The following is a 144179-nucleotide window of genomic DNA, read 5'->3' as shown; positions in this document are numbered from 1 at the left end:
CATCCTTTAGCTTTAAAGTTGCTTTCACCAATAACATGGCCATCCAACATATTTGTTACAAGTAAGATTATTAGATGCCATCTAGATCTAGGCTTGGAAGAAACAAGGTTCCTAGCTTGTTGGTTGAATAGAATACAGACTGTCTAATACAGTGGTTCCCACCTTTTTTTGGCCATGCCCCACCTAAGCATCTCTAAAATCCCGATGCCCCTCCCTGTGACATATAATTCTTAATATTCAAAAAGTGAACTCCTATTCATGTGGAGGAAGCCTAAAAGGTCATTAACTTGGTTTAAACAAAGTTCCAAATTGCCATTAAAAATCAAATTGCCTCGTGTGGCTCGGGCCGCATGTTGGGAAACACTGGTCTAATAATAATGTTTTGTTTACCTGTTGCAACATTAACTTTTATCTCTTATGGGAAAGCAACACTGCTTGCTAACCGTACTGCCATCTGTTGAGTTTGAGTACACGCGCAACAATGACACTGTTAAGCCTCGGCTTCCACACGCACACCTTTTCCAACAGTGTCTTCCTACACCAACTATTCTTGCACTGTTCTTTTTCTCTGAGGTACACTAGAACCTTTTCTTCGCCTGTTTCTTTAATCTTTAAAAAAAAATCGTACAGCTGATACTCCATCTGCTGCATCTTTTTGGGCTGAAGGACATGGTGCCTTTTCCTCTTCTCTAAAATCTTGGCAGAAAGATTAAGATGGCGATTTTCAAGCTCTACTTTCAGGGAGCGTGTTTCACATCCATTTGCTGACCACAGAACCAGGACAAATGAGAAGGAGCAGGAGCAGGAGCAGGCGAGGAATGTTCTTAAAAAATTCATACTGAGATTCGGAGGGGTGGGGTTCCTTATGATTTCATATAGCAGGAATTGAATAGCAAGGGACGAACGTTGAAAGGTCAGCTTTTAAAGATTTCTTCAGTGAGAAATTGCAAGCGGAGCAAAGAAAAATGGCTGAACTGGGAGAATTCATAGTTTTAAACCTGCAGTTCTCAGAACATCCCCATATGTTAGAGAACACCGCAGGGAAAACTTAGGGGCATACAGATTGAAGGTAGGCAGAGATGTGCCAGTAAGCGTTGCTGCTAGGATACACATAATATTATTGCCCCCTTAGATTGGTTAGCAAGCTATGAAGAGCTCTTGGAAGATTTACACTGATTTTCTGCTGTCCCAAGCACATTCATTCTTTCCATGTCATGCTGAGTAGACATGCTGATTCAAAATTAGGCTGGAATTTTGTTTAAGGTGGAAGCTAGGGCTGGTTTTGTTTTGTCTTTCAAGCCATGTTCTTAGGAAGCTTACTTCAAGCATTGGGTCAGATAAACTCTCAAGAGATAACCCTGGAGATTAGCAGGGAACATCCATTCCTCCCCATCTTTCCAGTCCTCATTGCAAATGTGAGACAGGGAGACGGAATAGGCTTAGGCTTAGAATAACTTTATTGTCACTTTGAATGTACACTAATCGGCATACATTAAAATGAAATTTCATTGCATACAGGTCTCGAAGGGTCTCCACCTCTAATATACACTACATAAACATGACAAAATAAATAAATACAAAATTATGCATATACCCACATAATATGGGTACACACACACACACACACACACATACCGTTTCATTTTCAGCCCTCTGGACATAGGCACAGGAGCATTCAGAAAACGAACTATGTCCTCTTTGCAGCCTGCAGCTACTCCAAAAATGGATTAAACAAGATTTCCGGAAATACATGAACCCCAATGGCCTTCCCAATTCTGGGTTGAATCACTATCGCCATCCGTAAAAATACCAATTTTCCAATTCTACTTTAGATTGCTCATGCTATTTTGGGGGAAGTCATTTGTCTCATTCGATTTAGGAAATCTGCTAGTTCCCTTTATGCCTCCAAATTGAAACCAAGACACTGTACAACAGAGAGGGATGGGAGAAAATGGCAGCCCCAACAGGAAAGGTAAAAACTCCCTTTATTAGTTTTCCCAGAAACAATATTGAAGCAGTTCGCCACTGTCATCTTCAAGTAGGTTTTATTACCTTCCCAGAATAACTTATGGCCTTGGTGTTCCCTAGAGATCCCCCACAAAAATAGAAAAATCTTTTATCAGTGTGGCTTTGTTTCTATGGTGAGTTGGGGCTCTGCTGATGTTTTGTGCTTCAGCCCAATGAGCAGGAGTGATATCAAGAGAATGTGAGCAGCAAAAGTGCAAAGTTTATGAACAGGTTTGTTTTCTGGGCTTTGTAACATAATAAGGAGCAAGATGGCATTCATCTCAACCAACCTTATTTTCAGACGTGATGAAAAAAACACAAAACGAAGCCACCTCTCTCCACAAAGAGAAGACAAATTGTTCTCCCCATCTCTTGAATTTCAGTTGTAGAAAGCTGCCTACAACTGAATACCAAGGTATCTACAATATCCTAATCAAGGAACGACTAGAGACAAACAATCAAATAGAAAATACCCTAATCAAGGAGCTACTAAGGGAAAAAACCACTGTTGTGGCCCGCCGCGGCCAGCAGAGCTGGCAGCATATTCGGACAGTGAGGTGGTTGGGGAGGAACATGGGCCAGTCCTGGAGTCTGGGGAAGGCTTGGATGAGGGCTCTGAGTCAGAGGCAGAGAGGGGGCCAAGGTCATCTGGTAGTTCTTTGCTGCCTCCGGAGTCTGACATCAGCGAGGCAGAAGAACAGTGGGAAGCTGTTCCCAGTGTGCGCATGCGCAGAGCTGCCAGAAGGCAAGAACAATTAAGAAAACAGGGTTGACTTGGGAGTAAGGCTTGGAGATGATTGGCCCCTCCCATAGGACATAAAAGAAAAGCGAACGGGACGTGAGTTTTTGCAGGAAGCTCATCTGGTCGGTAAAAGCTTTGGAAAAGTTCTGTTTGACTCTGTGCTAAATTTGGCCTTGCCCTGTGTGTGGCAATTAGTACTCTGGCAGCATTCCAAGGGAGATAAGGTGGGTGTTTGTAAACACTCCCCTGAAAGACTGTTTGAGAAGCCTCTCGGACTGGGAATGACAATAATTTACAGCCATATAAATTAAAGAGGTTTGCCGGAACTAAGATTGTGCTGTATACTTTCTAAGGAAGCCTAGGTCAGAACAACCACCACCCCACCACCAACACAGGGAGGGCAAGCTACTGTGCATAAACAAGGAGCAAATGCCACATTCACCACAACTGATGATGTTACCTAGTTAGGTAATTCAATGTCTGCAAACAAACAGCCAAGCTCAAAGAGCACCAAGGACGCCAAAGCTGCTCTCCCTTTTGCTTACAGATTTTTTTAAAAAATATCCACGTGGACTGACAAGGTGGAACCCAGAGAATTTGAAGAAATACCAGGCAGATTGGGCGGTGGGAAGGAGCAATGGGATTAGATCCAGGCGAGTTTGTTGCTTTAAGAATGATTCAGACTATCATTCCACATTCCTCAAGCCCCAAAGAAAAACATCTATTAATACCTTAGCAAGAATATGGGTAGATAAAATGGAGATAAAGCAAGCAAACAATAAGGCCAAATGTATATTGAGAAAGGAGCTTTAACCAGCCTGATTTTCTGTCGTCAACCAAATTTAAATTATATCCAAAGTACCATGTACCTAGGCCTTCTGTGGGATACAGCCCATCATGGGTTTTGATGCCACAAGCTTGGCAACTGAAAAAAAATCAAGCATGTTCTGCAAGTGAAGCATAATATACACACACATCTTTAAATGACTAATCCAGATAATTTGAACCAGAATCAGTGCAGAAATAGGCCCAGGGGAGAAAAGAGCGAGAGAAAGAATAAAGAATGAACACTGCATGGCTGGAAGTGCTGCGTCTGAGTTGAAGCCCGAACAAAGGGCCAGGCAGCATCCTTTTCAATTAATCCTTTCATTTAAGCATAAGTCATCAAGAATTTGCTCTCTTCCGTAAGATTTTGGGTTGTTTTACAAACAGACACCCTACTATTTGAAAATGAGCTCCCAATACACATGCACACCTTCCCCACAGACATTCAAACAAAGCATAAAGAGGGTCAGAGGCTAAATCCTACCAAGGGGCCACATAGAATTAAATATCCTGCTCTCCCAAGTCCTGACATGGAATTATATGTGTCTGCACACAGAACCCAGCCTTAGGCATACAGATTGGAACAGATATATGGCCCTGCTACTTTCACTGATAACAAATGCACACAAGGAAGATGCGTCTCTGGGAATTAGGCAGATGCGTCTATGGCAGCAATCCCCAATCTTTTTGGCTCTGCAGACCAGCAGTGGCGGCAGCAGCGGTGTGCGTGGGAGGAGGGGATAGTTTTGCAAACCCACCCACTGCTTACATAAATGGAGCACTCATGCGCTCTCAAGTGCCACTTGCACGGCCCGGTTCCAAATGGGCCACGGACCGATATCGGGTCACAGACTGGGGGTTGGGGACCCCTGCTCTGTGGTCTTGTACCATCGAAGGCATATGATCGGATTCTTTGAATAAAATGTCCAGTAAGCCACTTTTGAGGCTTTAGAGAATGGGATTGGGTTCATGCCATCCTTTGCTCAACTATAAACTTGGTGAGTGGCTTGGTTCACACATGCTATTTGCAAGGCACTTTATAACATTGGAAATGGAGCAGCCTAAAAGCCAAAAAATCAACAAATAGGACCCTAAACCCAGTGGTGGGATTCAGCCAGTTCGCACCACTTCGGGAGAACCGGTCGTTAACATTCTGAGCAGTTTGGCAAACTGGTTGTTGGAAGAAATCATTAGGGCAGAGAACCGGTTGTTAAATTACTCGAATCCCACCACTGCCTAAACCATACCTTGGTTCAGCCATTTTTCCATATCATTAACTATTTCTCCATTGCAGGACTTTAAAAAAATCTTTCAACACAAGTAAAATCGGCGGCACCGTGTGACTTTTGGCTCTTATGTAGAGGCCCGCGTTACCATTGCAACTTCAGTGTGCAAATTCATATGCTGCTGTCAAGCACATGATATACGTAAGATAAATGAACCGTTAGTCTGGTTTCTCAGATGCTGAGAAACTCAGTCCTTCTGCTTTGGAGGGTGGATGCACCAGCCTTGGATAACACTCAGCAAAATCCCCTGAGGACCCAAAGAATCCTCTCATGTCATTTCACATCCTGACATGTTCTGGTGTGAATCATAAATATGTTTTTCGTAAATCCTCAATTCCACTTCCATCATGTATTTGTACATCTTTTTGCTCAAGGCTTGCTTGTGCTGCAGTTTGCTGTGAAAAGCCATTACTCAGAATCATTCCATCAAGGTAAGAAATGCCGTGCTGATTCAGACCGTCAGCTGTCTCACTCAGCAGCTTTTTCTCTCTCCTGCAGACAGTTTTTTTTTTCCCTCCGTTTACCCCAGCAGTGGTTGTTAGTCAGTTGCTTTCATTTTGCTCAGCCTTCTCCAGGCAGCTAGATTTTCTGCTGCCTGGCTGCCGCTGCTGCCCATCAGAATGTCCCAAGGTGATGAATTTCGCAGGTTTCCGCAGTACTCTTTCTTTCTTTCGTCCTACATGGTACTACATTCCAAGAAGTGGGATGTCGCAGTGCATGTCATTCAAGAGCCAAAGGCAACTTTTTCCAAACAGTAAAGAATGATTTTATTTAATATTTAAGCAGTAAAAGGCAGGGGCAGGAAGATCACATACTCTACTGTTTCCTACTAAACAGGAAGGCCAAGCTAGCCGCTTAAAAAGCTCATGTCCCAAATTTGGCCAAATAGATAATGGAACCATTCACAAATTTAGAGAGAGAGGGGGGGGGGGGAGAGAGAGAGGGGGGAGAGAAGGAAGGGGAAGGGGAAGGGGAGGGAGAGAAAGTTAAGATGGATCCCATTCCTCTCAATGCGCTTGGAATAGGACAATCAGCCCCAAGTTTAAATAATAAAATTGTGTCAAGATGTGAAGTAAAACAAAAGCATATGTTTCTGTCCTCCGAAGACCCAGCCACAACAACTACTACAGCGGAGCAAAAATAGCAGCAGAGCCTCAGGCTGGCATACATCTGTTTATTTATAGCTTCAACTGGTCACAATGCCGTGTCTCCACACCGAGCAGAAAGGGGAAAATTGCAGACAAGGAATGAGTGTGTGTCTCCCACACACAAGGCCCTTAATCATTTTATTCTCTCATGATTATCCACCTACCACTCTGGGTAAAAGCAGGGGATAAGAAACTCGATGTCTAGCATTTTTTTATAGCGTTTTCACACAATCAAAGGCTCTTATGTGCAATATCCCACCAGATCCCTGTTATCTCTATATTAAAGAGGAATTTGGGAAACAGCCAAGAACAGGGGCTTGACAAAGGCTATATAGCAAGTGCATTGCAGGAGCCAAACAAATCTTCTCTCTGCCGGTCCTTAACCCTCCTCCATTTCATCCCTAATGTTAAAGGATAAGCAATCTGTACCACATTTGATGATCAGCTTTACGATTTATTTAATCGCCAGTTTTATCCTGCCTTTCCTCCAAAGAGCTCAAGTTAACCCACATCTGCCTTGCTTTTCCTCCCCCCCCCCATCCCTTCCTCTAGATAGAAGACAAGATTAATCATTTATCTGAACCACATTGGAGAATCAGTTGAATCCTGGGCATTCTGGATCAACCAGGAATTGAACTCGGACATCCCTTTTTGTAAGGCTTTGAAGACCCAGGCCTTCCCAGGCACTGAGCCAGGATGTAACTTAGGTAGTGAGCCTGTTGCAGTGGTTTATGTGATTGCCTACAGAGGTGATTAGTTACAGTTACAGCACCTGCCTCTGGTATACAGGTAGTCAAGGACTTACAGTTCATTTAGTGACGTTCAATCAAACCGCACTGAAAAAAGTGACTTTTGACCGTTTTTCACATGACCGTTACAGCTTCCCCATGGTCACATGATCAAAATTTGGATGCTTGGCAACTGATTCATATTCATATTCAGCTGCAGTGCCCCAGGGTCATGCAAACAGCTTTTGTGACCTTCTTACAAGCAAATCAATGAGAAAGCCAGATTCACTGAACAGCCCTGTTACTAACTTAACAGCCGCAGTGATTCACTTAACAAACTATGGCAAGAAAGGTCATAAAATGGGGCAAAACTCACTTAACAAATGTCTGACTTAGCAATATAAATTCTGGGCTCAATTGTGGTCGGAAGTCAAGGACTACCTGTATTTTTCTTCTTATTGTTTGTGTTATATTCTTGATGTTTTAGTTGGTTGCTAAAGGTAAAGGTTCCCCCCGCACATGCATGCTAGCCGTTTCTGGCTCTAGGGGACGGTGCTCATCTCCGTTTCTAAGCCGAAGAGCCAGCGCTGTCTGAAGACGTCTCCGTGGTCATGTGGCCAGCATGACTAAATGCCGAAGGCGCACGGAACGCTGTTACCTTCCCACCAAAGTGGTCCCTATTTTTCTACTTGCATTTTTTAACATGCTTTTGAACTGCTAGGTTGTCAGAAGCTGAGACAAATAACGGGAGCTCACTCCGTTATGCACACTAGGGATTCGAACCGCTGAACTGCCAACCTTCTGATTGACAAGCTCAGCGTCTTAGCCAGAGCCACCACGTCCCTATAGTTGGTTGCCAGCCACCAATAATTGCATGGTAAGTGGATAGATGTGTAAGTTGAATGAAATGATAGATAGATAGATAGATAGATAGATAGATAGATAGATAGATAGATAGATGATAGATGGATGGATGGATGGATGGATGGATGGATGGATGGATGGGATGGACAGATAATCATTGCAGAGTCTGGTTCACAAGGAGCATGACATTTCTTAGTTACAGCCTCAGGAAGAAAAGCTGAATGTTGAGAAACCATTGGTAAAACTCATGGTAGCAGAATTTTAGGCACAGGAGGCAATTCTCAGTTAAAGTTCCACATTCACCAAACAAGTTTAGCCATGATTCATGGGGTGATGGGAGAGCCAGTATGATGTAATGGTTAAGGCATCAGGCTAGAAACCTGCATACCGTGAATTCTAGTCCTGTCTTAACACAAAGCCAGCTGGGTGACTAGGAAGGAGGCAATGTCCAACCATTTCTGAAAAACTTTGCCAAGAAACTTGCAGAGGTTTGTCCAGGCAGTCTCTGAGTCTCTGATTGAATGGAAGAAAGAAAAATAGAGACAATGGAGAAGAATTAGGGGGGATGGGAGAAACATGAGAGAACCTAAAGCAACTATGAATTCCTAATAATGATACCTAATGGCATATTCAAGAGGTACCAGATGGAGATACCGTGTTTCCCCAAAAATAAGACTCTGTTTTATATTTTTTTGAACCCTGAAATAAGCCCTTGGCCTTATTGCCATGCACTCAAAAGCCCGATTGGGATTATCAGGGGATGTCTTATTTTGGGGAAAACAGGGTAGAATAAAAACACAGAACCGGACAAGGGACAATTCCTGTGCATAAGGGATCATATACTTTTTCATGAAGGAGGGCAACATTGACTTTCATCAAGGCATAGTTCCAATGCCTAATTTTTTGTCCATCATTTTTTTTTAAAATTTTATTAACATAAACAAACGTAAAACACAAATACATGTAAACACTTATACATTAACAAAAAGTCCATCGACTAACTTCTAGAAAACCTTCGCATCGGTGATTAATGTCCATTTAACCAATTTTCCTTAATCATGCTATTTACAAATTCACTTGCTTATACCTTAATACATTCATAGAAGTTCAGCAGTATCTTTCTACAATCATATTAACCATTTATTTATACAATCCTACGGCTCATCTCATGTATCTATTTCTGCGATTCTTGAGTTATGTTCTCCTAATGTCCTATGTTGTTGGCGCTATCCTTTTTGTCCATCATTTAAACTTGGGGGAAAGTATTCACTCGTGCCTAGAGAAAATGAGTGAAAAGCAAGAGGCTGCTTAGGAACTCACCTGTATTGAATTAGAGCAGCATTGCCTAGGGAGGCAGGGCAGGAGATGGGCAATCCTTACCACCCTTGCCAGTAAGCAGGATAGTTGGGCTGATGGGGGCCAAAGTTCAAAATCTGATATTGCCTATAGCAACATTCTCCAGACATCATTATTTCCCTGAAGATACCAGGAGTTGAACTTGCTGGGATTTTATTTTTATTTATTTTTTTGCATATAAAACAACTATTCTATTCATAGCATAAGACCCCTAAACCAGGGGTCTTCAACCTTGGGAAGAACTCTGGGACTTGAAGCCCACAAGTCTTAAAGTTGTCAAGGTTGGAGACCCCTGATCTAAACCACTTGCCCCTTTCGACATACAATCACAAGGGATTTGTATGTACTTGAAGAACAGAACCTCCTGTTGAGCCCTGGCCTGGGGCTTGCTATACCTGGGGGGGATGCAGCGGGAGCAACGAGCGAGGCGGTGGCTCACCGCTGCTGGTCCCATATCTGATGACGCCAAACGGCAACAGCATTCCCCGCTGAACCTGCACCGCCCAGCTGATCAGTCCCGGCGGCCTACTGCAGTGGCCACACGCCACCCGTTGGGCCACTCCAGATGGCGAGGAGAACTTTGCTGGCAGATGGGTATTGGCCCTGTTGGCTATCACGGCAGCTGGACACACACTGGCCCAATGCCAACAGGTGCCGGATGGTGGTTACCGGAGGGCATGGGCAGCCGGATGGACAGGTGGTGAGGCCCAAAGATTTGAAAAGGCGCTGGGAGGCGGACGCTCCCAGCGCTGACTTTATAAGGAACCTGTTACCTACTCGTCGCATTCTGAGGCTCCAGCCTGTTTGTGGGTATTAAAGCAGAGTTTTGCCATGTTTGAGTGCATGTCCTGGCTCCCTTTGTTCCTACCAGATCCGGCCTAGATCATCTGAGACCTTCTCTTGTTTGGAGGGAGCCAGTTTGTGTTCTCCTTCGTACTGCGACAGCCTTCCCCAGGCAAGCATGGCCTAGAATCTAGATGATGCTGGACTACAACCCAACATCCTTAAGAGACCAACACATCTAAAAGGCCCAGGTGGCAGAAAACTGCTCTACAGCACCAGATTGCTGGGAAGGTTTCTTCACCATTATTCCATCTTAATACCATAATAGCACAATTGGAGTGAGGATACGATTATCAGCTCCACACATTCCAATCCATCCATTCAGCTGGAACACCAGCCTGGATAATAGCAGTATCATCATCAGTCCACTGCATTTGCACACTGTACATTTTAAGTATCTTGTGTGAATACTGAGTTTAGATTCCCATCCAGTTAGATAGCATATATCTTAAAGATGTCTCCCCGAACTGCTTCCTTGAGTTCCAGAGTTTTCATTCTGTTTGGCTGGGAAAGGATCCAAGATCATTAACACTCAACACAAGGGAAGGTTGTTTTCACACCCTGATGAAGCCAAGGAAATGAGAGGTACTTTCATTTCCTTTTTTCCTTTTCCAAACTGGGTCGCTACAGATAGTCCTCGACTTACAACAGTTCATTTAGTGACCGTTCTAAGTTACAACGGCACTGAAAAAAATGACGTATGACTGTTTTTCACACTTATGACCAGTGCAGCATCCCCATGATCATATGATCAAAATTCAGACACCTGGCAACTGACTCATATTTATGACGGTTACAGTGTCCCGGGATCATGTGATCACCTTTTGCAACCTTCTGATAAGCGAAATCAATGGGAAAGCCAGATTCACTTAACAACTGTGTTACTAACTTAACAACTGCAGTGATTCACTTAACAACTGTGGTAAGAAAGGTCATAAAACGGGGCAAAACTCACTTAACAAACGTCTCACTTAGCAACAGAAATTTTGGACTCAGGTAAATCGAGGACTACCTGTATTTCTTTTTTTATTAACGCATAAAGAAGATTGCTCCAACAAGTAACTCAAGTTCAATGCTGTCCCATCTTCCCCCTTTCTCAAATTCCATCACCTATAGAGAAAGGAACATCTAACCTCTTACCCTGAACCAAATTAACTTGGTTATCAATCAATCAATCAATCAATCAATCAATCAATCAATCAATCAATCAGAATAGAGCTGGAAGGGGCCTTGGAGGTCTTCTAGTCCAACCCCCTGCTCAAGCAGGAGACCCTATACAATTTGGGACAAATGGCTGTCCAGTCTCTTCTTAAAAACCTCCAGTGATGGAGCACCCACGACTTCTGCTGGCAAGCTGTTCCACTGGTTAATTGTCCTCACTTAATTCGTGACCACTTAGGAAGTTTTTCCTTAATTCCACGTTGCTTCGCTCCTTGATTAGTTTCCATCCATTGTTTCAGTTGCAGTTTCTGCTAGACCTATGGCACTGTCAGCCTCTGCCATCTCCCAACAGCCTGGGTCACCCAACTGGTTTCATGCCAAAGGTGGGACTAGAACTCAGAGTCTCCTCTGTTTCTACCCTAAGAAACCGAGGTGCCTTAACCAATACAGCAAACTGGCTTTCTTATGTAGAGTAAACCTCCTAACAATAAATGTTTACCCCATCTGACCTCTAATGATGGTTAGGGAGGTAGTCATGCTGCCGAATTAGGAAGAAGGGCTGGCTGGAATCACAGCATGACCAGCATTAGGAATTAAGTGCAGAGCTTGTATCGAAAGGTCGGCAGTTCAGTGGTTTGAATCCCTAGTGCCTTGTAACAGGGTGAGCTCCCATTACTTGTCCCAGGTTCTGCCAACCTAGCAGTTTGAAAGCACATAAAAAAAAAATGCAAGTAGAAAAAACAGAGACCACCTTTGGTGGGAAGGTAGCACCTTTTGCATTTAGTCATGCCGGCCATATGACCACGGAGACGTCTTTTGACAGCACTGGCTCTTCGGCTTTGAAACGGAGATGAGCACCGCCCCCTAGAGTTGGGAACGACTAGCACATATGTGCGAGGGGAACCTTTACCTTCTTACTTCTATCTTCTCCCACTACCTACACTGAAGTGGATTGGAGCCTTTTGCTCAAACAGCATCCTAGCTTACTTCCCCCACTAGTTTCAGTTGAATTAACCCTAAATTTTGATCTTTTGTTTCCTAGTTATTCAAAGATCCACCTCCCCCCATCCCATTTTCCCTCTCCCCACCCTACAGTAATGGCAGGAAATGGCACCACATCAACCAAAGAATGGGGGAAGTGAGATGCTGTCTGTAAGGAAAAGGAAAGCCAGCAATTGTGAAGAGAACAATGGCATGAAAGTGCCAGTGTCTCCCCCCAACGAATAATTTCAGTGGGGACCAGGATAAGGGAACTGGGAAGGAAGGAGGGGGGCACAAGGTCCAATGATTTAATCATAGGGGAAAGAGAATTTCTTTCTCCACTTTTTCAATGGCTGTGATCCACAAGACAACCAATTTGTAAGCTGAGTCCAAAGAGAGGCTGTTTGTGGAACAGCTTAAACAACTAAGTAAACAGCACACGACTCCACTGGTGGGCCTGCAAAATTGATCTGACCAGACAGGATGGAGCCTAAACTGTAGCTGACAAGGAACAACCAGGCGCCCAGCTTCATCTCCATTAAAAGCCACGCATGGAATCCACGTGCTACAAGGAGTGAACTAATTCAGCAAGACCTTTAGTAAACTCACAATAACAGTTGCATTGTTTGCAATGGTGGCAGGGAAGATGCGAAAACACATCCTGACCAATAGTGCTGTTAACATAAGAGGAGATGTATCGAACTGGTGTGGATTGATGTAATTTTATTGGAATTTTGCTGAAACCCATGGTTGCAAATAAATGTTTAAATACAACTCACAATAAGTATGTGCAGAGGAAGTTGCCCAGAGCTTTTGTGTACATCTGGACCTCCTTCTAATTAGCTCATCCTTGGATCTGATGGTTCTGCTAAATGAGATGGAGTTGGGTGACCTCTCCGTGAAGAAAAATAGCAGAATATTGCATGTCAAAATCAGATGCTTGTTGTATCCCTGCACAAATCCCCACCTTCAATTCATTTGCTTCCAATCTTACTGAATTCGGAAAAAACTGAAAATTAGGAGAAAACTGAAAATTAGGAGGCTACCTTTCCTGCAAAGCAGTTTGGACATGGAAAATGACAAAAGGCAGGGGTGAAATTCACTTACCTTCCCTACTGATTTGCAAATGTGCGCAGAGGCTTAAAATTGTGCAAAAAAGCGACATTATGATATCTGCATGGGTGGGCGGAGCCTCCTGCAGCCGCATTAGCGATTCACCTGAGCCGGATAGAACCGACTGAATTTCACCCAACAAAAAGGCAGGTTATATTTGTTAAAGAGTTTCCAAATATACGTGTGTGGGAAGTCATAGAGAAATTGATTAAATAAAATAAGTAAAGTCTAAGTATGGCTCTGATACAGGTAGTCCTCAATTTATAACCGGTCACTTAGCGACCGTTTAAAGTTACAACAGACCAGAATAGGAGGAGGGGAAAAAAAAAAGTATTTGATTAAGAAAAAGGGGAAGAAATATAAAGTATTAGATGGAAAACCACTATGAAACAATACTTAAAAAGGATAAGCTATTTATTTATATGTTGTATGTTGTGTAAATGTCTAATTTGTGTTTTAATAAAATTTATAAATTTTTAATAAAAAATAAATAAATAAAGTTACAACAGACCTAAAAAAGGGATTTACGACCAGGATTTCAAGTTCCGAGATCCAACGTACTCCAGTCACGTGACCAGATTTTGGTGCTTGGCAGCTGGCCTGCATTGACAGTCATTTGCAGTCATGTGGCCACAATTTACATTTTGTCCAGAAATTGGCATTCTGGAATTCACTCTGTTCTAGCAAAAAAACTCATGGCGGCAATGGGTTCATTTAACAACCGCAGCATTCCTTTAACCACTGCAGCATTTGTTTCATGACTGCCACAAAAGTCATAAAAATCGGGTACAGTCTCATGACCTGCTTTACAATGGTCTTGATGGTCATAAGTCAAGGACTATCTGTAATAACAAAAGGAGCAGCTCTTTTTTTAAGAGTCCAGATTGCTGGGTGGAATGACAGGAAAGTCTCTTCTGAAAGCCTCTCTTTGTCCCTGGATTAGATCTACTATCTCAGTTGCAACAAAAAGGAGTCAACACTATCACAGCATACCAAGGTTTTTTTCTTTCCGAAGAAACTCATCCTTCAAGCCTTCTGGGGAAGAGACAGCTTACTCTGGTGCTTGTCACTGAGCGGCTGTGTGAGAAGCTTGGTTAGAAAGAAAATTAATTCCCAAGATCCCTCTGCAATTGCTCTTGTGGAGAAACAAAGGACTACGCCTGGGATTATCGCTGCCCTCACTTACTTAATATGGGCTGTTAGGGGAATTGCAGTTCAACCCATCAGGAGAATGTAAGGTTGGAGGATGGCTCCTGAGGTCAGAAGACCCAGGACACCCAACTTCTGAAGGAAAGCCTGGTCTTCTGGGCCCATTGCATGCCAGGCACGGATGGAGGGGAAAAAAAACCCTCCATCCCTGGCAGATGCCACTGAGAAAACGAGGTCACAGACTAAGGCACTGAATTGGCAGCTGGCCAGACAGCAGCCTTGTGAGAGAGAAAAACAAAGACCTCCCTGGAATACCCTCTTTTTCTACGGACACCGTAACCATGAACTGCACTTCCCCTGAAATACAGAACCTGGTTTTAAAAGAGACTTCCTCAAAATAAGCCTCAGATAGCGGGGATGTACTGCAAGAGTCACCTCACAGGGGAGATGGGCAGCGTAAAAATTTAATAAATAAATAAATGTGCTCGGTCCCACCTTACAGATGCTCATGGTTTTTTGCTCCTACCGTATATATTTCCATAACAAATGCAAGAAAGGAATAGTTTTGACAGGTGCAGGTTTTCTCAGACTGAGGCCACCAAACAGCTTCTTGATAATAACTGTAAGAACACATTCCTTTATGAATCTTAAAATTATTATTCTGTAAGAGTTCTCATCCCCTCGCTACAACTAATTCAAATCACTTGGTTGCCCCCTTCACATCGCCTCTGTCCACCTGTTCCTATTAAAAATCTTTCATTCACCCCCACTCACTTCAACTCCCTCTAGGAAAATTACTGTTTCTGAATCCTCAGGAATAACCGGAGGCAGAAACCTAAAACAGAAACCCGGAATCAAATATGGTCAAGTGGGATCCAGCAGTTCCAAGCAGAGAAATGGATTAAAACCATTTCTCTTATCAAGATGAGCTTCCAGAACTAAACTTTCAAGGGAGAAAAGAGCACATTAGCTACCACAGCTTTTACTTTTACAGGCCATTATATACTGATTGTCTGTATGTACCCACTAGATAATGCACAGATTATTTTAGAGTAAGAGCCAGCCTCCAAAACCTGCGAGCAGCCCTAGCAGATATGGCCAAGACTTCATTCAAATTTATAGGTAGTCCTTGACTTACAACAACTGAGTCCAAAATTTCTGTTGCTAAGTGGGACAGTTAAGTGAGTTTTGCCCCATTTTATGACCTTTCTTGCCACAATTGTTAAGTGAATCACTGCCAGGTAAACAACAGGGTGAATCTAGCATCCTCATTGAGTTTGCTTGTCAGAAAAGGTCACAAAAGATGATCACATGACTCCGGGACACTGCAGCCATCATAAATATAAACCAGTCGCCAAGCATCTGAATTTTGATCATGTGACCACAGGGAATGCTTCAATGGTCATGTGAAAAACGCTCACAAGTGCTGCTGTATGTTCGAATGGTCAGTAAGCATGTAGTTGTAAGTCAAGGACTACCTGCACTTACCCAGAGCTTATTTCAAACAAGGATTTTAGAAAAGACAATATGATTGGCAACTCTCCCCCTTAGTCTCCAGCAAATCTGATTCCCACCCACAAAATGGCCGCTGCCTTACTACAGGGCAGCCTTCTTCTGTTCCAGCAACCCAGCTAAAAACTGAGCTCAGCTATTGACTCTTGAAGAAGCAGGTGAGGCAAGACAAGGCTGAAAGGGTGCATGCCCCAAAAGGTCACTCCCATGGATGCTAGATGTTCAATTTGAAAAGAATCATGACTGATACCTTTGCATTGATGGGGAAGATACAACAACCATTCACATTCTCAGCTTGGAAGCCTACTATTTACTCTTCTTCTTCTATGAAAACTTATGCAACAAATAAAGAAGTGAGTGAAATGGGATATATAGACTTGCAACCAGATTACAAAAACAAGTTCTGTCATATTTCAGCCCTTCAAAATTAAAAAGGTATGTGAGAATGACCTTGGCAGATGGGGAAGAGAAAGCTAGGGGAACAATAGGAGAAACATCAGAATGTGGACTGGACAAACAGCTCAGGTGGGACCCTCCCTAGTTTCTTCGGTTATAAAGTGGGGGAAGAGATATACTTTCAGACTTGCAAGATTCTGTTAATGTATCCTTACGATAAAGTAGAATTAGTCCATCTGGTCAGACTTCCCACCTGGACTACCTCGCTAGGCTGACATCAATCTTGCAAACCCAAACATGCATTTCTCTCCCATCACCTTTACAGCTGAAGACACTAGGGAGGATGCTTTTTGAGACCATTTTGCCATGCCCATGTTTCTTTGGAGGGCTAAGCTTCCTTTTGTGCCCTAGCTGTGGCTCTTCCCCATTTCCCCAGGTCATTACACATCTTCCCATGTCATTACACATATCATTACAATTCACAATTTATTCACAACTCATGGTCTGAGTAGCAAAACCAAAGTCCAACTGAAATGACTAATTAGTGAGCTGGAATAAAATCCCCAATGGATAACCCTGGCTGCAAAAGCAAACTGGGGAGCACTTTTCAAATTGGCAGATCACAGCATAAATTTTCCAGTAGCATTGTGAGATCTCTGATCTATCAGATTCATAAAATAAATACAAGATACACAGAGAAATGCAAACAATCTGTAATAGTTTTATGTGAAGCACAGAGGGACATAAACTGTTTTACAAAAATAAAACCTCATATCATAGCCCTTTCCAAAAACTTATCATAGAGGATTGGAGGAAGACATGGATATGCTTTACATACAATATTTCCTCCCTACCCCACAGTTTCCTTTATCCTTATCAACTGCTCAAAGAAAAAAACTTCTGGACCACAAATAGTCAAGTTACGACCATAACTAAGCCCAAAAATTATGTTGCTAAATTAAACATTTTTTAAGTGAGTTTTCCCGATTTTACGACTTTTCTTTCCACAGTTGTTAAGTGAATCATTGCATTTGTTAAGTTGGTAACATGGTTGTTAAGTAAATCTGACTTCCACATTGACTTTGCTTGTCAGAAGGTCGCAAAAGATAACCACGTGATCCTAGGACACTGCAACTGTCATAAATATGAACCACTTGCCAAGCATCTGAATTTTGATCATATGGCCATGGGGAGGCTGCAGCAGTCGTAAGTGGGAAAACGGTCGTAAGTCACTTTTTTCAGTGCTGTTGTAACTTTGAATAGTCACTAAATGAACTGTTGTAACTCAAGGACTACCTGTACATCTTACAGCTATCAAAAGAGAGAATCTGTGCATACAAACCTTTCAAACTTCATCTCTATAAAACAAGAAGCTAGGCATGTACAATCTCTCTCTCTCACACACACACACACACACACACACATTATAGGCATTTTGCATATGGAAAAACCGAGGCAAGTGGACAGATCTTGACAAGTTTGATAGAATTCACTGGCTGGGTTCACAACAGGGTAAGCAAAGGATGAAGTCAGTGGTGAAATCCAATTTTTTTTACTACTGGTTCTGTGGGTGTGGCTTGGTGGGCGTGGCTGGGGAAGGATTCTGCAAAATCTCCATTCCCACTCCACTCCAGGGGAAGGATACTGCAAAATCCCCATTCCCTCATCACTCCTGGGGGAAGGATATTGCAAAATCTCCATTCCCACCCCACTCTGGGGCCAGCCAGAGGTGGTATTTGCCAGTTCTCTGAACTACTCAAAATTTCCGCTACCGGTTCTCCGAACTGCTCAAAAATTCCACTACCAGTTCTCCAGAACCTGCTGGATTTCACCCCTGGATGAGGTAACAAAACATGCTATAACTTACTGGTTTTGTTCAAAATGCTACCTGTAGTTAACTGAATACAGGTAGTCCTCGACTTACAACAGTTCGTTTAGTGACCATTCGAAGTTATAACGGCACTGAAAAAAGCGACTTATGACTGTTTTTCACACTTATGACCATTGCAGCACCGCCATGGTCACGTGAGTTACATTTGGATGCTGGACAACTGACTCATATTTATAACAATAACAATAACAGAGTTGGAAGGGACCTTGGAGGTCATCTAGTCCAACCCCCTGCTCATGCAGGAGACCTATACTAGGGATTCGAACCGCAGAACTGCCGACCTTGTAGTGTCCCAGAGTCATGCGATCTCCTTTTGCCAACTTCGGACAAGTGAAGTCAATGGAGAAACCAGATTCACTTAACAACTTGGGTTATTAATATAACAACTGCAGTGATTCACTTAACAAATGTGGCAAGAAAAGTCTTAACATGGGGCAAAACTCACTTTACCGATTTTTTCACTTAGCAACATAAATTTTGGGCTCAATTGTGGCCATAAGTGGAGGATAATGGTTTCATTAAGTCAGTTCCCTGGTGCATTTTTTTTATAACATTCTGAGCCTAACACTCTGGCTGAGTTCATTCACTGCATACAGCCACCCATCAACTGGCAGTTTGGCCTAGTGTGCTGTGCGGGTGCATCCAGTGTGGTTCGTTTTGTTTTAGCTTAACTTGTGCAGATCCAGCTATTGTGATTTAGGGCTGAGCATGCTATGTAAAGGCACCCATTGCCCTGATTTTCTTCAAAGAGCAGAGACCCTGCTACCTATCAGAGGGCCTTTCAGCACAAGAAAATGATGTCGATCATAGCCCGGAGAGCCAATTTCAGGAGATCGGGAAATGGAAAGCATTCTGATCCTTATGTTTAGGATCATTTCAGCATTAGAGGCGGCAGCGGGGCGGATACCAGACCCCAGAAAAGGCAAACAAGCGGCTGCGCTGGAATGCAAACGACTATTAGTAGATTTAATTTACTCAAAAGTTTCAGTAAGTCCAAACCGATTTTGTTTCTTCACTCCCACACCCGCAGTGCGTGCTTGCTTATCGCTGCACCCTCGGCGCGTTTACCAAAACGGAAACCCACCGACCTTCCGAAGATCACCGGGAGCAGCGCGGCACCCGCGGAAAGGATTAGGCTTAACTTTAGGAGGATTTCGAACCCTTTCCTCAGCGCGGGGCAGATGAGAGAGGAAGGGGGGGGGGCGTCCGCGGGGCTTCAAAGGGAAGCAGTTGCATTGCCACGGGGGTGGGGGGGGGAATCCACCCACTGGCTCCGGAGATTAAGGAAGCCCGGCATAAAAATGGCGGGAAGGAAGAAGTCGAAATAGAAGAATTGCTCGTAAAAAATACTCATGGAATAAATAACCTTCACATTTTGTTTATCGCAGTCAAATAGCCTCCCTTAATCCAAGACTCGGTCGGCTCAGAGATAATGTTTAAAAAGCCTATAATGTTCATTAAAAACGGTAATCCATTAAAACGTCATCTAACATAAAACTCAAACGGCGTCTAAAATGAACAGCAGCCCTAATACAGCTCGTCGGAAGAGGATCTTTCTAAAAGCAAGGCAGTCCCATCCAGCTGCTCGTCTGTTTTATACGCCGCCTCGACGGAATCGAGTCTCTCTGAACTCCACCGCTGGGATCATCACTAAAGCCAAAGCCCTCCACTTAAAAATCTCAGCGCCGTGGGTGAACGCAGCCAACTGTTGCTCATCCACCAGCCACGGTTTAACATCGTGGCTTGAATGCCACGCGATGAAAACAAACCCATCCAGAAGGGACTGCTTTCTAAGGTGATGCGCAAACGACTTTCTAGAGAGAGCTCCATTTCTTAAACGTACAGAAAGTGCATTCGCGGGGCTTTTAGCTATACAATTTGGGATGAACACCCGTGGAATGGAGTTGTTGGGAGTAGGAATGGATTTCCAGAGGAAAAATTGCAGATTTACAGGAACCGGGAGCGCTACTCAGGTGATCCTGAGGACACAGATAAACCTCCCAAGTGTTTCAACCACCCGCTAAAAGGATGCATGTGACCAGCTGTCTGCAAGGAATGTAAATCCTTCCATTCTCCACCGTCCTGTCAGAGCTGAAGAAGCTTCTTGGATGAGAAGCGAAAGGTCTTCAAAGAAAAAAAAAACACACCAAGAAAGTCCAATTGCTTCCTGAAAAAGCGCTTTTGGGACAACCATGACCTGGAGGACTGAGAATCTCCACAGACCATTCGCACGATCCACTGAACTGCAGCTACCACGTGTTAGTTTTGCGTAGCGTGCGCACCCAGCCTGTGAGTTTACTGCTCAGTACATCTCGCGAATCCAAATGGACGGAGTCAACCACGGACACGCGTATGAATGCACAGGTTCTGCTGCATCAGTGTTCGTCCTCCAACTATACACCCGTGGTTTGCTAAAATAACTCCGCTGACTGGCTTCCTACAGCCCATCTACCCTGACCCTACTAAAGCGTAATTCGTAAGGAGAACTCGGCCTGGGGGGGGGGGCAGACTGCATTTCCTTCACTTCAAATTCATCAGGCTCCCCCCCAAAAAACCCCACTCCGGCTTCGGCCGCTCTAAGCCCCTGCGGTGCAACTCAATCGGAGCCCCAAGGACAAGTGCGGCTTCGGTGCTCGGGGGCGGCCCCTCAAACACGAGACAGTGATGACCTGGCGCAGCGGGCGAACATCGCGTCCCGCCCCGTCCCCCGGCGACGCAATCGGCCTGCAGGAGTGACACCCCCACCCACCTCCGGTTGGAGGGGATGCTCCGGAAAAGAGCCGCAGAGCAGCGAAGGGAGCGGGCGCCTCTCCCTTCGCAACTCACCCCGCGATGTTACTCGTGGCAAACGGGGCTTAGTGCCACCGAAACAGCGGAGGTCGCTCCGCAGGCGCCTCGCCGCATTTCCTGCAGCCACCGCGGCGATCTCCCCGCTTCCTCGCTTCCAAAGGCCGCTTCTGAAGAAAGTGATGTCATGGCTTTAAAACGGCGGGACTCCTCCCTGCATGCTGACCCGCGACAGCCAATGGGTGCCTGGTCCAAGCTTACTTGGCGCCAGATGTTTCTCTCCCGTTTAGCGGCAGCGCCAGTATCACAGCTTCCCCCGGCTGCTCCGGGCCTAGTAAAGTGCCAGTAGCTCCACGATGGCGGTAGTAGCAGCCACAGCTGCGTTGGGATTGCTGTGAGAGTCTTGACACGTTGGAAGGGAAGAGCAAGGAGCTGAGGTGCTTTGTTAGTTTGTCATGTTGCTGCTGTTGTTAAAGCTCATCCTGGAGCTCCTGTTTTTCCCTCCCATGGAGGTGGCTTCTCTGGAGATTTCTTAATTTCTTAAGCCACCAATCTTTTCATTATTGACCTGCCACACTGTTAATATGGTAATAAGCCAGGTAAGTACCAAGCTTTAGGATGAACACGTGCAAGATTTAAAACAAAAGTGCCGAGATTCTAGAGCCCACATGGGTCTTTTCCATGTAGGCTTGCAACTTTTTCTGGGAGTTATGGCTGGTGTTCACACAACATGCTAAGGCTAACTTGGGTTTAACATGACTTTGCAAATGTATCTATCCTAGTTCAATATATTGTATCATAAACCATGACCAGCTCTGACTTGTTCTCATAAAAGACCTTTTGCAGCAAGATCTCATGATTACTTTTCAGGCTGTGATTATATCTATCTTTTTTTAAGGAGGTGGGACTACAGCTTGTTCCCACTGAGGGTTAAAAGTGCAGGTAAGTAACAGGTTGAATCTTTATGAGAATGTCCTACCTGGGATGCAAAAATCCGGATGACCACTAGATGGCAGTCAACACATTGAAGCTTTCATTAAATGCCAATACTGTCAAGCTATTCCTACAAATTGAACTCTTGTTAGGCCTACCTATAAAAGTGGGTGCAATCTTGCACTCCTGATTATTCACTTTAAAGGCAAAGCTAGCAAAAGCAGAATGACTGACTATATGAGGAGAGAAAAGCTGAATGCTGCCTAGCCCAGGATAGTAAGAATGGACCTGTTCTGTACTTCCCCAAAATTCTTAAGGTGCTTCTAGCCTTGACTTCCAACTGATGGGAGACTTTGTCATACAGATAGTTCTTAATTGATGACTACAATTGAGCTCAACATATTTCTGTTACTAAGCAATACAATTACGTGAATTTTGCCCCATTTTACAACCTTTCTTGCCACCGTTTTTAAGTGAATCAATGCAGTTAATAACATGCTTGTTAAGTGAATCTGGCTTTCCCCATTGACTTTGCTTGTCGAGGGTTGCAAAAAATGATCACATGACCTTGGCGCACTGTAACTGTCACAAATACATGCCAGTTGCCAAGCATCTGAATTTTGATTACGTGACTATGGGGAACGATGCAACGGTTGTAAGTTTGAAAAATGGTCATAAATCACTTTTTTTGGCATCGTAACTTCGGTCACTGAACAAATTTTCATTCAGTTGCTTTTGCTATTCAAAGCTTCCATAAGGTCAGCAACAATCCGGTACCAACATCATGATCTCAGAACTAGATCTCTCTGCATACCTTCCACAGCTCCAATAATATACTTTTTAATAACCCTGCTACTTCTATGTTTGCTATTGCATAATGTGTTATCTACCTAAGGCAGCTATTGGATAAGATGCAGTGAACTTTACAGGCTCTATTGCGGTGTTTCTCAACCTTGACAATTTTAAGATGTGTGGGCTTCAGCTCCCGGAATTCCCAAGAGCGAGAAACACTGTTCTACTGCAGGGCTGTCAAACTCGTGGCCTGCGGGCCGGATGCGTCACACGCTGGCCATGCCCATGCCCGGTTTAGCGAAGGGGAAACAGTCGCAATACGTCATGTGATGCCGCAATTTTGACACCCCTGTTCTACTGTCTCTCTCTCTCCTGCTGGTGAACTGTCATACCTCTTTTGAATTACGGCCTCTATGAAATCTTGTGTGCCTAGCTTAGCAGATCCTTAATTTTGCCTTTCTGAATCCCTTGGTATTTATACATCTCTTTAAAGCTTTGTGAAAACACATGAGAGAATGGAGACCTTCTTATGAGATTAATGACCTATCTCATATCCTAGGCTGTTATAGTTCATTTAACCATAGCTTGCAGAGGAAATCGTATTCCTATTCTATTCTATTCTATTCTATTCTATTCTATTCTATTCTATTCTATGTTCTCTCTAGATGGCTTCATGTGACCAGCAGCTATCTTGTGAGCAGCCAGGCCGAACACTGACTACAGCTTTGCACTGTGCTTTTGGGCCAGGCTGGGGCTGAGTTTCATGCTATGAAGGGCTTCATGCTGCAAGTACGATTTGGAGGGCTTTTTGCAGCCTCAGAGCTTTGGCACAACTTTTGAGCAGAACTGCTGGGCCAGTGGAGGTTTCCAAGGATGGCTGCTGTGGCTTCGTGCTGCAACTCAGGGGCTTCCTGCAGCCCCAGAGTGGTGGCATGCCAAGAAGCCCCGGAATCTGTGATTCTGGGGTTGTTTATCATCCTGCATGGTAGTGTACATGGCAGCCAAATGGGCAGATGGGAAGGAATAGGCAGTTGGGAGTTACTGAGGCTCATGACTAGGAGAGGAGGGACCAAGCCTACAATGGCTTGGAGTGAGTGGTCATCAGCTAACAACTGGCTGAATTTGGTTAATGACAGTATTGTGTACTACCGGGATTGCCATTGCTAAGTGATGCAGGCGTGTGACATTCTGTTTTGCAACTGCATCGCTTAGCAATGGATTCCCATCTCAGTTATGGTTATAAGTTGAGAACTACCTATAGACGCAACCATTTTGAATTGGAATCAAAACATTGAGCCATTTTGCACAGTATTCATTCAGGAAAAAAAACCCGAGATTTTTTTAGTTTTTTGTCACATTGGCTTCTATTTGAAGGCAGAGGAACAAATGTAAGCTTTGGGATATGAAGGCACAGAACCAACACTTTGAGGGAACTCTGTTGATTCTCCATCAGTGCCCTTCATCACAAGCTAAATGTTGCCCTATATTGGATATAACAAAATGGAGATGTAAGTAACATTGGTAAAATTTGACATGTTTTCAAAGTTTGCATCGAAAGTGAACAAGGAAATTATATTCATCTGCCTTTGAGTCCTTGGGTTCCAATGCAAGATACACAGTATTCTGTTTGCTTTCTTGTTCCTGTTTCTACTCAGGGGGCCAAATAATCATTTTTTAATTGGCTCTGCAATTTCTTCTCTCTAGAGAGTTTGGCAAAGGAACTAATTACATTCACACGATTAGAAGAGCAAGCTATAAAATGTATCCAGTATTTTTATTTTTATACTACAAGGGATTTATACACATTATAATGTAGAAGTGGAAAATTGCTTATATGGGCTTCAGTGCTAAAGGAAAAGAAAAAAAATCCAGCTATGTGCACATTATACATCAACAGGCTAGTGTACAGTACAGATAATAAAAAGCTCTGCTTTTAGCATGGCTCAGCCTGTGACTTCAAATACACTCCCAATAATTCAACTATGGAAAATACTCTAAGCCATTTCCTCTTATCAGGGCCTATGACTATGAATAAAGCAGAGGCTTTTGCTTTTTGTATTAATTGAACATTAAGATTTCCTGTTTTTCTCTCCACTTATACCGGAAACCAAAAGGCATTCCCTGAAATGAGATCTGAAAGAAGTCAGTCAAACATACTAAAGCTGCCTCTCACATGGTTTTCCAGATAGACATTAAATCTGGGCAAGATTTAATAGAGAGCTGGCAAAACAATGGAAGCCAAAAAGAGTCCAAGAGCAGCAGCAGATGCTTTATCGGACAGGAGACAGGTTTTTTTCCATCTCAGTTGATAGCGGCTGGTTCTGAATTCCCATTGGTTGCAGGTTCGTCTTTCTTATTGTCCTCCAACCTTGATCCACTTGTCACAAGATGCTGCGTATTCTAATAGAGATAGATAATTGATCCTGTAATTTTTATAACTAATACAAATTGCAATCATATTAATACATTAGCTAATTAAAAAAATAATTCAACCAGATATCAATAAGCTGTTTTTTCTTTCTGGATGTTATGAAAATAAGGAGGATTCAGATACACAGTCTGTATGCAAAATTTGTCTATATTCTAAGCAAGTCAACAAATAAAGCAGCTGAGAAGACATTTCAAGAGAAATTGCTTGAATGTTTACCAACTGAAACTCTAGCAATTCAAAGGCTTCCACCACCTGCCAGTTCTTAACCCTCCCAATACTACTACCGACCAGCTGTGCTGGGGGGGGGGTTTGGGGGGGGGAAGAGAAGGGGGAGATAATGATCCTTTCCTCAAACTTTCCCCCAATCCATGCAGTGAGCAGATGGCTAATCCCTTTGACAAATAAAACTGGCTCCTCATTTTCTTTATGGTCCGCCTGTGTATATGAAAAGTCTGGCTGACTCTTTTCAAGGAGGCCTTTATAGAATAGGCTGTTCTAACAGTAACACTTGGCAACTAGCTACCCCTAAAACAAAAGAAGCCCCACTAGAGGAAATCCTCCAAACCTAGCACAGTACCTGCGCTGATGGCTCTTGTGGAGGTTCCGATGCAAGAAGTGTGATTTCTCTGGGAAAACTTCCCCTTCCTGCCTGTGTTGGAAGTCCTTGTCGAACAGATTCTTCATCTGAGCACACAATTATGGGAGCTTCAGCCACATTTTTGCTCAGTTGGTTGTCAAGGGCAGCAGAAGCATCAGCAAGCAGAGGAGAAGGGGGACACTGCATACCATCTCCAACAACATCCAAATCCTATCAGAGAACAACAAAGAAGCCCATTTGGGGTTGGGGGAACACAGAGCCGGCCCTCCCAACCAACTTTTGTGTGTAAATACACCATAGGAAAGCATAAAAATCAGCCCCCCCCTTTTTAATTAAAAAGAATGAAAAAAATAACTTTTGGCAGTCTGACTAAGCTTCATTTCATTTAGAATAGTCCTCAACTTACAACCATTTGTTTAGCAACAATTCAAAGTTACAACAGCACTGAAAAGTGACTTATGACTGGCTTTAACACTTATGACTGTTGCACCATCCCCATGGTCATATGATCAAAATTCAGATGCTAGGCAACTGGCATGTACTTATGACAGTTGCACTGTCCCAGGGTCATGTGATCACTTTACTACTTTCTGGCAAAGTCAATGGGAAACCAGATTTACGTAACAATTATGTACTAACTTAATAACTACAATGATTCACTTAACATAAAAGGTCATAAAATGAGGCAAAATTCACCCAACTCTCTCACTTAGCAACATAAATTTTGGGCTCAATTCTTGTCATAAGTCGAGGACTATCTATAATAAAAATGTACTCTTTGTGGACAGAGTAGAAAAAGGTTTTAAGAATTCCAAAATACAAATTTTAACAATCTTATTTTTCAAAGACATTCCAAAATATCGAGTGCAAACTCTCCAACCCTCACCAATTGAATACCATTATAAATCAAATAATTTCATTTTAAAGAATTATAAAGGGGATAGGAAATATGATAGTAAGTGGCCTACCCACTGTTGTACGTGTAGCATTAGAAACACTTAACTTTCACTGCCTATGGGAAATTATTAAGAACTGAACCATATATTCAGAAAAGCCATGTTACACACCCTGAGAGCATAAGTCGTCTTCTGTTGCTGTTTTACACATTGGATGAATAGAAAAATGACTATTTCATTCTGTAACTGATTATCTTACTGTTCTTAATTGTTTGCCTCTCTTTTGCTTTCAGTCTCTCTTACATCATAAAGTTTGATATAAGTACTGTGTCAACTTGCAAAGCTTTCAAGTTGCCATGAGCAGGAGGGAGGGAGAACTGAAGTGAATTCAGCTCATGAATTAATTAGGGCATCTTTTGGAAACTTGACATACTGTATTTGCATTTTCCCTATATCTTTTGATCCAGCTCAAAGATCATGGAGTCTTCTGCAATGCCTCATAAGATACTTACATCACTGAACTCCAGTGGCAAACTCTCCGTGGGGCAGAGTTCAGCTGCACTCAAGTAGAGATCCGTGGAAGTGGTTTCCAGTTCCTCAGGAACACACAGTACCTGTTCAGGAATATACATCTGAGGTGGTAGCTGTAGATGGAGTGGGCAGCAGGGATTTTCAGAAAGGTTTACAGGCACTGGTTTGCTACAGGGTGCTTCTTCTGACCCTTGGCACAATTTAAATAGGAGTTGATTGGTGTCCTGGCAAATATCTGACGATGGAGTCAAGGAAATTTGGCAAAATTTGCAATGCAGTATAAAAAGTAGACCTTTAAGCAAGTCATCTGACCTTGGAAACGTACAGTATGTAAACTAGAGAAATAAAGGGTAATTTTATTACTTTTTTCCTTGGATAATCTTGTATGTGTTAGAAGATATTGGAGTTAAATATGAGCTCTGTATACATTAGCATAATCTGTTAACCAATAATAAAAATCAGCTTTTGATTGAGAACTGGGGTATTGATCTATACTAGTGGACTGATTGTTCTCTAACTTCAAAATAAAAATAAGTATCTAAACTACACAAACGTTGAATTTTTAGTAGCAACATTTATACGTAACTGAAAATGTAATTTCCTGCAAAAAAATTAAATTTACAACAGAATTTAGCTCAGACCACAAGCTTCCAACTAATAAATACCATAGCATAGTGAATTCTAAATATTAATTTTTGCTGGCCTAAAAGTTAACATTAAGCCTTTTAGAAGAGCCTTTTTTCATATACATTCACACATGGGGCTGAAGTAATCCAAACAATTTGGTTGTATTTCAGGCTGTGGCTTTACTGCAATTTTGTGAAGTTTTATTGTTGCTTCCAACTGAATTGACTGTTCCAGTTTAATTCTGAAGCTATGGAACAGCCAACAGACCATAGGAAGTCACTTCTTTGGGCTCCTGCTTGAAACCAGAGGCTACAGCAAGCCACCAGCCTTGATTCAGGGCCAAGAAAAGCAGGTGGGAAATCTTTGGGCCATATTGAGACAGAAATTGAGTTTTGATAATACTCATGAATATCTTACACTTTAGGGGGAAAAAAACCTTTGATGGAAAATCATTTTAATGAAGAGTTTGGTGGAAGCTGGGATGATAGCTTTAAATCAATCACAGTAATACACAGTAAGACGTTGTAAGTCACTTCTTGTGAGATGGTCGGCTACATAAATTTTATTAATTAATAAATAACTGTCCACACAGCCACATTCTGCACCAGGTGAAGTTCCTGGATGCTTTCCAAGACCAGACCCATGTACAGCACGTTGCAATGATCCATTCTGGAGGTAACCAGGGCATGAATGATAATGCAGCCTCATGGTCCAGGAAGGGGCACAGATGGTGCACAACACAAAACTTTTTATTCCATCAGGCTGGCCTGGCCTAATCTTTTCCCTTTTTCCCCTTTTTAAAATGTAAATTTTAATCTGTTTTAAATTATTGGGGTGTTTTAAATCTGTCTTGGGCCAAATTGTTTAATTCGGTTTTACTTTGCTTTTAAATTTTGTATTTATGTGTTTTATCTTGTGGCTGTTCACCGCCCTGAGTCCTTCGGGAGTAGGGCGGTATATAAATCAAATAAAAATGAAAATGAAAAAAATGTACAAAGTGTCTCCTAGCCATGACTGTCCCCTGCTCCTTGAGCAGGAACCGAGAGTCTAGCAGGATCCCCAGGTTATGCAGTGGGTCTCTCTGGGGCAATAAGCCCATCCAGTACCAAAGATGTTGAATCACATATCAAAGCTTTGGAGTTCGACTGTTTATCAGGAATTGAGTTTATATCAAACCTGGATGGTGGCAAAAAGAATATTAAGAAATATTCCAGATATCAAAGGAATGGTTGTCAGAAATGTGTAATCTGTTTTGGAAAATATGATATTTTCTACTAATCAAAGGATGCAGCAATATGTGCTACTATGGCAGAGATTCTGTGATCAGAATTGATACTATTTTAAGATATTTGTACTTTTAATTTGTACTTAATTTTCTTAATGTTTTATTTTTAAGATTAAAGATTTTGTTAAAAAAATAGATATTAATTTCAAAAAATTCAAATGTGTTAAATTGGTCTATTTGTGAGAAGTATTAATACTAACACCAGTGAAAAAGAGGATACGAATAAGGCAATGTCTTGTCATTGGGAGAGACTGGTTGGAACATCGAACATCATCTACAAAGGCCAAACACCTCTGGCTAGAACGGGTAGTATGTGCCTGGAAGGTACAAACCAAACACACGATAATATTTTAGAGAAGCCACGGTTTTAAAATGAATTCTTTCAGTCACACATCAGCCTCTGAAATATACACATCAACTCCTCCTGTGTTTTAGTGCCTCATCGTGAAGGAGTTTTACTTTCCCCAAATTGATATTCCCTTGAAAACATTTGGTTTTGAATTCTGCACGTGGCAGAGCTTGCACATATCTGGAAATTAAGAGTTACTTCCATTTTTATGCTTTGCTTTCATAAAATAATCAGGCACACAATTTCCATCACCCCTGGACCAAACAGAGAAGCAAATAAGTCTCAACTACCTGCTGGCCAGCACCCTCTGTAGCCAGCATTCTGCGTTCCTTCAGCTGCCGATGTAAGAGAGCCTCCACACCATAGCGTTGTCGGTAACGCCTCAAGTATTTCAACTGCTTCAAGTTTTCACGTTCTTTAGACAGAAGACCCTCTGGACCTGTCAGGAGACTGCTACCTGGAAGACATTAATAACGCATCCTCAATGTAGAATTAAAGTATTATACCCTTCTACTACAGATCAAAAGAGTTCTTCTGGGAGTTTACTCATTCTGCTTTGGGAAAGAAACTGCTTTAGCCCAATTCTTACAGATTTGATAGTTGCTTCAGAGGAGAAATACAAAATGATCACCATAATTCTACCGCAGGGATGAGCAACCTGAAGCTTCCTTTCACTCCGCATTGTATTGTTATTTCAATAGTGTGATTTCCAATGTTAGGTTTCCTATTTCCATTACACTCTCTCCCCACCCCCACCCCCCGCAATCTTAAGGCCTAAAATAGTTCCTTTGGGATCTAATGCTAGCCCGTTTTGGAAGAATTTTAAGGTTGAGAATTGGTCGGATTGGAAGGCTGTCTTGCATCCCTCAACCCTTGAAATACTGCCCATCCCTGTTCTGTAAAACTATGATGTCTGTAAGGTTCTACTACTCTGAGAATAAATGTAGCACTTCACAAGATTTTTAAAAGGTAAGTAAAAAAGAATCAAGGTGCAATCTAGAGAAAGCACCATCTTCCAGCAGTGTTGTCATGGAAGACTTTTGGGGTGATGTTTTCAGAACACATATTTCAAAAACTACTCTGTTAATATATATAAAAGCACTTTGTTAGAACTAATTAAAATAAATTTTGAAACAATTAAGAAATGTTTACTTAGCTAGTCTCATAGGATAACTGACTGGTGATATTTACGCAAACACTTTCTCTTCATGAAATTCATGAAATAATGAAGATTTTATTAGTTATAGGAGCCAAATATTTTCTTAATGATTACAACAGATCTCTGAATTCAGACAAATGGTATATGAAGCTCTCTTTCACTCATGGCTACAATGCAGTTCTATTTTTAGGAACAGATGGTGCTCAAATGCTGAATATTTCTAATTAATCTGAACATTACCTTAATAAGTACCACTTCAAGTAAATATTAACAGGCAAAAAAAAAATCAAGATATATCTACAAAAAAAGTAGTCCCCAAGCTCTCTTGATAAACTGCTTCTGATAGCTGCTCTAATGAATTTCACACCAAATTTTGTGATGTCTTCAGCTTATGGTCAGAGTTGTAGCCATTTACCTATGGCTTCATGTTCCACCTTCCGGCTGTGCAAATACCGGCGCTTCTTCTCTTTCAGAAGGTGCTGAAGCCGTTTGAACTGATCAATATACAGAGACTGTAGCCGGATCAGTTTTTCTCGCATGATCAGTGCCACCTCCTCAGCCGTATACACACCAGCATGTCTGCACAAACAGGATCCAATCACAACTCATCCTCTCTAATCATTAACATGGAGAATCACCTAAAGCAGTGTCAGGTAACAAAAGTAAGCTATTTAAAAGCAAAGAAATCAATCAGCAAGACCTGTGACCTTCAGTAGGGAATATTTAATGCAAAACATTTTGAAACCAAAATGCTAACTTGAGGAAGTTCAACACAATATCTCCTGGAGTAACCCTCAAGAGCTTAGGAGCTACACATCTACAGCTTACAGTACTGTCCTAAATACAAGTAATGATCTGAAATATTTTTGTACACTTTAAAGGATGAGAAAATATGAGATGACAACTTTCAAAAATGCATTCTACAAGGCCTTCTCTCAACAATTGTTTATAATTTTCAGTTAGTATAAAATGTGGTTGATACATTACCCAGTTTCTGCTTAATCGCACACCAGAACATATGGCAAATTACACATGTGGAATAACTACACAAGTTACATAGAAATATTTGAAACTTTATAGGGCTACAAATAAAGTTATAAATGAAGACGTTATGGACTAATATACTTTTCGTGCCTCAGAAAAAAAGGGCAGGCCAAACAAAACATCAGCTGTAGATTAATGATCAACATTAATTTGCTTTCATTCATAACGGTCAAAATATTCAAAACATGTATTTATGAATACAGATTGGACTTGGGTTTTGTGGACAGAGTAGGACTGATGAAACTTAAGTCCTCTGCATGCCACTAACCACAACTTTCAACCATCAGTCAGTAGGTCCAATGAGAGGGGATACTGCACTTTGTAGTTTAGGAACATTTGAAGCTTCCCACTTATATACCCCATCATCAACTATTCTGGTGCTCTTAAAGAGAACTAGTCAAAATTGATGCTGGGAAGAATGACCCAAATTGTTCTGGAGGAGGAAGGATTATGTTAAAGCAAGAACTTTGTCTTTGAAAGCTCATATCAGTAATGTTCAATTTTTTTTTTTAAATGAACTAGCTCTACTGCACAACTCTGCAGCAGTAATTCACACAACCTTACTCAAGAGACTTACTTTAAAGGATCCTCTTGGTCACTATCAATGCTATCTGCTTCACTATCAGGATCACCTCTCCATGTCTGATCCACAGTAAGAGGCTCCTGGTCTCCCTCACTCCAGCTGTCTTCATCTGGAAAAACAAAAGAGAAGAAAAATATGTTGACAGTCTACATTCTTTAGTAAAATTAGTGTAATGTCATCAATATAAAACTAAAACAGAGCTACCAAAATAAAAATCTCATATGAACATGTACTTTTATAAGCTGATATAAGCATGTCCATCAATCAGAACAGTAGGATATCCATAAAATACTCACTTAATCATAAACACAGCATTAAAACTAATCACTAGAGCATAATCGGAAAATCTCACCTTTTTATTTACCTAAATGTCAGACCAATACATCCATAATATAACCTTGATTTGGGTAAGGAAACAAACCTAGCACCATAATCAACATATTTATTTGGTCATCTTATTTGGCAGAAGGAAGAGATTCTCATATTGTTGAGGTTTTTTAAAGTATAAACCATACAGTTCACAAATTCAAATCATCTCCACATCTAATTTTAACTATCTACCAATTAATATATGCTGCATCCATTATCAACTTAATATTTTAAATTTCTTACATTCTTCATCCAACTACCTACAGGGAAGTGAAAGCAAATTCTTTTTAGAAAACTGAGTTGTCTACTTGCAGAGCTTTCAAATTAAGGCTGAGATCTCTGTAAAAACAAACCAAAGGCACAGGATGCCATCCTGATACAGGATATTCTTATATTTTACAGCTTACTCAGAAAAATATATTTTCTAAGTGTTTGGATTATTCTGCAAATGGTCCATATGATTTATAGGATTCATCAGTAAACATATTATGTTAAATGTAACTCCCCTCTAGAACTATTCCTAAATTAAATAATGTAACCAAAACAACAAAATATTTATGCTTTACGACTTCTGAATGCAGAGTCAATGCCCTTTGCTAAAATATAAATTTGTGACTTCTCAAGATATTTAAGCTGAACCTATTATTAAAAAACAGTAAAGGGAAACATAAATGCATGTAATTAAAAAAATTTAATCTGGTACTGGGTGAGACTGAACACTATCTGCTTCCATCTTTTCTGGGTTGCTTTGTTTTAAACTACATATTGAAAGATGTTTGTTAGAATATGATCAAGCCATATGATCAAGCTAATATGCATCTAATTTTAAAAGAATAAAAAATGTCCAAGATAACTATCATCTCTTCTACTTACCCAATATCCTGCTGCCCTCACTACGGTTATTTTCTGCAGTTTGAGAGCCCTGCTCCGTCTTTGCATAGGAACTCAGCTGACAGACAAGAGACTCTCTCACAGGGCTAGGTTTAGACTTCTTCATTTGAGCCTGTAAGGCCAACACGTTTCTGCGAGCATGTTCAGCACAGAATGACACACTAGGTAGAAAGGCAAAACAGCAAGTTATGCATTGTAATTTCCAAAATAGCTAACAAAGAAACACTTCCATATTGTTTAAAGAAAGGCCCACTAGAAGACTTCCGAGGTTCCTTCCAACTCTGTTATTCTGTTATGTAGGAATTAATAAAGTGAATATACCTGGAAGTTGCTCAGTTTGGGAGATTTTGCACTAATCACTCCTGTTGACATGCTCATCTCAGTCCCACTTCCTTTGCTTCCTTTTCCTACTAGGCTAGACTGCCTTTACCTCAGTCTCATCTGTTTTCTTCCCCTTAATGAAATCAATCGAAGTTCTTCCCAAATCATTTATAGCTCTCTACCAGATTTCCTGCTACCACCCATTTTGTTTTAACAGAAAAAGATTTTTTCATTGAAGTACACTGTCTCTTACACTACAGTGTAGTACTATTGTGATAGTAATACTATTGTACTCTCATAGTATAGGTAGTTTTCAACTTACAACAGTTCATTTAGTGACCTTTCAAAGTTACAATGGCACTGAAAAGTGACATGACTGTTTTTCACAATTGCAACCTTTGTAGCATCCCCATAATTATGTGAACAAAATTCAGATGCTTGGGCAACTGGTTCATATTTATGACAGTTGCAGTGTTCAGGGTCATGTGATATTTGTTTTTTTGCAAATTTCTGAGAAGCATAGTCAATGGGGAAACCAGATTCACTTGACAACCATATTGTTAACAACTGCAGTGATTCACTTAATAAATGTGGCAGGAAATGTCGTAAAATGAAGCAAAACTCCCTTAACAAATTTTCACTTAACATAATACATTTTAGGCTCAACTGTGATCATAAGCCAAGGACTACTTGTAGTGATATAGGGCTATTTATTACTAGTCCTTGACTTGTGACCATCTGAAATTACAAGGATCACCCTGGGGGTACTTATGACCTAGTTCTGAAGTTCTGACAGCCGAAGGCCCCCACAGTCACATGAACACATTTACATAACTTTTGCCAAAACCATTTATTTCAGGTTTTTGGCAAAACTGGCCACAGCAAACCACTGGTTCACTTAATGACCATAGCGTTTACTTAACAACTGCCACAAAAAGGTTATAAAATTGGATCAGTCATGTGGATTACCCAATTTACAGCTGTCATAATTTAGGACCATGATGGGCAGGTTCCATTATGGTCATAAATCAAGGACTACCTGTAGTTTACATTACAAATTAATAACGTTTAAAATGTTTTAAAGGCCCATAAAGTTATATTTTAAAGACGGTAACAAGAACTTTTTCTTTCCTCTGGGGGCAGAGAGGTGTCTGCTACAGCTATCTGCTAATCTTACTTCCTAACTCTGAATCTGCATGTGTTCTCAAGGCTTTCAGGAGAACTGATGGAATTTCAGTGGAAGCCATCACTTCACTCTAAAGCAGGGGTCACCAAAGCTGAGCCACAAGTAGATGCACGCAAAGCTCCACTTGCAAAAGTGGCAGGCAAGTGCATGTGCGCAAAGCTCCATTCGTGAGTAGTGGGCCTTTGCGCTCGCATGAAAAACTCCACTCGTGTGAGCGGAGGGCACTTGAATGGAGGGTGTGAAGCTCCATTCACGTGAGTGGGAGCTTCAAATGCAAGCACCCTCCATTCAAGCGAGTGGAGCTTCGTGCATGAGCGCAAGCACTCTCCGCTCAAGCGTCTTCTCCTTGCATGAGTGGAGCTTCACGCATGAGCACAAGTACATGCCGCTTGTGAGTAGTGTTTTGCGCATAAGCGAAAGCGCCCATCACTCATATGCAATGCTCCATTGATGCGAGTGGAGGACATGTGCACCCGTCATTTGCACCAGTGCACACACATCCACTTCCCATTCACTCCCCTACTGCGCTGGGCCGCCAAGCTGGTAAGGTTGGGGACTACTGCTCTAAAGCATTTCTTTAATATCCTTTAAAGAGCCTTGGTAGTACAGTGGTTTAAGGCACCGTTATTAAGCTAGTTATTAAGACCAGCTGCCTGCAATTACTGCAGGGTTCGAATCTCGCCAAGGCTCAAGGTTGACTCAGCCTTCCATCCTTTCTAAGGTAGGTGAAATGAGGACCCAGTTTGTGGGGGCAATAAGCTGACTTTGTATAAATATACAAAAGGATGAAGGCTATTGCTGAGCACATTGTAAGCCGCCCTGAGTCTTCGGAGAAGGGCGGCATATAAATCAAATTTAAAAAAAAAAAAAAAATTGTCAGCAAGCAAACCTTAAGGAGTCTTTTCCCCTGTAGGCCAAAGGCAAGGATTTCATAATGAGACTAGCACAGTTGGTAGTTCACATTTAAACAAAACACTCATAAGAGTGTGAGGAATGTAGAATCATGATTGAACACTGAAGCAGGCAATTTGGATGTTGCCCTCAAGCATTTGGAAAATAAGGAACCAAAATGAAGAGAACCATTATATGGTACACATTAGAAAAGGAACAATAAAACAATGCTTTCAAAGTTGCTAAACATACTTCCTTCAAAACAAAAATGATATGCGCTCTTCTTATAGTAGTCTTCCCCGACTGGGTGCCTTTGAGTCTATACTTCCATAATCCCAATACATCTAAAGGTCTCCAGTTTGGATTATTAACATGCTCCAGTTCTCAAAAAATACACATTATACTTAAAGGTCTATGTATTGAAGTCTCCAGTCCTCTTCTAAGAAAGCTGCAAACTCAGAAAACTATACAGTACTTTCATATTCAACTTGTGCTACTTGAAATTGAGATGTTTGTGGCTTTCCAGACACTACAGATTAGGATTCCCATTTTCCTTGACCAATGGCCAAAACAGGTGTGCACTGACGGGAACCAGATTTCAACAAGGTCTGAGAATCACATACACGTCATAAACATTTATCAAGCAGCATTGCAAAAATAGGACCTTATTCTTGTTCTTGCATCTCAAGAGCCCATTCCATTATTACTAACATTGGATTAGACTAGTAAAAGCTTCCAAATGAGCAAGTTTCAAACAAATTGTGATTTAATGAAATGTTTTAATTGTTAGTTAAAATGGAAATATATGCTTCTGATTTATTCCTCATGATTGTGGAGGATAAAGGGTAAAGGAGAATGTATAAACAAAGGCTTGTGACTTGAAATTTAATGCTAAAGAAGTTTCAGAAACACAGCCATTTTTTCCCAAAGAATCCCAATTTGCTGTGAAAAAAGGTGAAACTGGCACAAGTAAATGGCATCCATCATTCTTTGTTCCATAATCCAGAGTTCATGCTTTGCTTTTGTCCTCAACCATGAAACAAACCATCACATTCTAGAGGGGCTTTTTTGGCCCAACCTACCAAACATGGTTGTTGTCAGCAAAACTAGGGGAAAACTCTATATGCTGCTTTAAATTTCTGTAGAAAATATAAATGTAACCTAATAATTTAAATAAATGCTCCTGTATCTTTCCTAATTATTATTTCATCTAAGAGCACAGTGGCTCTCATGGTTAGGATGATGGGTTGGAAGTTAGCAAGCCCGGGTTCAAGACCCAAGTGCTGCGTGCTGCCATAGGTGGGTGAGCTCTCTCGTCCTTTGCTCCAGCTCCTGCCAGGGATGTGAAAGAAGCACCAACTGGGTGTCCACCCAGGCAATTGTGATGTCACTGGTTAATCCTTTCAACCCAGAAGCGCCTCGGTGCTTGTTCCCACACAAGTGCAAAAATTTTATCTAAGTCTAAATAGTTGTGTTGTAAACAATGCTTCATTTATATTTTTCTAAGAGCTTTTTAAAGAATGTCAATTCAACTGTCAACCTTTCAAGGTGGACCATGTCAGGAAACAGACATGGCTATAAGAGAATTTTAAATCCTGATAATATTTTTCCTTTCTTCCTTCTTGTAGCCAGCGAGTGAAAGCTGAGTCAGTTTAAATTACTTTCTAATGTTTTCTTTTATTTCTAATCTCTTCATTTACCAGGCTTCAAAGTTTTGTAACTTTCACTGCATTTCTCAAAGATCTCTGTACAGTTCTACACAGCAATCCAATCAAAGGCTTTGAAAAAGACTGAAGTTTTAAATGTTTAATGATTCAGAAATTGGGTAGAAACATTTATTTAGTAATCACTCTAGCTTATTTAAATGTGCTATTTTGTATACTATTCATTTTAATCAGTTAACTATTAACTTTGTACCAATCTTTAAGCCTGTGTGATTAGCACTGAGGTAGGTCTGTAAGACAAACCTGACTTTGGATGTTTTGGGAGGAAATATGTGCAACTGTCCAGCTACCTCAAAATTGTATATGGGTATGTGACAACTCCTTATTTTTAATCAACAGATGCTCTGGAATTATTTGAGAAGTCTAAAATATGAAAATGTTTCTTAAGAACAGAGTCCCCAATTTCTGGACTGTGACCCATTTTGAACTGGGCTGCACAAGCATGCAAAACTCCATTTGTGCAAGCATGCTCGCCTGCTGCTTGCATGGAACCATCCACTCTTCCCCTCCCCGCCGCAGCAAAGGTTGGGACCGTTGCTTTAGAACAAAGAAAGCTGCCTCATGTGAAGTATAGATATTGCTCATCATCAAGTACCATATTTCCTAACTGGCATTGATTTTAAAGAGCATTCCCTACCTTCATCCTTTCTCAAATTTCCTCAGAGATGCCAGATTGAACCTGAAATCTTTTTGTACTGTATATGTTAACCTGCAACTCTTTTCAGTTAATGTTCTGTAAAAAAAATCTGTGAACACAATACAAATGGTTTGCATCCAGTCTTGACAGAGGATGATAGAACTGCATGAATGTAACTTTAAGGCATTCCATAATTATTCTATGCATATAGTATATTACTTTCATTAGACCTATGATACAAGAAGTGTTTATGATCTGCTCCAAAGGCTGAGGAAGAGAGAAGACAAAATTTCAGCTCATCTCTAGCAATAATGTGAACGTATAGAACGCATACCCATCTTTCTTCTCCGGCTTGGGAGCTGCGTTTGGGCACCTCCTGCCATTCTTAGTGGAAATATAGCTGCACTGCTTGAAGGGTGCATTCCTGTCTTCAAGGATGTGTTTAATGCAGAACTCGAGCCCTTCCAAACGAGGCTGAGAGCATGGACGGTGAGCAAAGGCACAGGACAAGGTTTCTTGTGGCCTTGGCACAGGAGTGAGCTGCCCCCGACTTGAAGGCAAAACATGAATGCGAATTCTGTTCATGCCAGTGCCTGTAAGGAACATGTTAGTACAGATTTGAGATAAGTAAAGAGAGAGAGAGAGAGAGAGAGAGAGAGAGAGAGAGAGAGAGAGAGAGAGAGAGAGAGAGAGAGACAGTCACTTCTGCTAGTATAAAAATCCCTTTGTTCCCCCCAACAAGGTTATTTCGGTTTTCCTCCAGACTAGCAAAGCTTTCCTCGTGATCAATCTTGAATCACCACAGATTCTATATTTCAGACTACCGGCAATCCGTGGATTCACTGGACCTTAAAACAATTCACACCACCCCGACCAGAACCCCGAAAAGGCAAGAAATGTAAATAGACTCTTGCGACGACTTTTCCTCTTTTCCCGTCCCGGTTCCTCAACTGGCTGGGCATTACCTTGTTCCCCTTCTCCCCCCCCCCGCCTTCTCCCCATTAACCCTTATTTTTTATTTTTATTTTTTTTAACCGCTTAAGCAGCTGCGGCTCCTGTAACTAAATACCAGATAAGATCTTTATATAATGGCGAGGATCCTCACGGAACGCCGGAGATTCCTCCCAACAGTAACGTCTTTAAAGTTCATACAAAACATGTTCCCTCTTTTACCCTAAAAGGGATTAAAAGTCCCTCCCCCGCCGCCGCCTTTCTGTTCTCTGCGCTTCGCTTAATTCAGACACGCGGGGGCGAAGCCTTCCCCAACCCAGTCGAGAAGGCGCTTTTCTTTCCCCCTCAAGGAGAACTATGGTCCCTCGGCCATATACGATTCCCCTACGCCTACTGTTTCTTTTTCCCGGGAGCCGTTTTGCAAGAGCGAGAGGAAGAGCCATCTTGGGGGTGGGGGGGTGGGGGAGCCCTAAATCCGCCCTCACTTTTTTTTTTTTTTTTGGTCAGCGCAGCAACAGCCGCCATCTTACCTTCCTCCTCGCGCTCTGGCTCTCAGCAGGGCCTCGAGCTCGCTATCGCCAGCCAATCCGGAGATGACGTAGACCAAGACGGGATTGGGTAAAGGAAATGTCATTCGAGCCGGCGTAAGGGGGGGAGGGGGCGGAAAAAGGCGGTCAGAACCGCCCTTGGATTCCTCACTAGGAAAGCATTGGAGAGAAACCGAGGGCGTCAGGCTTTTTAACGGTTTATTTTATTTTATTTTACGATGTCTTATGGCCTGCTTTTAATTTCATTGCAGTAAGCTGCTTTGAGAGCTAATATAAACAAAGTATTTTATATTAAATAGGCTTCGTTAGATGTGAAACAAACCAAGTTTTTTTCCGCCATGCCATCATTGTGCTATAAACAAATAATTCCCATAACACTCTCAAACTAGTAAGGCTGTATTACTATTATTTTTTTCATCTTTCCTATTTCCTATCTCCTTTTCTACTTATGACTTTGTTGCTTGTATATTGCTTTATTTAGTTTCCTAGCATGATTTGTGTTGATTGCTTAGTTTCCTATGACCATCACTAAGTGTTGTATCTTATGATTCATGATGTTTTTTTTATGATGACTATGAACGTGATTTATCACTTATATCTTTTATGTACACTGAGAGCTTGTGCACCGAAGACAAATTCCATGTGTGTCCAATCAGGCTTGGCCAATAAAGAATTTAAGCAACTGAGTTTGGTATTCTACTCAAGCAGGAGGGAATTTAACATACAGGAAGGTAGGATTCCATTTCATGAAGCTGGAACTGTTGACGTGTTAAGATCAATTAATAGAATGTCCATTAATGGACACCATCTTTGGTAGGAGTAACTCAAACTTTGTTTTGGAAAAAAAACATTTTGCTTGTCATACCATTTTTAATATTGACAACTTTGTGGTATTTAATTGAAATCCGCTTCCTATAATTTAAGCCCATTCCATACCCTGTATGACATGGTAATAGAGAACAGATTTTCCAAGTGTTCTTGTAAAGCTCTGTCTTTATTTTCTTGATTTTCCTCCCCAAATCAGGTGGCATTCAGTCCCTTACATTTTCATTGCCTTTCAGTTGTTTGTTACCATACTATAATCCCTTAATCTTCAACCAGCATGGGCCACAGTTGGAGCATATCAATATGAGATTAATGTGCCTGCATGCAGATAATATAAATGTATGATCCCTTCATTCCCCTTTACTAGTTACCCAAAACTATAAATCCGTTTCCTTTTTTCATTTCATTTTATTTATTTTATTTATTTGTCGCATTTCTATGCCGCCCAACTCCCAAGGGACTCTGGGAGGGATTTTATTCAAGGTGGTTGTGATTACTTATTCTGCTCATTTATCTAAATTGCTTTTTCATAAGTAAAAAAAAACTGAAAAAAGTTCTTCAGCCAACTACTGTTGATGTTTGGAGTGCTATATGCCTAGTTTTATGCCTTTTTGCTGATCACCAGTGTTTATCCCTGTTAGTTCCAAATATGGAGTAATCAAAGATACTGTAGAAAGTTAGCAAACACCCCTCTCCTAGAAGAATGAAATATTTTAGGAAATATTAAAAAGACAGAATATTATATTTCCCTGAAGGAGAACTGGAGAAACGTGCTATTGGAGACAGAAAGCACCCCCCTCCCAGTCTTTCTTAATAGCCCCAGCAGACATTTAGGTGCCCATTAAGAAAGACTGGGCCAGACTATTCAAAAACCAAACTGAGGCGGCCACCTTTTAGAAATGCAGATTTGGTAATCCATTCAAGCCAGGATATTTTGAAACAAAGGCAGAATGATAGGATTAGCCCTCAAGATCCAACACAGGACAAAGCCATTAAGCCACAATAGGAATTACTGCATTACCCTCAGAGCAGTCCAAACTTCAACCAAATGTAGCTCAGACAAACACCTAGGATTTGTACCTTACCTATAGTCAGCTATGACCCCTACGTAACCCCTACATGGCCCCATGGGAGCCCCAACAGCCAATAGAATACATGTTCTTGCACAGGAACAGGAAGCTCAAGTGCAAAGCTCAAAGGAGGTATAAAAACCCTCCACTCTCAACTCCATTTTGTCAGCTGCACCAGAACCTGTGTGGTTCTGCTTCATCATTAAACCATCTTTCCAATCAGCCTCCATGCTTCCAAGGTCTTTCTCCCAGTTTGGAACTGAACCAGATGGATATTTCTTCCCACAATACATAATAATGTGCAAGTAATGCTTAATTTAGGAGTTTGGTTAATGATGGTTCAAAGTTAGGAGAACCTCAGAAAAAGTACCTTTGACAAAGTTACAACTGTCACACCATCCCCAGTGAATTGCAATTTGGGCATATGGTAACCAGCCATATTTAGGAGGGTTATAACATCTTGCAGTCATGTGATTGCAATTTGCAATCTTCCCAGCTGGCTTCTAACAAGTAATTAATTGGGGAAGCTGGATTTGCTTAATGACCTTGATAAAAATGGTTGTAAAAGTGGGTCATCACATGACTCATTTAATGACTACATTGCTTACTGACTGAAATTCCAGGTCCCAATTGTAGTCATATGGTGGGAACTAGCTGTAATGCACATTACCATCCCAATGTGGCATTACTCTACTGTACAGAATTTATACATTGAAGATTGCAGACCATGTCTAGATATTATCCTATCCTTTACATTCCCGACCTGTACAATCTTGGTGGTTCTATAACTATTAAATCATAGTCTGAATTACCACACAGTTCAGAAAGGTTTATGACAACAATGAATTATGGCTGTGTGTTTTGCAACTCAGGTAGGAGAGAGCAAAAAACAGCAGAAAATGATAAGCAGAATAAACTCAATTACCTTGAAATCCAAGCTATACCATTAACGTTTGAAGTTAATGTATGGTATACTGGCTACAGGCTTTCATGGCTGGTATCTGTTGGGCTTCAGGTTTTAGTGACCATAATATAGGTGAAAAGATTTCCTAACATTTCACCAGCAACTGTAGCTAACATCTTCAGAGGCAAAGTGTTCTGCTATGCAAGCAATGACAAGTCAGAATACTTGGTTATAAAGACAGGAGCCCTTGTTCAGTTGTCTGCAGTCTGTGCAGCATTTTGCCTTGAAGATGTCAACAAAGCATCAGGAAGTCACTAAACCCTCAAGTTTAACAGAATTGGATGTACAGTATGTTTTAAAGGCATTGCCTGCTGACAATTCAAGCTAGGTAGAGAGGAACTTAAGTGCTTTGTAAAAGTCATTGTCCAGTCAAGCCCCTTTAAAAAAACAATGCAATTTTGGAAACGGCCAGCCAGCATAACCAACACGGTAATGCTAAGAATGCAGATCAAAACAGACAGTGCCAGGCTAGGGACTTTCCTTGCAGTCCAGTATGAATTACATGGACTCTGCATTTTATTTCAGGATTAAACAGACTCAATCTTAACAGTTGCTCAACTTCAAATGCAGAAAGAAGTTCTCCTCAAAATCTGCTTTTTCCTCTTATTATTAGTGTGACTGAGAAAGCTTCCCTGACTGTTTCTTACTGCATACACATAACTATGGTTTTACAAGTCCATTATAAATTTGCATACTGTATTAATAATTATAAATATTGTAAATTGATACATGCAGGTGCGTATCCGTACAATATACAAAACATGGATTACTGAACATATTTCAAGCAAGCCTAGAAAATGTCAGCTGATCAAAACAATAACTTTTTTAAACATAAGGACCAAGAGGTGATTTAGACAATTCAGCATACATTATTCTTATGTAACAGTCACATTCATTTCCATGGGTAACCCAGGAACTTCTAGTAAGCATAGTAAATTAAGGATTACTATTGCTAACAGCTTTCAACTGACAAATTATGATCCAAAATATGAATATCTGAGTGTCTACTAAATGTGGTCTGTTTTTTTTTATCATGCCACAAAGTTATTTTTCCTTTCCTACTTGCTTCTTTGCTATCTTTTGTGATTTGTTTTTAAATTGTAATTGCTATTGCTTGCTTTTACATCTCAGTGTAAATAAAGAACTAAGAAATAAATAAGGAAGATTTATAGATTCAGAATGCTGCTGTTACTGTCCCAAATACTTTTGTATAGACTTTTCCTGATAAATTCAAATATTAGCAAGAAATTTCACAAGGAACAAATTAAATGCGGAGACAGTACATTTATTGAAACGTGGAATAGTAATAAAATGAGCCAGGAATTAGAAACAGTTTATGAAACATTACACAAAACTAGGCCAAAGTTTGCATCAATAGCTGAGACACCATTGGTTCAGAAATCCAAAGGTGGTGGGAAATAATTATTCCAAATTCAGAGAAAATACTTCGGCAAAAACAAGCAGATGAGTGTCTTATTTTAAACATGATGCATCATCTGAAATCAGCAGCAATTAACTTCACTCACATGACATTACAGAGGCCACAGCTCATAGTCACTACTGGACATACTGGATTGGGCCTCTATTGATATATAGTAAGGTAATCCATTTTGGATAATAAACCCTTTTTAGGTCACAGTCCCTCATATTTCAATTTGGAATTCACTTCACAACAGTAGGAATACCCTGAAATGACTTGTGGAACAAGGGGACTATATTAAAAGACAAAAAATAAAGTTGAGATTGAAGACCATTCACTCCAAATACTTTGTCCAAATGCTGGATTACAAACAAAGGCCGATTTCGTAGAATTAAAATATTCTTATGTGATCTACAGAAACATAATATATGTCCATGTTTAAATGCTAGCCCCATTTTTAGCATACCAGCAGTAGTATGCTACAAGTTCAGAATGTTACATCAACATTCAAACCAATTCAGGGCACCTTCAAACTGGCTATTTTTGTATTGTTGTATCAACATCTTTATATTCACAGGTCTTCATCCTACTTTTATTCAATTTTCTTCCCTCTTAGAGACAGAAAATTGGCAAGCTGTACTTTCCAGGAGCCCTTACTATCATGAAAAATTGCAAGGGATACTGAGAAGTACAACTTAACATTTGGAAGGCCACAGGCTCGCAATCTTTGCTGTGTTCACCAAATTTGCCTGATTTGTTTGTGGTCATCCTTATATCTTTTTTTCCTTTTGGACAAAATGTGAAAATCTCATATTCCATAATGTATTTAAGGTATAATATAAAGCATCCCAGAATCACGATTACTGCTCTAATGTCCCTAGGCTGTCGGCCACTTCTAGTTCTTCCTCCTCTGCTGAAACACACATTTTCCCAAACTATATTAATGCATTTTTTTGAAGGCACTCTCAAGAGTTCATGCACTAGCATGCAGTGCTGCCCACCACTGAAATACAGTCCCATGAGATTTTTTAATGATTAAGTCATGTTAGCCATTTGTCTGCCAGTGAGACAAAGACTGAGACAGACTGAAATGGTAAACATAGTAACGGCACCCCTAAAGAAGCAGTGTAGTCAAGAAGGAAATGAACTTATAAAACCTCGCTCCTAAATTATCCTTGATCAGCAGGGGAGGACTAAAAATGTTAGCAACTTAACTAACATTTCTGATTCCACCATTCTTTGGAACTTTAGGTTTGTATCTGTCTCCATTTACTTACTGATGAAGAATCATAGATCTAAGTAAGGAGAAACTGGAAAAACTCTGCTTCACCACTTCCATTTTCTACTTTACTTATATTCAGTACATGTGTCTCTCACACCTTTCTCCCTTTTCTTCCTTTCCAACCTTTGCTGCCTTTGTTCAGGCAGAGGCAACTTCCACTGGGACAAGACACATTAACAACTGCAAGTAGACAGAACTCGTGCGCCCTTCTCCATTTCCATTTCTGCTATAACTCCTTCCTTTATCCACATTAGAAAAATAAAATCAACACTAAACACATAACTTATTTTAAATTATTTTTAAAAGTCCTCTTTTTTTAAGAAAAGGAGAAAAGACTGTCAATTTAAATAGTCCTGCGCCATTTCCTATCGGGTTGATAACGTTCAAGCCCACCCTCACCTCTGAAGTTGACAGCTGGTCTTATAGGAAAAATTTCATTATCCAGAACTGAAAGGGGGTGGGTGGGTAGGGATGCACACAGAGAAAGAAGAGCGTATCTTTTCACAGTTTCAAGAACTCTATGTTCTCCTACTAATAATAAAAAAAATGTTTTCTTTTAAAAAGGGGACAGGGCATTCACACAAGGCAGTGGAGATTACTATGAGCAATTATTATTTTTTTTGTAGAACCTCAGTAGTTAAAACTATCACTTTGGGAGTGGTGGTAAAGGAGGGGGAGGTTCTGATGGAAGTGGGGGTGGTCGTGGCTTATCAACACTTGCAGCAGCCCTGGGGTTCAAGTATTCGCCATAATGATGCACAAAGTCAAAATTGGATGATTGGGTGGGTTGCATGCCTTGTGCACTGAGCAGGGAGTGCAGCATGTTCACTGTATCCTGATAGTCAATGGACTGGTTCATGTTATGTCCATTGGCCCCAGCAGTGCTCTTGTCCAATTTTCCATGAGCCCCCCTGGCTTTGTTAGCCTGCGGAAAAGATAGACCAGCTGCTTCCAAGCTGTGGCCAGAATGCTGAGGGAACGCAAATGGCACAGTGGGACCCTTGGAACTCTTACTGATTTTGGGCTGATGTTCATGGACTGTAACTGAGGTCTCCTCAGAAAGTGGTCTCTTACGGGAGGAACAATTTGGGACATAACCCTTGTGTGACACAATGCCAGTTGGGTTAACATGCTTGGGATCCCCTGGACGTTTGGTGCTGACAACAGGTTGCCCGTGTGAATGTTTGTGAGAATGATGGTTATGATGGTGATGGTGGTTAGAAGAATGGATTTTATGCTTTTCCTTGTGCTCTCCTCTGCTCTTGCCACTGTTTTCATCAGGCAAGCTGTGTCGTTCCGTGGGAGGTGGCACCTTAATGCGCACTTTTATATCATCTTGTTTGGAAGAAGCAATAGGCTTATCTCCTGGGGCAGGCAACCGTACTTTAACTGCAGATGAGGGTTTATCAGTTTTTTCAGTAGGAGGCCGTTCAGAACCATCAGAATTGTTGCCTAGAGGGATTTTCAGGACAATTGGAGAGTTCTCCTCCTGCTGCACATCCCGTTCACGTTGCTGTTGTACAAGCAAGTTCTGGGCAGCATAAGCATACTGAGAACGCACATTTGCCTCCATGTTCTCTAGCTGGCGTTTCTGTGCAGCCAACTCCTCAGCATGTTTTGCACGGTATTCCTTTAATGATACTTTTGCTAGCGGTGCACTCTTGATGTTTTGCTTAACAAAAGAGCCGCCACTACTGCTGTCATGATGTAGATGATCAGGATTGGCAGAAATTTCGTTAGCTCTATGGCTGGCCTTTTGTTTATGCGGAGGATGTTGAGCCATCCAGCTGTCTGATGAAATATCTGTACTACCTCGTTCCCCTGGAGACTCTCCTTCTGTAGCTGGAAGTGAAGCAGTGGCTCCGGTGGTTGAAGACGTTGACATGCTCATCAGGCCTGCAATAGTTGTGTCTGATGCGCTTCTAGAGATCATACTGAGGATTGTCTGTTCTGAGAGGCCATCATCCTCACTTTGGTCATCCGTCTTCGATTTGCTGGCTGCTTGACAGGCCTAAAATGAAAGCATTCAAAACTAGTATACTAATCTCTTCTAGCCGTACAATACCCCTAGAGAGAAAAGAATACCATACAGGCATGCACTGCTGTATTTTGCTGAAGTACCATATAGAGTTCATTTTTTAATGCACGTTTTTCATAAGACACACCATGATGAAATGACAACTGTCATTTTAGAAAATTACTTAATAGCATTTCCTGTCTGCTTCCCCCCCTCCCCCCCAACTGTCCAAAATTTTATTGCTCCCCTGCTCCAAGATGAAGATCCTTTCTTTTTTGGGTGGAGGATATCCACTGCACAGCCTTGGGTGGCAACTAGCCATCAAAGCTATTTTTTTCCTTACACTGACTGAGCTCATGTTGAATGCAGATAACTTGTAGTGAAATATGATAGCTGATTTCTGAAAGCCAGAGCTCTACTTGAAATGATCCCCGACACTGTGATGAATTTTTAAATTTGTATTGGAAATTGACGGGTGCCTCAAGATGTTTATGAATGTATATCAGGCTTAAGCCCAGTTATAAAGCTATAAACATGAAAGAGGCAGAGGTCTCTTGGATGTATCTTAGTATTTCAAGCAACTGTCTTCCTTCAACATTCTTATCAAAGAGAAATACAAAGTGGGCAAAGCATCTTACCCGCCAATTCCTGATTCGTTTCAGTCGATTAGGAGTTTTCTCAAGAATTTGAAGGAATTCATGAGTTAATTCTGAAACACAAACACAAGAATAAAGCTAGTAGGCATAGTACTACAGCACAAATTCTACAGGAGCATATTTTAATGTCCATCCTTGTCAGCAAAAAACAGAGCAGTCCAAAGCCTAATGGTACAGATTAGGTTTACAAAATGCATCCCACTTCTTTACTGTCATGCTGGAAACCTTGATACAGAAGTCAGAAATAAAATATTAAGTTAATGGAATACCTCTTATTGGGCATAGAATGTATTTGACCTTGCTCCAAACTTACCATCCAAGAGTTCCAGAGTTACAGTGGCATCAACGTACTCCCACCAGTGCTTCCCGTCCGTGGAGACTGGGATCTCCCAGTTGGACCACTTACAGGCCAAGTGGATGCAGACGCAGGCCACAACGGGAGGGGTGTACTGCAGGCTGAAGGTTGTTAGGTGAAGGCTGACATCACCAGCAGGGGGAGAGAAACAGAAAGCTGTAAGCTCCCAAGCTTGAACAGCAGCCGCACATACAACCGCCCGCTGGACAGACACTGCAGGAATTAGGCATCCCTCAGCTTTAAAAAATGTTATTATCCTGCAAGGTCAAGCTTGCCTTGCACAATAATTCTACTTCAGCCTTTTCCCACAAGGTTTTCCAAGAGCTTCTGTCAGCCTGGAGCTCCAGGACACCCACATGATCTTCATGAAAGGCAAAGGAATTAATTCCAAACAAAGTTACAAATTGGATTGTACTTGGACATAATCCTAGGAAAAAATCTGAACAATTTTCTCCTTGCAACAAATCCATCTTTTAGTAGTTAAACACCGACAGCAGTAAATTTTGAATCAGACCACAAAGTACAGCTGATGTTAAATCCAACTCAAGCCTTAAATCAACTAAAAGAGGTGTTTATGTATTTCTATTCGTTCCTATTCTAACAAGATTCAAACAATTAAAGAAGGTTGCCCAACAGCCTACAAGGAACTGGACCCAGAAATATCATGAGGCAAAATATGCTGGCAGGAAATGGCAATGTTTACGCGGCATTTATAATCCATAAAATCCTTCAGGAGATTAATAACAGTGCATGGCAAAAATGTGCAAATGGTGAGTACTGGACAAAAAGAAGCCCCTTGAAAAATATGTAAATTACAGACCAGTATCTACTCATACCACTTGATATGATGAAAAAAATTGATATAGAAAGAGCAACAGCTGCCATGCAATGCAATTTGCAAGCAGCCTGGGATGGAGTATACGAGCTCTAAAGTCTATCCATATCAATAGGCCAAAGTCGCCTTCCTTAAAAAACCAACTTTCTAGCACTGCTAGCTAGTAATCAGATTGAACATCTTGCATACTATGCATCCACCAGCTCTACACTTTTTTACATTGTTGGGCATTATTACTCTGTTCTATGCAATAATATATTAACTGTTGGGCAGCAAGCAAGAGAACTTAAGTCCTTTCAATTTACTGCAGGAAGGACAATGGACTTCTTTGGCCTCTGCATTTCATGAGGCACCACACGTTAACAGTTTTCTCTTAACTATTTTTTAAATTAAATGAGATCCTTAGTTTCTTTTAATCCTCTGTGTAGTATAATTAAAAATACTTCAAGTTGGTTCACTTCTTAGCCAGAACCAGTGTTTAGGCATTTCTTTATAAATATCCATAAAATATAGCTAGTATTGATAAATTCAGCAGCAGCTGATCTAACATTTTTAGATGTTAGGATATAAATATCCCAAACAGTGATTAAATACAAATACTCAAAAGGTTTAGAAAACAAAAGGTCAGAAAAAAGTATCTTAAGGTAACAACTTACTATTTAAAAATTCTGGATGGTTCTTTCAAAAATAGCTTTACTTTACTTTTCAATTTTAAGCCTCATCATCCTCTAATTCAGTGGTCCCCAACCTTTTGGGCACCAGGGACCGGTTCCGTGGAGAGATTTTTCCACAGACTGCAGAGGCTATGGTTTCACATGCTGCCTGCATCCTGCAGATGGGGCTTTGCTTGCTTGCAGGGCCCAGTTTCTGGCATGCCACAGACCAGTGCCAGCCCACGGACAGGGGGTTGGAGACCCCTGCTTTAACTTTTAAGTAGAAATATTTAATCCAAGTATGCCCATGCAAATACACCAGCCACAAATATGTACTTACAGCTAGACCTTGAGCAAAGACAAGAGCAACCCATCCAAGTTACAAATGGTGATTATAACCTGACTTCAGAAGTTTGACATCTTAATACTGTCATGGTCACATGATCAGAATCTGGATGCTTGACAACTTCTTCACACTTATGACCAATTGTCAAGCACCCCATTACAATTTGCAACCTTTTCTGCTGGCTTCCCTAGAAAGTCACTGGGGAAACCAGCAGGGAAGGTCGAAGTCCCTCCGCACTCACGCCTTCCCTGACCCCTGCCTCTCATGCAGCCCGTCACACCCTGGCCCATATGGCACTATTCACTCACTCCCTTCCTCCCTCCACCTGACAGCAGCTACTTGGCTACCTGATGCCCTAGGATTACAATTTCCAGCTGGCTTCCCCACTGGCTTTGGTTGTAGGAGGCCAGCAGGAATTTGCCTCACCTAACGACCATGCAGTTAACAATGGTTACCAGGAGTGCAATTTATGACTGCATCACTTAGCGATAAAAATTTCAATCCTAATTGCCATCATAAACCAAAAACTAAACTTTATTGATATGTGCCATAGGAAATAGGCTATCATTTCTGAATCTGGAAAAAACCATGAGAATGTGCTTCTCTTTTTAAAAAAATCAGACTCTACAATAGCCTTATCAAGATCAAACCCATTTTATATTTGATTTTTTTAGCTTCACTGTCTTTATTTTCTAATTCTGAATACTAGAAAGCGAAATGAACATGAGATTTAATATTCTTCTACAGGATTGAATGATACAGAAAACCATGGCTGGTGTAAATAAATAAACACCAATTTATGTGCTTGTACTTGATAAATTAATTCATGAATCTATAGTCTGTGTTTCCATAGCAAAGCAGGCTTAAATTAAACCATGATAATATATTGTGCAAACCAGGTAATTAATTCATTAATAATAACTTGCAGTTCAAAATCTCATTTACAAGAAATAAGGATTTCCTTTAAGCAGCCGGGACAGTTTTTTTGTTTTGAAGTCTTTATTTCTCACCATTATAGACACAATAAAGAGAATTGGTCATAGATGGACTAGCAATGTGTGCTCATTTATAAGGGTATTTTGTATATTCCTGTTCTGAAATTCAAGCTAAAAGAAACAAATTTTAAATAAATCTACTGTTTTGATGTCAAGGAATGCACTCTAAATGTGGCATATTTTTTCAATTATTTTTTTGCAATAATTTACCAAAAAACATTTTCAAATAAAACAAATAAATCTGAATTTTCAACATCTACCTGTTGGTAGCCATGAAGTAGGAAGTTTGTGCTAGATCCTTGCTGGCTGAAAGAGAAAAGTCACAAGTTAAATTTGCCAATACTTAAGGTGTAGCACGTTGTGGATTTCCTCTAATTCTACCAAGACTGGGGAACTTTTTGTGGGAACTCTGGGCTTATTGGCTAGGGGAATGATTACAGTGGGCAAAATCCTGTCATGTGAGGACAGGAAAACGATTCCCAGCTTTTTTTCTGGTCTTGGGGTAAGGAGTCATATTGGACTTCTCAAAATATCATTTGGACATAGAAATGATAGTTTTTCAAAAGGACAGAAAATATATTCTTTGCAATTCTAGTCAAAGGAAGCTGTAAGCACCATATACTGTATAGTCTTTAAGATGCATATTATTATTACAGCTATCAAAAGCATTCAAAAGGATGTTTCTAAAGAAGAGCAAAGCCCGCTGCAAAGCATTAAAATTGCTATATTGTCTCCTTATAAATATGCAAGCATAGGCAACCCTCCCATTGAATTATCAGTAAAAGAAAACACCTGTGCATGCCCATACATGGAAAGACAACTGCAAAGCATTCCATATAGAATGCTGTGTACAGCTTGAGTATATACATTTCTGCTATTAAGGCTGACATTGGTATTTTCATTTTGAAGCCCTTTGATCCTCTAGACATGCAAAAGGCATATATTTAGTACAGTAACAACCTCTTCTTTTTCCTTTTTAACGTGACATTCTTTACCAAGGAAATTTATTCTTTGAAATAATTTCTGAGCTAGTAAACAACCATTTTTGCACATATGTTGTCTGAGCAACAATCACAGTCATGTTTGGAACATACCTCGAACTAGCTGTGTGCACTTCACCACATGAGTATGAGGATGATCTATGGTAATTTCAAATCCTAGAAGAAAAAAGGAAATGTTTAGAATGTGGATATAACTTGCTTGTAATTCTACATACCATGCACGTCTCTGATCCTGGGAGGCAAAGTAGATTGTTCCTCCAGTCAATTAATACCGCTCTGTGCTCAGATGCAAACAGGACATCTCCTGGGCTCAAATACATCAATTATCTAGCACAAGAATGCAACAGATATTGCAAGTTTTTGAAATACTAAATTTCTTGGTAAAAATACTGATACACATTCAAATATTCTAAACTGATTCTGAATTATGAATTAGAGAATAAAATTCTAGCAACTACTTGTTTTTCTGCTCACTTTTATAACCCAAGCAAGTGCTTTATTCTTAGAATAATTTTTAATCAATTTTAAGTTTGTTCTGAGAAGGTTTTTTCTTGTTAAAGGCAAATATATGAACTAATATTCTTTATTCCTGCAAATTAACAGGATACAAGTTTATAGATTATGTACATACATCACAATTGTTAAGTATCTATGACAAATTATCTTTAACCTGTTTCATGCATTACAATGTTTCACAGCTAGGATTAACATGCTTACACACTGTACAGTCAAAGTCAAAAAGTCTTGCTCAACAGTAATAGAAAAGCATTTTGCATATAACATTAAACAGTAGGAACACATATACCATTTTATAATGATAAGCCTATCAACTATCAAAGTGCAAAAAATAGCATTTTAATTGCTATAAACCTTTTAAATGAAGAATTATATTTAAGATGCAGCAAAAGCTTAACATTAATAATGTATAGTAATTTATCAGGATATTCATTTCCTATCCTGGATTATCAAACTGATATAGTAATACAATTGAAACATTAGACTGTCAAGCTGCTAAGACTTCAATCCAGAGTACAATGCCTGGAACCTAAAGGATATAAATCCTGTTAAAAAGAAAATCCTGTTTGCACATTTATAGTTGTATGAACATATTCACTCAAAACATAAACAAGTCATAAATTGGCCATTATGACAAGGACTGTCGCCTGGACTGATGGCTTCCCATATTGGTCAGCTGTGAAGAAGACGGGGGTTGGGTTAGACTCTCCATTCTGCGGAACATTCCTGGGTCTGAGATTCATGAAGCAGCCCGTCCGCTTGGAAAACTTACCCAGGGTCTGCAGTATTATGCTCTCTAGAATGACCAGGTCTTGGGCTTGTTGCAGGTAACCCTGGGGTTGAGAGGACAGGCAGGTTACTTGTGATGAGGCACTCTGTATTAAGCCTGCATATTTCTAACACTCTCTTGAGGAGGCAAAAAATCAAGGGGGAATCTTTATTATATCTGTGCTGGAGAAAATGGGCATAAATGTCCCATTTCCAGGGGAAAGAGCACCGAATGCACACACAAGAAAAATTGCTGATTGTACACTGCTACTGTTGAAATTGTCCTGTAGCACAAGCTCAAAATTGCCTTTTTGTTCCAATTTAGTTTTAAAATAAAGCTTCCCCCTTGTTGGCAAGGTTAGATGTGCTGGTCCTGTCAGGAAGGGCTGTGGTAAGAAACTGAAGCAATGTGCTTAATAATCTTTTTATTTGAACAGTAAAAACGACTGGATTTCACAAATCAACTTCTATATCACCGTAAGAGTATGATCCTGGCAGGCAACATCCATTCCTGAATGCAAGCTGTGCTACACACCAAGCTTTTATCAACACACTGGCCAGAACACATAGGACAGACAAGCAATTTGACTTACAAAACCAAGAGCTTTCTGTACTATGCACCAAGAGCAGTAACTCTTTATCTGTATTCAATTGTTAAATACTCTTATTCTGGAAATTACTCAGTTGTATTTCAAGGTTACTGTAGCACTCTCAGTAAAATGAAGCATGGTGGATTTGCACTGCCAGGATGTGTGTTCTTTCTCTCTGATTTATTGTGTACAGTACATCTTTCACAGAAGGTTAACTACTTACCTCACTCCGTGTATCAGGAGCAGCTTCCAGAGGGTGCAGGCAGGCATGAGTAACCTTGATGACATGCTCCAATTTTCGAGGTTGCTCCTCCACCTTGGCTGCCAGGAAAAGGGCAGCTGGTGCCACAGCCTTTATAGAGAAGAAATGTATTAAATATACCATCTCTCAAATAGCAAAATCACACTACTCTCAAATGTGCAAAGGAAAAGAAATATACGTTAGAACCAAGGGGAAAAACTTTGCAAACAGTTGAAGCAAGAATGTTTCATCACTCTGAATTTTCGGTCTGCAAACTTTTTTTTCTCCTTAGACAAGTTACAAAAATGCACTGTGAGCATTTTTTTTGTAAGCATATGTTGATTATTGAATGAGGATCAGAAAATAAAATCTTAGTAAAGGAAATAAATAAGATCTTACAACATAAATCATAGTAACTTAACATCTGTACAAATCCAGCTAAAAGTCTGAAGTCAGAATATATAGGTTTATTATAAACTGTTTATGGGAAACCATAAACCATTCTCAGTTGCAATGTTGAGAGTTTAAGATGTTTCCCTCAGAAAGTAAACTTCCTTGTATGTCAGGCATCCAATTAACGTCAGTGTTCTAGCAAGCATTTTATCAGTAATGCCTGAAAATTTGCCACATAGTTTGCCAATTGTTATTGTTATATTCTAAAGTAGCATTGTTTATCATTGTTTCTTTGAAAGCCTCTTAATTTTTTTAAAAAATGAAGAACCTCATTATTACTTGTAAACATGTAGATCGAAGCATAAATTTGATGGAACCTGTTTCTGAAGACTTAACTCCACAGTATATTTTTTAACTATTGAAGTTCTACTGCTTCCATATTATGCACATATTCTATTAGCCAAAAATAAAATATATAATAAATCCATTCAGAACTCCAGCTGAGAAACACAAACTGATAACATACTTACATTTCGATGAAAGTGGGTAAAGGATTGAACCATGTAGAATCGATGCATATAAACAATTGCTGTATTAATAGTCAGTTGAGAACTAGTGGTTCATCGTTAAGGAAGATGTTAAATTTAATAGTGCTTTATTCTTCCTAAGAAAAGATTATGTGAAAAGCTAAGTATTAAAAAAGTTGACTTCTAAAACTAAGCCAAGAATAGAACTGATTTCTGAATAAAACTATACACGGTATTACACAATTAGAGACTCTGACTTAAGACCTTACATAAATATTTTAGCCAGTCTTACATTATATATATATATATATGTAAGGTCTTAAGTCAGAGTCTCTAATTGTGTAATACACATATATATATGGGTTTTCTATCGAAGCAACCTGGTCTACCGAAATATGGGAAGGAGAATACAGCTTCCTTTTTGTCTTTCAGCCCCAATCCAGGAGCCCTCAGGCAGTCACTTTCACGACAAATTATTTTGTGTTAAATTTATATTTACTGACAAAGAAATAAAGGAAGACTAGTATAGATCTATTTCAAGCTATTTAGCTCTCATCAGCTAGCCATACCCTTCTGGGATTCGAACCTGTATATCTAAACTTTGTATTAGGGACTTCAATATTTATTCAGCCAAAATGTTAAATACCAATACAGCTGGAAAAAAAAAATGAGGCTCAGAATTAATGTTCAAATCAAACACAGGGGGGAAAGGATGGTTCACTTTTTCTCCCATCCATAAACATTATCAAATTTCAAAATTACCTTATCATCCAAATAATGCAACACGCCAGACAAATGCCTCTGCTAGTAACGTGTTACCGACTGGCCTCTTGTGCTTTTGCAAAATCAGTGAAGACCCACTTCAGAGCCTACCCTTCAGCCTAAACCGTAACAGCGTCCCAACACAATGCACAACATGTGCGTTTAACATTCCCCAACCACCCAGCAAACCTAATGTCGGTGCAGTTCCAAATCAAAGCTCCTTCGGGGACACGGCCTAAGGCGCCCCAGCCATAGAAACACTTCCCCGCGTACAAGAGCGACACCCGCAATACCCGTCCCTCTTAACGCTACGACCCCCCCCACACACACACACAGCCCCCCCCCTCCGCGTAAACCTAACAGGCACCCAAAGTCATTTACGCGAATCTCCGGCGGGCCTAGTCCTCTTTCCGTAACCCTGCCCAGCCCAATCCCAGTTTGAGGCGCGGCCTAGTTGCCGAAGGGATACACGTTGAGGCGCTGCCCCATATCCTGAAGCAGGTTAGCTGCTTGCTGCCGGTACGATAACTCCTTGTCCGGGTCGAGTCCTAAGCGCCAGGAAGGGCTCCGAGCGAGCTGCTCTCGGGTGAAATACCAGCGTCTTCCACCTCCCGCAGCCGCCGCGCTAGACACCGCCATGATGGCCGTCGTCGCCGTCGACCACAGCGCATGCGCCGGAGGCGGCACGCACGCGCCGGCCAGCACTCACGTGATCGCGTCCAAATCCGCCGCCCCGCGCGCACTTCCTGCCCAGCACGCAGCGAGGGGCGGAAACTGCATAGCGAGCTTCCGGTTTTCGTTTGCCCGCTTCATTTGTAGGCGATCAGGCTTTTCTCGTCTGTTGTTTTGGATCCTGGAAGCACTAGAGAGGGGTGGGGGTGGGGGGGAAAAAATAAACAAGACTCATGGTTATAATATTCAGCTAGAATTTTTTTTTCCCCTGCCTTCAATTTCCCTATTCTCTATGCTTTGCTTAACAGCCAGCCCCATAACATTTTCTGGATGAGAGCTCACGGATTATTTTGCAACCTTTTGTCTCTTAAAAAAGGTTTTAAAAATTCAATGGACAATAAAGACCCTCATTTCCGATTAAATTTGGCAGCCGTTACTGCTGTGATAGAAGATGGCTGCATGCAGCCGAGTCCTAGATTTGAGCTGCTTTTTGGCAAAATTTGATTGGATTTTGGTAATTGGTAGCATTCCTCCAGAAACTCCCGAACAAGCTGATTGGATTCGGCTTTCAGGTTATTGGATATTTAATACAGTCAAATAAAGATTCCCTCAAGACAGACCATGAAACTGTAAGAAGTTAGCACCTATCCCTCTCCTAGAAGAATGAAATATTTTAGGAAATATTAAAAAAGGCAGAATATTATGTTTCCCTTGATGAGAAATGGAGAAACATGTTTTAAAGACAAAGCAGGTTCCTGCCTCCCCCCCACCTTTGTCAATGGGCCATTAAGGCCTCAGCCAAGCTCACTCATCCCCCCACCCACCTTTGTCAATGGACCATCATCTGCAACACAATAGGACCCATCTAGCAACAGAAACTCGCCACATGGCACCTGGGAAGATTACATCAGCCAGCAAGGCTAGCTAAGACCTCCACCCCCTGGGAGCCTGATAACCAATCAGGATACTCTTCCTGTGCCTCAGGAAGTTCAAAGCTCAGAGAGGGCATAAAACCAAGGCATGCTCAGCATCTCAGCCCTATTCTGTTCAGGTACTCAAACCATGTGATCCTGTCCATCATTAAACCATCTTTCCAAGCAGTCTCCATGTTTCAGTGTCTTTTTCCCCACTTGGAGCTGAATCCAGATGGATATTTTTTCCAACAAAATATTATGAAACTAGTTGCTACTGTCTTTTTCCAGGATGCTTAATCTTGCCTGCATGGTTAGAATTTCCTGCTAATCTTTCTTCCGGTACCTGACCAGGTCCAACCTTGCTTAACTTTCTGGGGTCAGCCAAGAGGTTGGCTAGGTGCAAAACAAATGTGATCAACCTTAAGTCAGCTGGGAGCATTTTTGTTCATCCTTTGATGTTGTATGCAAATAAGTGCAAGTTGATGACACAACAATGGGGAATGGGGTTCCAAAATAAAGAATTTCTTCAGTTATACCAAATTATATTGCCTTAAGACATCACAAACTGCTTTCTTAGGTAATGTACTAAGTTCCTCAGTATATCACCATGGTAACAAAGCAAACAGGCTTCAGAAACCAGGAAACGGAATATTGCAGTTGGATACGGTTTAACCTAAGTACTAAAAGATAAAGCTCAGGTAATGGCTTTCTTTGGAATAACTTTTCTAGGTCTTCAGGAACCCTTTCGTGATAAAAAACTATCAATACCAAAATATGAAGTGCCAGGTAAGGATATTATCTAAATAAAGTTAGTTTGCTTTTTTCTTTCTTGGGGTTTATTAAGAGCTATTTCCTGCATGTATATCTAGGCACATTTCAAAAATCTAAAGCAATGTAACCATCATTTACAAAATCATTACATTCCAATCAGACAATGTATCATCAATTCCCAGAACCATAACAAATCACAATTGCTATGAAATACTCACCAACATAAACAATTTGGAGCATAAGTACTGACTATTTGATAATTTGCATGTCTATTACATGTTTTAAAAGGCAGAATTTCAACAGAAAATATCAATCCAATTATATTGGTAAAATTGTTCCTAGGAATAACAATTTTGAAATTCTAGTATTTAATAAATGTACATATACATGCACATTTATACATACACTGGTGGCACTGAACTATTTTTAGTGAATGAAAAAGTGAATGAGTTTCATTCTTCAACAGATTTCAGTTTTTCATTGTGAATATGTTGCTATCCCTACTAACTATAGCTACCTTCCACATTTGGATTTGTGCAAAAATCAAGAAGATATATAAATGATCTCAGAAAAAGTTGTGAAATTTTAGATTACAAGCCTGCCAGACAAGAAATGGAATTATATACTGCAACTTCAACACTGTTGAAGTAGTAAAAAAAATATTTATGCAACTTGCTCTGAATTTTGTCTGGGAATTGCTTTCTTCTAGAGTGACATTTTTTTCTGTTCATCTCCAGTGGGAACAATCCCTCCCAAATTGGAACTTTTCTACCCAAAGCTCCCACCCATAGGACAATTTGGATATGGTGACGACACTGAATACCAGGGCAGCCATGAGAAATATCAAGAGGCTATCAGACAGAAGCGGCTCAAGAAATGTAGGTGAAGAAGCACCAAGAGTCAGGTTTAAATCAAAGTTTCAGTAAATGCAGAAATACTCACAGAAGGAACAGAACCTATGATTCACTAGAAGTTTAATTTGTGATCATGCAGCATATTGGTCATGGGTAAAAGAACCACATAATACCTGGAAGGCCGCTGGGTCCCTGTTCCCCCAAGGGAATACATTGCACAATTTACAATATAGTACTTCCAAGTCTTTTGAGTTAAGAGCAACAGCATGGATAGAGAGCACAGTTCAAGAGCATGCTAGGAGACAATGTGGACTGAGCCAGAAGAAAACCTGGTGGTCCCTGGGTTTCCTGCAGTAGATGAGAACAAGTCCCAACAGTCCCATCTTGTAGCTTCTGTATTCATTGCCAGCTATTTGGGTAGTATGGAAAAGAAGCAAAAACCTTCACATTGACGTTAGTTTCCAATTAATTGATGATCAAATAATTAATTTAGCAATCAGCTGCAATGGCCTTTAAATAAGTCTCCTTTGACTTGAGCTCAATTCCTGGTGACTTCATGACATATTCATGAAGTTCTGACAGAGGAATGAAAATTGTTTACCATTGTCTTCCTCCATACCTCTCCTATTTTCTGGTAGTTTCCTATCCAAATACTAATCAGGCCTAACTATTCTTAGATTCCAGACCAGAAAAGGTCAGCCAGGTGGTTCCATCTTTTAAAGCTACCTATAGATACTAGGTTGAATATTAAGCCTTAGCCAACAGTTTGAAATAAATGAAACCATTACATTAAGTACTAGGAAAGTATTAACAACTCCAGGCTAAGTTTAGCAAGTCTGGCAACATACAGGAAAGAATAGCCATTGGGCTTCCAGGGAATAAAGTAGTTAAATAAGAAACAGTAAGAGGGAGAGGCTTGGTTAAAGGCAGTTTTGTTTAGAGATCCTACCTTGCCCTGTTTAGGCCTTTTCCAAACAATCAGAAGGCTTAATCTCTTTTCTAGACCCCAATCAAGAATACAGGGTACCACTAACTTGTGCACAAGATATTGGTTGGTGGCAGCCTAAGAATCTATCAATCAAGCCAGAAGATACATTACCTTGGATAAAGGTGCCAAGGCATCCACTGCTGCGGAGCTCCATGACCAAGTAAGCATCCAGTGAGCAGCAAAGAATTAGTTCTTCCATCTATCCAGGGGTGTCAAACTTACAGCCCACAGGCCGGATGCGTTACACACTGGCCATGCCCACCCCCGGTTTAGCGAAGGGGGAAAAAGTCATGATACATCATGTGACGCCACGAGTTTGACACCTCTGAGCTAGTCTAAAATGGATGATCTAACTTCCTTTATCTGAAACTATCAGTATGTGACTTAAAATTGCTCTCAGGTGTAGAAACTTCACATTTTTAAGAGAAATCTAGTTACGAGTCAGGGCCACGGTGCTGGTAAGCTTAAATTCATAAGTTTACTAATTTCATCAGTGAGCAGACCTGGCAGAGTGGAATGGGGGAGGGGGGAGGAAGATAAGCAAGGGCGATGCTGCAGCATCCTTATAGTCAGTTGTAAGGATGAATGACTACCGGGGTGCTGTAGCATCTGTAACTTCAAAAAGGAGTCATAAATAGGTTCTTGGGGCAGGGTGTGGTGGTGGTGGTCTAACATAACTTCAAATGGTCACTAAGCAAGGACTACCTGCACAGTTACAGAACAAACTTAAATTATAGACTAAAATAATTACACCAAAACATGGATTCTGGATGTGCAATTACCCTAATCTTTCATAAGAAACTGAGAAGACCCAAAGTATTGGATGGGAACTTTATCCCCAAATTAAGGGCTTCCTGTGTTTTGCAGGAAAGGTGAGAGAATAACGCTGCATTCATTCTTTTAAAAGGAAACTAGATTTCTAGCAGAGCTAGGACTCTCACAAAACCAACATTGTTTATGTATGTATTTAAAACTAGTTTAAAATTTACGTGCGTATTTGTACTTTGATAAACAAAGAGCAATACTGATTAAAATGTATTATATTTTGCTATTGCCTAAGGCTAATTTGGATAACACCTCAGCTCCTGCTATCTTAAACCTACATTCTCACAACCTGCTTAATCTGATTACTTAACTAGCCCATTTTCCAGGTTTAGATAAGACACTTTAACAATAAAGTGGTTTTGGCAAGTTGCCAAAAAAAACCCCATCAACCCCAGTAAAGGCCAAAATTGACCACATTTAGCTTAATATACTGTATCGTACAATCAATTCATTAGATCTAGCATTCTAACTCGCGTTGTAGGAACACAGCCTATGAGGAAAAATGCATACAGGACAGCATTTTTCCTGGATTGTAGCCAGGGGTTGTATATGTCTGAATTCGAGGGACGGAGATGGGAGGGAAGAAACATGTCACATCAGCTATTCCGAACCCCTATAAATAAGCCCGATTCTTCTCACAACCAAGAAATATCAAACTTAATCCTTCTCGTCAGCAGCCCAAACCAGCAACAATTCTTGTTTTGTTTAAACCGGACCGTCCAAAAAAAAAGCGGTCACTGGATGCACCTGCGCGGAAGGACCGCCAGGGGGCATAATAAAGCGTACCCGTATAGTTTGCCAATCTGATTTCCCATCAGGATATTCTCGTGCGCGTGTGTACGTAGACATACACGTGCACTTTTGATCATGCTACGGTGAGATGGAGGCTCTTTGCCAAAATGGGGGTTTGGGGGGGGAGAGACATTGTTTCTGAGACCCCATGACTCCCATCTCATCAGCTGTCCATGCAAGGTATCTTAAAAGGGTAAAATATCTTATTCCGGAGAGGAAGCGAAATGCGGTCCACTATGTCTTACCGTAGCAAATGAACGAGCAGCTGCTGGCACCGAGCTTTAAAAAGCCTCGATCCGACCCCATCGGCTCAGCGAGTCGGAGTGAGCCGAGTCAGGGCAGCGGCGGGGATACTGTAGGGTTAAGGGATCACATGACACCCGGGAGCCCTTAAAGAGGCATCGCGCCTGCGGGGAAGCTCTTCGTCCTTCGCTGGACTGAGCACGGCGAGGTCGGCGTTTCGGGGTTTTAAGACGTGGGTCACTCAGTCAAGAGCAAACTGTGTGAAATCAACTTGTCCTCCTTTGGATGGGATTGACTGGCGGGGTACACAGTCTTTCTTCTGATTAGCCCAAATATGATTTTCATTGCTCGGTTCTTAGATTAAAAAAAAAAAAAAAGTACAAAAGGTATCCTGCAGAGCAAATTCTCTTTGCGCTGTTACATTTCGTTCTGTTAAACAGAGGTGTAGTGCACTTTAATGGTTCTAGAGACTAAGAAGAGGAAAGGGGAATTAACAATTCCATTTTATTTTATTTTTTTGCTTGTAGGTTTATAGACCACATGGCAGTCACTGATCCTCTCTTCAGCCTGTTCTGAGTGCAGCCTAAGAAGCAAGAGAGCCCCTTGACCGGGATTAATATGTGGAATTAACGAGTTTGTTCTCTCTCTCTCTCTCCTGTGAGAGGCGGAGACCTTTTTTTGGTGTTTCAATAAATCCAGAGCAGAACACAATTCAGCCTCCATCCAGAAGGAGGGTTGTTTTTCTTGCATTAGAAAAACATTTTTATTTACACAGTAGCATGTCACTCATTACACCAACGGTCCTTATTTACTTATTATTTATAATTACGCCCCCATTGTGGTCTGATGATTCTCAGTGGTTTGCAGTCCATACAGTGAAATAATCCTTAAATATCCATGGCAGGGTTAAAACATTTTTTTAATGTATTTATTTAATTTATTTATATTTTATATCAAATTTATATACTGCCCTTCTCCCTGAGGACTCAGGGCGGTATACAACCAAATAAAAACATAAACTACAAACATTAAAATGCTATTAAAAAGATATATATAAATTTGGCCCCGTAATTAAAAAACAATGACAAACCAGTTAAAAACATTTAAAAGTTAAGCCAGCCAGGCTTGCTGAAAAAAGAAAGTTTTAAGGGCACGGCGGAAGGCACCAAGAATTTTAATAGAAAAACAAAATGGTATAGGAGAAGATGGCACAATGCCATCTTCACCCCCCCCCCATTGAGCCCCAGTGGTGCAGTGGTTAGAGTGCAGGTACTGGTACTGCAGGCTACTTCTGACTGCTGTCTGCCTCCAATTTGGCAGTTCAAATCTCACCAGGCTCAAGGTTGACTCAGCCCTCCATCCTTCTGAGCTGGGTAAAATGAGGACCCAAATTGTTGGGGGAAATATGCTGACTTTGTAAACAGTTTAGAGAGGGCTGTAAAGCACTGTAAAGCAGTATATAAGTCTAAGTGCTATTGCTATCTTAAGGTAGGAATGTGGATGTGAAGTTTAAAGTTTCAAAAAAGATCACACCATTCTCTCTGCTTTGCATATTTCTGGTTTACTCTGTTGAGCCAACCTGCTGATAGCCAGATACTCGCTTCCCCATGACTACTAAGTCCATGTGGTATTAACAAGAAAAGTAAACCTGGATGTAAAATCAGTTTACAAGGAAACCATCTTTAGATAGTCAAATTGCAGGCTTGCATTGTGCCCTTGCCCTCAAATGGCTGTGTTTGCACATTGTTCTGCTTGTCAATGGTTAAAAGTCCTTAACTTCAGCTCAGAAGCCCTAACCTGCACCATTGCCTTAAAAAAAGGTAAAAACTCTTACCTGGCAAAATAGAGGTACTAGGTAGGTCTTATATTCATTGTATTTTAATGAGCAGGTAACCATGCTCAAAATTATCAATTCTCACCATAGCCAATAATATCACCCAATCCCAAATACACATTTGAATCAAGCTCAGTTCCTGATGACTTCAATGACTCATCCATTTAATTGTTTTGGCAACAATATAGATATTATTTGCCCCACCTTCTTTTGGATTATTTTCCCAATCAAACCAACAGCCATATTTTGGTAATCTCCCTTTCAAGGTCTACAGAGCTAACTCCACAAGTAATTTTTCCAAGATCATCTAAGGCTGAATAGATCAGGGCTTTTCAAACAGTGTTCTATAAAAACCTGATAGGATTTCGATAAGAAATTAAAGGGAGTGAGTGGAAATTCACTTGAATACAACCAAGTTTCTATCACTACAAGTTTGCTTCTTGATTAGTGGTTCCAGGATTTATTTATATTTTAATTAACAGGTTTTGCACCCTGAAAAAGTTTAACATCCACCACCCAGATTGGATATTGCTACTTAGGCACAGAAAGTACTAATGTGCTAATGACTTTTCATGTTGTTTTCAATGAAAACAAAGTACAATTTAGTTTCAGACATTAAAGGGCAAAGGTTAAGTTACAGAATGTGGGATAGGGAATTGAAAGATTTTAAAATACAAGCAACATTCCCAAGGATGGGTCTTACTGAATTTCCATTATAGAAAATGTTAAAAACTAACATCAGTTTGCTATCACAATTCTGCACCTTTGTTGCCAGCAAGTCTTCAATACAGCAATATGTATTCACTCATCTCAGCTTCAAAACTAGGCTAAAGACAGGATATTGTAGAATTTCTCTTTTTTATTTACTGTATTTTTCTGTTATTTGCCTATCAGAGTATAGGCTGTACAATCACTAACTCATACATTAGGATTAGTGAAGAGGACATGAGGAAAAGATATTCACCAAGCAGGAGTTAGAATTTGGATATGAAGAGCCGGAGGTTGTCTGTAGTGATTTGAGGCTTCCAACCTCTCACCCTATGGATTCAGACAAGCTGCTAGCTTGTTACATAAATATTAAATATAGATATTACATTTGTCCTATATTTTGGAGTTCTTTCAATTGTCTAAGAGTGGAGTAGCTACCTCTCTCCTTGAAGAATGAAATATTTTGAGATATATTTTAAAAAGGCAGGATAAAATATTTCCCCTAAAAGAGAAATAAAAATCTTAAGGGAGACAAAAACTCAGTGCCTCAGCTTCCTGCCACCGAGCTGAGGCCAACTTTTAGAAATGCAGAATTTGGTAATCCATTACACCTGCAGCAAGGTCTAAACAAAGGTAGGGTAAGCTCTCAGCCACTATAGCAATTGCCCAACCAGCCCCTTCATTACTTCAGCCAAATTCCAACCAAGTTTAGCTCGGGCAAACTCCTAGGATTTGTACATGGCCCCATGGGAGTCTGACAACAGCCCAAGAGAAGGTATAAAAACCCTTTACTCCATCGCCATGTAGTGAGCTGCCCAGGACCTCAAACCCATGTGGTTCTGCTTTATCATGAACCATCTTTCCAAGATGGATATTTCTGCCAACATCATTTTAAAATATTAATCTTCACAAGCTAATGTTTTCTCCAAAGATGAGTCTATAATATATAGAATCCTGAGTCTTCACAACCACCAGATGGATTGACCGGATTATTGTCAACATGCTGATCATACTTGATAGGAAAAGCTCTCAAAACCGGGGATGGAGGTGCAGACAGGAGTTACTCCATCTATCCATCAATCTCTTTCTTCCTAAGGAAATAATGTGTACACATCCTCTAAATGTCAAGTGGGTGGGATGTTAGTTCGCCTCCTTGTGGTGCACCCTGGATAGCATAGTAGTATGAACCAAATGACTAGCAACAAGTGGCAGCCAGACTACACTGAAGAATTGGCAGTTAATGACAGTTGGCAGCCGGACATCTTTGTAGAACTCCTGGCTCTCTACGGATAAACAACTATAAGTCCATGTATTTGCCATACGCTAAATAAAATAAATATCAAGTTTCCTTAAATTATGACAAATTACCCAGTAATGTTGTCCAGAACGGCTATATTTTTAAGGCTGAGAGAGGGTCTGCTTAAGATCCCATCACCATGTGAGATGAAGCAACATTGTTCGGGAGGCAGAGCTTGGGTCTGGCCTTTGCATAAGGGAAGCTAGGAATATTGGCTCCACCAAGACTAAGTAGGCAATCTGCTCAAAATGGCCTCTTTTAACCAGGCTTTCAAAACTTGAAAACCTATGAGCAATGAAAGGTTGCCATCCTCTTCATTTGAAATTGTTTCTATCATTTTGCACAGTTGGACTGAGATTGCATTTCAATTTTGGGAACCACCCAATCACGGGATTGCAGTGGCATATAAAAATATTAAAACAAAACAATGAGTTTGTTAAACTTTACCCAACCTGCTATGTCCTTCAGCTATTAACACCCACAGAACGGCAGCCACCAAGTATCTTCAGAGCATTACAGGTAGTCCTTGACTTATGACAATTAAGCCAGTTGCTAAGTGAGTTTCACCTTCTTTTATGACTTTACCACGGTTAGGTGAATTACTGCAGTGCTTAATAGTAACATGGTTAAGGATACTGTAACTGTTATAAACATGAGCCAGTTGCCAAACATCTGAATTTTGATCTAGTGACCATGGGGATGTTGCACCGGTTGTGTGAAAAATGGTGATCACTTTTTTTAGTGATATAACTTGTCATTAAACAAATGGTTGTAAGTTGAGGACCATCTGTATTTAGTAAGAAGCCGACCTTGCAACTTAGGGCTTCTTAATTGTATGACAAAACCAATAACCGTATGCAATGATGCCAGTCCAATGAAATCATACAATGCTTAACGCTGCCGTCTCCCTGCTCATAATTTCATTCTTGGGCACGTGTATATTGTGTGTGCGCGTAGGACAGAGGGAAGCAGAGATGATGGATAAGTAGACACACTGAAATGCACTAGACAGAATAAAAATGAAACAGCATAATAGAAAGTGATCTTTAATATATAATTTATATATATATATAATATATATATATATATATACACACAAACAAAAAAAGTACCAAATAAGTGCCATAATCACCTACTCCACTTATTTTTCTCTCCTTGGAACAAGGTTGAGCCATTTTAGCATCAGCTTTAAATGGAGTACGGAGACATGGGCATGATGCTTTTGTCACACCATTCACTTTTCTCCTCCTGCAGAGCCGGTCATCAAGATGGGCACTAATAACACAGAGACTATGTTGAGAGGCGATTGCCTTCCATTAAAAAAAAAAAAATTCTTTAAAAAATTTGAAGCAATTAAAGAGATTAAACCAGCAATTTAAAATGGTCACCATCTCTCCAGCTTGCTTTAAAAAAAAAAAAAAACACCTTCATATCAATTTTTTTTTTTTTGCCCTCAGCTGCTTTAAGAGAAACAGAAATATTACATTATCTTATACCACTCCATTGCTTGGATTTCCTCCTATTACCTGCCACTTATGATAAACGAATTGACACCCCATCAACTCACCCTTGGTTCAAAAGTGTAGGCATTGATGCGGGGGGGAGGGGCAGATAGGGAGAGAGGCTGCAATGTGCCAATTGTAGACTCAGCAGAGACAAAATCAAAGCTACATCAGCAGAGCCCATCTGTAAAAAAATGCTACAGCCAGTAAAATCCAGAGCTGTTATGAGAGAGAGTTCCTTCGGGCAGGATCAAAAGAAAAGATACCGTATCTCTTCAGGGGGAAAAAAGAAAGTTGCAGGCACCATGGAGATTACAATCATACCCTCTCCATAAAGGAGAAAACAAAGGCAAAAAAAATAAAGCCACAGAACTGAAGCAGGCTTCGTGTCTTCATCATCCGGCAAGTCTCCTTCCCACTATCGGAGTTAATTCAGTAATCAGTAGAAGAAATAGTTTCAGAATTGAGATTCATGCAGTACCAAGTCCCACTAAGTGCAGAATTTCCATCGCTGGATGGAACCCTTTTTATTGTGTGCGCTTGCCCTTCCCCAAACAGTACAAACATATTTTTTTTAAATTTATTTTTACTGCAATACTCAAGCTTAGTTTCTCCAATCTTCAAGCAATCTTTGGACAGAGAAAACCTCAGGGCTCACCCACATCTGCAGCACCAAATTCTCCCCAAGTTACACTAGCATGTAACACTGGCTCTTGTTGCTGATTTGTAACCCCTTTCCTCTTCCCTCCTCCTCTCTTCCAAGGTCAGGGGGGACCCAATTCAAAGTTCATGACACCTCAATCCTGGACTGCTCAATGCAAACATTGCAATTCCCTCCCCCAACCTAAACAGCCTATAAAAAGAATGTCAGGAAGACCTTTGGATAGGGGACTTTGAAGAAAATTGTAGGTGGATGGGAAACAGCTATAATGAAAGCCCCACACGGAAGAAACAGGTTTTGTCCTCCTCATTTAGGACCTAAAAATTGCCATTTCTTTTCTCTTGGGAACTTCCTGCAGAAAGTGAAAGAGGTAAGCCTATCAAACCATTACCTCCAGTCATAGGTCAATCTCCTCCTTTTGCTCTTCCAGAAAGTAGGATTATGTCTTTTCTCTGCCTATTTTGGAAAGGCAGGGCAGACGGAGAGAACAAGCTGCATCACCCCACACCTTTTCTTTGGTATCAAAGCCAGAGTCCCGAGGTCTCTTTTCTGAAGCACCTCAAACCTCACCATTCTTTCCTCACAGCAGTTTGGCAAATAAGAACTGTACCCTCCCTTCCCCAAACTATCACCCTTTCCCAAGAAATACGCATTCCTGAACTTCACAGTGACAAATGTGTGTGCACGTGTGCAAAAAACAGACTAAGCAGGTGTTGCTGTGAGAGATGCGACGTTCTAATGCGATGTTCAATAGGCATTTTGAGGGCAAGCAGCTTTGATGAACTTCCCAAAGTTGTGGTAAAGTGCCACCGCAAGAGGAATACGGCCTCTTCTCAAGAGCATCCAAGTAACTCTGGGGAGAGGTGAGTGGGAGGAACAGCCCTCTTCAGAATTAAAGTGAAAATATCAGCTTTCTGGATCCAGAGATTTATAAATCGGTGTGACTTTTAACCACTGCTATAGCTTCCCCTCACCAGATTGTTTGGTCAATGCTAGGAGAGGAGTAAGTTGTACAAGAATGAGCTTGTTTTCCTGATCCCAAAGAAATGGGCCCAGCAGGTGGAGGGGCGCTCCAAATTAGGCTTTGCTCCCAATAAATAAAAAATACGTCTCTTAAGGGGCAGAGTGATCACACCCATCTTCTCTTTGTCAACACCGTCGAGGATGCCATGATAGAAATATAAGGACTCTCCTTTCTAGAAGTTTGGTTCTAAAATTCAGATCAAATAGAGAGAACCAATCAACCCCGTGCTGCTTAAGCCCAGCTTAAAAGTTTCCTTGGTTCCAAAGGTTCTTGCTAACTGGTAGGGCCTCCATTCAAAAAATAGGTAGTCATCTCGCCTTTGCCCTTGACTTTGATGACTCCACGGCACTCCAACTGATAACCTTTGGCAGCTAATACCTGATAGAGGTCAGTTGTCACCTAGGGGGGGAAAAAAAGCAGGGACAAAAATACTTATTAATCAGCTGAGTCCAAAGGTCTCCACATTTCTACCAAGTACTTCTCCATTACATAGACGTGAACTTAGAAATTCATTATCACAATATATAAACAAAGCCGCAAAATTCAAAGCACTTTCATCTGAATCAAATCTAAAACTATAGCAATAGCACTTCTATACCGCTTCACAGTGCTTCTAACAGCCCTCTCTAAACGGTTTACGGAGTCAGCCTATTGCCCCCAACAATCTGGGTCCTCATTTTACCCACCTCGGAAGGATGGAAGGCTGAGTCAACCTTGAGCCAGTCAGGATTGAACCCCTGGCAGTCAGCAGAATTAGCCTGCCATACTGTATTCTAACCACTGTGCCACCACAGCTCTTAAAACTATAAAACTACAGGTAATCCTTGACGTACAACAGTTCGTTTAGTGATCATTCAAAGTTACAACGGCATTCAAAAATGTGACTTACGACTTTCATAGTTACGACCTCTGCAGCAGCATCCTGGTCACATGATCAAAATTCAGATAGTTGGCAACTGGGTCATATTTATGACCATTGCTGTGTCCCAAGATCATGTGATCCCCTTTTGCAACCTTCTGACAAGCAAACTCAATGGAGAAGTCAGATTCACTGAACAACTGGGCTACTAGCTTATCAACTGCAGTAATTCACTTAACAACTTTGGCAAGAAAGGTCGTAAAATGGGGCAAAACTTACATTTCTCACTTAACAACAGAAATGTTGTGCTCAATTGTGGTGGTAAGTAGAGGAGGAGGATACCTATACCTATATACAGGAGGAGTACCTGTATATAGGTAGCTGTAGGGGTGAAATGCTCCTGGTTCGGACCGGATCGCCCAATCTGGTAGCGATAGGGGCAGGTGGTTCGGAGAACCGGTAGCAAAAATCCCTGCGTCCCCCCACCATGCCCAGCTGAGCCGCACGATCATCAGAGGCTTTTTTTTTTTACTTTTAAAAGCATTTTTTCTACAACCTCTTCCGACGAAAAAATGCTTTTAAATGTAAAAAAAAAAAAAGCCTCTGATGATCACGTGGCTCAGCTGGGATCATCAGAGGCTTTTCAAAGCATTTTTTTCTGCAACCTCTTGGCCGAAGAGGTGGTAAAAAAAATGCTTTGAAAAGTCTCTGACGATCCCAGCTGAGTTGCCTGATCGGCAGATGCTTTTCAAAGCATTAGAAAAAATGCTTTGAAAAGTTTAAAAAAAAAAAAAGTTGGCCACACCCACCCAGTCACATTACCCCCTCCCCCAAGCCATGCCCACAGAACCATTAGTAACAAATTTTACATTTCACCCCTGGGTAGCTGCATCCTGTCACTGCCTTTCTAAATTCAAGAGTATTTTCCTGGGACCGCACAGCTGTCATGTGAGTCCAGGAAAAAGTGTGGTTTCCTTAAGCAGCTGCTGATTCATATAGTAAGGGCCACACTTATTTTTACCTTCAAAGAAATTGCTGGGCCCGGCTAAAAGACCATTCTCTAAAATAATAAAAATCACTATGATTTTGCAAAATCCCAATTTTTTAAAAAATTAAAGGTACTTTGCAATTAGCGTGAGTTTGAATAATGCAATATTCAATTTAGTGGAAAAGTGTATTTTAATGTTAAGTACTGATCATTTTATTCATGATGGGAAAATGGACAGACCGTAACTGGCCTCACCTGAATGCGGTCAGGGACGCCAGTGCTGTCCATACGGCTGGAAACATTTACAGTGTTGCCCCAGATGTCATATTGTGGCTTTCGGGCTCCAATCACACCAGCCACTACTGGCCCAATGTTTAGTCCTAGAAGAGAGGAAAGAATCTCAAAGGTCAGAATGAAACACCAACTTCCAAGCCCTCTTTTCCCCCTTGCTACTTCCAAGACTTTAACTGACCAATTTTCATTTGGAAATTGTTGAAAGAGTGTTCGTTGATATATTTCATCTGCTCCATGAGTCTCATGGCATAGTCGGCCAGTGCAGTGATGTGAGAGCGCCCCTCTCGGTCATAGGTGCTATCATTTAGCCCCGATGCTGCCATGTAAGTACTTCCAATTGTCTTGATCTTCTCCAGCTGCCTGAATGGTTCATCACTGATGATCTACAGACAGGAGGAAGAATCATGCCATTTAATATTATAAAGAGCATTATTATATCACCGTTTAAAATATTCCCAGATAGGCAGAAACTTGGCCCTGCTCCCAAAATGGTTTCCGATGCTCTTGGTACAGGGTCAACAAGACAGGGCAAACTTCATAAATGCTATAAATGCGCTTCCTTCTCAGCCTTGGACACATTCGTTGTGTTGCTATGGGGAGGCACTGCTACAATCTATGGCTGGTGCCTGCAAGCAGCCTTCCCTTTTGAAACTCCTGGACTGTTAGACCTCCTTCAACTAGTGCATGATGCTGAAGGTTATCTGCCAATAATCTGGTCCCAAGTTGTTCGGGGCTAAAAACAAGACCTGAATGATCCTGTCTTGAAGCCGTGGTGGAGCAGTGGTTTGACTGCAGTATTGCAGGCTAATTCAGCTCACTGCCAGCAGTTCGATCCTGACCGGCTCAAGGTTGACTCAACCTTCCATCCTTCCAAAGTTGGTAAAATGAGGTCCCAGACTGTCGGGGGCAATATGCTTACTCTGTAAACTGCTTAGAGAATGCTGTAAAGCACTATACAGTGGTGGGATTCAGCCGGTTCTGTCCGGTTCGGGCGAAACAGTAGCACCAACTGCGGTAGGACCCGCCCACCTGCCCAGATGTAATGACGTCCTATTTAGCCACGTTTTGGAGGCCGTGCACATGCGTGGAAGGTGCACACATGAGCAAAGAGCATGCACGGAAGACCAAGCATGCGTGGAAGGTGACGCGTGCACTCACATTTGCAAACCAGAGGAGAAGGTAAGTAAACCCCCCTCTGATTATGAAGCAGTATATAAGTCTAAGTGCTAGTGCTAGTGCTGTCCCAATAGCTAAGAACAGAGTTCCCCAACCTTCCTGGGCTGGTGGCCTGGATGGAGCAGAGGGGGGAAAGAGAGGATCAGTGGTGAGTTCTGCCCAGGTCTGCTGAGCCGGTAGCGGTGACGATATGATGTCACCAAACTGGTTCTAGCCCCCCACCCCCCACGTTATTCTTACCTTTTATTTGGCCCCACCCCCAATCTATTGCTGCCTCCTGAGTCCCAGCTGATCGGCTAGAAGGAAAAAGCTGTTTAAACTCTTGCTGCGGGGCTTCAAAGGGCTGCCCTACAGCTGATCAGTGTTAAAAGGCAGTGTGGTGGTAGACTGGTGCCTCCAAAAACAAATAGGTAGACTGGTGCCTCCAAAAACAAATGAGTAGACCGGTGCCTCCAAAAACAAATGAGTAGACCGGTGCCTCCAAAAACAAATGAATAGACCGGTACAGCTCTGCAAACAGTTAAAAGCCTGGTAGACCAGTTCCTCTGCTAAATCCTAAAGAATTGTCACATGACATCAAGCCACGCCCACAAAATAAGCCACAGCCACAGAACCGGTAGTAAAAAAATTTAGAACCCACCCTTAGAGGGGATGGTTTTGTGGGAGGGGCAGGTGCACACACACAAGTACCCATTGCTCACACGAGTGGGGCCCCAAGAGCCCACGATGCTCGCATGAGTGGGGCTGTGCATGCACACCAATCGGCCACTCACATGGCCCAGTTGCGAGTAAACTACAGACCTGTAGTGGGCCTTGGCCCACAGGTTGGGGACCCCTTGCCTAGAACAACTGAAGAGAACATGTTGAAAAAAAGGCAAGTGCAGCCACTGAACAGTCAGACTGAGAATTCTGATGGAACTACCTGGGTTGCAAAAATCCAAAGGTCAGCAAGGAACACAGGTAGGCCTCGACTTACGACTATTTGTTTGGTGTCCATTCAAAGGTATGATGGCAGTGAAAACCGTGACATATCACGGATCCTCACACTTAGGACCATCTCAGAGAGAAACACACACACACACACACACACACACAATCCTTCATCAAGATGAATTGTTGTCACTTTTAATAAAATCTGTGGCAATGCAGAGCACATTCTGCCACAGAGAGATCTCCAGCACACCCATGCAAGTAAGAGATCACTCTTTTTTAGAAACAAAACTTCTTGATCCTTTATAATTTTCAGGCAGAAAAGCATCACATTTTTTTTTCTCTGTTTGCAACTTTGAAGATTCATATCCATATTCAGACAGCTAGCTTCTCTGCCCTTAACTAATGTTTTTTCTATCAGTCAAGGTTGCCTAGATTCACCTGACAACTGAAGGCTGTTCGCTGGGCCAACTAGGTTTACATCTTTTCCGACATGTAGTGGCCACTGAATGTTGGCTACCAGATCACTTCAAGCAACTTACGATTCATTCTGTAGTTAAAAGTGAGTGAAGAAAAAGTATACTAAGGAATATAATTGTAGGATTTGTAGAGTCTGCTAAGTCACGGTTTGTTTAACCATGGCTCAGTCTAGAGGTGGGAACGCCTGAAAAAAAAAATTGGAAAAATTGGGGGGGGAAATCAGGGGAGTTTTTTTGGTTTGGTTTTTTTTCCCATGGCTTTGGGGAAAAAAACCCCTTCAGTCCAATTGGCTGAGTCTATAAACAATGCTTGACAAACCACAACATCCGAGTCCACACAATACCCAAACCAAAACATCTTGGCTTAATGTGATGTGTGAAGCTAGTCACTGTTGGATCCACCAGCATTCACTTTGCAGGTGTCTGCTGCTGTAAATAGAGGGAAATGACCCATAACATGTTATAGCATGATATTTCTATTTTCCTTTCAAGGCTCTCCAGATAGCAATAGCAATAGCACTTAGAATTATATACCGCTTCATAATGCTCTACAGCCCTCTCTAAGCGATTTACAGAATCAGCATATTGCCCCCAATCTGGGTCCTCATTTTACCCACCTCGGAAGGAAGGAAGGAAGGCTGAGTCAACCTTGAGCCTGGTGAGATTCGATCTGCCAAATTGCAGGCAGTCAGCAGAAATAGCCTGCACGACTGCACTCTAACCACTGCGCCACCGTGACTCAGATGTTATTGGACTGCAATTCTACAATCCAGGGGTGGGTTCTACTTACCTTTACTACCGGTTTGCAACGGGATCGCACGTGCGCGCACCTTGCTTCTGCGCATGTGCAGATCGCCGATGACGACATCCAGGGCAGTGGGCAGGGCCTCCTGCAGCCCACCACTGCTACAATCCCTCTCTTCAACTATTGCCATACCGCTTAGAGCTAATGGGAGTTGTAGTCCAGCAATGCCTGGAATGCCATGTCATGCCACCTCCTGAAAAACTCAAGATTTCTCACCCCACTGAGTTTTAGTGCCTTCCATTTTCCACTCTTCTAAAACAGGGGTCTCCAACCTTGGCAACTTTAAGACTTGTGGACTTCAACTCCCAGAGTTCCTCAGCCAGCTTTGCTCTGGGAGTTGAAGTCCACAAGTCTTAAAGTTGCCAAGGTTGGAGACCACTGTTCTAAAAAACACACACTCACCTCGTCAAAGTCAGCAATGATCTCGTTGAGCAGCCGAAGGCATTCAACACCCTCATTGTTGGCTTCCAGCTCCACGTAGAACTCGGAGAAGTTGCTGATCGAGGCAAACATGACAGCTACACACTCGCAGGATTGGTGGTACAGCTCATCATTGAGGCGTTCCCGTGCCAGAAAGTGAGCTGCCACATCTTTGGGCAAGATGTTGTGTAACAGCCGACGATTATAAGCCTGCAGCTCTTCCATCTCTTCCTTCTCACCTGTAGCCTGGAGAGAAATCAGGTCATCACTTATGCAGGTGTTAAACAGAAGACAAATCTTAACGTAAGAATAGATCATCTCGGGGTGACTTACAATGGATCAACAAGAGTCCTTGATTCTAGTAGTCACAAAAGGCTAACTATCCTTTTGCAGAAATAAAATGCGTGGCTGGATAGGCTAAACTGGATTTTTGCACAGAAGGAGAGTTTGGTTCATTTTAATTTTAGTGTTCATTTTTAAAAAGTCTAAAGATACTATATGTACTCTGTCCATCCTGAGTTATACCAGCTTTGTAATTTATTCATGTTCGATACATTCAAGATTAATAGGAAGCTCAGTCCCCTTTTGCAGAAGCCTCAAAAGTTAACTCAAGAAGAAGCTGAATTCTGCACCATCTAAAAATTCTGTATGTTTAGCTTTTAAATGCGGCCGCGCGGGTGGTAATGGGAGCAATGTGGCGCTCTCATGTAACCCCCCTCCTGCGCGAGCTGCACTGGCTCCCAGTGATCTTCCGGGTGCGCTTCAAGGTTTTGGTTACTATCTTTAGAGCGCTCCATGGCTCAGGACCAGGGTACTTACGAGACCGCCTCCTGCCACCAATAGCCTCTCACCGACCAGTTCGCTCCCATAGAGAGGGACTCCTCAGGGTGCCGTCGGCCAAACAATGTCGACTGACGGCCCCCAGGGGGAGAGCCTTTTCTGTGGGGGCACCTACCATCTGGAACGGGCTTCCCCCAGAGTTACGAAACATCCAAGACTTACGCATATTCCGCCGAGCCCTGAAAACATTTCTGTTCCAACAAGCTGGTCTGGCCTAACTCTCCCTTTTTAATTGGCTTTTAAACTGTCTTTTAAATTGGGTTTTAAACCTCTTTAGATAAATTTGGATGTTTTTTAATCTTTGAGCCTAAATTACTTAATCTGTTTCTTAATAGTTTTTAACTTCTATATGTATTTGTATTTATTATGGCTGTTCACCGCCCTGAGTCCTTCGGGAGTAGGGCGGTATACAAATATGAAAAATAAATAAAATAAATAAATATGTATGTATGTTTACATATATCTGTATTGCGTCTGTTTCCTTGGAAATAACTTAAGTTAATAAGATAAATTGGTTTTTCTCAATCTGACAGTCTCTGTCACCTCCACATACCATAGTTATTGTCCATATTAGTTGAGGTCAATGAGAGTTGTAATATAGTATTTCACATATTCATTTTGTTCTGGAATATCCGTTCAATTTTTAATAGATGTTCATGATCTTTTGAATCACCAGTGATTTAGAAATTAATATGGGAACATATTATTATGTACTTTGTGTACTCTTGGAATCACAAAAAATTGACAAAAAAAAATTAGGACATTTTTCTTTCAATTATACAGGTAATCCTCGACTTACAACCACAATTTTGACCAGAATTTCCATTGCTAAAGAAGTGTAAAATTGTGCCGAATTTTACAACCTGTTGTGCCACAGTTGTTAAGCAAGTAGCTGAGGTTAACTGAATGTCGTTGTTAAGTGAATCTGACATTTCCCATTGATTTTGTTGGAAGTTAGCTCGCAAGAACACAAATGGCAATCACATGACCCCGGGATACTGCAAGTGTCATAAATACATGTCAGTTGCCAAGCATCTTGAATTTGGATCACGTGATTGTGTGGATGCTGTGATGGGCATAAGTGTGAGGATCTGTTGTAAGTCACTTTTTTTTCAGTGCCGTTGGAACTTTGGACAATCACTAAATGAAGGGTTGTATTTCAACAACTACCTGTACTACGATCTGAAGAGGTTATCTCTGTATCCATAAGTCAACAAGAATTTTCCTGCCAGGAGTCTTGAAAAAATGTAGACTGCATTTATTATATATTTTAAACCTTCCATTAAGCAGATATCAACCAAACTCAACGTATGTTATTTTAGTTATACAATGAGAAAGGAATAATACATTTACAAGACTGGGTGCTACTTGAGGATGTAAAGCTTGTGTCTCACCATGCTTCAGTCAAATGTTTAAGAGCAAACCAGAATTTTCCAGAGATTTGATAGCTGGTATCTACAGAGTTGGATGTTGTACAACAGTGGTCTCCAACCTTTCCAGTTCTGTAGATTGGGGGGGGGGGCAATGGCAGAGGCGGTTATGCTGGTCGGGTGGGGGGAGGGGATAGTTCCATGTAAGCCCCCCCCCCACTTACACAAATGAAGTTTGACATGCTTTACTGTTTGCCCGCCACTTGTGCAGCTGGTTCCCAATGGGCCGTGGCCCAGTACCAGGCCATGGCCTGGGGTTTGGGTACCCTTGTTGCACAACTACATCATTAAAGAGCTTGTATGGCAAAGTATAGGCAAAAGGATCTGAGAAGATGGGATGGCAGCTGACCTTGCTCCCTGCCTACTGCTGATAAAAACTCTAAGGCTCTTTCCTGTCCAGACCCTGACAATGAGAAGAAGGAATGTTAAACAGTTGGACAAAAGATAAGAGCCAACCGCAAATCTGAGTATTCACCAATACTACAAACTCTCTCTTGCAACTTGTTTTCAGAATCTCTATTTTTCCTCCAATACCTGTTGTTTCCAGAGAAAATCAAGGCGCGCTGTTGATTCGACTTGCTGGGCATGAAGATAGAGGGCCAGAGCAAAAAGTAACAGGATAACAGGTGTCATGTACTGCAGAGGCACTTTCTTTGTTGAGGAACTATTAAATTAAATTGGGGGAGGCAGAAAAAAAAAGAGAGTAAAGAAAGAGCACAAAGTACTAACTTTTCAGTTCTCATGATCCTAACACCTCAGAGCTTTAATTCCATAATCTTTGCCATTCCAATTCAATCAGCCCCCCTAATTACGCTGTTGCCAATTGGCCTTAGATGCTATATTCTATCCCTTTCCAATCTGATGTAGTCCAGACTGGTTAGGAACTGGAAGACACAGAATTCCCAACCAGATCAAGTTTCAGTCCAAATCAATCTAGGAGGTAAACAGATGGGGAAAGGAGTTGTATGCAGAAAGACAGGAGGTGCCCTGAAAGAATTAATAAAAATAAACATAAAGCAATGTGAAAGATCTGCACTGGTTCTTAGTTGCTCATCAGGTACCATTTAAGGTGTTAGTAGCAACCTTTAAAGCCTTAAATGGCTTACAGCCCAGCTATCTAAGAGATTGCCTCTCCTATAGCCAATTTGTGTGGTTATTTAGTCATCAGGAGTGGCCATCTTGGAGACATCTACTTGTCAGAAGCTTCTCTTTCTATAAATTTGAGTTGTCTTTCTCCTGAATTGCTCCCAAGCCATGGATGGTTCTTCTTTGGGAACTGTGTTGGGTCCCCATCTTTCTCAGTGTCTAAAGAAACATTTTCCAGGGTTTAATTACCAAAAATGTAACACTGTCATTCTCAACTTTTTGTATCTTTTTTAGTCAGCCACCTTGAGAGCTCACTGAAGCAGAAAGGTAGGATACTGATCAACTACATCATCATCATCATCATGTTTTATTTTCTAATCCTTGTCTTGACCACAAAACCTCTGCCATATCTCTTTAATCATCATTCCTCACTTAAAATAATTCCAAAGTTAGTGCACAACTGCAGTTGTTTACTGTGGTCCCTTGATACAATTTGCTTGTCTTCCCTTCTGTTATATTAAGTCCTTCCGGGCACTCCGTTCATTTTAAATTTAGTTTTGCAAGATCCTCTGGATATGTACTTATCTTGTCCTTCTGCTACTTAAATAATATCATCAGTTTGGTCTTGTGGTAGAACAAACAAGACTCATGGAAACCCAAAACCAGGATGAACAAAAACAAGAGGAACAGGCAAAATGTCCCTAGCCGTCTGTTCAGTTCTAATGCTCAGGGGACTAATGCTTTTTTTGTCCTAACAGCATTACTTTCCAAACACGCTTCACAAAACTTTGGTGATACTTTCACTAGTTTCTGAAACTAGTGTCTCCTTGCCATCAATCCTCCCTCCTCTCACACACACACACACACATTTAGTCCACACCCAATTCCTACTCACCAGGGCTGAGTCTCATTGAAGGCTGGCCTGTTTTGGAAAAAAGAAAAGACATTTTTAGACATAGTCCTTAATGAAGTCTGAATTATTCTGGTCTCTTTTCTTTTCTTTGTTTGATACAGGCGTCTCCAAACTTGGCAACTTTAAGATCTGTGGACTTCAACTCCCAGAATTCTCCAGCCGGCCATGCTTGAAGTTGAAGTCCGTAAGCCTTAAAGTTGCCGAGTTTGGAGACCCCCCCGATTTAATAAATACTTTCAGATAAGAGATTATATTTTAATTACAAGATTTTGAAGGTTCACTGAGAACAAGGCTCAGAAGAACCAGCTTAAGTCAACTTCTGACTTAATTCCAAGACAGGCTTCACTTTTTCACACTTTATAGTCTTCCACAAGTCCACTGTTCTTTTTCTTCGGCAGCCAGAAACATTTCCTGGATTTGACATGTTAGTTTTCCCTCCCTTCACAACCTCATCTATTGAATGCTTTCGCTTTATAATATGTGAAGTCATGTCACAGGTTAATTCTGTCTATTCCCACATTTCATTTTTCAAAAAAACCCTAAAAAAACGGAGATCCCTAAGCGTACAGTCTAAGGACAGAATCAGTAACTTTTTTTTTTATTATTTGATTTATATGCCGCCCTTCTCCAGAGACTCAGGGCGGCTTACAATGCGTTAAGCAATAGCCTTCATACTTTTGTATATTTATACAAAGTCAGCTTATTGCCCCCACAAACTGGGTCCTCATTTTACCTACCTTAGAAAGGATGGAAGGCTGAGTCAACCTTGAGCCTGGTGAGATTCAAACTTACAGTAATTGCAGACAGGTGGTGTTAATCACAATGCTTTTAGTCTGCTGAGCCACCAGGCCCTTTTTAAAGCAATGAGTATCGTGGGTTTTTTTTTTTACATAATACCATGGCTGAAAAACATTTTAAAGATAATTACTGTCAGATTTATATTCCCCTATTCCTTGAGGAATTCAAGGCAGCATTTGTACTAGTCCCTCTTCCAATGTTTCCTCAAAACAACCACCCTGTGACGTAGGCTGAGCTGAGAGAAAGTGGAATGCCCAAAGTAATTCAGAAAGTTCCTGTGGCTGACAGTGGATCTGGAACCTGAGTCTCCCTAGTGACAGTATACCCCACTGATTCATAACATCACATTTACACCTAACCACGACCCATTTTAACCACACCATACTGATCCTCATATGAAAACTTAAATATTTCAAAAGGTTCCAGTGATTTAATTTAAATAACTAAATAAAAGTCATAAAAATTTTGGAGGTCAGCAGTTGCCCTCTACCGCTGCAAAAGCCACAGTTGCAATCTCCTATCCAGAGAAAACCATCACTTGAGGAGAAAAGAGATGCATAATTTTTTTCTTCTCCTTCTGGTGGACCAAAAAGTCAAGGATATGCATGTGGGCAGGAATGGTAAATCCCTCACTCTATTTGTGTGTGTGTGTGTGTGTGTGTGTGTGTGTGTGTGTGTGTGTGTGTGTGTGTGTGTGTATTTAGTCCAAAGGAATAAGGACCCATACGTGGAGTAGCATTTTTGTAATGCGCTGGAGAAAGTTTATACAAATGTGCCTTTTGGGCCTTCAGCTACCCAGAGGCTGTCTTTCAGGATGCTATCTATTTCTCTCTCCTTGTGCCTGGGGTCTAGGACTTTCAGGAAACCTGGTTGGGTTTACTCAACATGCTACCTGGGTCAAAGACAGAGTAAACATGTTGTGTGAACACTATAATCCAAGAAAAGTAGGACAGCTAGAAAGGCAAATCAATCTTCTAAGAAAAAGATTAGGTATAGGGAGCACCTGAAGAAGTAAAACAGAACTCACTGACAGAATTTTGAAAGCCACAAAACACAGCCTTGAACATTGAATGACTGATGGATTGCTCCACCTACAGACCGCCTACTGCTGCCTGCCTGGCCAATCAAGAAGTGCTGTTCATTGCCAATACAGTGCTCTTCTTAAGGAACATCAGGTGCATTTTTTTTTTTAATGAGATCATTTCCCTTCATTTGAGAACATACTGATAAAAGAAGGACTAGGGGGGACATGATAGCAATATTCCAATATTTGAGAAGCTACCACAAAGAGGAGGGTGTCAATTTATTTTCCAAAGCTCCAGAGGGCAGGACAAGAAACAATGGATGGTAACTAATCAAGGAGAGAAGCCACCTGGAACTAAGGAAAAACTTCCTAACAGTGAGGACAATTAGCCAGCAGAACAGCTTCCCTTCAGAAGTTGTAGATGCTTCATCACTGAAGGTTTTTAAGAAGAGACTGGACAGCCATTTGTCTGAAATGGCATAGGGTCTCCTGCTTGAGAAGGCATTGGACTAGAAGATCTCCAAGGTCCTTTCCTGCTCTATTCTGATTGATTGATTGATTGATTGATTGAAAAGATGGTGTTATATTATCATTACAACTAGTGTTAACACGTTAGTAATAATTTCCAATGCTACATTCAAGGTGGCAAATCTAATGATAGAACAGGTGGCCCTTGGTTAACAACCACTTGTTCAGAGACCATGCAAAATTAGAATGGCACTGAATGAGTGATAGTTATGACCAGTCTTCAAAGTTCTGGCCATTCCAGAACCCCTGAAGTCATGTGATCATGATCTTTTGCAATTAGCCCACGTGACAGTTGTATTATCCTGCAATCACATGATTGCAATTTGCTGTTGTTAAGTGATGTGAGCCCACAGCATTGTACTTTACAACTGCATTACTTAGCAACAGAAATTCCAATCCCAATCACTGTCATAACTCAAGGACTATCTGCATAGAAGAATTATAGGGAACCAGCTCATCCACCCCAAAATCTTGAGAGGCGTTTGAGGACTGACTGAAGACTGAGATTCTTCCCACCCCTGAAGAGAGAGAGGGAGGTTCTTACAGAGCATTAGTGGCCAACAGCAAGTCATAGTTGTCAAACAGCACACCCTGTGGGCCCTCAGCCAGTATCAAGTACACCACCTCCATTGTCACCAGCAGCGCCAGCTTCCTAAGGCTGGTGATGTGCAGGAAGACGGAAGAGGCCAGCAGACTCAGCAACACCGAGTAAGTGAAGTACTAAAAGGAAGAAAGGATAGACATTTGTTAAGGACTCCCCCTTACAAATCTGGATGTGTTCCCAGAAGTCCCAGAATCGCTCCCTCAAAGCATCGCCAACCCTGTTTTCTCCCCTGAAATGAGGTGTTGTAAGGCCCTGCCTCGCCAGTCTTCTCAAGAAAGCCGAACTCTTGAAACGAAAGCCATTTCAAAAGGAAACTTTCATTGGAAGATTGTGATAGCAAGATTTGACAGATGTGCTAACAGCTAATTACAATGGATGTTACAAGTCCCCTCCTTCAGTATCAGAGGCAGGAGGCCAATAAGCATCCGCGTTGCTTGGGTGGGGTGGGGAGGGGATTGGCTCTCTGATTCCGGCACAGTCAGCCAAATGATGGAGGCAGACTTTTACCTTTTAGCAACAGTTCAAGTTCTCCCATCCAGCAGGCCTCTTATCTCTTACTCTCCCCTCCTGGTTCTACCAACACATTCCAAACTCAAGCAACCTCCATGGCCAAGAGAGGCCAGTCCACCTATCAAGGTACTTCTGGGAGGGCAACATGGAGTGAAGGAGGAAGGAGACAACCCTCAGAAAGAAATGCTCCACGTCGCCGCACACAAAGCTTGGCATCCTCCCTCGTGCCCTACCCAAACCCCATTTTCCACACCAAAGCCTCTTCCGATGAACATACCTCAGGGAAACTGCAGGTCAAGTCATCCTTCCCTTGGCAGGGTGGAGTGTCTGATGCCAAGGTATAATTGAGAGCCTGGAGGTAACAGGGGTCTACTGTAGCCGGAGTAACGTTGAAGAATCTAACCACACAGTCTTGGAGCCGGATCCGACTGCAAGCAAACTAAAGAGTGAGGTAATTCAGCTGCTGCTCGGTGGTTCTAGAACCCCCTGATCCCTAGTGTAACTGGGACGGTGACAAATCCCTGAGGCTCTAGGGATGCAGCCAGGTAATCAGAGTTCCTGAGATTTGATAGGGATTTGAAAGTCAAAAAGCTGCTCATAGGATCCAGAGGCCTTTCCTCAGCTTTCCCTTGCCATTTGGGAATTCTGATAGTTGTTAATTCCAACATGTGGGGATGATACCAATTTAGGGAAGTATTAATGCATACGGGTTCCTTGGCAAACAACATTTTGCATCATTTTAGACATTTTCAATGCAATCGTTCTTTGATCGGAAAACGGTTGCAGAGCAAGAAAAATAGGACTTCTACATCCCCCGTTCAAAACATAACAGAGAGGAATATAATATGCTAAGTCCTGACAGTGCTAAGTCCTAGTATAGCCTTTTTTTAGTAGAACTATGATTGTGTATCGAGTTGATACACAAAAACAGCCAATTGTGGTTTGTAAAGCATGGTTTGTAACTTGCATTATATGTGAACAGGTCTCTGTAGTTCACTTGTAAACGACAGCATCTGATAAATATATCTTATACCCTGCTGTAATACACATAATCCTCGACTTACCAACAGTTCGTTTAGTGGCCATTCAACGTTGCAATGGCACTGGAAAAAGTGACTTATGATCGTTTTTCACAATTACGACCTTTGCAACATCCCCATAATCACAGGATCAAAATTCACATGCTTGGCAATGGGTTCATATTTATGACCACTGCTGTGTCTCAAAATCATGTGATCACCTTTTGTGACCGTCTGCAAAGTCAAGGGGAAGCCAGATTCGCTTAACAACTAACTTATCAACTGCAGTGATTCACTTAACAACTGTGGCAAGAAAGATCACCTCACTTAACAACAGAAATTTTGGGCTCCATTGTGATCGTAAGTCGAGGACTACCTGTATTTAGACCCTATCATTGATGACCTCTGCCTATAAGCAAACTTTGTTGCACAATTTACTGACTATCATCTGACCGATCTTGGAATTCAAGACCTTTGCCCTTCAGCCCTCCTCCAGCATCTTTCCCCCTCCCTGCTTCTCATACCATGTTGACAAAGGCAGAGATGAAGACAAGCAGGATGGAGGCCACACCAGTAATAGTGCTGTTGATTCGGGATTGGATGATCTTGCGAGAAACACGCTGCAAAGCGGCAGGAAAGGGCTAAAAGGGATTGGAAAAGGTTGAATGATTAAAGGGGTACTGATATTATCATTCATCACTTCCAACTAGTTGCAACTATCCCCGTTAGCCTGGTGACACCAGAGCCAGATACCAGGAACCAAGCTCATGGCAGTCTTCAATCTAGAAAACTCTACAGTAGGGATTCAGGCTTTCTGCCGAGAAACTGAATTGTGCTCAGCAGACAACAATAATATAATATTAATGATACTGTAAACAATATTATTTTCCAATAACACTGGATAATAATACTGAAGGCAACACTGCAGAAGATGGATGAATAACCTGGCCTGATATTAAGCAACTTTCATTTTTCTATTTACCCAATCTGGCAAAAAAGAAGAAACTCCAAATCTTGATTACTGGTCCAACCCCAATTAGTATTTTCCTCCATCTGCAACTTGGCAGAAGCCAGTACAAAAGTGAAAACAACGTAATAAAAGTCCATAAGTTCTGAAACGGCTTTCCAGAAGCAGGTGCTTTTCAAATCAGGCTGGCTAGAAATTCTATGCAGGGTAATCCCAAACATACAGTACCCTCAAAGGTACCCAGCTGGGGAAGAATGCTCCAGCTGGAAAAATTGCACACATCTCTATTCTTGATAAGAAGATGTGCCCAAGCAGAGTCCACAGCTGGTGGAAACAAAGTCAGAATGAATCAAGATTTGCTCACTGGTGGGATTTGTGAGAGTGTAACTTACACCAAGGCAGGAATAAATGGCACACACAAATAGAATGGAGGCCAGGATGACGAAGACGCTGATGTAGGCACCAAACATCAGAGAGGAACTGTGGAAATAAGGAGCGCAGTTAGTCTGAGAAATCCAGACACTGTCATTAAATTAACTTTTCAAGTATTTGCTAGTATACTGGCCTGACTCCCCAACTTGAGCCCTTTAGCTATGTTGGAAGACTATTCCCCTTATCCCCAACACATCCAATGTTGGCTGAGTGGTCATAACCCAACACATTTGGAAACATCAGATTAGGAGGGTTTACATAACATTTATTAAATGTTACATAATAACATTTACATGTTATTAAAAAACATTGCACCAACTTTGTGCTATGATGTTACAGCACTGAAGTATGCTTTGCAGCTATGTCACGAACCATCTGGGACTCCCATTGTTTCAGAACGACTTTCACTTTGTTTTGCTCAAACATCAGCTTCAAAACAGCTCCAAGAGAATACATTACTCTCCCTTCTCATGCTGCTGTTTCTAAACTACTTCTTTCTAGTAGACAATCCCTTCATATGCTAATAATATTAAGGCAAAGCTGGAAATCTGTGTAGTTAGGTGTGCGCGTGAATGATGTGTATGTATACAACTTGCCATTTTTATTTGGATTATTTTGCAGTTTGCAAAATAATATTGCAGTTTGCAATATTATTTGGCTGAAGCAGTCTCCTTGGTATTGCAGACTTATTTTTGAACTTTCAGCTTCCCTGGAGTGTTAGAAGTTACTCAATATTGCTTCCAGGGACAGCACATTTGTTTGCAGCACAATATGGTATGTGATCTGGAATTTGGGTTTCTGCATCTGTGTGTACTATAGCACAGTAGTCACCAACTGGTGGTCCATGGATCACTGGTGGTCTGTGAGAAAATGTTGGTGGTCTGCAGAAAAATTATTTGCATTTTATTATATTGCACTAAATCAGGGGTTCTCAAACTACGGCCCCTGGGCCGGAAATGTGCAATGAACATTTGTGTTGCTGCAGAGAGTCTCCCCCTTCAGGGTCTTTTTGTGTAGGTTGGAGGGGGGGCAGAAATTCTGACTCGGGGTCTGCTTCAGCCTCCTGGTATGGGGTTTTGGACAAAGGCTGGAGGGAAGCGCCACTGGTGGTGAAGAGCCAGAAGGCCTCATTCCAATGGGACCGTATCATGGCCTGGAACTGGCTGACCATCTCAGTCCGCTGAGCCTCCAGGCACCGGTTCCTGGCCTTGCACTCCTGCAGGTCTTCCCTCTGCTTGGAAAGCCTATGCTCCTAGTCCTCACTGAGGTGCTTCTACTGAGCCTCCTTGGCCAGATCCAATTTGAACTGAGCCAGCTGTTTTGGCAACTCTTTCTCAGGGTGGCTGCTTCACTCCAACAACTTTTTCCTGTTGGGGCCCTAAGGAGCCTGAGCGGGCTGGCGAGGCACCCCTCGATGTGAGTGATATCAAGTTGGCCATGCCCACCCAGTCACATGACCACCTAGCCATGCCCACTCATTAGGCAGATCATATTAGTGGTCCCTGGGATTTAAAATTATGAGTTTAGTGGTCCCTGAGATCTGAAAGGTTGGTGACCCCTGCTATAGCACATGGCTCCTTTGACTATATATGTCCCAAATATAGGTAGTCCTCGACTTACAACCACAATTGCAATTAGAATTTGTGTTGTTATGCCAGGCAGTTGTTAAATGAGTTGTGCCTAATTTTTCAATGGGGTTTCTTTTTTTTTTGCCACAGTTAAGTAATCACTGGAGTTCTTGAGTCACATCATCAATAAGCAAAGCCAGCTTCCCATGGACTTTGCTTGTCGGAAGTTGTTGGGAAGGTAACAAATGATGATCACATGACCCTGGGACGTTGCACCTCTCATAAATTCATACTGGTTGCCAAGTCCCCAAATTTTGAACACATGACTATGGAGAGATTTCAATGGTCGTATATGTGATGCTGGTTACAAGTCACTTTTTTCAGTACAGGTAGTCCTTGATTTACAGCACTCATGTAGTGACCGTTCAAAATTACAAAGGCACTGAAAAAGGTGAGTTATGACCATTTTTCACACTTACGACCGTTGCAACACCTCCATAGCCATGTGATCAAAATTCAGATGCTTGGCAACTGACTCATATTTATGACAGCTGCTTTGTCCCGGGGTCAGGTGATCCTCTGTTGAGACCTTCTGACAAGCAAAGTCAATGGGGAAGCCAGATTCACTTAACAACCGGGTTACTAACATAGCAACTGCAGTGATTCATTTAACAACTGTGGCAAGAAAGGTGGTAACATAGGGCAAACCGCACTGTATTGTGTAATAACTGTCTCGCTTAGCAGCAGAAATTTTGGGCTCAATTGTGGCCATACTTGGATATATATTTATGCACACACACATACTTATGTACATAATGTGTTTGCAAAAAGAGTACATGATGAACATACTCTTGTACATGTGTCACTCACTGCGGGAAGATGACTATCTGGATGCAACAAATGAAGCAGAAGACTAGCATGGTACAAGCCACGTAACTACCAAAGCGGGTATCCACCTTTTTGGAATACTATAGGATTAAAAGAGAAGGAAAAAAAATTACCAAGGAATTGAGGAACAGATGACTTTGTGCCCAATTTGAAATTTCAATTCTAGATACATCCTGTGCTCAATTATTGGGTCATGAGCCAAGGTGGCGCAGTAGTTAGAGTGCAGTACTGCAGCTACTTCAGCTGACTGCTAGTTCAGCAGATCAGCGGATCAAATCTCACTGGCTCAAGGTTGACTCAGCCTTCCATCCTTCTGAGGTGGGTAAAATGAGGACCCAGATTGTTGGGGGCAATATGCTATTCAGTATACTGTCTTTGGTGTAAGCCGCCCAAAGTCCTCGGAGAGTGGGCGGCATAGAAATATGACTAATAATAATAATAATAATAATAATAACTACTGAGTATTTTGACCATATCATCCTTTGTATGCATATTTTCTACCTCCAAGCTGAATAAACTTAAATGCTTAGTGGATATAAGCAGATCGGGTGATGTGTATTTGTATAATAAGGGAGGGTGTGGCCTAAGGAGATCAACGCCCTATATCAATTATTAGGCAGCGTCTTTTTCTCAGGCAAAATGGGCTAAAAAAGAGATTTAACTGACTCTGAAAAGTCAAAAATTGTAAAAAAGTCTTTCAGAGGGATGCAGCACTTTTGAAATTGCTAAAATATTGGGGCGTGATCACTGAACCTTCAAACGTTTTGTTGCAAATAGTCAACAGGGTTGCAAGAAACGTGTTGAGAAAAAAAGACACGCCTTAACTGCCAAAGATTTGAGAAGAATCAAACATGAAGTTACCAGGAATCCATTATCCTCCAGTGCTGTCATATTTCAGAACTGCAATCTACCTGGAGTGCCCAGAAGTACAAGGTGTTCAGTGCTCAGAGACATGGCCAAGGTAAGGAAGGCTGAAATCCGACCACCACTGAACAAGACACATAAGTTGAAACGGCAAGACTGGGCCAAGCAATATCTGAAGACAGATTTTTCAAAGGTTTTATGGACTGATGAGATGAGAGTGACTTTTGATGGACCAGATGGATGGGTCCATGGCTGGTCAGTAACGGGCACAGAGCTCCACTTCAACTCAGATGCCAGCAAGGTGGAAGTGGGGTACTGGTATGGGCTGGTATTATGAGCTAGTTGGACCTTTTTGGGTTGAAGATGGACTCAAAATCAACTCCCAAACCTACTGCCAGTTTTTAGAAGACACTTCCTTCAAGAGGTGGTACAGGAAAAAGTCTGCATCTTTCAAGAAAATCATGATTATTTTGCAGGACAATGCTCCATCACATGCATCGAAGTACTCCACTGTGTGGCTAGCCAGTAAAGGCCTTAAAGATGAAAGAATAATGACATGGCCCCCTTCTTCATGTGACCCTATTCAGAACTTGTGGGCCCTTCTTAAACAGGAGATTTATGGTGAAGGAAACAGTACACTTCTCTGAACAGTGTCTGGGAGGCTGTGGCTGCTGCTGCACAGAAAGTTGATCGTCAACTGATCGAGAAACTGACAGACTCCATGAATGGAAGGTTTATGACTGTTATTGAAAGGGTGGCTCTATTGGTCACTGATTTTTCTCTTGAACTGTCAGAAATCTTTATTTGTAAATTTTGAGTTGTTTGTTTATTATTATTATTTTAACAGATGAAAATAAATGAGTGAGATGGAAAAATTTTCATTTTTCATTTAGTTGCACAATAATTCTGCACACTAATAGCTGCCCAATAACTGTGCACACATATTCTCCTAAGAAAGCCATAACCTCACTTTTACTTTCTTAAATATTCAGGTTTGAGGTTTATTAACATTTTGGATTGACCAAGAGCACTGCAGTTGTTCAATAATAAAATTAATCCTCCAAAATACAGCTTGCCTAATAATTGTACACACAGTGTAGAGAAGGGAAATACCTTTCTTTCCAACTCAGGTTTCTGGAAAGTAAGCAGAAAACGTTTGACATGATCCTTTCGCAGCTGGTCAATGCTTCGGGCATCAATGGCCCTGCCCAAGAACTCATCAACCTCATCTTCAGGATTTAAGGCTTCCTGTGTACTTCGGCTACGGGAAAGCAAAATTCACGTTGGAGAATAAAGAGAGACACAAGACAATTTATTTTATTTGTACCCCACTATTATTATTTTTACAAATAACTCAAGGCAGCAAACATACCTAATACTCCTCCCTCCTCCTAGTTTTCCCTACAACAATAATCCTGTGAAGTAAGTTGAGCTGAGAGAGAGTGACTGATCCAAAGTCACCAGCAGACTTTCATGCCTAAGGTGAGACTAGAACTCACAGTCTCCTGGTTTCTAGCCTGCTGCCTTAACACTAGACTAGACCAAATAATGTGAACCTCTCTGAAATCAGTGCCATCTTTCATATATTGCCACAAGACAGTTTAGGGACTCTGGCTTGAATGATTTTCTCCATCCCCACTGTCAAGGAGGTTATGAATGAAGGCACTTACTTGTCTTTGCTGGAATCATCAATACCCTAAAAAAGAGAGAGAGAGAGAAAGAAAGAAAAAGAGATCATGTTCAAGAGCACACAGTAGATATAATAGTTTTTGATACCACCCATATTCTTTATGGTAAATTTCAAAAAATGCAGAAAAACCTGCTAATTGCAATGAACACAGGTAGTCTTCATTTAACGATGGTAACTTGAACCAGCGTTTCCCCTGCTAAGTGATGTGGTCATAAAATATGACGTTACATGATCGCATCGCTTAGCAATGGCAATCCTGGCAGTTCCCGTTGCTGTTAAGTGAGAATCGTGGCTCATTAAGCAAGGACCTCCTCGCAATTTCCTACCGCCTTCCCACAATCGATGTCTGTGGGAAAGGCGGTAAGAAGTTGCAAATCCCAGGCAGCTTGCAAGCCAAGTGGGGGAAAGTTATGAGGGTGGGTGCAGAAGTATGCTTAAGTGTTTTCAGGCTCAGGGATGGCTGCTGCCCGGTGGGGCAGACTTATCCGAGCGACTTGCGACCTTCCTTGCTGGCTTTCAGCGGGAAAACATCAGGGAAGGTCGCAAACGGTGAACATATGATTGCGGGTGCTGCAATTGTGAATACAAGCCAGGCACCAAGTATCACCAAGATTGAGATCACATGACTGTTGGCCTGGTGCAATAGCCAGAACTTCAAGGACCAGTCGTAAGTGCTACTCGTTCAGCACCGTTGCACCTAAGTGGTCGGTAAACAAGGAGTACCTATACAATTAATTCTATATGTGGTGAAGTTTTGTAATAATGTGGTTACAGTATTCTTCAAACTCAGACTACAATTCCCAGCATGCTGGTGGCTATGATACCAGGAAGCCCAGACATTGTAATTCTTGATATCTTTGGAAAGCAGCCATTTTGGGAAGAATACAACTAGTAAATGTTGCCAGCAACATAGTTTTCAATTAGAAATTTTCTCATTTTTTTGGGCAGACATTCCCTGGACATACTTGGGATTATTAGTATTCCCACACATGTATACAGGTGGTCCTTGACTTACAACCATTTCTTTAGGGACCGTTTGAAGTTACAACGGCACTGAAAAAAGTGACTTATGACTCTTTTTCACATTCATGACCCAATGTCAACATTCCGATGCCTGGCAACTTGCATGTATTTATGACGGTGGCCGTGACCCAGGGTCACATGATCCCCTTTTGTGTCCTTCTGATAAGCAAAGTCAATGGGGAATCCAGATTCGCTTAACAAACTGTGTTACTAACTTAACAACTTCAGCAATTCACTTAACAACCGTGGCAAGAAATGTTGTAAAATGGGGCAAAGCTCACTTAACAACTGTCTTCTGCTTAGCAGCAGAAATTTTGGGCTCAATTGTGGCCAAATTAGATATTCCTATACCAAATTAGATATTCCTGGCAGTATTCACCCAAAATGGATAAGGAAGGGTGGTGGTGGTGGTGGTATTTGCAAGTTTGTTTAAAAAAAAAAAAAGAAGCCAGAATCTGAAAATAACATTTTAACACAGCACAATACTTAAGCAAAATGGTTCGGTTGAGATCAGCATATGTGGGATTGATTGGGGTAGATTTTAGGGGTGACACTGAAATATAATTTTATCCTATTTTATCTATATCTTACATTATTGTATTTAATTCTATTTTCATCTTAGATTGTATTTTATTCCAATTTCATTTTAAATTGTATTGTATCCAATTCAGGGGGGAAATCCAGCAGGTTCTGACAGGTTCTGGAGAACTGGTAGCGGAAATTTTCAGCAGTTCGGAAAACCGGCAAATACCACCTCTGGCTGACCCCAGAGTGGGGTGGGAATGGAGATTTTGCAGTATCCTTCCCCCAGGAGTGGGGAGGGAATGGGGATTTTGCAGTATCCTTCCCCTGGAGTGGGGTGGGAATGAGATTTTGCAGTATCCTTCCCCTGCCATGCCCACCAAGCCACGCCCACTAAGCCACACACACACACACACAGAACCGGTAGTAAAAAAATTTGGATTTCACCACTGATCCAATTCCATTTTAAATTGCTTTTATCAAATTTCAGTAATAATTTGTTTCTGGAACGCTGCACTTTGATATGGCCCAAGGGCAAACAAACAAACAAATAAAAAACATTTAAAGACAGAACCCTCTAGGCCTCCCTTTTTCTCTCTGCTCCAAATCTCTGAAAAGCTGAAAAAAAGAAACCTAATAGGCTGGTTGGCTGTGAACTTCATTATACCAACACAGGGAACAGAAGCAGAGCCCTTCCCTGGACTCTCCCATTTCAAACACACAGGTAGGTGCAATAAATCTGACTGGCTTGGGCTGGCCTTTGGCCAACAGAACAACATCACCTTACAGCTTGTCTCAGAATAGCTGAGATTTACAGCTAAGAAGCAGGGCGACCTCCCGGCTGGTTAATGCTCAACTTAATAGGTGTGGGAAAGAGGTTCACAGACAGTTTGGGAGGCGAGAGTGAGTTTGGAGAGAACAATAATTACCAATCTCTTCTGCCTTAAAAAAAAAAAAGTCTCCATTTTTGGATTCAGACTCTGATTTCAGGCATAATTCAAGTATTTCTTATCTTGAGAAGTCTTTGAGTTATTTGACCAAATAATGCCAAAAAGGAGGAGGGAAGCAATATTAGAGGGTCACAAATGGCCCTGACACCTCATGTTCTTACTCCAGGTCATCCTTGACTTACGAACACAATTGAACCCAAAATGTCTGTTGCTAAGTTGCTAAGACAGTTTTGCTCCATTTTAAGACCTTTCTTGCCACAGTTGTTAAGTGAATCACTGCAGTTGTTAAGTTAGTAACATGGCTTCCCCATTGACTTTGCTTGGCGGAAGGTCACAAAAGATGATCACGCGCCCCCAGGACTCTGCAATGGTCATAAATATGAGTCAGTTGCCAAGCACCTGAATTTTGATCACATGACCAGGGAATTTCAATGGTCATAAGTGTGAAAAACGTATGTCACTTTTTTCCAGTGCGGTTGTAACTTTGAATGGTCATTAAATGAATTGTAAACAGAGGACTACCTGTACTATATAAGTATATAGTCTGTTGCTTGAGCCCAAAATGATTACTACTAGAGTAATCATCAATTACAATTATTTTTTACCTGGTATTCATCATTAACCAATTATTTTTAGCTGAAGAATATAACAGAGATAGATGTTATACTGTAACCATATTAGATCAGTAAGGCAAAAGTAATAATGGCAAAAAACCTGGATTAATTAAAAACATTCTTTATCTGCCATCTAAGAAGATCAAAGTTGGCACCAGGCAAACATCTCCAAGTTAGATATGAAGGACCACGCTGAGAAAATCCAACCTCAATTCACTATCTACCTTATTTCACATGGAAGAGAAAAGTGAAGAACTTGTGTGGACTGGGTCCAAACCATTTCAGAAATTAAAAAGGTCCAGAGCACAGTCATACTTAAAAATGGTTGGGAAGTCACTGCCATTGTTTCAAAATGATTGAGATGCAATCAAACCATCCAGTCCCGATCAACAATCTGTGTATTTTGCACCAGCTAAAACATCCAACCTGACTTAAAAAGGCAGTGCTACCTACAATCAATCATTACAGTAATTTAAATAGGATATTATCTGGGCATACAATATTGCAGCAGCCAATATTGCTGCAATATTCACAACCTTTGTGAAGAACAGATACTGCTAGCATATCACTGAAGATGGGGAGAAGAAAATGTATATCATGGCATCTGCTTTGAACTTCCAAGGCAACTCTGTGGTAATAGCATCCCAGAATGGCAAATCCATATCTTATGGAGAATACAAATTGTTCCAAGGTAGGCCCAAACACACCTGTCCTTCTCTGGTCACACAATCTTTCCATTTTGTATAGACTGAAACTTCAATTCCTTAGGCCTTGATTTATCTTAAATGCAAGCTCAGCATTTTAATTACGTCTCCTGAATTAGGTGAAAATGAATATGGTAGTAATTTGGATGGTTTCTGTGTACTAGCAACACTGTATTCCAAAGGCCCATATGACCTCAGGCATTTCATGCACGCAGGGAAGACTGGGGAAGGCACAGCATAACTGCTAGCAACAGAATTTCAGAATCACCTTCTGAAAATAGCTGTTGTGGTAAAGCTGAAATCATTTAAGAGAAGCACTTCCATGCTGTTCTGCCAGTTAGTTGCTCGAAGAGGACATTTTGACTGAAAGATCCAGGAGAATCAGCATTCTTCCTTCTTTCAACCTAAAGCAACATATTCCTTGTGCCAAAAGTAGGCCAGAAAACATACTGAAATGAAACCCGAAAATCTGTTTCATCTGACAGTGACTAGACCAGTGGTGGATTCCAACCGGTGTTACCACTGGTTCTCTTCACGCACTCCACGCAAGCGCATTAGATTTCTGCCCAGCTGAGGCGCAGCAATCCACTCTGCCACGCTTATCAGCTGGGCTAAAAAACGACAAATAAAGGTATAACTCGGGGACGGGCAGGAGGGCCCAGCTCACAGTCATAGAGAACCGGTTCGCTGACGTCACATCATCACCACTACCGGCTCGCCCGAATCGGGCCAAACCGGGAGTAACCCACCACTGGACTAGACTAGAGTAATGCAGCCACTTTCTGCCCATTTTCAATCCCAATCTTACTTTCACCAAATTTTTCCCTAACACCAAATTTGCTCCAGTTCTTTTCCATTTTCAAACTTATTACACAGAAAGATCTTGACCCCTTCACATAATTTTGTCTCAATGTTCTATTGGGTTGGAAAGAAAAAGAAAGGTAATTCTATGGGACGTGGCAAACTCAGATCCACCAAAGAGGTCTGAGAAATTACTGCAAGAGGCTGTAGTAGTGCCTTGACTTTAGGATGGGGAAGAGGAGAAAAAGCTAGAACTCTCGTCAATGGAAACCATCCTACAGCTCCAAGAAAATCCTGCAGTTTTTTCTGGCTCTGCTCAAATGCACAAGACAGATTACCGAGATTTATGGACATGACTCACGAACAGGTTAGGGATAGACTGTCATGGAAAAAAAAATCATGTGGCTGCTAGGAATAAAAAATGACTTGATGGCACATAATCAATCAATGCATACGTGGATGTCATCGTCATCTCAAGCCTCCTAGGATTAAGCAACAATGGTAGGATTGGTCTGAGAAATCCGGACCCTGTTTAAATGAATGGACTTGGAACCCCTCTTTCATATCCTGCCATTCAGTGGAGCAGAATTAGTGCTTTAAGGCAGCATCCTAAAGAGACATGAAGCTATTTCACTGGGATACGGAAACTGACACAAAAGGCGATTGTTTTTAAACAAAGTCAAATTCCTACCGAGAAAGGAATACAATGACCTCCAAGTATTTCATTAAACAGTAACACGTAACAAGACAGGATCCTTCTGCATTTTAACAACTAGTAAACTATTCCATTGCAATGGATTAAATAAGCTGAAACAGATGCTCTGTGCTATAGCCACTACTACCAGGGCAACAAAAACTTGCCAGACAATGCCCGTCAACAACTGGCAGCACCGCTACAAAGAAGATACCAGTGGAACTCCCTCTTAGATGCAAGCAGTCTCATGGCAACAGATGTCAGATTACCAAATTTCATAAACAATCTGTACCATAGCAACAAACTGCCCACAACAAATCAAAAAGCAGCCTTGTAACAACGAATGACGGGGCACTCGGAGTTCTCACTTAGCAACCATCAAGAGTGCCACTAATGGACAGCAAATTACCCCCAAATGTGGTAGGTGAGGGTGATTATAATGATAAAAACTAGCTTGTTTTGTTTGGATAGCAGATTTAATTTGCACCTCGGCAATGAAGTGAGGAAGCTGCCAAATGAAAGGCTTCAACAAATGCATGATAGAAGAAGCAAATCACACGACCAAAAAACAAACAACAAAAAAACCCCCAAATATTTCAAGGAGCCAAATTCCATACCGAGATGATATTGACTGAATTTACGTATCATGCTAAAACATAGTTTGCTCTGCACAATTGGGTGATTTCAGTTAAGACCTAAAGCATGTTTATATACCAGGATGGCTAGGCTCATACAACATGCTAAGTCAAAACCAAACAACCATATCCTGGCTCAGCAAAACGTTTGAAGCCAGGCAATCTGTTTAAATCCCTGATGATTTAAAATTAATGCAGGAGAAGGGAAAAAAATAGGGCTCTGAGAAAGAAGCGGCACCTATTGTGATTCATTAAAAAGAACTAATTTTTTTAAATATTTTTTTGAATGTAGGAACAGCAAGATTCAACAGGAGTCTGGCAATTAAACACCAGAGATAAACTGATACTTAAACTTATGGATTTCATATCTCTGTTATCAAATCCCTCCCCCCCCTCATTTTAGCTGATGAAATAAAACTAGGATTCTTTAGATTCTGCAGAAGGCACCATACAGATAGTCCTCAACTTTAAAAAGTTCCTTCAGTGATCGTTCATTTACAACGGCATTGAAAAAAGTGACTTATGACTGCTTTTCACACTTTATGTCCTTGAGGTCATGTGATCAAAATTTGGACGCTTCGCAATTGATTCATGTTTATGAAAGTTGCAGAGTCCTGGGACCACGTTTTTTTGCAACCTTCTTTCAAGCAAAGTCAATGGGGAAGGCACACTTAACAACTGTGCCACTAGCTTAACAACATGCAGTGATTCACTTAACAACTGGGGCAAGAAAGGTCACAAAATGGGGCAAAATTCACTTAACAAATGTCTCACTTAGCAACAAAAACGTTGGGCTCAATTGTGGTCGTAAGCCGAGGACCTAACATGAGTGGCGAATTTCTATTTTTCAAAGCGTTGTTACAATCCTGACCATTTCAAAATATTCCTGCCACCTCAGTTCCAATAGGGTCTTATACTTTCACCTGCTGTTCTCTCGCTCTCTCTCTGGGTGTGTGTGTGTTTATTTTCCCTTAATCTGTATTTTTCTTCAGCAAAAAGAAGCAAAGAACAGAGAAAAGCAGAGGAGCTAAGGAAGTGATGGCAGGAAGAAAGAAGGAAATGCTCAGAGGAACTAGATTCTACACCCCCTAAGAAAGGCCAACAATAGCTGGGATGTGAAGGAAGGGAAAGTGAAGCAGTAGGTTGTTATGGGTAATAGAAACAGAAGGTTCCTTGTTTCAAATTCCTCTGCAGTTCTGCTTCCTATATGCAGTGGAAAGCTGCAGCATAGATGGAGGCAGAGTGAGAGCTCAATTCTTTCCCCATGCTAGACAACTTCCTGCAAATAAAAGAGGTATACAACACTGCATGTGACAGAGCTTTCATTCTTGGCTTGGAGTTGAACAGACCATTCCATTTCCTTGGCATATTTTTGTACTTTAAATAACAAGCTTAGCGCACTGCATGTTAATCCTTATATAGTTATTTAGTTAAAAGAAGGCCACAAGAGAATTGCAACTCTTGTGGGAGTAAAAAAAAAAAAAACCAAAACCCGCACAAAAAAAGTTATTTCCCAGCGGAGAATGAAAACAGCCCAGGAAGGAGCGTTCAAGGCCTGCAAGTGGATCGAGGCGGGTGGGAGTGGAGGATAAGGAAGTAATCAGGGAAAAACCTGGATCAGGAATCCTCCGCACCACTAGGAAGGCTCATGGGTGTGTGGTGCGGGGTAATGTGCGCGCACGTGTGTAAAACCCACAATCCTCGTTCTTTCACCTAGGTGAAATTGCTCCAAATAATTCAAGCATGAAATGCACAGTATTTTCCCTTGCTGATAAACTTGCCTCATTATTAGAGAGACATCTACTTACAACCAAAATTTCATCTGAAATTGCGTCTCGGAGAATCTTTCGCTTTTAAATGGCTGCTACCCACATGGCCAAAGCGAACCCATTCGGAGGGGAATCAGACTTGGAACATTCCCAGCTGCCAAACATCTCAAGAGCTTCTCATACGAGGAACAATAGTACTATACCAAATGGCAGCGCTAAGCGCTGATTGGCTGATTTCTTACAAAGATGGAACATTCATTTAAAGAGCCTTTTCTGAGTCCAAACAGACCGTTGCTGCTGCAATATTGTGTTCTTACAGTAACCGGCCAACAGCCTCTTAGAAGCCAACACATATGTAGAACAAAACAGTTGGGAAATGCACCCTCCTATTCACTTCCCACAGCAATAACAGTATTTCAGAACAATGCTGTCTCTCGATATTGGAAGTAAAATGCAGTCAAAGCAGTGGTGGGCTGCTGCCGGTTCGGCCAAACCAGTAGTTCTGACCATCAGCCGGCCCCACCCATGCATCCCCGCCCTATCCTGTCCTATACTTCCTTCTTTCTGGCTCAGCTGATTCGCGCGACGTAGCTGATTTCCATGTCTCCGCTGTTCTACTTATCAGGGCTGCCTTAGCAGCTGAGCTTCAAATTGTTGTATTTTGAACGCTGCGCGGCAAGTGTGTTAGGCGCGTGCTCACCAAACCGGTTGTTAAACCGGTTGCAGCCTACCACTGAGTCAGCGTACTAGCCACTGATAGCCTTATCTTCATAAATGCATCTCACCCCCTTTCAATCTATTTAACTCAGTGACTATCACTGTATTTTAGCAAATGCCATAATTTAGCTATACATTAACAAATATTTATTATGCCTCATCTTTCCCTAAAATTACTTTAAAAAAAGAAAAGATGTTCAAACACACAAACCAGCATTTTATTTCAACTGACTGCCCTCTCCAGTATTCAGATAACATTCATATGTATTTTGATATTAACTGAGATTATGCATTATATTAAGACATGATTGTCAAGCACGGTTTGTGAATAAATGGCAAATTGTATCCTCTAATATTAAAACAGGACATTTCTTTAAATCTTCAAGCTATTTTAAACACTAGTTAGAATCTTGTCTCAATTTTAACCATGTTCATTAAATAAGCTGCAATGGTTTTATTCCAGTGGTGAAATCCAATTTTTTTTAATACCGGTTCTGTGGGCGTGGCTTGGTGAGAGTGGTGTGGCTTGGTGGGCATGGCCTGGTGGGCGTGGCAGGGGAAGGATACTGCAAAATCTCCATTCCCACTCCATTCTAAAGGAAGGATACTGCAAAATCTCCATTCCCTCCCCACTCCAGGGGAAGGATACTGCAAAATCCCCATTCCCTCCCACTCCTAGGAGAAGGATACTGCAAAATCTCCATTCCCTCCCCACTCCTGGGGGAAGGATACTGCAAAATCTCCACTCTCCCACCCCACTCTGGGGCCAGCCCAAGGTGGTATTTGCCAGTTCTCTGAACTGCTCAAAATTTCCGCTACCGGTTCTCCAGAACCTGTCAGAACCTGCTGGATTTCACCCCTGCTTTATTCCTCTAAGCCCGGAGTGTCAAGCTCAAGACCCGGGAGCCGGATGTGATCCGCGGGGTGCTTAGATCTGGCCCGTGGAGCCGCCCTAGAAACAGCAAAGGACTGGCCCGTGGTCCCTCTGCCAGTGAAAACGGAGTTCGGGATCATTTATAAAAAGCAGTTCAAGCATCACATTAAGCCCATACAATACCCAGATTATGTTGAGTGAAATGAAGAAACCTAGTCTTTGAATATTTATAATAAATATTCTGATCATAAATCTGATCATAAGCTTTGTAAGTTCCAATCAATCTTTAAAAAGCTTAAATATATTCAAACCCTTATTAAAATAAATAACTTTGAAAATCAGCACAATCAGTACGAAAAAAAAAGCTAGGGACAAAGCTTCTCTTGAAACACGGTGAGTAAATGAATAGCCTCCAAAATATTTCAGGAGACAGAGGTAGCTCAGAGACTCCCTAGATATGCATGTAGGTTCATGGAGAACGGGACAGAAGAACATCTCCATATTGTCCACTCTTCAGGCCATCAGTTTATGGGAAGTGTTAAAACAGATTTTCCCCAAAGCTTCCAACTGGGGCAGATAGCTATGGGTGTGGGCAGGAAAGTGAAGATTCTATGGCTGAGTATCAAGCAAATAAATGATACAATAAGGGTGATAATGTTACTTTTTTTCCTCAGGTCAACAACAGTCTATCTTTCACAGAGACAATATAAACTCTAGCTCTGACAGGTTATAGGTATAGTTTTACTGACAATTATCCTACTACAGTATATTATACTACCGTAGTTTTATTGCTATGGCCTTGAACAATTTCCTGCATCCCATTCCCTCAGCCTTGCATTCAAGGCCAATTTTTTCAACCCAAGAGAGTATTCGTGTACTTTAAGCACCAATCTAGGCTGCAAACAACTTCCAGGTTTTGAGTCTATAGATTCTGAAGCCAGTATCTTTTCTCCTAGTATTTTCCTTTGCTGCATAATAAGTGTCAAGATGAAGAAAGAACACTTCACTAAACTACCTATTCAAAGGGTAGTACAGGTAGTCCCCAATTTACAACAGTTTATTTAGTGACCTTTCAGAGAATAGAATAGAATAGAATAGAATAGAATAGAATAGAATAGAATAGAATAGAATAGAATAGAATAGAATAGAATATTATTGGCCAAGTGTGATTGGACACACAAGGAATTTGTCTTGGTGCATACGCTCTCGGTGTACATAAAAGAAAAGATACATTCGTCAAGAATCATAAGGTACAACGCCACTGAGAAAAGTGATTTATGACTGTTTTTCACACTTACGACCATGGCAGCATCCCCATGATCCTGTGATCAAAATTCAGATGCTTGGCAACTGGTTCATAATTATGGCCATTGCTGTGTCCCAAGGTCACGTGACTCCCCTTTTGTGGCCTTCTGACAAGCAAAGTCAATGGGGAAGCCAGGTTCACTTAACAACCGAGTTACTAACTTATCAACTGCAGTGATTCACATTAACAAAGTGGCAAGAAGGGTAAAATGGGGCAAAACTCACTTAACGTCCCCCTTAACAACAAAAAATTTAATTGTGGTCATAAGTCGAGGATTACAAAGTCTACGAACTGTAGATAATTTCAACTGTCCCACTGGCACATGCAGCATAAGAAACTCCTGGAGCATTGTTTTTCTAAGAGTATAGCTTTACTCTTGACAGATATCCTTTACTTTAACGAAGAGGTAAGCAATCTTTCTTTATGTGGATGACTTTATTTCCTAACGGGTTAATCTATCAATGAGAAAAGACTAAAACAGCCCATGCATGGAGAGAACCATTCCCTCCATGACATTTCTTTTCCTGACATTCCATTCTCCTTTGCCAGGCTGCAGGAAAAAGAAAGCCAGCTCTTGCTGGAGATTTGAACAAACCATATTACAAGTTTGCTTATTATCATATGTGAACTAGGCTTTGGGATTCAGAACTTATGAGGAAAAGGATTTGCAGAACTTCTATCCTGGGTTGGAAGGATACCGTATTTAGGTGTGTGCAGTTTTCACATCTGCAGTGCACAAGGGGTGGTTCAAATCTAGTATGGGGACCTCCGCCCAAAGGTACAGCAAGAGAACCTGTGCCAGATCCAAAATATCTCTGTCCTTTGCATCTCAAAATTGCACATCTCTGCTGTATTTACCATGTTTCCCTGAAAATAAAACCCTATTTTTTGAATCCCAAAATAAGCACTTGGCCATATTTTTGGGGAGGTCTTATTATTTTAGGGCGCATGGAACAAGATGGGGCTCCTCTTGCTGTCTTAACTGATTTCCAGCTCTGCGTTTAAATATTTTCGGGGAGGGCTTCTTTTCAGGGTGAGGCTTATTTTAGTGCATGCGCTTAAAAGCCCAACTGGGCTTATTATCAGGGGATATCTTATTTTTGGGGAAACAGGGTACCAATAGGACAACCAAGTATTTCTTCAAATAATTACTTGTGAATCTATGGGTAGGGAAGGCTCTTCTATTTCTAAGCAGAGTAGATGCCTTGGTCCCTTTTAATACTAATCTGGTAATTATTAGCTTGTTTGGGGGAAGGACTGTTTGCCTGGTGCATTTAACCCCTTTTTAGGCCTAAAGAGGACGTATCTCTAAGTTCTTTCTTCTCCATCCATTTACACTTTCATTTCACCTTATCTCTGCGTGAGAGAAATGACAATTGTATTGTCCCAAAGGTGCTTTTTTTCAAGAAGCAACTGGACTTCCTGGTTTTTCTTTGAAGATGTTTCGCTTCTCATCCAAGAAGCTTCTTCAGCTCTGAAGAGATGAGAAGCAAAACGGCTTCAAAGAAAAACCAGAAAGTCCAATTGCCCCTTAAAAAAAACACCTTTGGGACAACCATGACCTGGATGACTGAGAATCTCCATAGACAGTTGTATTATTTACCTGGATGAGCTACCCAGAGAGGTATCTCCAAAAGTTAACTTATTTCACAGGCAATTAATTTTAGTTAATAGTATTTAAGGCAGTTAATAGAAATATAAATGTATTTTTATCTTGACCCTTCTATTTTTTGGAACATGAACACATTCTAACACATACCGTGTTTCCCCAAAAATAAGACCTTGTCTTATATTTTTTTGAACCCCGAAATAAGCGCTTGGCCTTATTTTCAGAGAGGTTTTATTATTTTGGGGCGTATGGAGCAAGATGGGACTCCTCTTGCCATCTTACCTGATTTCCAGCTCTGCAGAAATATTAAATATTTTCAGGGAGGGCTTATTTTCGGGGGGGAGGCTTATTTAAACTCATGCGTTCAAAAGCCCGATTGGGCTTATTATCAGGGGATGTCTTATTTTCAGGGAAACAGGGTATTAGTATAATCACATGGGCATACTAACATATATGCATATCACCAAAAGAAGTTTAATAGACTGGGGATAGTTGTGGGAGAGACATCTTCAGCAGCTGCTTTCAGCTTGAGTGGACAACCCAATGCTGACAAGTCAGGCATATGGCATTGCCTTGTATTCTTTTTCCTGCCTTTTTTCATCTATTCCTTCTGCTTATCTCAAATTCGGGGTTATCCTCCTTTCAGCTCAATGCCAGGAAAGATATGCTCTACAGCAGGGGTCTCAAACTCAAGGTCTGCGGGCCGAATCCAGCCCATAGGGTGCTTAAATCCAATCCACAGGGCCAGCCTGCAAATATCAAAGGACCATCCAGCAGTGCCTCTGCCAGTCAAAACAGGCCAGTGCGCCCCCCCACACCCTTCGTTTTCTGCCTCCCTGGCCTCCAGCAGTACTCTGCTGGCCAAAAACAGGCTGCAGAGGTAAATTTTGGCCAGTAAAGTGCTGCAGGAGGCATCCACTTTACCATTTTGACCAGTAAAGTGCTTCAGGAGGCATCTGTCCCGTCTTCCCCTGCTCCCTCCACCCTGCTGCCGGCCCGCAGAGAACTACAATGCTGATCCAGCCCTCAAAGAAATCCAGTTTGACACCCCTGCTCTACATCATTTTTAGCAGGAATGAAAGAACAAAGCAGGATCCAATAATACGTTATGCCATCCTACCTCTTTTCCCAGGTACAGTCTCAATCAAACCAGAGACTTACCATCTGTCGTAACGCCTTAGAGTCCTTGTTCCGTGGAAACGAGCGCTCAGGGACCCAACGGGGCACCAGCCCTTCGGTGGAATTTGCCTGTGCTCGCTGCAGCTTGGCTAATATTGCTTTCTCTTCTTTCTATTGGCAGAAAGTGAGGAATATGGAGATACAAAACAGAAAGAACAACAAATGGAAGCAGGTGTTTTAAGACATTACTCCCTAGAGTAGAAATGTCTTGTTCCATAGCCTCTGTTATTTCAGCTTCAGGGACCAGAACATTTGTCTCCCAGATTATGGTGATCTGTTCTCACTTCCTGCCCCCAAGCAAATTTCAGTCATGTCCCTCTGCCCCACTCCTAGGACTTACCCGTTTCTGGCTGCAGCCCACAATGAAGAAGGTCTCAATGTTATGCTCCTTCAGGTAAGCATTGCGCTCACCCCCGTGCCCTGGCTCTACTTCATAGTCCTCATTCAGGTACTGCAGAGTTGCCTGGGTAATGTGGATCCGCCTATCGCAGAAATGTTGTTGTTCAATCAAGGCAAGTGCTGGAACCCACTGCTCCCACTCTCAGAGATACCCCTCATTAGACTTTCTATCATCTCGCTTAAGAGTGGAAGAGGCTCCTTTCTCCACAAGGAAGCAATATGGCCCTTCCTCGGCAGCTCTGAGTAAAAGAGCAGGATTGACCAATAAAAATAAGGATAAGTAATATAAAAGGCAGTTAGCTGCAGGAATGCAGGTAAAATACTGTGGGGAAGACGGTAGAAAGTCAGAAATCTTGCTGAAGAAGATTTGGCGGAAAGTCCAATGAACTTGTATAAATATATGGTATAATAATGCTCATAAGGAACTGTGAGTAGAGCCAATGTGGAGGTAATATATTACTTCATTTAGATCAGTAAGTCACATGGAGAAATGTAAGGCATTTCCACATGGGAATTTTAATCCCACTCACATAACAGCATTATGCTTTTATATTCCCATGTTAGCATCCCTGTGGAGCAGCCAAGCCAGTTGTCTGTCTGTCTGTCTAGCTTAACTGTCCCAAATATCCAAGTGCCATCTCTTTTGCAATCAGAGTGTGTGGTGGGCCAGTTTTCCACTGATAAGAATGTATCTTCTAATATGCTCATTCCACAAGGTCTGATGGCATGAGCACACTCCATGTCCATTCCTTCCTTATAGGACTGAAACAGCTAACTGTCTTGGTAGTGGTCCCTGCCCTAGGGAAGCCCCTTCCCCCTGAGATCCAGCAAGTCCCTACCCTCCTGGCTTTCTGAAAAGCTGTGAAGACCTGGCCTTGTCCCAGAAGCCTCGGGGCAGTTTGAGGCTGGAGCCCAATGAAGCTCTACAGTTTTGTTTTTCCTTACTCTTCTCCAAAAGATAGATTAACTCCACATGTTTAGGTAATGGACAAGGAATGGAACGGAGCGATTTTAAATCTATGCACGTAAGAGATAAAAAATAAGAGGTAAGACAAAAAGGGAACAATAGAAAAAAATGGGGTCAAACCCAATACAAGCATGACTTTCCCATTTCCAAACCAATTTTCTTCAAAGAAGCATGGGCCATTAGAGGAAAAGATTCTCCATCTCCTGTTTCAATGGAACTACGGTACTTTCTATTAGTGTTGTGGTCTGCCAGCAGCCTTAGGAGCTGGCAGCGGAGTCGGACAGTAAGGAGGTTGGGGAGGAACATGGGCCAGTCCTGGAGTCTGGGGAAGGCTCAGACAAGGGCTCTGTGTCAGAGGCAGAGATGGGGCCAGGGCCATCTGGGGAGTTATGTGCGGACTCCGGAGCCTCCAGAGTCAGTCATCAGAGAGGCAGAGGAACAGAGGGACCCTGTTCCTAGTGCGCGCATGTGCAGAGCTAGTTAAAACAAAAGGGAGGACTCGGGAGTAAGGCTTGGAGATTATTGGCCCCTCCCAGAAAACATAAAGGAAGAGCAAAGGCACGTGGGCTTTTGCAGGAAGCAACGTTGTGGATGGTTTGTACTTTGAAGCTCCGTTTTTGATTCTGTGTTTCCATGTGACCTTGCCAAGATAATTGCCAATTAGGTCTTTGGCAGCATGTCAAAGAAGATAAAGGTGGGTGTTTTCCAGCCTTATACGAAGGACTGTGGCAGACTTCTGTTGGACTATTTATAAACTCTTGGTGATTCAGCACGTGCTGTGAATGAAAGGAATTCACAGCCGTTAAAATAAAAAAAGGGTTTTTGGGACTAATTGTGTGCTTTTTACTATATCAGGAAGCCTAGGTCAGAACAATTAGCATTCACATTGTTTCACTCAAACGCTGAAGGACTCAACTCACCCCGCTTTGCCACCAGCTTCCATGTGATTGGCCAAGGTGACATCATTAGACCAGACATCAAATTGCCACTTGCGCAGCCCCAGCACTCCACAGTGCACACGACCACTATGGATCCCAACACGCATGTTGACGTTGACACCTGTCACTTCCCGCACCAGTCTAGGAGAAAGAGGATGGAATGAATGTCAGAGCAGGTCTCTCTATTTGCACACAAATTCTGGCACAAAGACATTTTCACTCAATCGAATCACTCAAACTAAGGAGAAAGAATCTCTTTTCTCGGTAGGGAGAGGTGAGCTAATATGTCTGTACTACTTTAGCAAGGACAAAACAATAGATCTCCACCCTAAAACAGGTGCAGGAACTGAGCAAGCAGTTTGAAAGGGTTGCTGGAACACAAACACTTAAAACCTGCAAACTAGAACCAGAAACATAATTCAATAGGATTAAGAAAAAGGTTGCTGTGAAAAAAATTTCTAAGACTGGACAAGATAATCATATCAATCTAGAATAGTGGGCCAGGAACGGAAGTTCAAAATATACAGATGAATATGACACAAAACAATATTCCGATATCCTATGAGGTATGACCGACTCAGAGGTGGGTTTCAGCAGGTTCTGACCAGTTCTGGAGAACTGGTAGCAGAAATTTTGAGTAGTTCGGCGAACCGGTAAATACCACCTCTGACTGGCCCTGCCCCCATCTATTCTCTGCCTCCCGAGTCCCAGTTGATCGGGAGGAAATGGGGATTTTGCAGTAACCTTCCCCTGGAGTGGGGAGGGAATGGAGATTTTACAGTATCCTTCCCCTGCCACGCCACGCCCACCAAGCCACACCCACAGAAGCAGTAGTAAAAAAATTTGAAACTCACCACTGGACCAACTGTCTGGTCCAATGTGTTTTATTTGTGTTTTGTCCCTCCCTCTCCCTTTCCCTGTGTGTGTGTGTGTGTGTGTGTGTGTGTGTGTGTGTGTGAGAGAGAGAGAGAGAGAGAGAGAGAGAGAGAGAGAGAGAGAGAGAAGGAGGGAAGGAGGAGGGAGGGAGGGAAGGAGGGGAGAGAAAGAGAGGGAGAGGGAGAGAGGCAGATGAATGTACTATGTACTGCTGTTATCATATGCATAATAGCTTGCCACAAAAGTGGAGCTACTATTTTTCCAAGTGAGTACACAGTCTTACAGATGAACGTTTGGACAAAATGGGGTTGCTCTGAGGAGAAGATTTTGCTCATTTTTATGCTGCTGTTGTTAATGTTAATTTTAAAGATAATCGATCATGCAATTGGCTATACAAAAGCTAAAGGTAATATTTCAGAGGAAAATATTTGGAAATCTGCAAGACCTCTGGACATGAATTTGCCAGTCCATTAAAAAAACACAAACAGCTATTGCTTCTATTACCTTGACGATTATCCACAAGGCAGTTGACTATGTTCAGTGACTAAATATCTTGGAAAAAGAAATAAAATGTGAAGGGACTGGAAATGAAATTAGCTGCTTGGCTAGGAAAACGTTGCGGTCTTAGAGACATGATTCAGATACAGCAGAGAATCTGGGAATCCATACAGGATATTAAGAAATCGGAACTCACCGTGTAGTGAGATGAATGCTTGGGCTGCCTGTATCTAATGGGAGAATGCATTTCACAGAGCCTGAAACAGTCTCTCTTTTCAGCAGATACACTATAAAGAATTCCTGCTTAATACAAGCTTAGGTAAATAGACCCTGCTTCAAACTACTTCCAAGTTTGTTCCGAAATGGAGGAAATCATGTAGAGTATAACATGATGTCCTGGTTTCAAAACCATAGAATTATTTCAGGAAAGATAGGATTAGTAGATAGTAAGAAAGAAAACAGGATTCACAAGTTGGGAGAAAAGAACTACAGGAATAGGAAAAAAAAGATTAATAACTACAGTACACAGGGAACCTACATGCAAGGTTTTTATTAACTTTATTAATGTCCGAGTCTTAAGTAAATATTTTACATGTGTTTTTATTATTTATTTTCCTCGAAATCATAGTAAATCTGAATGCGGTTTTAAATTTTCCTATTATAAATCTGAAATGCGCAATACAGGTAGTCCTCGACTTACGACCACATTTTACGAGCTATCTTGACACATTGGTTAAGCGAATCACTGCAGTTGTAAAATCAGTAACACGATTGTTAAGTGAATCCGGCTTCCCCATTGTCAGAAGGTCGCAAAAGATGATCACATGAGCTTGGGATAGTACAACGGCCTCTCAATTTTGATCATGTGACCATAGGACTGCCGCAACGGTGTGAAAAATGGCCATAAGTCAGTTTTTTCAGTGCCGCTGTATCTTTAAATGGTCACTAAATGAGCTGCTGTAAGTCGAGGACTACCTGTACGGCACACAAACACACTGGCTAGCCTCACTCACTCACTAAGAACTGTGTTGGGTTTTATCACTGTTTGCTGAATATACACAACAACTGGCAAAGTTCACATGTCATGCTAAGTTGTAAATTTCGGTTTATAAATTTTAAGGTCCGAGTTCAAGCGAAACATTCATGGTTCAAGTGAAACGTTTATGTAGGAACACAGTCAATTGTGAATTGAGATGTTAGGGCAAAGTACTGCCAGTCAATGCTAGAAGCATTGAATAGCATGCATCTGTTTACCTCCAGAAGCCTATGGACTCGATCTCGGTTGCTTAAGGGAACTCCAGCCTTACTGCTGTCTACCAACATCCCCTTGGGTTTCGTCCCCCTCCCCATTATTATGCCCGTCCTTCAGGAGAATACAGCAGCTAACCCGACAACAGCAGGAGTGTTGCGCTTCTCCAAGTTTCACCATGCAAATGCAAGTCTTGATAAGGAATTTGCTGGGGAAACAAACAACAACCAAAAAAAAACAAAAAACCCCATATCCTGAAAAGACCTTGGTTTTCATATTTTTATAGAGAGGAAGCTTCTAGGCCATGTGGCTTATAAAGATAATTTTGAAACAGCATAGACATTGCCCAGTAAAATTTCAGCAGCTGGAAGAGGGATAATGGACAGGGAACAGAGACGTTCTCAATAGGACTTTTTGTGACCCACATGGAGACAGCATCTTTTCCTATCCTACCGCCAGCTAAAGCAATAATAAAAACTATGGGAAGAAAGCAGAAATTTGTGTAAGGTATAGGACTTAGAAGCTGGATCAGTTACCTTCCTAAGCCATAGCATGTTGTGGTGTTTGGTTTCGGCTGCTTATGTTGTATCAATGCAACCTATTGTTATTTGTCCAGTTAATCATGGTTAAGCAACCCATTTTATTTAATGAGATGTCACTTAATATTTTGGCTTTCTTTGGACAAATTTTTAGATCTTCCCACTGTTTTGAACTCTCAAAACTACCAAAGCCAGATCAAAATAAATATAAGGTAAGAGTCCAGGGGCTCTTTGCAGGTTACTAAAAATGAATCCTTAGGTAAAGGAGTTTTGGGAGTAAGTTTTGGAAAATCTGTAGAAATGATGGAAAACGAAAGGATGTGATTTTCTGCATTACGAAAGATATTTTCTGGTCCTGTGAGAAAGAGATGCCTGGGTGGTTTTAGGTTCTTTGAGTCACATACTGTACATTGCAGTATTTAGATACAAGAAAGATAATTATGATTAGCATATTGTATGCAGGATAAGCTGATTTAAAAAGTAGGCTAAATTGGGTTTTATGATGACAGAAATAATCCACGAAGAGAACTTCAGGCTTCCACGTCCCATCCTCTTTTCTTTTTTCTTTTTTTGCTACAAGGAGGAAACCAAAGGCTTTCATTTTAATGTTAGATTAATTACCCCCTGTCATGAGTTAATCAGGTTTCTTTCAAACAAAACTGGTGAAGATTAAGCAGAGTTAAATCTGGAAAAAACAACAAGGGGTAATTCACTAAAAAGAGGAAGTGATTTTTTTCTGATCTCATCCCACTCATGCTCCTGTGCACAGATAGTTTTCAGCCCATTTTCCTCACTGAGGAGTTAGCAGGAGGAGATTCAAGAATATTATTCTCAACTGCTAGTAGTAGCTAGGAAGCAACAATCTTGATCAGAAGGAGGTCAAAGGTCCTCTTGTCCCCAGAGGTCTCTGAAGAAAACAAATTTGCATTTGTATGTATGTGTCCAAGCAAGGCGAGGAGGAGGCCTGGCCCCACCCCCTGTCTTCCTGCCTTTTGCACAAAAAAAATGGCCTGCCTCCAGTTTTTACTATCATGTCTCAAATGGGCCGACTGCATCATCATCTCAAGCAGCAGCCACAATAAAGAGGTCGCAGCAACTCACAAAGGAACACATCATATTATTAAGCTTCCAAAGACAAGAATCAATGAATCAGAAGCAGGAGTGCTTTGAATAAGTCGAATAAGATGTACAGGCAGTCCTCAGTTAAACAAGGATAATTGGGACTGGAATTTCCATTGCTAAGCAATGTGACTGCGAAGTGCGATATCTCATGACTGCATCGCTTAGTGACAGCAGTCCCTGTTGCCGTCGTTAAGTGGATTGTCAAGCGAGTCCCCAGGCAGCTTGCAAACAGGTCAGCAGGTAGGTAAGGCGCGGCACAAGGCAAAGTGAGAGTGTGATGAGACCGGGGTGGTTGCTGTTGGGCGGGGAAGGATGTGTGAGTGGTTCATGAGGTGTGACACAAGCATGGCGGTGCTGGCTGCTACCAGGTGGAGAGGGTGCATTGGCGGCCTGCAAGGTGTGGCATGATGGGGCCCAGTGTGGCTGCTGCAGAGGAGGGTGCAAGCAGAATACCAGAGAGACTCGTAACCTTTCCTGCTAGCTTCCCCATTGACTTTGCTTGTCGGAAGCTGGAGGAAAAGTTGCAAATGGGCCATCATGTGACCATAGGGAGCTGCAGCTATTGTAAGTGTTGCCAGAGGTTCAAGGATGGTTTAGAGCCTGGTTTAGCTCAACAGACAGAAACACTGTAATTTAACACCAGCTGTCTGCAATTAAAGTAAGATCGAATCTCCCCAGGCTCAAGGTTGACTCAGGCATCCATCCTTTCTAAGGTAGGTAAATTGAGGACCCAGTTTGTGGGGGCAATAAGCTGACTTTGTATAAACATACAAAAGTATGAAGGCTATTGCTTAACGCACTGTAAGCTGCCCTGAGTCTCCGGAGAAGGGCGGCATATAAATCAAATTTTAAAAAAAAGAATGACTGGAAGGACTGCATCTTTTGTTCTTTATTAAGGACTGCATCCTTTATTCAGCACCATTGTAGCTTGCAACAGTCGCTGAAAGAGTGGTTGTTAAATGAGGACTACCTGTGTATCAATGTAGACGAGCTGACTGCAGTGGATTTAAAATACTGTGATCTGTGACAATTACAATACCGCAATAGTGTGATTTTTTTTGTTACTCTGGTAGATAGAAACTTAATCTAATTATCTCATAAAACATATGCCATATGATCCCACTTCTAATTCCTTTTGCACTACAGGTGAGTATAGAACCACCTGCCAACTGAAAATAATATTTCATGGCATCTGATGAAGTGGGGAATGAAGCTGTCAATGGCCACTTGAGTAACTCCAGATACTTCTCTGAATACCCATTGCGTGGGAACGGTATGGTGGATGTGTCCTATAGCACACTGCTCTCTTTCCCAGAAACATGCGGTTAGCCATGAATGGCTGTGGAGCAGGGGTGAAATCCAGCAGGTTCTGACAGGTTCTGGAGAACTGGTAGCGGAAATTTTGAGTAGTTCGGAGAACTGGCAAATACCACCTCTGGCTGGCCCCAGGGGTGGGGTGGGAATGGAGATTTTGCAATATCCTTCCCCCAGGAGTGGGGAGGGAATGGAGATTTTGCAGTATCCTTCCCCTAGGAGTGGGAGGGAATGGGGATTTTGCAGTATCCTTCCCCTGGAGTGGGGAGGGAATGGAGATTTTGTAGTATCATTCCCCCAGGAGTGGGGAGGGAATGGAAATTTTGCAATAGCCTTCCCCCAGGAGTGGGGTGGGAATGGAGATTTTGCAATAGCCTTCCCCCAGGAGTGGGGAGGGAATGGAAATTTTGCAGTATCCTTCCCCCAGGAGTGGGGAGGGAATGGAGATTTTGCAATAGCCTTCCCCCAGGAGTGGGGAGGGAATGGAAATTTTGCAATAGCCTTCCCCCAGGAGTGGGGAGGGAATGGAAATTTTGCAGTATCCTTCCCCCAGGAGTGGGGAGGGAATGGAGATTTTGCAATAGCCTTCCCCCAGGAGTGGGGTGGGAATGGAGATTTTGCAGTATCCTTCCCCCAGGAGTGGGGTGGGAATGGAGATTTTGCAGTATCCTTCCCCCAGGAGTGGGGAGGGAATGGAAATTTTGCAGTATCCTTCCCCTGGAGTGGGATGGGAATGGGATTTTGCAGTATCCTTCCCCTGCCACGCCCACCAAGCCATGCCCAGTAGTAAAAAAAAAAAAAAAGGATTTCACCACTGCTGTGGAGCCAACTAATCTTTGTTTTGAGGCACCAGAGCCTTTATACCTTTACCTTATAAAAACTAAACAGTCTCTAAGGTACCACAAAGCTCTCTGCTATTTCGCTTCCACAGGCTAATGCAGCTACCATTCTGGAAAATGGTAACTCTGTGAATCATTAAGTTCACCAATGACTACGTCCACCCTTCCCAACACTAGCAAGTATCCGTCGCGCACTCACGAAATTGCCTCGATCATGTCAACACCCATCTCCACGCAGCAATGGGCATGATCAGCCCGTGCCTCTGGCAACCCTGAGACACAATAGTAGCAATCCCCAAGGATCTTGATGCGAAGGCAGTGATTTTCCTAAAAAAAGAAAAGGAGGGAGATTCAGAAAAGCCATGAATGCTAAATGTAACACTCCAGTCATCTCACCTAAGTTCAGTGCTCCCTGCCATACACAGATCAATCACATTAGCTAGCTAACAACTGTTATTTCAAATGTAATCTGAGAATTTGTAGTTTATTGCAAATACGGAAGTTTTTATCCAGCACTTGTTCCCAATGGGGAAGGGGAGGGGAGGGATTCCTGTTACTTCAAAGAAACTTCAAACTCTAATGAAGTTTATACATCAACATTATGGCCCAGAACTGGTATTGCTTTCAAGGTTGGTACAAAGGAAGTTTGGAAGAGATACATACTACAGCAGGGGTGGGCAACTGTGGCCCTTTTACAACCTGTGGACTTCAACTCCCAGAATTCCTGAGACAGCCAAGCTGAATTGACAGCCAAGCTGAGTTGAAGTCCACAGGTTGTAAAAAGGCCACAGTTGCCCATGCCTGTACTACAGCAAAGGCAGCAGAATGTAGCATAAAAAAGACACACAGACCAACAACCCTAGGAAGAATTAGAAGTTACGGGTATTCCTCAACTTACAACCATTCATTTAGTGGCTGTTCAAAATTACAATGGCACTGAAAAAAGTAACTTATGACCGTTTTTCACATTTATGACCACTGAGGCATCCTTATGATCATATGATCAAAATTTGGGCACTTGGAAACTGGCAAGTATTTATGACAGTTGAATTGCCCCGGGGTCACATGATCACCTTTTGCAACCTTCCCAGCCGGCTTCTGACAAGCAAAATTAATGAGGCAAGCCGGATTTGATTAACAAGTGCAGTGATTCACTTAACAACTGTATCAAAAAGGGTTGTAAAATGGGGCACAACTCACTTAACAACTGCCTTGCTTAGCATTGAAATTTTTGGATCAATGGTGGTCGTAAGTCGAGGACTACCTGTTCTTGGCAAGGCAAGAAAATCCAAGGGGACTTTGTGACAGAGATGGTCATAGAAGAAAATATACAATTCATATTGAGGTACAGCCATCAACACAGTGCCCCTTTCCTCACAGGCAGGCATCCTGGTGTCCTTGCTCACTGAATATAGCGCTTGCTCACTGAGTTTTATAAGGATTACTGCCCAACATATCTAAAAGCACTAAGTTCAGAAATCATCACATAGCCCCATGATGGCAAACATATGGCACACATGCCAAAGGTGGCATGCAGCGTCCTCTCTGATGGCACACGAGCTGTCACCCCAGTTCAGCTCTGCTGCGCATGTGTGCGCACCACCCTCCGGCCAGCTGGTCTTCAGGTGTCTGCCGTGTATTCATGGGGCGGTGGGGCACATGCTTGGGGGCCGGTGCGTATGTGTGGTGGGGCAGGGTGTGTGCAGGGGGCGCGCATGCACGGAGCACATCCAGAGGTCACCCACGCATGTGCAGGGGGTGCATTCAGGAGGCCATGTGCGCAGGGGCCGTGCTTGCATTGCATGTTGGGGGTTCGGGCACGCACGTGCACTTTGGGCACTCGATCCGGAAAAGGTTAGCCATCACTGGCCTAGCCTGTTCCTCCCTTACCGCAGCCAGCTTATCAAAACGGGCAAACAGTTCATTCAGTGTCATGACCAGTTCTTGTGCCGTGCACTGGGACGCCAAGCTGGTGAAGCCCTCAATGTCAGCAAAGAGAATGCTGTAGGGGGAGAAAAGCAGAAACAGATATTAGAACAGAAACCCACAAACAGCCAAAAACCATTTGGCTCCTTTTTGCATATATTCATGAGGCAATTCAGCCAACATCTCCAAACCCACTGACCTTCATCTGCCAAGAAATTATGCTATGATCTCCAAATTTCTAACAGAATGATGTTAGTTAACTATTTTCACTGTCACTCAAAGTCACAGACACATATATCCAAAGCATATATTACCTGACGTTGTCATGTTTCTGGATATAGATCTTGTGGAACATCATGTCTTCCTTCTTGGTGTTGATGTCCTCCTTCATTTCCATGGCAACATGTTGGGGCAACACTGAGAGCAGAAGTCGTTCCTGTCAGGGGTCCAGAAAGAAAGGTCCATTATGGTCTTCATTACAGCAATAATTTTGCTGGAATAAACCAAAGATCAAGATCAGAACAAACAAACCCACCCCAGTACCAATGTTGTTTTTTTCACACAGTTTTTGGCCTGCAAGGAATTACAGATTTGAGTTGCTGGGCTATCTGTTCCCACCTCATAAACATTTGACTGGTAGTCAGGCTGAAACATAGCAGAAAGAAAGAAGGCCCAACATGGCAATTTATTACCATACAGGGGAAAAGGGAATTTGTGTTAAAGATAATGCTCGAGTATGTGTATAAAGCATTATATCCTTCTGCCTAGCTAATAAAGTCACGAGGTTCACTGGAAGAGACCAGTGTTAGCACTAAATAACAGCAATGAGGTATTCACTTCCACAGAACCCGTCTAGAAGAAAATGTACTGGCACAGTTAAACTGGATCTGTGGATCATAGAGAGAGGAATAAATTTGGTTTTTATGCATTCTTTCAAGAATTAAAGATCCTGAAATTTAATGCATAGGTGAATGATTAAATAAACTCAAAAATAATTAGTGTCATTGGTCTCAGGAAGCCAATGCAATTAATTTACAAGCCTACAATATAGGAAGATGTTCAGCACACAAGCACATGTCTGACTTTAAATAGAAAGCAGACAAGTGCAAGGAGTTTAAACTATAGTACAAGATGTAAATGTCACCTAATTTTCCATCTACCAATGTGAAGTTGCAGGAGAAAGACTCTGAGGATATAATAAATAGTTTGCAACCTCTAAGGGTCAAGAAAAACATTAAAGTGAACTGATCTACCTACACATGTTTCTAGGAACAGGATTCTCTTGATTTATAAAAAGCGCAACACTGAATGATACACTGACGCCTTTATAAAAAGCAAGCAAAAGTTATATGATCAAAAGCTTAGTAGGACCCTTCCTCACTTAATTTGAACAAAAATAATGGAGGGGATGGAAGAAACGTTCCATCTGAGGAGAGGGTACTTTGTATATTTTACAAAAAACAAAAACAAAAAAAGAACCCAGAAACTTTTCATGACCTTGAATTCATAGAATGGATGCAGTATAACTGAGAAACTAATTGTAATTTCTACTGAATTCTATAAAGCAGCGGTCCCCAATCTTTCCACCTTGGCAGCAGGGGGCATGTGAGTAGCAGGTGCACGCACGCACTCACAGCTTCATTGATGACAGCGTGCAAATGGAAATTCACATGTGAGCAGAGGGTGCTTGAGTGGAGGGTGCTTGTGCTCGCGCGCAAAGCTTCACTTGCGCGAGTGGAGGATGCTCGCATATGAAGCTCCAATGGAGCTTTGCGCATGAGTGCCTTCCACACTTACATAGGTGGAGCTTTGCACTTGAGCGCAAGGGGCCTACCACTCGTACAAGTGGAGCTTCACGTGCATGCACGATTGCCCATCATTCGCGTAGCCCGGTTTCAAGCAGTATTGGGCCGTGCCCCGGAGGGTTGGGGACCCCTGCTATAAAGGAAATTTAGGCCCCATTAAAGGGTCTCAGAGTTGGGGCATCCCATCTCCGAGCAACAAAATCATCTCAATATTAACCAAAAAAATGCAGGAACTTAAGATACAGTGCATGCTGTGCTTTCCCAACTCTTAACTCCCCATTCCCCACAGCAGTTCCATCCTGCCCACCCCCAACTCCAATTAGCTCCTCACCTGCTGACGGTTTTCACGTTGTAAGTGCAGTCGAGCCTGGATGTAGCCACGTGTTTCCCGGAAGGCCTGGCGCTGTGACACTTCAGCTGGATAGTGGGTGCAGATACCAATGATGTTGGTACAGAGGAAGATCAAAGCATTTGCAACAAGCTGCAAGCAAGGGAAAGACCCATACAAACTGGGCACAAGAGGAAAAACCAAGTATTTTATACACCCCCCCCCAAAAAAAACCTCCCAAGTTTCTAGCTTGGCTTTCACGTTTCCACTGTCTTCAGAGAGAACCATCCTCCCTCACAACCCAGCCTAAAAAAATGAATTAAAAGCTTTGTGTGAGGAAGGCCTCCCAGAACACAATCGGGGTTTTGTACTTCTCTCCCTGCCCCTCTGTTGATGCCCAAGATACCAAAGATTCTGCTGGGAAGTGTGGGTGTCAGGAAGATCCCAACACTTTTAGGGAGAGAGGATGGGAAATGACATGTACAATAGCCTTCTTAGGGAGGTGAGTATGTTTCTGTGGGGAAAGATCCCCAATTATATTTAAGGCATGCCCTTCATTTGCAGAAGTCCCTACCTTCACGCCCAGCTAATGATGTGGAAGACTCGTTCCTCCTCAAAACCCAAGAAGACGATTGCCAATTACAATAAACAATGCTGGGCTAGATGCACTAATTGTTTAGAATAGCTACCTATGTGTTTACACATTCACACATACTAAAAAGGCATCAGCTCCCTGCCTTCAAGGCTCATCTGCCAGACCAGAGTGATGTAGGAACAATGCATTTGTGTAACATCCAAGGGGTCACTTGCTCATCCCTTAAATGATAGTTCAATTAATTCAACAGTCTACCATTTTCTAAATACCGCAAGGAAAAATTGTCCTTGCACACATAACACGCTATGTGACAAGAAAAAGAGACTTGAAGGGAATAAACCAATTTAGGCAATAAGCTTATTGTCCCAAAGCAACATATCCTCTCAGGCCAGGACACAGATCCCCAGGCTAAGCTTGGCAGTGACCAAACAGGAGTCTACATATGAATGCTGCACGCAGGCCCCATGATGGAAGAAAGGCAGATTACTAAGGGATTTTGTGAGCAGGTAAGGCGGCTATTGATAAGGAGGATAAGTGAGGCAGAAAACCAACCAAGTAATAGCAGGGGTCTGTTCAAATCAACCAGGCACAAGTCATACCATTACAATTCTGTGGTGTGTCTGCCTCACCTTACTGAAATATTATAATAATTGTGCCCTGCCCTGCCAGTTTATTGTAAGCTCTGGAAAGCAAAAACAACAACGAGCTCTGAATATTTGACAAGCAGTAAGTTACTAGGAAGGCAGAGTAACCAAAGAAGCCAAAAGTCCATTTTTCAACAGAGGTCAGTTTAAGGTTTCCCCATACAATAACCAGCCGCACACAGCTGGAGCTGCTGAGGGTGCATGCCTGGAAGGGAAACTGTTGGGGCTGAATGGAGGCCAAGATTACTGGCACTCAATGCTGTCTTGAAAGTGAAATGCTTTGCGAGTTTTAACAGTTTCCTCTGGCATTAATTCCTACTGGGCACCAGAATGGCGCCACTGTTTCTTGCCTTGATGTTCTGCAGTCACCAAGATAGAGTAAAAATATCATGAGCGAGAGCACAACAGCCTATTCCGTGCCTGTTTACAATCCTTTCACACAGAGCCACCATGTAGGCAGAGGGGCTGCCATCCAGAAGTCACACTGCTTCCAGCACAAAACATTCACGAAGTTCTATAAAACATTTCCAAAGCAAGTTAAGAAATCTAGTTAAAAGGGCACTTGCACTTGGTTAAATGAAAGAAAACAGACTCCACGGGCCTAAAAAAAAATCAGTTCTCTTAACAGAACAGCTCCATTTATATTCCAAAATGAAAACATCTCTCCACAGTAATTAACACAGACATATTCAGCTACAGAGTGTAATAATTGGTCCAGAATTACCAGCTAAGTGCTTGCTCAAATCACTGCTACAGTATTCAGAAACACAAGATTTAGCTAATTGTAATTTCAGCAGCTACAATCCGGCATCTGGATTTGCTTCACCAAAGGATTGCAGAACACTGTAAGAAGACCTACATACACCATTACTGTTTGAAGTCATTAACTGAGCTTACACAACAAAATATCTGTTTTACCCATCCTGGGTTGGAGATCCTGTAGTTAATAGATTCCTGCTCTGGGCATTGGGTTGGACTACTAGGTGATACATTCAACTTTTCCATTCTATGATTCTATAATGATATAGTTTGTCTGGTTTTGGCTTAGCATATTGAATGAACTCAGTCTGTGAAGTTTGCAAACCACACCTAGCATAGTATATAAATCCAATCAGTTATGGCTAAGCAATCCTGGCTTTGAACAATGTATGAACCTAATTTATTGATAGGTTATTTCACACACTTATAGGACTGAGCATCAAGGGATAAACCATCCCAAGAGACGTGATTCAGCTGCATAGCAAGAAAGTCCTGAGTTAAATCTCTGGTCTATAGCAGAGTCCTCCTTTGGTTTTACAAAATTCTCATCTTGACACTCCAGTTAATCTAAAGTCTTGAAACTTAGTTTGTAGTCTGATAGCCAAAGATGATCAGGAATTTCATTCTGGAAAATAAAGCACCCTGACCTTTCTCTGTGCCCACACTGGCAAACCTGAGAGATTTTTGCCCCTCCTCCAGCCATCTAAGTAGGCGAGTACTTTGTTTTTCAGGCTATTAATTCTCACACCTGAGTCAACCCATCTCAGAAGACATGAACTGGGAGGAGGGGGCATAAGAACCCCCAGTCCAGTCACAGGCTAAGAAAAGCTTCGCTTTGAGGCCCTTGAAACAGACTTGCATTGACAGTGGTTTGCCTAGAACAGGGGTCAGCAACCCGCGGCTCTGGAGCCACATGTGGCTCTTTCATCCCTCTGATGCAGCTCCCTTCGATCAAAATATGTGTCACAACCGCTAATGTGCTATACCCGCCAGCACACGATTTATTGATCTTTTCGACCTCGGTAGGCCAACCATGGATAAATCCAAGAAAAGTTTCAGAAGAAAACAGAACGTTTAATTCAACTACATATGCTAGATTTGTGGCCACTCAGGAAATAGTCAACCATAGATAGGTTTTGTGGCTCCCACTGTTTTCTTTTCTGTGGGAAACGAGTCCAAATGGCTCTTTGAGTGTTTAAGATTGCTGACCCTTGGCCTAGAAGTATTAGTGATCAGAAGGGGAGGACGACAGCAGAGCTGTATTATTAGAGATGCGATCCAAAGGCCCCAATTACGATAAGCATTTTAACTGATATGTCACTTAAATCTGCATGAGGTTCAATGTATTTCAGAAGCATTTTTTTCCCCTTTGTTGATTAGGCATATTCATCCTGCAAGAGAAGGGGACATGCCCTGCATACAGCCGTGCCTTGTTCTGTACCACTTCAGACTGTTTATCCATATGAGCTTAATGGTATGAGGGAGTTTTCAGGTATTCCTAATTTCAATTCAGCCAGTTTCTACCAGCATGGTCAATGACAAGGGGATTATGGGAGTTGTACTCCAAAGTAACAGTCAGACTGCCTACCGCTGATGAAACTCATCATTGTTTACTGACTGGTGAGCAGTTTTCTAGAATCTCAGGAAGCTTTCTCATCACCTATTACTTGCTTCTTCTTTTTTTAAACAAAATGGAGAAGTCATGGATTGAACCTTGGATGGCGTGCATGGAAACATATGCCCGGCTATACCACTGAACTTTGAAACTTCCACTTTCTTTTCAGATAATGCTTGCCATATGCTGCTTCTGAACAAACTTGCATGATATATAGGCATGTGTGTCCATGGGTATAAACTCTGCTGCTAGATTACATTTCTAGCTGAATAAATATTTTTCAGCCAATTAAGGTAACCAAACATCACAGACCTGTTTATTTATCTGGGAACTATTTACTGGTTCTTATTACTTGATACCTCTGGTGTAGCTTACTTCCAATTCCTTCCATGAAACAGCTTGCAACAGTGATGGATACTCAACATTTGTGAAATGTCACCCAACAGTATGGACAAATTCTGAGTCTGATATTAATTCACAGAGTGGGGGAAAAACCTGTAATATTCCCCAAGCCAGAAAAGGTTCTACATAAAAAAATAAATACACATCCAAAAAGGCTTTATTTGCTATTGCTTCTTGGTGCCTTGACACAAAACTAGAATTTATCTGTATCTTGCTACAGTACTCGGGCACCCATGAGAGAGATGACATTTTACACCATAAATCAAGGTTGTGAAATGTGTGTTTCCCTAAATATTGCTGGATTATACTTGCCATCCATCCTTTCCTATACTCATGCTGACTAAAGCTGGTGGGAACTGGAATCTAGCATCGTCTAGAACAGTGGTCTCCAATCTTGGCAACTTTACGACATGTGGACTTCAACTCCCAGAATTCCTCAGCCAGCATGTGCTGACTGAGGAATTCTGGGAGTTGAAGTCCACAAGTCGTAAAGTTGCCAAGGTTGGAGACCCCTGATCTAGAAGGTGATGGGCTCTCCAACCCAGCAATCTTACTTTAAAGGGAACCAGGGACTGAAAGGATCTTCCAGAATTGCTTTTAGTATCATGGATTCTAAGTACATATCTCTAAACTAGGGGCCCCTAAACACTTCAATTCATCAACTCCTTCATGAAGTTTCAAACTGCTCATTAACCCCTCTCCCCACAAAACATTATATGAAAATAATTTAACAAATACCATGTTAATAGTACTATGAATAATAATAACAATAACAACTGTTTGGGGATCACTTTGAGGAAACCTGATATAAAATACAGATTAAATCCTACAGTGCCTCTAGCTTTACTGAGGCAAACTAATCTTATCTGCAGTTCTCAATGGAGGCTAAAATGAACATCTCTCTTGCAAATGACCCTCACTTTCTTAAAGACCTAGGTATACTCATCTCTGACGATTTATGCTCCAAAGCTTATGGTAACAGTGTTGCTAAAAAAAGCATTAAGAGTTGTAAGCTTAATTTTGCGAAGCTTTTTTTCTGGAAACATTGTATTGCTAATTAGAGTTTATAAAACTTATGCTAGACCAATCTTAGAGTATTGTTGAACTGTTTGGAATCCCCACCATATATTTGACATCAGTACAATCGAGCGGGTTCAGAAGTACTTCACATGAAAAGTCTTGCACTCTTCTGTACACAATACAGTAATGGCCAAAATTGTGGAAACCTTTTGAGGAAAGTGCATTTTTCAAGTTTCATGCCTAATAACGCCACTTTTTTTTGGAGTTTCAAGATAATCATATTCCACTGCTGGAATGACCTGGGAATAGCCCAATTGAAATAACCCAAATGAAAATCTATGGAGCCGACTAAAGAAATGTGTTAGTCAGAAGTGACCCAGCAATAAAACCCAGTTAATAGAAGCAATCATTCAATTTTGGTTTCACATTATAACAGCTGCAGAACTAAGACTTACTCCATGAGAAGACGTTGTAAGGCCATAATGCTAAAGGTTACCCAACTAAGCATTAACTGACGTGGTAATTTTTGTATATCTTGTTTTTTCTATGGTGATAATTATTTTTCTATGTGTTTCACTTTTCTTCTTTATACTGTAACTGCTATTCTAATAGCAAATCCTTCATAAAAGTTATTGCATTACATTCTTGATTAAATATCTTTCTATTGATATATAATTTTATGGTACTACTCCAAAAAAAAAGTAGTGCTATTAGCTAGTTTTAGAAAATACACTTTTCCCAAAAGGCTTCCACAATTTTGGCCACTACTGTAGAGTTCCTTATGTTACTAGGCTCGAAATTCTCAGTTTGGATAACTTAGAACTGTGTCGCTTGCGGTCAGACCTAGGTATTGCATACAAAATTATACATAGTAACGTTTTACCTATAAATGACTTTTTCTGTTTTAAGCGCAATAATACATGTGCAAAAAACCACTTTAAACTCAATGTAAATCGTTCTAAACTTGACTGTAAAAAATATGATTTCTCATTTTGTTTCACAAATTCCAATAAATAAAATAAATAAATAACAGGGTGGGTAAATGCTCCTTTTCATTGTGAATTTCTGATAGGTGGAAACTGAATCTTGAATGTTAGTTCAGATTCCAAAATCTGCTAATCTCAAGACTGTTAAATGATATTTAGATTACCATTAAGAATTGGAACAGAGGAAAGCAATCTGGGCTCAGAAGGTGTTGATGAACCAGTATCTCACTGCTGGCCATGGAGAATTCAACTGCTGGGATTTCTGGTTCAGGAATATCTGGGTATACTTAGTTTCTCTATCTTAGACTAGAGCTATCTGAAATAATTCAAAGCACCAAAGAAGAAACTCTGTTTAGATGTATCTTGTGCAGCAAACTCAAGACATGGTGGCTAGAAGCATGGAACCCAAGCTTAAGTGGGCTGACAGACTAAGCCTGTTTCCAGTTTAACAGCATACTAAACAATAAACTAAACAAACAGGCAACACAACATAAGATGGAATTGCTAAGCCTTCCCCACCTCCCCAAAAAAACATAACAGCAAAACCAACCACCCTCAAATCCACAACTGAGATTAAAAATTGTACAACTACACTTGCTATATTTTTAAGTAATCTTGTTAAGTGTGTCGTGCAAGATCCAAACTACTGTATAAGTAACTATTCTGTGAACAAAAATAATGATTATTATTAACGATATAATTAACTAAATACATCCTAGCTAATTAGCTACATCCTTAAATTTCCTTCGGAAGGAAACAAGAAATACAGAGATGGTAGCAGTGTAGCACCGGGCCCTATATACAGACATGCCACCATACTTCAAATTTTCAGCGAGCTGATAACTTCATTACTGCCATAATCGTGACACTGGCTAGATTCCTCCATCTTCAGTTCAGACTTCCTTAGTCATGGCAATAGTCAGCCATATCTCTGAATGATTAATACATGTCTTCAGAAACAGCACTGTGGACAGTTAATAAGCACTAGACAAGATCCCCTGGGTTATAATTAATATATTTCTCAAGTTTATTTCTGCTGGACAAAAAAAAAAGAATGTGAGCTTTTGATATTTTAGTTCCTAACTTCTAAAGAGTGAGAAATTGAGCTTTCCCTACTTTGAAGAAAAGAGGCAAGCCAGCTTCTCTCTTCTCCACCCGTCCGCCATATACTATCCATACATGTTATGATTCTAATTTATGCCTTGCTCTTCTGTTTTTTACCCATAACTCACTTGTCACTTAACTCACAATCATAACCCAAAACATTTATTGCATCTAACCAGCTAACAATGTGCAACACTGGAGTAATCATGTCAGTAACCCCAGAGGGGAAGGATCAGTCCTCCTGTTGGTTTGCCTTGGAAAGAGTTAGGTTCGTTCCACAGCATATTTCAGTAAATACTTTCTTATACTTAAGGCCCTGGAAGATGTAGGAATGCTTTGATGATCTCGGGTTGACCCTTCCCAGATACCTAGCCTCTTCAGAAACATTTACTCTATTTATCAGCTGTGCCTAAGGGAGGGTCATTGGGAGTCGGTTGGATTGGCCTTTGCTTCCAGTAAGGAAGCATTCCTGCCCTAGAATCAGAAGAAAAGGAATAATACTGAAATCTTACATCTTACTAGTTCATTTACAAGGAGGCAGAGGGATAAAGGTGTGGGGGGGGTGTTAAGAAGATGAAAATTTTGCAGGCCTGAACTCCCCCCCCCCCCCGCACTGGTTCCCTGTTACAATATTTGATTAATAAATAAGCATTTTACTACCTACCCTCAGAATATTTTTTTTTAAAAAATCACGCTACGTTCACAACTAGCGAAAAAACCCACAGAGTTCCTATGTTTGCCGGGAGCAGAGAGAACAAGCTGAAAATCTGCAGGTTTTTTTTTTAAAGTCTTTGAGAACTCATCTCAGTACCGCAACACAGGTATTGTCATCACAAGAGCATCGGATCATTGTTCTATGCAGCCTCCCACACACGCACTTGTTCCCTTCCTGCCATCTTCTCCCTCTCTACGCATACATTATGTGTTTGAGTATTGCATTATTGCTACCCTAGCCTTTGCCACCACAAGTTTAATGATTCGTGTTGAAGGAGAACAGCACTGAAAAAAAATGACTTATGGCCCGTTTTTCACAACTACAACCATTGCAGCATCCCCCAGGTCACGTGATCCACATTCGGATGCTTGGTAACTGGCTCGTATTTATGACGGTTGTAGTATCCCTTTTGCGACCTCTGAGAAGCAAAGTCAATAGGGAAGCCAGATTCACTTTAATGATCGTATTACCAACAACCTACTGCAATGATCAACAACTATGGCAAGAAAAGCTGTAAAATGGAGCAAAACTCAATAACTATCTTGCTTAACAACAGCAACGTTGGGCTCAATTGTGGGTCGTAAGTGGACCTTTAATACGGAACCAATCTAAAAACATATTTCCATAATCTGATGCTCTCCAGAGCCAGTGGACCTATCCTAAATCAGGTTACACAGCATTGGCTGTCCAATGATACCCCATTTCCCCTAAAATAAGACATCCCCTGATAATAAGCCCAATCGGGCTTTTGAGCGCATGCACGAAAATAAGCCTCCCCCGAAAATAAGCCCTCCCTGAAAATATTTAAACGCAGAGCTGGAAATCAGGTAGGATGGCAAGAGGAGCCCCATCTTGCTCCACGTGCCCCACAATAATAAGACCTCCCCGAAAATAAGGCTAAGCGCTTATTTCAGGGTTCAAAAAAATATAAGACAGGGTCTTATTTTTGGGGAAACACAGTAATACAATGATACCCCAAGTACAAAGCCCCTTTAGGGAGGGGGCTGCCAGACCACCCACCAATAAACGAAACAGGTCAGGAAGCATTTTCTGTCTAGCCCTGCAGTAACATTCAACGACATGGGCTTGCCCCCCCCCAACAATATCTTCTCATCCACATTATTAGAACATTTCTTCATTCATCCAGAATATAGATAAGATCAGGAGGATGGCACTGTGAAAACAATGGGGAAGCTGAAGAGAGAAAAAGGATGGACAGGAACTGGAGAAATGGGTACATGTGTAGAATTCATTGTAATAGCAAAGGAGATGAAGCAAAACGACGGGTTTACACAAATGGACTCTTCGATCATCCAGCCATTAACTCAAAAACACTATTTTCAGAACAATAGATAAGAGATGCTGTGAATGCTGCAGCTACCTCGGTAGCGCCAATTCCAGCCGTATGGATTTCTAGGCAAACTTCTGCTAGCATCAAATCAGGAACCTAGACAATATACAGCAGTAAAGAAAAGCAAGCTCAAACGTATTCATCACCAAAAGACAGAGATCAAGTGCTATGTTTAATGGAACTGAGGATATGCATATTCCACTTAGCTCCATCCACAATTGGAGTGATTGTGGGGATGGGGAAAAGGTCACAGAACTTGCTCCCTCCCATATTATTCAAGGGGCCTCATTCATTCTTCATTCATTCATTTTGCTTGATGGGAGGACTTCAATTTCCTGACCTGGCCGCTTGCCTGCTCCGCTTAACAAGTCCTTACCACCTTTAGATAGTCCAGTCTTTTACAGTCTTCCTTCGACACCGAAGGCTTTAGCTATCCTTCAACAAAGCATCTTCAATTAGTACTGCACAGGGTATCTATTCTGTCCCACCCACTAAGTTATACATTGATCTTTATCGCCAAGGAGCTCCACCATCTCTTCCCTCAGCCCAACTTTCCCCCATACCTGCTTCCAAACAAAGGAGTCTGTACTGTTCTGGTACCAAGAAATCACCAGGTGAAGGACAGCCAGCAAGGCTCCAGCCAGCACTGCCACCCGCATGCGGACGGGCAAAAGTGTGTAGATAATGTAGATGAAGAAGATGCTCCACCAGACCCCCTCGGAGGCACTCCGCGGTGAGACCTGGAGAGTGCCCAAAGCCTGCACTCCACACAGCGCCACAATGACCAGATAGCTCACCACCCACATGCAGTTCTGGTGGAAGCCAGTCCGGTTGCAGAGGACCATGAGGGAGAGGAAGAGAGTAGCAGCCACAGCAAGGGCAGTGGTGTAGGACACATGGGGAGTGCCAGGCACACAGTGGAAGAGCAGCATGATGCCACACGCTAGCACCAAGACACCCATCAGCACCGTCAGCGAACTCTGGTTCATCTGGAAGAAGTAGCGCTGGTAGAGACGCTCCAACTTGGCCGAGCGGAAGCGCTTAGAGCGGAACACTTGCAGGAGGCGCCAGCCGCAGTCGCTGACAGACAGCCTCTTGGCCTCAACCCCCATGCTGCCACCATCCTCAAATCCCAGGTCCACAGCTTTGAGCCCCAAATCTCCAGTTCCAGAACCAGGCGGAAGCGATGGCGGTTGCTTCCTGCCATAGTGGTCTTCCTGCCAAGAACAGTTCAACCCCAGCGCCCCGCTGCCTCTGCGCTCCAGCTCTTGGTCCTGTAGGCAGCTCATGTAGCGTGGGCCACAAAGTGCTGGGCGATGGCGCTTGGGCCCATTGCGCTCCCCCCAAGCAGTCTTCCGCTCGTCCACTTTGGGCACCAGGATGCCACTAAACCAGGACATACTGTGGGAAAAGAGAGAAAAGAGTTAGAAGCAGTTTTGGAAAGGAGATCTCTTTTCTCCAAGAGAACAAGGTGCACGCTATTCCCCCCCAACAGTTCAAGAGGTATGAACAGCTTCCACTGCAGGAATCACCCCTGGTGAAGTGTAACTGGGTGGGAAGGAGGTCCCTTTGTATTCCTATTCTCCTGCAGAGCCCAGGCATTTTGCATGCACGAAGCCCCGGAAACCAACAGATCTGCTGCTTTCTTTCTCTGAGGAATGTTTTCAGCTGAAGTCATTTGACACATAGCACAAGAACGTAGCTCAGGGAGAAAAGACCAGGCTTGAGGGGCAGGAGACACAACCAGGGGGAACCTAACACAGGATGGCAGGGAGAGACAAGACCCTGCCAAATGCCTGATTCTGGGCAAAAAGCATCAGGAGATTCTACAGAGGAGAGTTTTAACACCTGGAGGGGGGAAAATGCTTCTGTCCTGGAATAGGACTCTGCAAAGAACTCTCAAACAACAACAGGTATCCCTGACAGCATGACAGATCATTCGTTCGGCCGTGGGGAAGCCCCAGTACCTGGAAGGCCCCTAGGAATAGGGCACAATGAGGCGACATGGGTCTCCGTAAGGGAGCACCCTCAGTGTTAGGTTTCTTATTTCCTCTTCATCAAGCTGAGGCTGCAACCTGCAGGAAGAAAACATACTGTCAGCTGGTCCCACATTAGTTTCCATTCCGTGGCTGAAGCACCAGCTCTGCTCATTTTCTGGAACTCAAAGCTAGGGTCCATCCCATCCGTCCCCCCCATTCCCAACTCCTTACTAATCCACAACTCTCTTTGCACATTTCCTTCCCATTTCAGGCCATTTTGAACTGATAGCTTGCTTCCTTTCATATCCAAACAGACATTTCTACAAAGAATTGTCTACTTATGCATTCCTGTCCTTCCCTACCCTTCCCACATACCCACGCTCACACTGCGGGAGATATACAGTACACATAGTAAACTAATGCAGATTACACTCGTTGCAACAAGTACACCATTAAGAAAATTATTCTCAGATAAATTCAGTCAATTTTACTGGAGGTCCTAATTTTTTTCTTTCTTTCAGATTTACTTCAAACAAGACCATCAGCACTAACTACCTTCAGTTTGAAACTCTCCACTATCCTGGGGAGAATCTAATACAGGCAGCCAAATATCAGCTGTATATCCAGAGGTTGCTCTAGCAACAAAACAGTTATCAGTATGCTAATGTTATCTTCATCCCAAAAGACAGATCTCAACAGTCCAACCCAATTTAAGCCATGTCCCTGCATTCAACTTTAACAGAGTAATCAAACAACTATGTAGTTAGTGCCTTGACCCCTAAATCTCCTTTTGCAAGGTCTGGAAAGGACAGAAGTAGGATGTAGGGCAGAGGTCCTACCTAATCTCCTTTTCCAGGCCCTACCTGGTCTTTCAACACATGGAATTCTTTAGGTGGAAATTTAAAAGACTTAAAGTAGGGACAGCATGCATGGCCTTGTAGTCCTTGAAAAGCCCTGGGCTTTAGGACAAGCCAGATACAAATGAAAAATGGAATTATGGGGCTAACTAGAAGTTAGATTCATACAATCCAGTTATTAAATCCATTTGAGAAGGGTTTGCCTAACACATTGAACTATCAGTTAACTAATTGAGCTGGGTCTGCACAACAAGCTAAACCAACCTGTTTTTTTAAAAAAAATATATAACCAAACTTAAAATTAACCAACCTTAGCATGTTGTATCTAAAAATTTAGCAATTATTTAGCTGATCTGGTTAACTGTTCTGACTGAACCCAATCACAACAGAACTGGCTTCAGTCTTAAGGATGAAATAAGAGGGGCTTGGAACATCCTTCATCCTAAGGAGAAAAGGCCATCGTTAAATGCCTTGGGGGAAGGCCCTATTCCACGTAGAAAGAGATATATTTAGTTCCATTTCATCAACAGCTTCGAAGAATTCTTTGGTCATCCAACGTTAAGATTATAATCATAACCCATAACTGAGAGGAGGTTTAGAGAATGGCAAAGTCAAGTAGGATTTATTTATTTATTTATTTATTTATTTATTTATTCAAATTTCTATACCGCCCTTCTCCTTTCGGACTCAGGGCGGTGAACAGCCAAGATAAAAACATCTATACAAAACATCACAGTTTAAAAATAAAGTTAAAATAATTAATAATTTGGCCCATAATTTAAAACTTGTCAATTAAAATCAATATTAAAATTTTAAAAACTAACCCTAAAATCAAGACAGACCGGCTAACTGGATTGACAGGAGGACCAAGTTCTTAGTTCCTCAGGTCCAAAAACTTATGAGACAAACGTTCTATTAGACTGTAGAGACCAAGAAAGGAGCATGAAGACACACAGAGAACGATTCAAGGCAACTATTATTTTAACCTGAAAGGAAGACTTAACGTGCATCACCCTACCTATGTACCTTTGAAACAGAAGGGTTATCTTAGTTTCACTGAGAATATATAGATAGTCCTTGACTAATAACCATTTGTTTAATGACCGTTCGAAGTTACAGCAGCACTGAAAAAAAGTGACTCGTGACCATTTTTCACCCTTATGACCATTGCAGCATCCCCGTGGCCATGCAATCAAAATTCAGATACTGAATTTGCCAGTTGCCAAATACTTGGCAACTGGCATGTATTTACAGTTGTCCTGGGGTCATCTGATCACCATTCTCAAGTGGCTTCTGACAAGCAAAGTGAACGACAAAGGGAAGACAGTTTCCCTTAACAACCACACAACTTTCACTTAAAACTGCAGTGGTTTGCTTAACAACTGCGGCAAAAAACATGGTAAAATGGGGCATAACTCACTTAACAACTGTCTTGCTTATCAGTGGAAACTTTGGGCTCCATTGTGGCTGTAAGTCGAGGACTACCTTTAGTGCAGACAATAGTTTTTTTTAATATCTAGGGTGATGCCATCTTAAATTTAAGATCCCTTTTCTTCTAAAGCCACAACAGGCAAGAAGCTCTTAAAAAAAAGGACTGTCCAACCTACACACTTTCACTTTCTCTCACAAAAACTAATTATCATTTATTCCCATTGAAAAAGAGGAGGATGAGTGTGCAGCCAATTGTCAGCTCTGCCCAGACAACAGATGGGCTGGCCTTCAATGAATGTAATCATAGAGAAATAAATTTACTAATACCTGGAATAAATCTCCTGCTCAAAAAGGTCAAGCCCTTTCCCCCTAACATCTTGTGTTAGAAGAGATCACTAAACCTATCACAGCTTTCTTCAACCTGATTATCCTTCGGATATGTAGGTGTCACCTCCCCAAGTTTTCAACAAGGGCTGTTATCTGGGAATTCTGGGAGTTGGGATCCGTAAAACCGAAATATTTCCTGGTTGGGAAGGTTGCTTGTGATATAAAAACAGTCTGTAGAATCCAGAAGATACCAAGACTCTTCCCTATCCCACCACTTGCTACCTCGTCTGATCTCTGCAACAAACAGAAGCAACCAGAGGGTGAAAGAATCCTTAAAATTTCAGCTCTACCAATATTCAAAAGGTTCTCAAGCTACAGATCCGGATGCCCAGGGAGACACAAGCAACTTTTGCAAGGCAGACTGGAACACTTGTCAAAGGTCACTCCTGCTTTGTCTCAAAAAGCAAGAATAAAACCTGATCATATTTTGAGAGTTGGCTACCCATCCAAACTGTCCCAAATCACAGCTGCTTTGTTAAGTTTTATTCACACGGAACACTCACACACCTTGATTTGTCCTTCGCAGGGTTATAAGGCAGGATTTGAGAAGGCCTGAATTAGCTCCTTAAGCCAATAACTCCCTATGCTGTGTCTATGTTCTTCTCTAGAGTTTATGACCCAGCGTGTGACCCAATGAATTTTGAAGTTCTGCATTTGTGTGAAGGGAAAAGCATCTCCCAACACTGTCCCTTTCGGCAGCCTAACCTGCAATTCAGCATGAAACCAAACTGGAATAGTTTTCTCCTTTCAAACTCTATTTGTCTTGACTGTCAGCCAAAACCAGAGCTGGTTTTAGCTTCAACTTCTTCAGAGAATGATTCCAATACCATTCAACAGAACTGTTGTCTCCATCTATTCTGGGAGATGGGGACAGTGTTATGATAGCACCCTTCTATCTCAGGCACTTGGGAAACACATCAAAATACAGCCCCTCTTCCTGTCCCCTCTGAACCCCCGAGATAGAAAAAACCCATCCTAGTCCATCAGGACTCTGGTCAAGTCATCTCCACTCTGGGACGCAGCAGCCGAGTGAGACACACACAAGTACAGCTTCGTGGCAGGCTACAGATATAGGCCAGGGGGTGCTGTGCAGAATAAAGTAACAGATGCAAGCTTTGGGAGAGGAAAAAAGGCCACAACCAAATAACACTAAAATAGCACAGAATTCAGTTTTCCCAGCAAGAGCATGTCACTCCCCCAAATGCAGAAAAAAATATATCGAATGATACAATAAGAATACCAGCAGTGATTGAACTGCAACAGCAGCTGGATGGGCCTAGGTCTGTGTGTGTGTGTGTGTGTGAGAGAGAGAGAGAGAGAGAGAGAGAGAGAGGGAGGGAGGGAGGGAGGGAGGGAGGGAGAGATTTAGCAATTACAGGTTGTTCTCAACTTACAACAGTTCACTTAGTGACCGTTCAAAGATAAAACAGCCCTGAAAAAAGTGACTTATGACCATTTTTCACACTTATGATCATTGCACCATCCCCATCAGGGGTGAAATCTGAACCGGTTCACTACTGGTTCGCTGCGCGTTTAAAAAGCTACCGGTTAAGTTGAACCGGGAGTTTTAAAAAGCTACGATTCGACGATCGCCTGTGCATGCGCGCGCACAATACGTGCCAAAAGGAGGCTTGGGAAGGTAAGTAGAACAGCGAGGGGGGGGATCAGCTGTGGTGCGCAGTTTAACTTCGCTAGAAAGCACAGGTGATCGTCAGATCATAGCTTTTTTCAACTACCAATTCGACTGAACTGATAGCTAACTACTGGTTCAACTGAACCGGTAGGTTTTTTTTTACTACCGGTTCACCCAAACAGGAGCGAACCAGTAGCATTCCACCCCGATCCCCATGGTCACGTGATTTACATTCGGATGCTTGACAACTGACTCACAATTGTGACAGTTGCAGTGTCCCAGATCTGTGATGCCCTTTGTTACTAATTTAACAACTGCAGTGATTCAGTTAACAAATGCGGCAAGCAAAGTCGTAAAATGGGGCAAAACTCATTTATCTTCTCACTCAGTCAACATACAAGTTGACGACTATCTGTACAGTATTAGATGGGCTGGGGGGAGGGAGTTCGACCCATTCTCCACTGGACTGTGAAGCCACTGTAATTTTGGGCCCATCTACTTCACGGTAGTCCCTGCTGTCCTTGTGGGGGGAGACACACATATATAGCTCCACCCTTTCGAGCTCTTTGAGAGAAAAGTCAGGATAGATATAAACCACCCTAAACTTTTTTTGTGTGTGTGTGGCAGAGTACCCGCCAGGCCTGTGAGCAAGTTCCCCAAAGCCAAGGAGTGCAGGTTACAGGTCAACATTCTTTCTTTCTCTCCCACCCCTCCGGTCCTCCTGCTTGCAATATTGCATAGGGGAGAAAAGCTCCACATCCCAGGATCCTTTCCTTCACTCATCATCCCCCCTCCCCACATTTGTAAAAGGCATGTGCAGAACAGAGAACAACACAGGAGTGGGGGGGGGGGGAAATGATTATGGAAAGCCCACCTGTTCCTCCTCACCCCTTCACACCAGAGAAGCTGAAGAGTTGCAGAGCTTAGCCTCAATTTTTTTGGCCCCGACCATCCCTTTTACCGAGGCATCCCAGAAAAACCAATAGGGAAGGGGGAGAGAGAGAGAGAGAGAGAGAGAGAGAGAGAGAGAGAAAGCGACGATCGCAGGTCTGACAGTCCAGGCCATACATTTCAGACACGTGCAGGTCTCCCCCCCCCCACCTCCTCCGCGCCCCCCTTCTAATGCAATGAGTTCGAATTCGAATTCTTAGGCCTTTTCTCCTCGTAAACATCCGAAGAGAACGGGAGACCGTATTACACGTCGGTGTGCTTGATACAACCCCGACAAGCCCATTCAGTCGTGCGGCCGGGGGAGGGGGGGGGGCTTGCAGCAAAGGGAACTTTCCCGGCGCTGAGCAACTACGGCGCCTACAGAGGGGCCCTGGAGCCCGTGTGTGGACCGGACAGGTGCGTCCTCACCTCACGCCCCTTTTTCCTCGCAGTCTCCGCGGCTGGTGCGCCCCAACGGAGACGCTTCTATCTAGCCAAGACTCTCTCCCCCCACCCACCCATTCGTAAGCCCGCCGTCGCCGCCCGCCGTCTCCCCGAGCCGAGGTAGAGGCGGCCTAAGGAACTGCCCCGCTCCTCTTCCCGTCCTTTCTCTCTCTCTCATCCTTCTCAAGATTAGGGGCATTTCCCAAAGGCCCGGCCTCTCCAGAGCCGCCTGTCCTCCCCGTCCCCTCCTCCCCGCGACTCGGCTCCAAGGCTCCAGAGGCGCAGATCCTTGGGCTCCTCCTTTGCGCGCTCGGCAGCCGCAGTTGCGCCCCGTTCCACCCATTCACCTCGCAACGCCCGAGCGGTTTCGGTGGAAAGGCTGGGCCGCCTTTCCTCTCGGGCCAGCTGGGGAGAAAGCCGGGCACCGTCCGCCCCTGTGCTCAGCACCTCTCGTCTCCCAGCCTTTCCGCTCGGTGTTTTTACGGCGTGTCCCCAGCTCGCCGCCGCCGTCTCTTCTCCATTCCTGCCTTGCTCGCTCTGGGCCCGTCCCCTCCCCTCCCTCCCCTCCCCTCCCGCGTTGTCCAGGGTAAACGCCCTCTAGCCCGGATCCACAAGGCTCGCCCCACTCTGTGTGCGCTCCCGACCGGGGATCGCCAAGCGGGAGGCCTTAAAGGCACAAGATCCCTTTTGTCTGCTTCCCTTTCCAGCCCCCACCTCACCCCACCCCCGTCGCGTTGGGATGCGGGGGCAGTTGTGGAGAGAGGGAGGGGGGAGACGCCAAGGTGCAGAGAAGAGCCGTGATTCTTGGCAGCGAATGCGCTTGGCAACGGGGGGGGGGGGGGTCAGGCGAGGCTGTCCAAGGCAGGCAGGCAGGGCAGGCAAGGGGCACCTGCTGCAAACAGGCTGAAGGACGGAGGGGAAGCGGGCACCCGTGTTGGCCCGGTGGTTTTTAGCTCGCTCCCCGCGGTGAGTGATTGCCTTAAGAAGCCTGCCCTCAAACTGGTTTTCCGGGGATATCAAACATCTACCGCCTGGATGGGAAAAAAATAATAATAATAACCTCGTGTCTGTTAGAATCGTTCTTCTTGTCCTGAACCGTGTATTTCAATTGCAGATCAAGAGCTTCCACAATGGGGCTTCTTTCCCGCGGTTGCATTTTTCCAGTATAAAGGAGGTATGCACCCCCCCCCAACTAAGCGATCCCCAAAACAATGTCATTGAGTCACATGGGGAGGAGCTCAGCTTTGTCTTTTTTTTCCCCTCTGTGGGCCGCCTGTTTTTTTTTTTTTCCCCCTCTGTGGGCCACCTGTTGATTGTTGTTTTTTATTTTTCTCCTAAACTCTGAAGAAGCTTGCTCTTTTTCTTTTTTTTCCTCCTATGTGCGTAATTGGCCAGGAAGCTGTTCTGATTGGGGTTCGGGGAAGCTGCTAGGCTACGCCAAAATATCAGGTTAGCTCTAGTTCTAACTCTCTGACAAGATCCAGGTATTGAGGGACAGTGGGAAAGAGGCAAATAGGTTAAGAAATGCCCTGCTGGCAAGCATTGGTGTTGGCTTCAGGAGACCCAAGTTAGGTTTATTGACAGTTTGTGCTCCTCCTGGAGGAAAAGGAGCTGCTTGCCCTCAGTTGTCCCAAGGAAAGCAGTGGGGATGAACCCTAACTCTTACTATTTAACCTCTCTTAATTTGTGCTTGTAAGGAAAAAGGGGAAGGCAAATCCTCCAGGCTTCCCAAGAGGGGAGCTAAGATTATTAACTTGAAGGAAGCCCCAATGGGGATTTGGGAAGAGACCACAGAGACTGGTGTAGTCTTTTAAAGGCATGTCTGAGAGAGCCTTCTTGCAAACATGCCTTTTTTTTTTTTTTTTATGCTGCCCTTCTCCGGAGACTCAGGGCGGCTTACAGTGCGTTAAGCAATAGCCTTCATATTTTTGTATATTTTATACAAAGTCAGCTTGTTGCCCCCACAAACTGGGTCCTCAGTTTACCTACCTTAGAAAGGATGGAAGGCTGAGTCAACCTTGAGCCTGGCAAGATTCGAACTTACTAATTGCAGACTGCTGGAGTTAAATTACAATACATTAGTCTGCTGAGCTATCCAGGCCTTGCTGCATGGTGGGTAGGCATAGTCCACAGACTCATCACCCTTTTGGTTTCCAGACTGGCTGGCAATGGAATCATGCCAACAAATCTCCTTAACAGAACAACTTAGTAAAACGCTCTTTGGGAGTGATTATCCCAGACACAAAAGATCTGTGCTTCCCCTGGGCCTTCTTGATTTGCTTCTCCCCAGGCAAGAAACATGGGGAAAGGGGTGCTAATGAATTAATTGATTCTAGTGTCTTTGTCCTTGTATTCCATTGCATCATATTTGGTGTCACAGGGATTTGAGGTGATAGTTTTTTAACCCTTCCTGAACTGGAAGCCAGAACATTACCAAATCCTCAAAGAGCAGGTTTCTTTTTTCTTTCTTTGTGAAGGTTCCTACCAGTAAGAATGCCAAACTCTTCTTTTCCCTGCCATATTCCTTTCTAATCGTTTCTCAAAACAGTGCCATAAATTATCGACTTGGCTCGGTGCAGTGCTTGCAAAAGGCAAATTCCTACTTGTTCTGGATTTGAGGAGTAAAGGGTAGAACATTTTAGTCTTTCTAGAACCTTGGGACTTCATAAGGTTGTACCAAATTGTACTTTTGCCCACTTCTTTCCTCTTGCTTTCCTAATCTCATGGCTGCAGGTAACAGATCCACAGGTTGAAACTTACATATTTTGACATTTTGAATCCTTTGGTGTTGAATGTTCACAATCCATTTTTATTTAAATATTGTAATAACTAACAACTAAGTACATAATGTTATCCTAACTTACTTTTGGGGGGGAAAAACTACTGGATTAAAGGAGAAGTCTCTCTGAAACAAGAATATGATTCTGCTGCGAGTTAATTTGTTTTTATATGTGGAGTTAGTGTCGTTTCTATATTATTATTATGATTGGTGGCATAGTCAACCATATGTTTAGATTGGATTTGGCATTTGGCTCTACCTATCGAGTCCTCAAGGACTTGGATAGGCAGATATTGTCTGATGGTTTTAAAGGTATCCTCACAAGATATACGGTTTTCCCAAGGAAAGCAGCCTTTTGAAATTGATCATAGTAATTTTGTCAGTGCTGATGGCATTCAAGTGGGGCTCCAGAGGTTTTGGAATTGCACCTAAAAAGCCTATTACTACTGGTAGATTTCTTTTGCCATTTTACTACTACCCTAACCCTATCCAGACTATTTGTCTTTCTTATCAATAATCTGGGGTGTTAAGTGGCAAGTGATCGTCTGTTTGAATTCTAAAGTCCCACTAGCTTCTTTATTTTCTATTATATTGTCTATTTTGTGGTCCCTCCAGTTCTTGCTTGCAGGCAAGTGGTATTCCTTACAAATATTCCAGTGCACCAGAGGTGGGTTTCTGCAGGGTCTGACCAGTTCTGGAGAACTGGTAGCGGAAATTTTGAGTAGTTCGGAGAACCGGTAAATACCACCTCTGGCTGGCCCCGCCCCCATCTATTCTCTGCCTCCCGAGTTCCAGTTGATCGGGAGGAAATGGGGATTTTGCAGTATCCTTCCCCTGGATTGGGAAGGGAATGGAGATTTTACAGTATCCTTCCCCTGGAGTGGGGTGGGAATGGAGATTTTACAGTATCCTTCCCCTGTCACGCCCACCAAGCCACACCCACAGAACCGGTAGTAAAAAATTTTGAAACCCTCCACTGCAGTGCACCTTTGTTGATACTTTGTCATATGCCGTTGTTAGTCTGTGCAATCTTCTTCCGGCAGCTAACTAGGTGGCCCATTGTTTCTTCAGCTTCTTTGCAAAGGTGGCATTTGCTTTCAGTTGCTATCTTCCCAATTCTGGCTTTGTATGTTCTTAAAGTTTGGTCTTGTGCAGCCAGAGTTAGTCCATCTGTCTCTTTCTTAATGATTCCCAGGTCTTATTGTTATTTACTTTGCCTGGGTTTTTTGTTTGTTTGTTTTTTGGTAGTGGCCTTTAAATCATTGCTGACTCCTGGGAACTACCTGGACAATTCCCTGCAGTTCTCTTGGCAAGATTTTGCAGAAGTGGTTTGTCATTGCCTCCTTCCCAGGACTGAAAGGCGGGAGTGTCCAAACTTGCCCATCTGGCTTTATTGCCTAAGGTAGAATTAGAACTCACAGCTGGGTTTCTAGCCTGGAACCTTAACCACTGCCCAAAACTGCCCAGATCTCATCACTATGTATAAGGGCTCTTAAACTAAACAAAATACTACACAGAAAAAGAATGTGTCAAATACTTTATTCATTTTCAAGATGCATATCCTTTCTTTTCTAGGAATTCAAGACACCTTAGAATAAAATATAATGAAAGTCATTAGGTAAAATCATTAGAAAAGAAGCAATAGACCAGAACAAACCCGGGGTGGGGGTGGGGGCAGGACAAAAAGAATTGCAATTTAAATATTAATCATATTCATACAGGGATTTAAGGAGATAGTACAGCAAATAAGCAAATAAGCAAACCAAAAGGAAATTAAAAATAGCCTGGAACACTCAGCCTTGTGCAATCTAGATGTTTTGGTATTAACAGAATTCCTCCAAACTATGGACAAGGCTGGCTGGGAATTATGGATATTATAGTCCAAGGAAGGGTGCCTGTTAGGGCTAGCTATCCTTGGGTATCAAAATAAGGAAAGACCAGGCCAAAAGCCATCCTCAGTAGCAAGTTTTTCTAATGATCAGGAAAGGCTTGAGGAAAAGACTTCCTCAAAAGTAGAGCTCAGCACCTAGGCACAGCCATTGGAAATATAACACTAGAACTACACATGGTGCTTTATAAAATGACATTTTATTATTTTTTTAAAATTTATTTATTTTTGTCAAGTATTTATTATTTATTTATTTATTTATTATTCAAATTTCTATACCACCCTTCTCCTTTCGGACTTAGGGCGGTGAACAGCCAAAATAAAAACATCTATACATAACATTACAGTTAAAAATAGAGTTAAAATAATTTATAAATTTGGCCCGTAATTTAAAACTTGTCAATTTAAAATCAATATTAAAATTTTAAAACTAACCCTAAAATCAAGACAGACCGGCTAACTGAAGTACGTATTAGATAATATATATAAGCATGAATTGAATACATAAAATGAATACAAATAAAGGGAACATTTGGTGCATTTATGCACACCCCTTACAGACCTCTAAGGAATGGGGTGAGGTCAACAGTAGACAGTCTAAAGTTAAAGTTATGGGGATTTGGGGAAGAAACCACAGAGTCAGGTAGTGCATTCCAGGCATTGACCACTCTGTTGCTGAAGTCGTATTTTCTGCAATCAAGTTTGGAGTGGTTCACTTTTAAGTTTGTATCTATGGTGTGCTCGTGTATTGTTGTGGTTGAAGCTGAAGTAGTCATTGACAGGTAGGACATTGTAGAGATAATTTTATGAGCCATGCTTAGGTCATACCGAAGGCAGCGTAATCTAAGTTTTCTAAGCCTAGAATTTCAAGTCTGGTGGCATAAGGTATTTTATTGCGAGCAGAGGAGTGGAGGACTCTACTTGTGAAATATTTCTGGACACGTTCAATTGTATTAATGTCCGATATGCAGTGTGGATTCCAGACAGATGAGCTGTATTCGAGAATTGGTCTAGCAAATGTTTTGTATGCTCTGGTTAGTAGTGTGATATTACCAGAGAAGAAGCTACGCAAGATTAGGTTTACAATTCTTAATGCCTTTTTGGCGATGTTGTTACAGTGGCACTTAGATCATTAGATATGAGTACTCCAAGGTCCTTGACAGAGTAATGGTCATCTACAAGGTCATGTCCATGCAGCTTGTATTTTGTGTTCTGATTCTTTTTGTCAATGTGTAAGACAGAGCATTTGTTAGTTGAGATTTGGAGTTGCCAATTGTTTGACCATTCCGAAACAAAGTCAAGGTCTTTTTGAAGGGTAGCAGCATTGTCAGTGGTGTTAAATAGTTTTACATCATCGGCGAAGAGAACATCAGTCCCTGTCTCTGAGTTTAACAAACAATTTAAACAAAGGAGAAAATATCTGGAGGAGGAGTAGAGATAACATGGTAGCAATATACACATTTTATTTCATATTTAAACTAATTTGTCTTTTCCAAAGGGCACCAAAGTAGCTTTTTTTAAAAAAAAAAACTTAATTCAGAAGCGTTATAACTGCTATAAGGATACGTGTATGGAATGAACTGCAGCAATAGAGATGCTACCCAGAATTATTCCATTGACTTTGACTTTTTCTTTTAAAAGATGTTTATATAAGAGGCAAATTGGTAAAGTGATTTGCCTCTGCCTTCTCTTCTACCCCAGGATGTTCTCTCTCAGCCCAAGCTTAACTCAGTCATTTCTGTGTGGGCCAGTGTTCTCATTCTTTTTGATAAGAAGAAAGTGCTTTTTTAAAAAAAGAAAAACAGCCAGCAGCATCTAGCCAGCTGTGGATGTAGTGGTGTCTATGGGATGTTGTGATATCAAATGGTGAATGCAGCTGGGTAATCAAAGCACCAAGTCTTTTTATTTTACGTTGCATGCCAGTCACATCTGCTGTTTGATATTGCTGACCCCTCCTCTCCACCCTATGTTTTTTTTAAGATCATCTCAGAGAAACTGAAGTTAGATTAGTGAATACTTTGATAATAGGTCGAGACATCTCAGGGCTATAAGCTCGACTACTGTAGAAAGTTGAAAAAACATCCTCAAAAATAGAGCCACTTCACTAAGACTGTCGTAAGATTGCATGGGCTTGTCCACTCAAACATCTGTAATCAAGCTTGACTCAAGGAAATCTTTAACAGAGTTGGGGCCATGTATGGATAGAACATACAAAAGAGACAAAACATTGCATTGTCTTGCAGTGGTACAGTCACTAATAGTCTTTGCCCCGTTTATGAAGTGATGTTGAAGAGGTTAAGATTCCATCCCTGATCTGTCTGGCTCAGCTATGGTGTATGTTGAAGTGCATTTGAAGTGATTCTCCCATCAAGATGCCAGTGGTCTGGGGACCTTGTGGTTATGCCAGTATCCCATTGATGGGACTCCTTTTGTCACCCACCCACCCACCCCCCGCCTCCAAATCCAATGTAGCAAACTGAACTATATCCTCCTTCCTCAAAAGATAGCCCCCGTATTTGAAATGCTACTGTGATACCAATTAGTGGTTTTAAGTAATGGTACCCTGCTCTGTAGCAACATTCAGTTGAGAAATGGAGAAATTGCCAAAGAAATGCCAACAGCGTGTACTTCAAGTATGGACAGAAGGAGGGCATTAAATGAGAACCATTTTTTAATTCACTGATTAGTCAGCTAGGAAGCATTAATTGACTTACGGTCTGCTCAGTAATTTGAGCTTGCAACAATTATGAGAACTTGGAGCAAGCTTCAGATGGGCTTCTGAGGAATTGGGGAACTGAATACCATGATGTGAAAGTACATTACAGGTTTAAGGGGAGCATGCTGTAATTATCTGAGGAACTGCAACCCATCTGAAAGGAGAAAGGGAAATCATGGGAATGAAACCCTTAAATATCAAGAAAGGCTTATTACTAGGCAGAGCTCCAAGTTTGTTTCCTTAGAGGTTAGATTTCGCTCACTGGTACTGTTGACTCATGGAAAAACAATCAAGACAACCTTCCTATCAGTGAACTGGGAAGCTTAGTTCTTTACCTTAATCTGAATTTGAAAAAAAAAACTTTTCCAATACTACAGAGAATAATGGCGAGTAATAGTTCTTAGCATGAGAAGTCTTTTAAGATATAAGTACACAGGTTTGAAGATACAACACAGCAGATTTATACCCAGCTAATGTAGCTCTTGGGTGAAACTAATTTATGGAATATGTACCATGTATACCATCATGCTATGCATTGATGCACCATTACTGAGACACAACATCTGCCCTGGAGGCCAATGTGTTTGCTGTCCCAGTGTCTGCATGGTAGCAACTGTGGTGCTAATACTAATTCACTTTGCTGTACAGTGCTAATTGTGCTGTTTCACACCACACTGGAACAAGCAGGGTGGCAGATGATTTATAAAAATGCAGACCAGCTACTAATAGTGTGAGAAACAACATAGTTTGCCTTATCTGGGCCATTTTCTCACTGTTGGGCACAAGAGGGTTCTTGGACATGTTACTAAGTCAGCAGTTAATTCCTACTCAAATAGGTGATATCCTGCTCTCTGACTTGAATACTTTTCTTCTTAATCCTAACTGAATTAGATATCTTTAAAGGCATTTCTGTTACTATTTTGTGCATTTTAGAATCAAGGTGGATAATATTATTTGAGCCATGTGCAGAAGTTGTGCTTAGAGCTTTCCACGAAGCCTTTATTTATTTATTTATTTATTTATTTATTTATTTATTTATTTATTTATTTATTTATTTATTTATTTATTGGTTCGATTTATATGCCGCCCTTCTCCAGAGACTCAGGGCGGCTTACAATGCGTTAAGCAATAGCCTTCTTACTTTTGTATATACCTGCTTAGTAGGGCTTTTGCCCCCTCCCCCCCAAGCGGTGTTCTTTCTTCCACAAAGTCAGCTTATTGCCCCCACAATCCAGGTCCTCATTTTACCTACCTCGGAAGGTAAATGGTAAATTGGGGTGATGTCTGGTCAAGATATGGTAATATAGTCAGATATCGACATTCTCTTGCACTCCCTACCAATATTTTCATGCTGATAACTATTTAAGAGTATTTCATTACTGTAAGAGCCAGAAAACCAGAGGTTCCTTTTTTAAAAAAATTGATTACTATACTGGAGTGGCTCACTTGACTGGCACCCAAGAAAGTTCTACCATCACCTTTCCCCACTCATACTGCAGTGTCAGCAGCTACTATACAGATGTGACAGCTGTTCTGCTCAGAAAGGCGATACATAAAAACTATTAAAGATTCTGTTAATGTTGTAATACTAAAGAAAGATTCAGCAGTTGTTTTTCTAGATTATAGGAAACAATTGGCTTTGCCAAAGCTAAATTTACACAAGGCTCATCTTGTCCTAGTTTTGTTTGTTTGTTTGTTTTGGTAAAGCTGATAAATATTGGTTATTCATTCTGAAGTTCCTTAGATTTGCCATTAGGAATGCAATTTTATAGAAGGCCTGAGCTGCTAGAGGAATTTAATGAGAAGGTTAAAAGTCTCATATTATACTTTCCTCCAATTACTGCAAGTACGTTCAACAGCACAGAAAAATGTTCAGCATTATGGCTGTGCCGTCCTTGTAATACACTTCCAGAAAGGTATTTCAAACCATGCAGAGGCATGGAGGTAGCCCCCATCTGCAATTCTTCCCCTCAGAAATCATCATCATGATGTGGATGATTGAAAACAGCTTCTCTTGATAAATTCCTGGTGAAGGAGGAGGATAAAAACATTCCTGGTATTTTGATATGATACTTAACTTGGATCCAGGCTGCTAAAATTCATTATCTCTGGCTCTCAACTGGCTGTTACAGTGTATCTCTATGTCCTTCATTAGACAAACAAGATTACAAACAGCAGTTTTCTGTTCTGTATTCTCTCCCCTCCCTTTTCCTTTCCTTTTTTTTCTTTGTAGGCCTACATATTTAAAATCTAAATAAATAAACTTAAAATCATAAAATTGATCTACATTTAAGATTTATGTATTTTAATAAATTATCACAACATTGGTTCACATCACTTTAAAGAATAATAATCACCCTTTGGTTCATATATTTTTGTAGGATGTAGCAAGGATACATTGCATAAAGTAAACACTTACTGTAAACACTTTTGTTAGGGTTTACAGAACTGACTTATAATTCTATTATAAACAATGTCGACGGCGGCCCCCAGGGGGAGAGCCTTCTCTGTGGGGGCACCCGCCATCTGGAACGAGCTCCCTCCGGAGATACAGAGGACCCCGGACCTCCGGGCTTTCCGCCGTGCCATCAAAACATTTCTTTTCCAGCAGGCCAGCCTGGCCTAACCTCTCTTTTAAACTTTTTAAAAAATTTTAAATTCTTAAATTTTAAATTTGTCTTATGAATTGGGGTGTTTTAAATTTTGTTTTTCGGGCCAATTATTTAATTGTATTTTAATGGTTTTTTAACATTTGTATTATATGTATTTTATTTGGCTGTTCACCGCCCTGAGTCCTTCGGGAGGAGGGCGGTATACAAATTCAATAAATAAATTAATTAAATAAATAAATATTATAGTATTTTTGTCATGTTATTTTTCACCTTTGAATATGATCAATTATTATATTAGCATCCCATATGCAAACACTGATTTAGCTAGATTATTTTATTTCATTCTTTAATATCTATATACTGTATATCTTTTTGTTGTAACTGAACATCTAAAGTTAAAACCCACAACATAGTCACAATTTCAATTTCATACTACATGCTCCTGCTGCTTTAGGAGCTCCCTGGAGTATTCCTTTTTCAGCTATATCTGATTAACAATTTAAATACTTAAAATTGGTTCTTGAATACAGTATATCTTTTCTGCTACCTACCTAAGAAGATGAAATAAAAAGTAGTTGAGGTTTAAAAAAAATAATAATCGGGAGTAGGTTAATCTGTCACTGTTATAAGACACAATTAAAAGATTTATGCTCCTATAAAAAGCAGCAACAACTGGCTACATTTAAATTCATAGAGGAAAATAATGAATTTGGGATTCAGAATTCAGCTTCTTTTTGGCCTTGAATATTATTGTGCCCCACTGAATTCATGATAAGCCTTTAGGTCCATATTTGTGCTTGGAATAGTTTGAACACCTGCACCGAATACTGGAAATAGAAAATGCTGAGACCAGATACAAGTTTTGCACTTTTTCCCATAAACAACTTACATTGTGGGGATAATCTCATTTTAAAAAAGAACACCTGCACTTAATAGTAGAAAACAGAAAATGCTGAGCCCCAAATACAACTTAGACTCTTTTTCTCATAATCAAATTACATTGTGGGATAACTCACTTTGAAAATAGTAGATGTGTTTTGGAGTCAATTAATCTTCTCACAATATTATTAGTTTCTTCAGCTCTAGCATTTGTTAATTTAGCTCATTTAGATCAGATGATTTCTTTTTCTTTCTTTCTTTTCTTTCTCCTTCCTTCCTTCCTTCCTTCAGAAAGAAGGATTTTCAAA

At 41.7% G+C, this 144179-nt stretch overlaps 4 protein-coding genes and 1 non-coding gene across 9 annotated transcripts; 1 reads left to right on the top strand and 4 right to left on the bottom strand.

The window, feature by feature from the left end:
- Nucleotides 1-24269: 24269 nt before the first annotated feature.
- KANSL2 (KAT8 regulatory NSL complex subunit 2) lies at nt 24270-39556 on the bottom strand. The gene is made up of 10 exons (XM_070937868.1): nt 39518-39556; nt 38371-38629; nt 33260-33438; nt 32012-32126; nt 30806-30969; nt 29522-29688; nt 29103-29199; nt 26952-27205; nt 25523-25753; nt 24270-24914 (listed from the first exon to the last, which is right to left on the bottom strand). Exons 2-10 carry the CDS (start codon nt 38619-38621, stop codon nt 24816-24818), a joined length of 1557 nt encoding a protein of 518 aa, XP_070793969.1. The 5' UTR covers nt 38622-38629; nt 39518-39556; the 3' UTR covers nt 24270-24815.
- LOC139313494 (small nucleolar RNA SNORA2/SNORA34 family) lies at nt 27799-27940 on the bottom strand. Its single transcript, XR_011600103.1, has one exon. It is a non-coding gene; the product is annotated as a small nucleolar RNA SNORA2/SNORA34 family (small nucleolar RNA).
- A 4107-nt stretch (nt 39557-43663) lies between the features above and the next one.
- On the bottom strand, nt 43664-56401 carry CCNT1 (cyclin T1). Of its 5 annotated transcripts, none has more exons than XM_070937864.1 (9): nt 56221-56401; nt 54993-55074; nt 54052-54180; nt 53243-53303; nt 52048-52110; nt 51214-51259; nt 48083-48246; nt 47752-47822; nt 43664-47107 (listed from the first exon to the last, which is right to left on the bottom strand). In XM_070937864.1, the coding sequence occupies exons 1-9, from the start codon at nt 56388-56390 to the stop codon at nt 45743-45745; spliced, it is 2151 nt and encodes a 716-aa protein (XP_070793965.1). In that variant the 5' UTR covers nt 56391-56401; the 3' UTR covers nt 43664-45742. The 5 variants fall into 5 exon arrangements, 4 of the variants coding, with proteins under 4 accessions (XP_070793965.1, XP_070793966.1, XP_070793967.1 ...); XM_070937865.1 differs by having other exon boundaries at nt 54993-55126; nt 56133-56299; XR_011600031.1 differs by lacking the exon at nt 48083-48246 and having other exon boundaries at nt 47017-47107.
- A 1637-nt stretch (nt 56402-58038) lies between these two features.
- On the top strand, nt 58039-62421 carry SPMIP11 (sperm microtubule inner protein 11). The gene is made up of 4 exons (XM_070934895.1): nt 58039-58123; nt 58846-58986; nt 59966-60110; nt 62338-62421. The coding sequence occupies exons 1-4, from the start codon at nt 58039-58041 to the stop codon at nt 62384-62386; spliced, it is 420 nt and encodes a 139-aa protein (XP_070790996.1). The 3' UTR covers nt 62387-62421.
- A 4326-nt stretch (nt 62422-66747) lies between these two features.
- ADCY6 (adenylate cyclase 6) lies at nt 66748-133518 on the bottom strand. Its single transcript, XM_070937863.1, has 23 exons — nt 133345-133518; nt 127304-127411; nt 125900-126737; nt 116149-116298; nt 114327-114448; nt 113977-114088; nt 112286-112413; nt 105632-105790; nt 103686-103827; nt 103328-103456; nt 89929-89954; nt 89372-89519; nt 87377-87474; nt 84899-84986; nt 84064-84180; nt 82798-82959; nt 81951-82126; nt 79039-79065; nt 77592-77721; nt 74770-75033; nt 71156-71360; nt 70939-71063; nt 66748-69235 (listed from the first exon to the last, which is right to left on the bottom strand). Exons 3-23 carry the CDS (start codon nt 126734-126736, stop codon nt 69110-69112), a joined length of 3471 nt encoding a protein of 1156 aa, XP_070793964.1. The 5' UTR covers nt 126737; nt 127304-127411; nt 133345-133518; the 3' UTR covers nt 66748-69109.
- Nucleotides 133519-144179: the final 10661 nt, after the last annotated feature.

Source organism: Pituophis catenifer, unplaced genomic scaffold (genome assembly GCF_029215685.1).
Source record: "Pituophis catenifer annectens isolate HBS135680 unplaced genomic scaffold, rPitCat1.0.hap2 SCAF_2, whole genome shotgun sequence".
Taxonomy (NCBI): Eukaryota; Metazoa; Chordata; class Lepidosauria; order Squamata; family Colubridae; genus Pituophis; species Pituophis catenifer.
Note: the sequence above shows the minus strand (reverse complement) of the source record. Positions and strands in the feature narration are given on the sequence as shown.

Bases quoted from the DNA above. Each gene is read 5' to 3' on its own strand.
- KANSL2 (XM_070937868.1), bottom strand. From the start codon at position 38,621: ATGAACAGAATTCGCATTCATGTTTTGCCTTCAAGTCGGGGGCAGCTC. The intron at 27,206-29,102 runs GTATCCTCTTTT...CTCCATCGTCAG, and splicing joins GACAAGACATTGCCTTATTC to ATATTTGCCAGGACACCAAT. The intron at 24,915-25,522 runs GTACTGTGCTAG...TATCTCTATTAG, and splicing joins CACAAGAGCCATCAGCGCAG to AATACGCAGCATCTTGTGAC.
- CCNT1 (XM_070937864.1), bottom strand. From the start codon at position 56,390: ATGGCGGTGTCTAGCGCGGCGGCTGCGGGAGGTGGAAGACGCTGGTAT. The intron at 54,181-54,992 runs GTAAGTATGTTA...TTCTCTATAAAG, and splicing joins TTACCCACTTTCATCGAAAT to GCTGTGGCACCAGCTGCCCT. The intron at 52,111-53,242 runs GTAAGTTTTCCA...TTTTTCTTCTAG, and splicing joins CATAATACTGCAGACCCTGG to GATTTGAAATTACCATAGAT.
- SPMIP11 (XM_070934895.1), top strand. From the start codon at position 58,039: ATGGCTTTCTTTGGAATAACTTTTCTAGGTCTTCAGGAACCCTTTCGT. The intron at 58,124-58,845 runs GTAAGGATATTA...GTTCATCTCCAG, and splicing joins ACCAAAATATGAAGTGCCAG to TGGGAACAATCCCTCCCAAA. The intron at 58,987-59,965 runs GTAGGTGAAGAA...TCTCTTTTCTAG, and splicing joins ACAGAAGCGGCTCAAGAAAT to ACCCCAATCAAGAATACAGG.
- ADCY6 (XM_070937863.1), bottom strand. From the start codon at position 126,736: ATGTCCTGGTTTAGTGGCATCCTGGTGCCCAAAGTGGACGAGCGGAAG. The intron at 84,181-84,898 runs GTAAGTTACACT...AATCCCTTTTAG, and splicing joins CCATTTATTCCTGCCTTGGT to CCCTTTCCTGCCGCTTTGCA. The intron at 79,066-81,950 runs GTAAGAACCTCC...TTTCCAAAACAG, and splicing joins CTGTTGGCCACTAATGCTCT to GCCAGCCTTCAATGAGACTC.